This window comes from Dermacentor silvarum, chromosome 1, assembly GCF_013339745.2.
Source record: "Dermacentor silvarum isolate Dsil-2018 chromosome 1, BIME_Dsil_1.4, whole genome shotgun sequence".
NCBI lineage: Eukaryota > Metazoa > Arthropoda > Arachnida > Ixodida > Ixodidae > Dermacentor > Dermacentor silvarum.
In genome coordinates this window covers 392,836,354-392,958,249 of record NC_051154.1, presented here as the reverse complement: position 1 = coordinate 392,958,249, position 121,896 = coordinate 392,836,354, and the positions used below count along the sequence as shown (strand labels likewise).

The 121,896-nt window shown below is 46.1% G+C and overlaps 1 protein-coding gene and 2 long non-coding RNA genes across 4 annotated transcripts; 2 read left to right on the top strand and 1 right to left on the bottom strand.

The window, feature by feature from the left end:
- Nucleotides 1–6,603: 6,603 nt before the first annotated feature.
- On the bottom strand, nucleotides 6,604–37,429 carry LOC125942493 (uncharacterized). 2 transcript variants are annotated; one of them, XR_007465150.1, is made up of 6 exons: nucleotides 37,031–37,429; nucleotides 36,002–36,095; nucleotides 30,021–30,269; nucleotides 16,284–16,477; nucleotides 13,886–13,927; nucleotides 6,604–6,788 (listed from the first exon to the last, which is right to left on the bottom strand). It is a non-coding gene; the product is annotated as an uncharacterized LOC125942493 (long non-coding RNA). The 2 variants fall into 2 exon arrangements; XR_007465151.1 differs by lacking the exon at nucleotides 13,886–13,927.
- LOC125942497 (uncharacterized) lies at nucleotides 6,784–7,591 on the top strand. The gene is made up of 2 exons (XR_007465156.1): nucleotides 6,784–7,083; nucleotides 7,215–7,591. It is a non-coding gene; the product is annotated as an uncharacterized LOC125942497 (long non-coding RNA).
- Nucleotides 37,430–41,281: 3,852 nt separating the features above from the next.
- On the top strand, nucleotides 41,282–84,711 carry LOC119446428 (uncharacterized). Its single transcript, XM_049663369.1, has 7 exons — nucleotides 41,282–41,718; nucleotides 59,930–60,048; nucleotides 62,984–63,093; nucleotides 71,803–71,943; nucleotides 78,114–78,181; nucleotides 83,380–84,367; nucleotides 84,697–84,711. Exons 1-7 carry the CDS (start codon nucleotides 41,366–41,368, stop codon nucleotides 84,709–84,711), a joined length of 1,794 nt encoding a protein of 597 aa, XP_049519326.1. The 5' UTR covers nucleotides 41,282–41,365.
- Nucleotides 84,712–121,896: the final 37,185 nt, after the last annotated feature.

The following is a 121,896-nucleotide window of genomic DNA, read 5'->3' as shown; positions in this document are numbered from 1 at the left end:
ACGTAGTCCCATTGTAGCATTGGCCTGTGCTTTTTATTTTTAATAGGTGGTGGCTAGCTGATTCCGTCTGTTTATGTATTTAGCATTTGTGTGCATCTTACTGCGAGTGTTTGTATTATGTTCTGATTGTTATACTTGCAGTGATGCAAGCACCTTTCTTTTTAATATATTGCCCCACAGTCATTTATTCAACTTTGTGTTGAGATATGCAAAATGTGGCCACCCAGTAATGGCCAAGACAGCCAGCAGGATTGACAAAAAATACTACGCAGATCCAATGCACTTGCTTGAATCGACATGAGGCAAAGCTTTCACGTAACGGTCAGTTCAACTCCAGAAAAATAACTGCAGTGTGTACAGTTGTGCTTATTTCATCCGATGCAACACATACTCATATGCAATGTTTGCTTATTCACCGCACAGGTCACATAATTTAATGTACACATAGCTCGGTGAACTCACTCAAACGTCGGCTCACTAAGACTTCAAACTAACCATGAGTCTGAGTTCGTGTGAGCCTGGCTGAGTAGAATTTTGGTGAATACGAGTAGGAGCAAGCTCGGTTGAGTAAACTTTTAGTGAATATTGTCACGTGGTACTCAGGGCAAGCGGGCAAGCTCATCTGAGTATAATTTTGGTGAATATCAGTCAAAGCAAGCACGGCTAAGTAGATTTTTGTGAATGTGACTCAGTGCAAGCTCGCCTGAGTAGAATTTTGATGAATTTGAGTCAGAGCAAGCTCGCCTGAGTAGAACTTTGATGAATATAAGTCAGAGCAAGCTCATCTGAGTATAATTTTGGTGAATTTGAGTCAGAGCAAGCTCGGCCAAGTAGATTTTTGGTGAATATGACTCAGTGCAAGATCGCCTGAGTAGAATTTTGATGAATATAAGTCAGGGCAAGCTCAGTCGAGTATAATTTTGGTAGATCAGTCACAGCAAGCTGGGCCAAGTAGATTTTTGGTGAATATGACTCAGTGCAAGCTCGCCTGAGTAGAATTTTGATGAATATAAGTCAGGGCAAGCTCAGTCGAGTATAATTTTGGTGAATATCAGTCAGCAAGCTGGGCTAAGTAGATTTTTGATGAATATGACTCGGTGCAAGCTTGCCTGAGTAGAACCTTTGTGAATATTAGTCAGATCAAGCTCGGGCGAGTATAATTTTGGTGAATATGAGTCAGAGCAAGCTCGGATAAGTAGAATTTTGGTGAATATGACTCTGAGCAAGCTCGGCTGAGTAATGATGAAATATGGCTATACGGGTTTACGCAGTAATACATGTAATTGCAGACTCATTAGCAATATTGCCTCCACCTTGATGGGCAAGACCTATGCCTCGTGATGAGTCTGCACGCTTTATGAGCTGTGGACATGCAAGAACCACCCACACTTGAAAAGATCCTATCATTCACAGGAAGGAATGCCACCGGCTGACTTCCCTGCACAATTTTAATCTGGGGCGCTATAACGTAAAATGATTCCAAACTCCTGACGTCAAATTTACGTAACCACCGATGCAAGCATCGGGCGGTGACCCACAGGGTTGTCTGAACAACCCAATCAAACACTCTCCTCGTTTATAACGAGGTCATCTTTGTTCAGTTTCAAAACCAATAACATTGTCTACACTCAGTGGTTTTTCTTATCTAATTGGCTGACAAGAGGCGAGGAGCACGCGTAGTGCAGGGGGTTTCGATGGGGCCGAGCCAGCACAGTGAAAATAGATAACCACATGAAGAGGGTGCTGCCGGCTTCTCCGATTGGTCTGCTTCGCCTTACTTAGCTTGCGGTCTCTGGTTGAAAATCGCGGCGGCGTGCAACGGAAGGATAAGAATGCCGCTAAAACGGATCCTCAGCAAGGAAGAGTTGGCATAGCGATGTCATATGCATGCCGAAAGGGCTCGATAACGTTTTACTGCCACGCAAAAAGGTATATCATGTGCAAATAAATACATTCTCACCGGCAGGTGCGAGTAGCGAGGGCGTGAGCGATCGGCGGGCAGCCATCTTCTATTCCTTTCGGATCGGGGCAGTCTGTGGCTATTCAGAAAAAAATCAGTTTTGTTCAGCATATTAATGCATTTTTTTCGCGTACACGTCACTTTGACGTGGTTAGTTTTCGCGGTTTTGTGAGGTCGCGTGACAGACAGGCGAAGTGGGCGTAGCCAGAAAACATTAGCAGAGCAAACATTAGCATTTTACCAATAGCAGAGGGCTAGTGGTGAAAAGGCGTCGAATCAGGAATGATTATTTTTCTTTTTTGCAGTTTCATCATGCATAATACGTGTGTACACGTTACATCAGATGGGGAGCTATCGTGGTTTTTGTGACGTAGCGTGCCAGACAGGCGAAGTTGGGAGTGGCCCCAAAACGTTTTTACCAATCGTGGAGGCTGATTGCAGAAACTGGAATCAAAACAGTTTGGAATCATTTTACGTTACAGCACCCTAGCTTTTGTTTAATGGGTTATCTACTGCTTATAAAAACAAGGTGTTTGCCTGCTTTTCGCATTATTGGATGTGTTTGACAGGAAGTAGAGACATAGAGCAAGGCAAGGATGAAAAGGCAAGGAAGAAAAGACAAGGATGTTTATGGCGAAGTAGTTTCTTTAAATACTGCGATATGTTACAACCAGCATAAACAAAAGTAATTCGATGCACTGAAGTAAGCGAAATATGCAATTACCTCTTAATGTGAGGGTTAATACAGATGCAGTAAGGATACAAAGTCTGCAACACATTGAAGGCTTATTGGTTTTTGTGCAGGAGAAAAATGATGCATCAGAAAAATGAAAAAAACAACTGTTTAAATATTGCGTCAAAAACAAATTGACAATACTATTTATTCCCCGTCAAAGCCTCAAATATGCTATTGTAGAACACTCATTACGATATATAGTTTGCACGTTCGCTTCGCGGGCTTGATAAGCAGTCGCGTCTCGCAGCATAACCGAACCTTTAAATGAGATAATTCATTGGGGAAAATGCGCATGAAAGCCCAAACCAACCGACTGCAAATAAATGGTCGCGCGTATAGCGTGGCCTATTTACCATAGCATTTGTCCGTAGTTGCATAATTTTTAAATTGTTCCGTCCATAAAAGCATACCGCGCAACAACTGTGGCGTTATCGTATATCGTGAGTAGTTTCTACAACCAGAAAATTGGGACGACATCCGAAGGCCTTGCCTTCCCGTGAGGGGCACCTCGTAGTATTTCTGTTATTCACACGCAGCGCGTGTGAATAACAGAAAATCATGCAAAAGTACATACTATCAGCACCCGACGCGAACCTACAAAAAACGTCGCGTGATTAGCAACGTAGCGTGTCAACAAACGCATAGAAATCAGAGAACCGAATCTGACCTACGAGTTTTTATTGCACTGTTCGCGTGTCGGTGCTGATGTACGTACCGATTGCGCAATCCAAAGCTTCATTCAATTAGTTGCACTGTTCGAGGCTTGTTGAGCCAACCTTTATAGACAAAAAAGTATCTATAAAAGTGGCATTGAGCGACCACCGCCATTCTATAAAACAGACCGCGAGATAGCTCTTGGCATAATTTTGACGGAAAATCGCAGCGATCGCTGCGACCAATCAGTTGGTGGCAGCCGAAAATAGCAGAATCGACCCTGCGACTGCGATTTTCTTCGCATGCGACGGAAATAGCACTAGCGGTGCAATGAAAATCGCGCCATGTGAAACGGCCTTTAAACAGCTCCGCTGTTAATACGCTAGAATGATGAGCAGCAACGCAGCCAGCTGTGGAAGAAAACGGCGACGACGAACCCGAGGGGCGCAAATGAGCCAGCTGCGGAAGAAGACGACGACGCTCGTGCCAATGCTGATGATGATAGTTTTCTGTACACAGGCGATTTCGCCCAGCCATATAAAGCTTTGTTTAAAAAATGTCCAACTCAAGACACCAGATAGAACTCGCTCAACTGTCAAAACTGATCAATAAGGAATATTCAAAATTATAACATGGGAAAGATCGAGGAAGCAGTAAAATATGGATGCAGCATGAAATCAGAAGAAAACTTGGCATAGGACAAGGCAAGGTGTATGCACTGAAAGATAAGCGGGGTAATATCATCAGCAATTTCGATGACATAGTAAAAGCAGCAAAATAATTCTATACCGACCTTTACAGTACCCAGAGTTGCCACGCTACCATCATTCGAAGTAGTGATAAACAGGATACACAGGCTCCTTCTATAAGTCGCGATGAAGTTAGAAGGGCTTTGCAAGACTTGACCCGAGGAAAAGCGGCAGGAGAAGACGGAATAACAGTCGATTTATTCAAAGGTGGAGGAGACACCGTGGTTGAATAGCTTGCGGCCCTTAATACGCATGCCTCCCGACTTCAAGTGTACCAGAGAACTGGAAAAATGCCAACATTACACTAATCCATAAGAAGGGAGACATTAAATAAATATAGACTCATTAGCTTGCTTTCAGTATTTTATAAAATACTCACCCAGATCATTTCCAATAAAATCAGGGAAACACTTGACATCAGTCAACCAAGTGAGCAGGCTGGTTTGAGGAAGGGATATTCTACGATGGATCAATATCCATGTCATCAATCAGGTAATTATAAATCTGCGGAGTACAAGGAACCTATATAGAATCTCTATATGGCTTTCATAGATTATGAAAAGGCATTTGATTCAGTAGAGATACCAGCAGCCATAGAGGCATTGTGTAATCAAGGAATACAGGAGGCATACGTGAATATCTTGGCGAATATCTACAAAGATTCCGCAGCTACGTTGGTTCTCCACAAGCAGAAAGTTACCTATCGAGAAAGGGTCAGGCAAGGAGACACAATCTCTCCAATGCTATTCACTGCATGCTTAGAAGAAGTATTCAAGCTCTTAGACTGGGGAGGCCTAGGAGTGAGAATCAAGCCAATATATCAGCAACCTTTGGTTTGCAGATGACATTGTCCTATTCAGCAACAATGGAGACGAATTACAACAAATTGAGGACCTTAATCGAGAAAGTGTAATAATTGGGTTGAAGATGAATATGCAGAAGACAAATATAATGTTAAACAGCCTGGCAAGGGAGCAAGAATTCAGGATTGCCAGTCAGCCTCTCGAGTCTGTAAAGCACTATGTTTATCTAGGTTAATTACTCACAGGGGACCCTGATCATAAGAAGGAAATTTACAGAATAGAATCAGGTTGGAGTGCATACGGCAGGCATTGACAAATCCTGACTGTCGTTCAAAAGAAAAGTGTACAATAATTGCATTCTACCAGTGCTAATATATGAGGCAGAAACTTAGAGGTTAACAAAGAAGCTCGAGAGCAAGTTAAGGACCGCACAAAGAGCAATGGAACGAAAAATGTTAGGCCAAACGTTAAGAGACGGGAAAAGACCAGTGTGGATCAGAGAGCAAACTGGGATAACCGATATTCTAATGGACATTAGGAGAAAAAAAAGGGGGCTAGGCAGGCCATGGTAGATAACGGATGGACTATTAGAGCTACAGAATGGGTGCCAAGAGAAGGGAAGCGCAGTCGAGGATGACGGAAAACTAGGTGGGGTGATGAAGTTAGGAAATTTGCAGGTAGAAATTGGAATCAGCCAGCACAAGACAGGGGTAACTAGAGGACGCAGGGAGAGGCCTTCGTCCTGCAGTGGACATAATAATAGGCTGATGATGATGACTATTTCAGTTTAACTATGAACTCTACTGACTAGTGACAAAAAGACAGCCAACTATCATGGCAAATGATCAGTTTTAAAATCAAGATCAAAAATTTTCCTTAGGAAAACGGCATGCACAGCCCCTCAACATCAGAGCCTGGTTGCGAACAAGCTCTCTACACTGTAAAAAACACACCTCTGGTTTATGGCAAAATCTGCAGGTAAATTGTGACCGAACACTTTTTCGTAACTAAAGAACGGTCATTTCCGTACAGACAGCCATACAATAGAGACCGTAATACAAAATACGAGAGCTTTCGTATTTATAAGAGAGAAGACTCTGTATGCCGAATCTGTACTACCTATATGATGTGACCGTGAAAATACGCGTGTATTCCGTATTCATAAAACGGAAAGCTCTGTATGCTGAATCTTATGGTTCAACCGTTAAAATACAGGTGCTTCACATGTTTAGAAATCGGAAGACTGTATGCTGAATCTGTACTATACGGTTCATCCGTTAAAATACAGGTGCTTCCTGTGAACAGAAAACGGCAGAAGCTGTATGCTGAATCTGTACGGTCCAACCGTTAAAGTACAGGTGTTTCCCATATTACATTTTACAGAACATTCATTGTTTGAAGAATGTACTATCGGGGTCAGAAAGTGCCTATAACATGCAAGCGTCAACCAAATTTTATCGCTGCTCAGCCACACTAACATCTGCGTTTGGAAAGTTTTTCCTGTGGTCTTGAACGCAAATGATAGCGTGGCTGAACCCAGCTGATGGCGCAGCGATGCAATTTGGTCGACGTTTGTGTGTCCTGGGCCCTTTTGTCTCTAATAGTACATATCCTTTAAAGCAAATGTCGCGAAGGCAGCTAGAAGCAGCAGGTTGCTATTGATAAAATTGTCTGGCCAACACAGAGACATAGCTAAAAAGGTAAAACACTGCTCACTTTGTGATATGAATGAATTGCCTTTAATATACACAAATTGGTGCAAAAATTCAGTTGTCCAGTTCTTTAGAACAAACAAACCACTTTACTTTGTTCAACCACTCGTCTTGCACTCTTTCTTGGTGAAAGTTGTTCTTGATCCCACATGCCTTGCAAGGATAAACTTGATGCTGTTAGGAGAAACAAATAGCATTCATAAATTTCCATCCTAAGAAAGTGACAAAAAAGGATAATCACAGAGCACAACAAAGCGGCAATTTATGTGTTAGAAAAACAAACATGAATCAGCATTGTTGGAAAAATGTTGCTGTAGCCGACATTGCGACAATAGTACTTGTAATCAGTGTAGCAACTGTTTTCCTTGGCAGCATATTTTGTGTATGCAGCGCTTCCTCACCCCTACCCTCATTGGAGGAGATACTGGTGCATGTAGCAGGTCAAGAGAAGCCGAAGTGTTAAAATTAAGTTGGGAAGGCAGTGTTTAGTCGTGATTGCGATGGAGGGCAGCATTTTTTGTGTATGCAGAGCTTCCTCACCCCTACCCTCATTGGGGGAGATGCTGGTGCACGTAGTAGGTCAAAAGAAGCCGAATAAAGTTGGGGAAGGCACTGTTTAGCAGTGATTACGATGGAGCAGGTAGGGGCACTGCTGTCAGTTCTTAAAAGGAGTAGGGGTTACCAGAACAGAAAAGGATCTACACTTGTAAGCAAGCATTCAATCCAGTAGACCTAGTCTACCCAGAAATCAAAATGGGAATTAAAATAAACTGCTTGGACATTTGGAAAACAAGCAATGAAGAATTAAGAAAAACAAACTTTGTATTAAGATGTGTTTCGTTAAGATCAGTGGAAATTGAAAATGAAAGCAAATTATGAATACACATTTTTCAAAATACGAAGAAAAAAAAGATGTTGGCCAAATAAAATAAATAAGGAGATCAAAATTAAACTGGGTATGACCATAAAATAACAAAGAACAGGCGGTGAAAAAAATGGGGCAGTACGATAACCAGGCGCAATACTCACAACTGAGCTAGTTGGAAAATAAACATCTCATGCATTTTTAGGGCTTTAAAGAAATGGGAAAAAATAAGAGAAGAGGAAATATGCAAGTACAGGTAGAACACTGGTTTTCGACTGGTTGTAGTACATGTAAAGGTGCAGCTATGTATATACATTCACTGTTCATGCGCCAACAGACGGCAGAACATGAATTGTAGTGCATGCTTGAAGACACTTATCAAAGATGCACGGTAGACAGGTTCTGATGCACATAATCGTGTTCTTTTATTGATGGAGCAATAGAAAGTGTATTGACACATTTATTGTCTTCCTTTTTGAATACAAAAAAAACTTCAAGAAAAAAATGGCACTTTTAATCTTTTTACCTGCCTAGAACACGTGTGCTTAACTATTGGTGTGCAGTGGCATCGTTTAGAAAGGTTCACTATGTGACCGGATCCCGCTAGTGCCTGGACTTGCACACGGTGCTTTCTCAATCTGTCGTTAATGCAACAACTGAATCAGGCCAATGTAGCATTTGCCACATGACAGAGGGATGTAGTAAAAGATCCCAGCACTATACGCAACGAAAGGGGTAGCGTGCTTCTTCGTGCATGCTTGACCTTTGTGCCCCCGGTCATTCACTGCTTGGGACATGCGATCCAGATTTTCTGGTGCTGAAAACACAGACACCACACTTGGTTGCTGCGCTTTCCAAGCCGTGCGACAGGTGGCGCACATAAGGCACAACAACCGGTCTTTTATCTGGCCGAGTCCGGATGCCTTTAGCTTTCAATCCTCTGCACTTGACCTTTTTGTGGAGGCCTTCTAGCAGAGAAACAATCATCTGTTGGGGGAAACCTGCCCTGCTAAGACGTTGCTCTTGCTCTTACCAGCTCATTGCCACCGGTCTTTGCACAACTTATTCAGAGCTGAGCACAAGCAGTAGGCAGCTATGCCACACTTAACCACCTTTGAGTGAGCCAAACTGTAAATTAGGATTCACTTTTTTTATCTTGGTTGATACTTCCGGCAAACATGTTCTCCGAGGAAAAGAGGTCAAGGAACTGCAAGCAATCATCGACAGGCATCTCATGAGTAAAACTGAGACCTAGTGCAGATCGCTCAAGTACCTCAAGAACACTGTTGTAAATTGTCTGAATGTCCTTAGGAGCACCTGATATAAAAACCATGTAGTCGTCGACATCTAAAAATTTGCACCACTTCTGATTGATCCCACACAGGGCTCAAGGATACTGTCTAGATAAACCAGTGGAGTTCATAAACGCTTGGGGTCAGATTCTTCGATAAAAGTTCTCATAGCTGAGTAAATCAGGTTTTGGAACAGAATAAAGTCAGTCAACGAGATCAATTGAAAAGGCAGATACGCTTTGTGTGGAAGACCCTTTCTTAGTACAAAACGCCAATTATGTCATTAATTTATTTGCGAGCAATGACATTAGAGCGCCGCTATCCGGCTGGCAATGAGCTTGCAAGAGCAAGCCCAATGTCTTAGCAGGGCGGGTTTCCCCCCCAGATCATCACCTCCGTGCTAGAAGGCCCCCTCAAAGAAGTCAAGTGCAGAGGACCAAAAGCGAACGGCCACCTGGACTCGGCCAGATAAATGACCGGTTGTTGTGCCTTATATCCACCACCTGTCAAACCACTTGAAAAGCAGGGGCACCAAATGTGGTGTCCCTGTGCTGTTTTCAGCGCTGGAAAAGCTGGTTCGCATATGCCAAGCCGTAAACAACCGAGGGCACAAAGGTCCAGCATGCACGAAGCACGTTACCACTTTCGTGGTGTGTAGTGCTGGGCTCGTTTACTACATCCGTATGTCATGTGGAAAATGCTAGATTGGCGAGAGTGATCATTGCGTAAACGACAGATTGACAAAGCACCGTGTACACTAGGGGGGTCCGGTCACTTAGTGGATTATTATAAGCAATGCAACTGCACAGCAATATTTAACAGCAGACATGTTCTCAGCAGGTACAAGGACAAAAAGTTCCGTCTGATTCTTGGAAGCTTTTTTGTTTTAAAAAAGAAAACGATAGATGTGTCCACACAGCTGCTATTGCTGTCAATGAAAGAACGTGATTACGTGCATCTGAGCCTGTCTTCCATGTATCTTTGATAAGTGGCTTCAAGCATGTGCTACAATTCATGTTTCGCCGTATGTTGGTGCATGATCAGTGAATGTATATACATACCCGCATTTTTTTCATGTACAACAATCAGTTGAAGACCAGCTTCAACCTGTCCTTGCATGAAATGCATGAAGCCAGGTGCAAGATTGCGAAAAGTTGAGCACTGTTTATATTTGTGCATTGTTGACAAATTCAAGTTTCTGTCTTCCTGTTGAACCTCTGTCTTACTTCAAGAAAATGGCTCATTTTTCAAAGAAGTCTAAGTGCAGATGCTATTCAAAGCTTCAGTTTTATTTTAATACAGGAAAATGATTCCGACAGTTCTACTGGGTGAGTATTCATTCTGCAGTATCATCTACAGGTGTAAGCTTAATAAATGGACCTTAGTTCCTGGCAAACCAATAGGTGTTTTTTTTTCAACACAGTAGTCTTCACATTATATAGGTTGGCACGAGACATACCAAACTACATTATAGTTGTTTCAACAATCAAAAGTGAAGTTTGGGAGCAATGACTGAAAGAAACAAACAGCATTCTGCAATACTTCTACAAGTTATCGAAAAAGCTGCTTGAATTAAGGTACTGCCCCCCACTTACACACAATAGAACACCACATTGAAGCTCATGGTGTCAATCATGCTATTTAACACTAGGCATCAAGTGAGGAGAATAAGGTGATAACAGGGCTCGATTCTTTTTGTTAGAAAATCAAATGTGTATTGCATTAATGTTGCATTTCAACTCCAAAAGGAGTAGCTTGTGAGATGGTGACCGAAACAAAGGAAAACTCACAACATTCTGTGCAGCAGAACGTTGCCGACAAGGTGTCATGCACACAAATACTCTTTCATGTAAAATGACATCCTGCAGTCAAACTTTGTGCAGACATGCCAACATTAGAATTAAAAAAACAGCATAGTGCAAGGCAGGAAGTGTTGAATTCGTTCAAAAATACTAAAAACCATTTGATTATTCAATATCACTCCCATCACATCACTTTATTTTCCTTAAAAACCCCTATTGGGGTGTTACATAACGGGTGGGGTTTACAAGATGCAGGCGTTTACAGGAGTCGAAAATCTCGATGGACAGGTCATGGCAGTGATATGGTGGGGAAGGCCATTCCAGTCGGTTGCTGTTCGTGAGAAAAATGAGTTCACGAAGGTGGTAGTACGGGTTCGTGGACGCAAAACTTGCAGAGGGTGACCGATGCGATGGGATCTGCGTGGTGGGGGTGCGCAGATGTATGGTTCTTGTCTTAGGGGCGAATAAAACAACTTGTGATACAAAACAAGACTGGCAATGCGACGGCGAGGAGAAAGATTACACAAACCTGATTGCGATTTGAGAGATGATATGCTAACGTCGTATGAGTATGATGAGTGAATAAATCTGGTAGCCCGGATTTGTACCGCTTTGATGGCATTTGTTAAATATGCTTGATGAAGGTTCCAGATGGCCGATGCGTATTCCAGTTCAGTTCTGATGAGGGAGATGTATGCTTGTAGTTTGACGTGTTGCGGGGCTTACCGCAGGTGACGCTTTAAGTAACCTAGTGTTTTATTAGCAGATGATAAATTAGTCACGTGCAGACGCCAAGATAAATCATCACAAATGGTGATACCTAAGTATTTGTAAGACTGGGGAGTTAGAAATGGTATATTCGAAAACAAAAGGGTTGCGACGGTGGTGAAAAGACATGTGCTTACAGTTGTTAGGGTTGAGTGTCATCATCCACTGCGAACACCAGTTTAGCCCGTGGTTTAGGTTTGCCTGAAGGGATTCTTGGTCAGTAGGGCTAGTTACTGAATGATAAATACAGTAGAGCCTCGTTTATACGTTTTCAAAAAATACGTGAAAAATAAACGTACGATCCGGGAAAACGTGCGATCCGATCGAGTAAAACATGAAGCTAACAAGCCCATATTGAGGTGTAAGGGCAGAAAACATTTATTTCTTGCAAAACATAGTTATAGTCGAATCTCGTTAATTCGAACTGACGCTGTGGTCCCGTCAAAGTTATGTCTATTCTAATGGGCGAGAATGCTCGGTAATTCGAACGCGAAAGCATTTGCGACGGTTATTTCAAACATAACTGTGCACCGACAATGCTCTCAGCAGCACGCCAAATCACGTGGCGGTGCCTCCGACTGGCAATGCTCCTACACCGCCATAAAGCAAAAGCTTAGGAGACCCCTCAAACGCTGCGTGGAGAAATAAACAAGAAAAAAATACCGCGGCGAAAATTTCCTCGTTCAAATGGTAAGGTCACCGTTTCAGCATGGCTCCGGAACACGCGTGTACCTGCCGAGGTCTCAGCCAATGCTGCGGCTGCGGCGCAGAGGGACACAACGCAGAGGCCCAGTCCGGCCAACGAAACTGCCCACACCGGCCAACGCTCGCTTCAACAGCAGAAAACGAAACTTCGGGGAGCGGGCTAAGCTGGTGCAGGGCCGGCAGGTGCGGCGGCCGGCGGGCGCGTACTGAGGCAGTCGAAGATGAGGGAGCTACGAGGGAGTTGAGAAGGAGGGCAAAGAGAGCTACCGAAGTGACGGGGTTGCCGAAGCCAAATGCGCTTCCCTGCCGCCCTCCTCCCTCATCTTCAACAGTCACCGCGTGCGCGCGTTGCCGTGCCGGCGCGGCCCGCTCCCTGAAGTTTTGTTCACAGCCATTATTGGGATGTGTGAGAGAGAGAGATTGTGGTTGTGAAGAGGAAGAGGCGCTATCGGGATGCGAGCATTGGCCGGCGTGGTCAGTTTCGAGGCCCTCACTTTCTATGTGCTTGCGCGCCGCGATTTTTCACGACTTGCACCGTTTGTACGTAGCGCTATGGTGAACAAATACGTCAAACATAAGTCCTCCTTTTAATTCGAACAAATTTTCGGGCACCTTCGAGTTCGAATCATCGCGATTCAACTGTATTTTCTGCTAGTGCGTCACACCCTTGGACAGGAACAACTTTTGCACACATTGCAGACCCTTATCAGCATTTCGTTGTCTTTCGTGTGAAAGAAGCTTTGTAAGGCTTCCAGACCAACAAGGGCTCCGGCGAAGGTAGCCGGTGGGTGCAAGCCTTCGTTCTCGCCGCTGTCATCAGGCTTGCCAACACCACCGCTACGTCTGCCAACACCACCGCTACGATCTCGGCGAGTCATAGCGCCGCGCATGTGCGGTGTCCGCCTGTTTTCGCCGCTTAGTAGTTCGCGTTGAAGCGAGGGACGAGGTAGCGCAAAGGTCAATTCGCTCGCCGCTGCTGCCGCACTTCATCACTTCGGCGAACGAGCAATGCAGAGAAGTCACGGAGGGGGGGATTGAGCACTGCAGAGAAGCCACACGGCCACTGTCTGCCGCTTAGCGCTTCACAAGCACATGAGAGTAGTCTTTTTGCACACCTGAATGATAATTTTTCGCTGCAGAACGTATCATACGACCGCAGTTTGCCGCAATGCTGAACGTTGCTGCCGAATAATCGTATTTTCCTGGAGTGTATTAACCGAAACATATTAACACATTCCTCTATGGGGTTATGTTTATTTTTCGCGATTGTGAACGTAGGAGCCGGGAAATCCTATTAAGCGGGAACGTATCGGCAAGGTTCTACTGTAATGCAATCATCAGCAAACAAGCGGATATGACAAGATACGCGCTGGGGTAAGTTGTTAATATAAATGAGGAATAACAAGGGACCGAGGACAGAACCCTGCGGGACGCCGGAGGTGACTGGGAGCGGGTTTGAGGGTTGGTTATTAATGAAGACAGACTGAGAGCGATGCCTGAGGAATTCATTAACTCATTCGATGATGTTTGGATGTAGGTTCAACTGGCAAAGTTTAAGAAGCAAGCGTTGGTGAGGTACTTTATCGAACGCCTTAGCGAAGTCTAGGAAGATGGCGTCAGTTTGTAGATTAATATTAAGGTTGGCGTGAATGTCATGAAGAAAAATGGCTAGTTGAGTCTTGCATGAAAGACCCTTATGAAAACCATGCTGTGACTGATGGAAGAAATTATTGGAATCTAAGAATTGCATGATTTAAGAGTAAATGACATGTTCCATAATTTTGCAGGGTATACTTGTTAATGAAATGGGCCGATAATTAAGAGATGAAACAGTATTACCTATTTTGTGCACGGGAAGGACCTTCCCCACTTTCCAGTCATCTGGAATGGATTTTTCAGAGTGATTGTGAAAACAATAAACAGAAAATACTGGAACAAGTTAGGTTAGCATTTTTCAAAATTTTTGAATTAATGTCATCTATGCCAGCGGCAGATGAATTTTTTATTTTATCTATTATGCGCGAAATTCCATTACTGCTGAACGTGATGGCTTGCATGGTTGTAGTAATAATGTTGTAGTATAATTTAATTGTAGTAATAATGTAAAACATGGTGCTTCAGATTCATTTGTAAAAACAGATGAAAATGCCGTGTTAAAGGTGTCTGCACAGTTGGTATCAATCATGATTTCACCAGCATCGTTGGTGAGGGTGACAGCGTGCGCTTCCTTCGGGTTTATCACCTCCCAGAATTTCTTAGGGTTATCGACTATAATTTTTTGTAGCTCTACTTCGTAAAATTAGCGCTTAGCACTTCCAATCGCGGCCAAGTATGTGTGCTCAGATTTATAATACTTTTCCCACACGTGCGGGTTTGCATGGCGCTTAGCTGTACGAAATGCGCGTTTCTTGTTTTCAAAGCTTTTTAGTGTCTTTGTGAACCAGGGTTTCTGATTACTCTTTTGAAAACTGCATGATGCGATGTACTTATTCGTTAGTTTGATAATTTTATGTTTGATAAGGGTCCTGCGCTCATTTACACTTCTGGAAAGATAGGTTGTTTCAAGGACTAACAGAAAGTTTGTTCAGAGTTGATTGCTTCGTAGTTGCCCTTATCATAGAGCCTAATAGATTTCTGGGAAGTTTGTTTTAATTCAGCTGAGAAGTTAAAATTGGCATGAATTACTTTATGGTCGCTGATTTCTTGGAGGCATGTAATGAAATTAACGCTGTCTAGATGAGTAGTCAGTATGAGGTCCAAAGAGTTAGTTGCTTCCTCTGCGATGCGTGTCGGTTCGGATACAACTTGGGTCAAGTTAAAATTAAGGCAAACGTCAATGAAGTCATTCGGCTCTTCTTGACTATGGGCTGAGGTTGATTACTCCCGTCGATATTGGGGTAATTGAAATCCCCAAATAATAGGATGTGTGCTTTAGGGTGCTTTGAAACTAGTTCATTTAGAGCACTGTGAAGCTTGCGGGGAAAGTCTGGACTTTTCTGAGGCGGCCTATAACACACACCAATTAATAGCGTCAGTGGTGAAGCGCGGCACATAACACACAATATTTCTTAGTCTCACATGATATTATAGGCAGAACAAGGCAATTGTTCGCTGACTGCAATTAGAAGTCCTCCCCTGCGAGAATCTTAGCAATCGGCATGAAAAAGATGAAAATTAGGCAGGTCAAACAGAATTTCTGAGTCAGTGATATTATTGTTCAACCACGTTTTGGTTAATATAAGTAGATTGCTGCCTGACGAAGTTACAAGGTTTGATATGATATCGCGTTTTGGCGGGAAGCTGTGAATGTTAGTAAAGATTACTGATAGCGAAACGTTGGCACGAGGAGTAGGCGGGGGATAGCGCGATGAACGGCAAGGATGAGTTGATTTTTAAGATATTTCTTTTACACATTCTGCAATTTCATCAAAGACGTAACGTTTTGGGCCAATATGCAAAGTTTTAAATCTCATGAAAAAGGCACAGACTTCGCCCTCGCAAACACGAGAAGATGTTTCCGGCAGTTTTGAACACGGCGCGAAACGTCTTCACCTACGCTGAGTCGGTACCTTTGAATTTTGCACCTTTAGAAAGAATTGATTCTTTAGTTTTAAGGAATGTAAACTTAACGATAATCGGGCATTTCCTGTCCTTAGAGTGTCGTCCGAGGCGATGGGCGCATTCAATGTCGTCAGGGCTTAACTGGGTGTCTAGGTGGTCAGAGCAGTGGCAAATGATTGTCTTCTGTTTGCGAATACGTTTCAGTGGGGTTAGTATCGGGTAAACCATAGAAAAGTAGGTTGTTTCGCCGGGAGCGATTTTCCGCGTCATCTAGACGCACCTCTAGCACACTAACTAAACGAGTCGTTGCAGCTGAAGAGGTTTGAATCGTCTCTAGGTCACTGCGGAGTGTAGACAGACTTTTGCAGTGAGTTCCTAAGGCGCTGAGATGCGTAGTCAGACTCGTCATTTTCTGGTCCATTGAGAGCAGTTGACCCTTAGGCTTTGCACTTCATTTACCAATTCAGTCTGGCCAGCAGACATCCTTTTTAGTTCGCCAAGGATTAAGTCTAGCTTGTCGGGGCCAGGGTTGCTCTCAATGTCACCACACATCCGTAATAGGGACCGAACAACATGAAAGCACTCGATACAGGTAGCAAGGCAATACTGGGGGCTCGGAAGCTGTACCAAAAAGTAGTTGCTGTTTTTTTGTAAATAGAGTCAAATGGTTACCAACCTGCATGGTGAAGACGAGTGGATTAGACAACTGTGATGTGGCACAGACACCGAGCCCACAGGGTTCGGCGGATGGTCCCTGTTCATTTATAGTTGACACGTTGAGTGTGGTCGCTGACGATGGCGCCTTCCAGTCTGCGCTGAGGGTCAAGTTGTATTGAGTCGGCAGAGTGGAAAAGGAGACGGTGGTGGTTGCTGCACAGAATGTCCCTCCGTCAGCCGTGCAAGGGAACACGCTCTATCACGGTCGCGCGCAAAAGACGTCAGGGAGCATGACGCAGATAATCAAGGGCGAGAACACCTGCATGGCGAAGACGAGTTGATTAGACAACTGTGATGTGGCACAGCCACCGAGCTCACCAATATTTACTGTTCATTACTGATTCTCTAACTTTGTTCTCTATGGGTGCTGTAAACAGGCACCATGCATTTACAGTCATTGCAACAATGACCTGTGCCACAGACAAGGAGAAATGCTCATGAAGTTTATGCAGGAGTGTACCCCACATTGACACACCGTTTCATATAGCAATCTGGTGGAGGATGCATACTCCAGAATAGAAGAAACTAGTGTACCCTAACGATTGCTGTTGCCGACGCCTATGCACTAGTAGGTAAATAAAATATGGCAGCTGCAATTAGATTTCCACAAGCTGTAGTTATTCCAAGCTGTCGCCAGTGTACTGGTACACAGCTGTAATACATTAAGAGCAAGTTAAAACTCTCAATGTACTTATCTCGTACAATGGAAGTGGAGTGCGATATCCTGCATATAAGCTGAATCAATGGATAAAATGCGAAATAAATGCAACATACCGTATTTATTCGAATCTAGGCCGATAGTTTTTTTCAAATATTCACATACGAAACTCTAGGGTCGGCTTAGATTCGAGGATTTTAAAAAACGCGCCAGTTTTTAACTGAAACTGATAAATATGGTGCATAGTTAGCGCCATCTAGAAAAGTCAGTATCGCAGCCGCTACTAGCCGCGCCAGTAGCCAGCTGAAGTACACGAGCGACGTCGCCATTTTGACCTGCGTCGTATCGGTATGGTGCAGCATCGGCGCGCGGTGTGGCGTTATCGTAATGACACCAAATGGGCGATGCCACTATAGTGCCGCTTTCTAAACGAATAATGTATTTACTCGAATCTAACGCGCACTTTCAACACGACCCTAAAGCTGCGTCGGCATTTCAGAATGGCCGCCTCGCACGCGCGTCGAGCCTAGCTATCGTAGCATGCGGAAGCTTCCTCCGTGTGCTGCAGTACACGTGCTTAGGCAATAGTCTACCCTCTGTCTTCACGTTCTCAGCGTCTGCTCTATCTATCAGCATGAAGTACCGAGTTCATCATGATGCCGCATTTAAAAGGATAGTGATCATCTGTGCGGAGACGGACGGAAATCGGGCCGCATCACGGGCGTTCGGAGAATCCGAAACTTGCGAGCGGGACTGGCGCAAACAGAAGGAGAGGATTTTCGCCAGCGAAGCAATGCGGAACGGCTTCAGTGGACCGAAGCAGGACGTAATCTGCGACGATCCACTACGGCGATACGATCGCCTTGGCCCTATCTTGAATGCAATCTGCGACGGGTAAAGTCCGCCGCGCGCCGTGTTTTCGCCGCGTCGAAGCGAGACGCATGCTAGCACGAAGGTGCGCTCCGTCTCCAGCGTTCTGACAGTTCGTTTACGCGGTCAACGAGCGAGATGTGTTCATGTTTGCTTGTGCGCGCGTGACACCGTGCTTGTTAATAGCGGTCTACTGATTTGCTATCGCATTCGATGCATCGCTTTTCAAGCGAAACTGCGAGTTTTTTTATTCATCGCAACTTCAGTGCATCGGGAGGAAATCTATTTTTCCAAATGACAGAAAGTTGTATTTCTGTTTGAAAGCATGAGGTGCGCGGTACTGTAAAGGACTTCTTTTCCCTCACAGAAAACGGGTGCGCGTTACAATCGAGGTGAGCGTGAGAATCGAGTAAATACGGTAGTTGTGCTAGCCGTAGAGGCATCGTCAAACGTTCAAGCCGGGCGGAACTTCGGCATCGGTCTGTCGTTGGAGGGGGCCACGGGAGATGGTTTTTGCGTGCGCCGCAACGTGCGCTCCTTCCAAAAATGCAGCATCTCTAATGCGCTGGATGGTACTGAATATAGCGCGCTGTTTGAAGATGTCAGCAGTAAGGAAGATAGCGACGAGGCTAGCAGCGATGGTGACATAGAATGAGCTCGGCATGTTCAAATTTAATAAATGCTGTTTTATTTTGCGAATGATGTCCTCGCTTTTTCGTTCGGCCTACATTCGAGGTAAGTTTTTTTTTTTCGGACTTCGAACTTTTGGGGGGTCGGCTTAGAATCGGAGTCGGCCTAGATTCGAGTAAATACGGTACGTAATTCATATTGCGACTCCTTTGGAGGTATATAGTTGTCTGAATTATAAGGGATCCCAGATTAACATGAGAAGGCAGATTTAATTCAGAATTGTGGCAATTTGTGCTTGCTGGTTGTACATTGGAAACGTATTGGACTGCAAGAGCAACACGGACACAATAGAATGCATGGGACAACAGACGAGTGCAAACTACCCACAAAGGTTTATTGACCACCACACGTGTTTATGCTGCATTCATCACCGTTGCACACATGCACAATACCTTCTAAGAAAGGAGAGCTCTTTATCTGACAAGTGAACAGAAGGTGTGCTGATATAAGCTGTACCTAATAAAGATATCTTTTCAGCCTCTATTATCTCATGGGTTAATCTACGATCACTTCTGCTTACAACAGTACACAGACCAAAAAGAGGCCTTCATGGACAGAAGCTGCAGTGCATTGCTAACCATCACATGCCGTCTTCTTTACATTGAGCACATGTTCATTCAACCTATCGTTCAAACATCTCCCTGTTTGTCCTATGTATAGGTTTCCAAATTACAGTGGAATACTGTAAACTACATTAGTAGAACAACTAACCAATAGAACTTTGTGCTGCTTCTTACTACCTCGATGATCATGAACGTTCCTCTCATTCCAGAGTTTTATGAGCTTATGTGGGGCTGAAAGCATAACATTCACCTTTGAGCGGCCTGCAATCTTTGATATTATGGCCCGTTTGTTCTCAACAATTTGGATGAAGTCTTAGACGCTAACTGTGGCAAACAACTTTGTGCCTTTTATATTCACATTAAGGACTTCTTTTATTCTCTACTTCATGATGAACTGCTGGGACGAGTGCATAGATTGCAATGGATGTACAGGGTTTCAGAATCGCTCTGGTATTTCGGTTAGTGATTTTCTGGAACTTTGACCTTCTAAGGTCAACATTCAGTGGAAAGGGAAGCCATACCTTCAGAAAAAGGACATATGTATTTGATAATGCATAGGACCAATTCTGAGTGATTTGTTTTAGTCCAGATTAGACATGCTACTGATGTCTTGTGTTTAGTGGCACAAGGGGCTCCAGGTATGGCCCAAGAGCGCCATGCTAGTGTTAGTGAACTTGTAGTGAAGTGATGAAATCTGACAAGGGCATGAGATGTGGCTGTAAAGGGGCCTAAAAATAGTCGCTGTAAAGTGCGTAAAATCTACATGTAATAAGATTGTGGCAATGACTAATGAGGTGTACTATGACCATGAAGAATGCATTGCAAAAGAATGATACTATGTACAAAATATTACAAATGCAAGAATTGACCAGAAGCAAAGTGCCTAAACAGAGCCCTTGAAACACCAGGGCCTGGAGGCATGTGCTATAAAAAAGTATCACAGCGGCATCTTCTGGAGAGAGGATGCACTACGAGATTATTGGGCTAGTAACCTGCAAGACCACATAGTTCAAGAAGCCTAGGACATCTTTGATGTTAAAAAGCGGCTCTTCACCAAGAAACATAGCAGGATGGAGAGGGACACAATAGCGGTATGCTAGGGGAAAATGTTTCTTTCCCTCCCTTTTGGCTTCCCGACACTCCAGGACGGTCAGCCTCTCACCACATCTACCACAGGTTGGAGGTTCATTACAATTCAACAAAAAATTGTGAGTACCATATGTGTGTCCTATTCTGAGACGATAGAATAGGACATCAGTTCGTCATGTTTTCATTACGGGGGGCCAGAAGCCTAACAGTGCTTCAATCAAGTGAAGCTTATTATTTGTTTCAGCGTCCCACAAGCATTGCCAGAGGCTTCGCAGTTTCGTTCGCAAAAATGACTTGACATCTGTGGCAGGAACTGCAGCTGTAGGATTAATAGTGTGCGATGTAGCTGATGTGGCATTTGGTCTGCTAACACATTACCCTCGATGCATCTGTGATCAGGAACCCAGCATATTGTCACATGTCTACGAGATGAATAAATATTGCACAAGTATGAGTAAAGTTCAATTAAAACAGGATTTTTGTGTTTTCTTAAACACATTAGTGCCTTTATGACACTTAGGAATCCGTGAATATTATTGCCTTCTGTTTTAATTTCTTAATGTCTTTAACAGCAGACAGTACTGCATAGGCTTCTGCAGTAAAGATACTTGTATGAGGGTTCAAAACGTCTGATTAAGAGAAAGAGGGACCAACTGCCGCATAGGATACGCCAGCATGTGACTGACGCATTGGTGTGGAATTCAGAGCAAGAGTATTTCGATTGGAGTTCATGGAAATGCATTGCGATTTCGAGTTCAGGAGCGTGACTTGTGACCTCTTTAAAGGATACATCACATTCTATTACTTGCCACTCCCAGGGCGGTAACAGCTTACCTGGAGGCATTAGACGATTTGTTCGAGAAGTGGGACATCCATTTCTTTATTAAGTTCTCTCACACACAGTGAGAAAGGCCACCTCACAGAGGGTCGATTATGAAAAAGTGTAGTACACGTCAAATCGTAAACGGTTGTAGAACATGGATGTTCATGATTAGAGTGAACTTTGAGGAAATATGTAAAGCTGATGTATGATCTCTGCAGATGGAGTGACCATTCATTCAATTCTACGTATAAGCTTTCAATAGGGCTTGTTCTGAACGCGCCGGTAGCCAGGCGGATACCTAGAGGTGAACGGGATCTAGCATCTTTAGCGCGCTTGGGGCAGCAGAGTGATATACTACAGCACCATAATCCAGTCGCGATCGAATGAGGCTCTTGTAAAGATTTATTAAACATTTTCTGTCGCTGCCCCAAGTTGTGTGAGATAGGATCATGATTAGGTTCACTGTTTTTAAGCATTTTGCTTTGAGATATTTTATGTGGGGAATGCAAGCTAGCTTAGAGTCAAGTATGATGCCTAAAAACTTGTGTTCTTTGTTCACAGGTATTTGCTGTCCATACAGTTCTACACAGGGATCTGGAATCGGGCCTCTCTTTTTAGTGAAAAGAACACAACTTTTGTGGGGGTTAACTATAAACTTGTTTTTGTCTGCGCACTTGGATACCTTGTTCAAACCCTGCTGTAACCTCGCACATGCGAGGTTACAGGGCTAGAAGCCTATTTGTCGTCCACGTAGACAGAATAAAAAATAGCCAGTGGTAATGAGGCACGTTCACCTTAACGATAGAGTGTGCAGCTGAGCACGCCTCCCTGGGCTACACCAGTTTCCTGCATAAATTGACGTGAGAATACATTGCCGACTTTGATGCAGAAGGTACGATTCAACAAATAGCTTTCTATTAGGTTTAGCATATTGCCATGGATGCCCATTTGTGACAAGTCTCTCAAGATTCCGTAACACCACGCTGTGTCGTACGCCTTTTCCGTATTGAGGAATATCGATAAGAAAAACAGCTTATGTACAAATGCATCCCGGATATTTCCTTCAATGCGCACAAGATGATCAGTTGTGGATCGCCCTTCTCTAAAGCTACACTGATAAGGATCAAGCATTTTGTTCAGTTCGAGGAAATGTATGAGTCGTCGATTAACCATTTTTTCAAATAGCTTACACAGGCAATTTGTGAGAGCTATGGGACAGTAACTTGCTGCCCTGAGGAAGGATCTTTACTCTGCTTCAATACAGGGACCACAATCGCTTCTTTCCATATGGATGAAAGATATCCGGCAGCCCAAATAGTGTTGAGAAGTTCGAGTAGTGTCAGTAGTGTATCAGTATGTACGTTCTTAATCATGTCATACATGACTCTGTCAGGTCCCGGTGCAGAGCTTTTACATGTGATCAAGGCAGCTCTCAACTCGGCAATACTGAAAGGACGGTTATACGGTTCGTTCTGTCGGCATTTGCATACGAATGGCTTACAATCTTCTATCTGTTTGTATTTAACAAAGGATTTTGAATAATAGATTGAGCTTGACACATGCTCAAAGTGCTCCCCAAGACAGTCTGCCTGGTCCTACATGGTATTCCCTTGGCCATTCACCACAGGGAATGGATGGATTTGTTGCCCCTTTAGCTTTCTTAAGCCATTCCACACTTTTGACTCCTGTGTGAATGAATTTATACCCGAGAAACCACTGAGCTTTCTGTCTTTGCTTGACGTCGTGTCCGTCTTTCCTGCGATTTAATGTGTTTAGATTGAATGAGATTTTCTGCATTTGGCGATCTACGCAATATGCCCCATTCCTTATTTTGCTTTTTTCGTGCCTATCTACAGTCTTCGTTCCACCAGGCAACACGTTTTTTAAGTGACCCACCATTCATTTGTGGGATACTTTTCAGCAACATCAATAATAAAAGCGGTAAAATATGCAACAGAAACATCGATACTAAAATTGTTTATAAAATCTCATGGTAAATAAGTTAACTTTTTTAAATGCTCCCAGTCAGCCGATGCTAATTTCCATAAAATATTGAGAGAATTATCATGCTGCGCTATTAAATTTAAAGTTACAGGGAAGTGGTCACTACCAAAAGGATTGTTAATAACATCCCATTCGAGGTCAGGCAGAAGAGAAGCTGATCCAATTGCAAGATCTATCGATGAATACGAATCGTGTTGGGCATTGTAATATGTCGGCTCCTTCTTAAAAAGGCACGCACCAGAGATCAGAAGAAAATTTTCAATGAGTCAACCTCTCGCGTCGCATCACGAGTCTCCCCACGTGTTGTGAGCATTAAAATCACCCACGAGTAGGCAGGGTTCCCGAAGTTGATCTATGAGGTTATAGAAATCTGTTTTTATGAGGTGATAATTTGGGGGTACATATATGCAACAAACAATTACCAACTTATTGAAGAGAACTACCCTAACTGACGCTGCATCAAGGGGTGTTTGTAAGGCTACGTGATGACAAGCTACAGACTTGTCTGCAACGATTGCTACACCGCCGCATTAGGTGTTAGCCACGTCACGGTCTTTTCGGAAGATGGCGTACTGACGAAGAAAGTTTGTGTGTTTCAGATGTGTCTCTTGAACACACAGCAACTTTGGATTATGTTCATGTAGGAGTTCTTTAACATCGCCAAGATTGTGGAGAATACCCCTGACATTACTATATAGTATTTGTGTATCCATAGTGAAAGTGTTTTGTGCTGTGTGTTGAAGAAGGAAAATATATATTAGCCCACAAGGCCCTTTCCGGGCCCCGTGATGTGGGGTTTGTCTTTTTTTTGTGTGCTCCTGAGAGCTGCGCCGATCCTTCGGTGTCTGAGACGCTGGTGGACTTTGTTATGTACCCATCACCTCCGCCGATATACTGGATGTCCGCTCACGGCGTAGGCTCGCGGGTGTTTCGGGCTTCTCTGCCAACACACTAGGTGTGACTCGGATGGCCGCCGAAGTGTACGACGCTGCCCCCCTCCGCGTCACATCAAAGTAGGATGGTTTCGATGAATTGTGAGTAATGCAAAAATGTCTGCATGCTTCTTGGAAAGAGACGTTCGACTTGATCTTGAATTCGATTACTTCCTTTTCTTTTTTCCATGATGGACACGATCGTGAATAAGCCGGGTGGTCTCCATCACAGTTAACACAATGGGTAGCAGAAGTGCAGATGTCAGAGGTGTGGTCGTTTGAGGCCCATTTTGCACAGGTAGACTGCCCTCGGCAGCTTTGAGACTGTCATGAGTAAGAGGCCGGAGGCGAAATAAAAGAAGACAAGGACGATGTGATCGAAGCGTTCCGAACGGTGCGAGGCGCGTGATCCGAGCTGTCATCGGGGGAGAAGCAAGGCTGAGCGAGCATTATCGACGTGGCTCCGGGCCAGGAAGGTCGCATCGCCAGCTCTGCTCTGGCGACGGGAGACTTGGGGGTCTGGCCGAGTCCGTGACGTTGGCCGTCCATGGTGTGGCCATCGACCTCGGCAAGTTCGAGTGAGGCTCCTGGACTGGCTGCAGCCTCTCACGGCAGGATCGGGCACCCCAGAGAGGACCCCTCTTCCACGGCAGACCGGCACGTTCGATGATCCCCGGAACGCCACGTCGGCACTGGAGAAGAGAGATAGACGGAAGCAACGGGCGAGGACGTCGCTAGGCCTAACCCGTCACCTCTCCCGGCCACGTCAGCAACAGCGACCGGGTCAAACAGGCTCCGAAGATGAGCGGGTGAACAGACCGACTTCTATGCAACAACGTTTATGCAAAGATCGGCGAAACGGCCACATGGAAAAGTATTCTACGAGATTCCGGCCCGAAAGATACGAGCAACCACAGCGACGAACTGAGTGAGAGATCCATGCTTGTATGGAGATATCAGAAGGCTAGAGTTGCCAGACTTTTGTAGAGAAAGCGCTCAGATCTAACGGAGGCAGAACTTAGAGCACATTTATTAGTTCATTAGGCTGTATTTTTGTTAGCGTTTATTCATTGTCTTTTAGTTCAGTGTGTATTTGAGTTTTTGGTTTGAGGTTTTTGGTTAGAGTGTGATTAAATATCTGCTTGCTGTGTTGCTATGCGTCTTCCCTCTCCATCTCTCATAACACCCGCACGCCCCCGAGATCAGTGACAACAAAACACATCACAATTGGCGAGCTTGCCAGGATCCGTCCCGGATTCTATTCAGCCCAGTCACTGATACTCGGGGAGTTGCAGAGATGGATTGGGAGGCGATATCGGCTGCTATTTGCAAGCAGAAGCTCAGCAAGGAGCAGGGCCTCAAACTAATTGAGCAGGAAAGGAAACGCGTAGAGGCCGCTCGATCATCAGAACTTGCTGCAGTTAAGAGAGCCTACGAAGAGAGGAAACAGTTCCTAGAGAAAGAGACCACGATGCTGCAAGAGCTCAGGAATCAAAAAGAAAAGCGAGTGAGGCCGAGTTAAAGATAGAGAGTAGGCCCACTAGTGTAGTAGAGCAGCCTGAAAGCGCAGGGACGTTAGAAGACACAGGTATAGTAGATAGCGCCCGTGACGGCGTTGAGGAGGAGCTCACCACGGAGCCATTGAGGAAGAGTGAACAGGATAAGAGGGTAGCTGACCTACAGACCGAGGTTTGGGTAAACAAGGAGCAGGGCGTAGTAGAGGAAAAAGTAGATTCACCTCGGAATGACAGTGAGGTGATAATCGAAAACGATTTCAGGGATCGACAGGCATCAGAAATGAGGAGCCAGTCAAACTCCGAAAGAAATGAGAGGGAGGATAGATGCGCTAGTCGCCTAAAATGTGCAAAGCGTGAAGGTAGAAAGAAAACTCCCAGTAGAGGGAAAAGAAAACAGCGTATTAAAACGCAGATGCATGAGAAGAGGCGGTCGTCAAGGAAAAAGATGAAGCTAAAGATAAGGCAGAGAGCTTCCAAGCTGCACGAGAAATGTGCTAGAGGAGGAAAGAGAAGGAAGCAGGCTGGACGTAGAGAAGCGTGGGAGCTTCGTAAAAGGAGGAAAAAATAGTGTAGGTACAACTGGTAGGATACAAATGAATACGATTTAGGAACGACCTCGATCAGTGGTTAGTTTTCACAAATGTATATTTTGGAACAAGTTTATTCATGTGGAGGGTTTAGGGACAATGAACATTATGAACTATTGAATGCAGTGTAATTGTGCAGTGAAAGGTGAAATGTGCGCGTAAATGTTGACGTGACAAGTGAGCCATGAGCACAAGTGAAGTGCGCAAGTCTCAGAAGAAGAGTCCAGTAGGAAAATTAAGGACAAGAGAAAGCAGTTTTTTGGAAAAAAACTCTTGAAGAGGGGGCCATTGTCATGAGTAAGAGGCCGGAGGCGAAATAAAAGAAGACAAGGACGATGTGATCTAAGCGTTCCGAACGGCGCGAGCGAGCGAGGCGCGTGATCCGAGTTGTCATCGGGGGAGAAGCAAGGCTGAGCGAGTATTATCGACGTGGCTCCGGGCCAGGAAGGTCGCATCGCCAGCTCTGCTCTGGCGACGGGAGACTTGGGGGTCTGGCCGAGTCCGTGACATTGGCCGTCCATGGTGTGGCCGTCGACCTCGGCAAGTTCGAGTGAGGCTCCTGGACTGGCTGCAGCCTCTCACGGCAGGACCGGGCACCCCAGAGAGGACCCCTCTTCCACGGCAGACCGGCACGTTCGATGATTCCCGGAACGCCACGTCGGCACCGGAGAAGAGAAATAGACGGAAGCAACGGGCGAGGACGTCGCTAGGCCTAACCCGTCACCTCTCCCGGCCACGTCAGCAACAGCGACCGGGTCAAACAGGCTCCGAAGATGAGCGGGTGAACGGACCGACTTCTATGCAACAACGTTTATGCAAAGATCGGCGAAACGGCCACATGGAAAAGGATTCTACGAGATTCCGGCCGGAAAGATACGAGCAACCACAGCGACGAACTGAGTGAGAGATCCATGTTTGTATGGAGATATCAGAAGGCTAGAGTTGCCAGACTTTCGTAGAGAAAGCACTCAGATCTAACGGAGGCGGAACTTAGAGCACATTTATTAGTTCATTAGGCTGTATTTTTGTTAGCGTTTATTTATTCATTGTCTTTTAGTTCAGTGTGTATTTGAGTTTTTGGTTTGAGGTTTTTGGTTAGAGTGTGATTAAATATCTGCTTGCTGTGTTGCTATGCGTCTTCCCTCTCCATCTCTCATAACACCCGCACGCCCCCGAGATCAGTGACAACAAAACACATCACAGAGACCCATGCCCAAACCACTGACACTTGAAGCATCGGTGTGGATTTGGGATGTACGGTCGTACACGAATTTTACAGTATCCAGTTTCGATGTATTCAGGCAGGTTGCTGGTTCCAAAGTTGATAATCAAGTGCTTAGTTGGGATTTTCTTGTCGTCACGTCTTAGTTTAATCCATTGTACATTTACAACATTTTCATCTTTCCACCCCTCGAGCAGTTTCAGCGAGTTCAAGCAGGTCGATTTCCGAAACGACACCACATACAGTATTCATGGACCTATGTGGACTCACAGAAATGGGAATGTCCCCGAATGCAGCAAAGTTTGTCAATTTGGATTGTTACAGCTTGTCACGCACCTCCAGCAGGAGGTCCCCGCTTGCCATCTTTGTTACTTTATAGCCAAGGCCTATGGTGTTTGTCAAAGCATTTTGATACAATGAAGGGGGATATCGTTCGGACAGTCTTTGTTCCGTGCTCACTATGTATAACGTGATACCTGGGAAATGTTTCTTTCTGTTGTAAAAAGAACTTGAAAGTTTCATCGGTGCGCCCCCTCTTAAGGGAGCGATCAGGGAGTGCAGGAAAATTGCTAGCCATATTGATGCCACAGTATTCGGCAGGCATAAGTAGAGGACAGGAAAAAGAGAAAGCGAGAGGAAAAGACGAAGATCGAAGAGAAGGACAGGAAAAGGCAACTACTGATTTCCCCCGGGTGGGTCAGTCCGGGGGTGCCGTCTACATGAAGCAGAGGCCAAAGAGGTGTGTTGCCTCTGCCGAGGAGCCATGAAGGTCCAAGCACCCAGCTTCGGCTCAACCCCCAGGATCCCCTTTTCACCGGACATGGCTAAGCCACGCACGGTTAAACGTGGGAGAGTCCAACTCTCGTGTGCTCGGGTCCGTAGTGTCGCCACACACCAAGCGCCTGCTGACGCAGATGCCCCTGCCGCCAGATTAGACAGAGCAGTGCTCGACTGTTTGGATGGAAAGTGTGGCAAAAGTCTTTTGTTACATTGATGACTACATCATTTTCCTTGAGAAGAGTATGGATGATTTGCAGGAAAAATGCTTTTGTTCTTGAGACGTTTAAAGACTGTTTTAAGTCCCTTGAATTGACGTATGAAATGCCCAGTAACAATACTCTAAAGTTTCTTGACACTAAGATTATTTTTAGATCGGACAAAATCTGTTGGTGCTATGAACCGCGAAGTAATAAGCCATTTTTCCGTATGCCTCGGCACCTTCTAAACTGGTCAAAAGGGGAATCATCAATATATGTTTTCTGAATGCAGTTAAAAAATTGTGTTTTCACATCAGATGCAATCAGGTCTTCCCAACCAGTCTGAGCAATTGTTACAAGCTGGATACCTGTTGCATGTGCAGTGTTCTGTTGCAGAATCTTTGCTCCGATTGTGCATGGAGACTAACCGGTCACAGGTTACGTCTCCCAACACACGTCATAAAGAGGCTGTCATTCCATATATACTTAAGCTGTCCCATAATATCAGATTGCAGGCCGCTCGAAAGTGAATGTTGTGTTTTCGGCCCCACATAAGCTCATAAAACTGCAGTCAGAGGAACGTTCGTGATCAGCGAGGTTGCAAGAAGCAGCACAAACATCTATTGGTTCGTTGTACTACTAATGTTGTTTACAGTATTCCACTGTCATGCCGAAAGCAATCAGGGCAAACAGGGAGATGTTTGAATGATAGGCTGAATGAACTCTTTATGGTCTGTGTACTGTTGTCAGCAGAAGGGATCATATACTCACCTGCGAGATAATAGAAGCTGAAAAGATATCTTTATTAGGTTCAGCCTGTATCAGCACACCTTCTATACACTTGTCAGATAAAGAGCTGCCCTTTCTTAGAAGGTATTGTGTGCATGTGCAACGGTGATGAATGCAGTATAAACACGTGGTGGTCAATAAACCTTTGTTGGTAGTTTGCACTCGTCTGTTGTCCCATGTGTTCTTTTGTGTCCATGTTGCGCTAGGGCTGCAAAACATTTCCGAGATTTCATTCCACTCCAAGAATGGCATCATCCCAAAAATTCTTGCAATTGGTGCTATATTTTTATTTATTGAGTTGGCATGTGTATGCATCGTCAGCAATATCATTTGACATGCTTTAGATTGACTGCTTCCCCAATTTAGGCAAATTCATGTTCGCACACCTTGCAGATGATACCATGAACTTGCTCAGCCATTCGCAAGATCCAAGGCTCTTGAACGCATATCTAAGAAAGCCTGGGCTGCATGCCATGCTCTGATCTCATCAGGAAGTTTACGGAAATCACCTACAAGGTTTCTTGTGATAAATGTAAATTTGCTTGAACAGGAGAAACATGGAAGTAAACAGTTGGATTACGCAGCATGAAAATGATGTCAGCAAGAAGCAGGCATCAAGAAGCACTGTCGCTCGACACGCATGGACCATCAAACACAATAATTAATGGGATGATTTAATATTCTGGCATTGGAATGAAATTTCTATTCTAATCTATATTTAAACTCACCAGAAATGTTCATAATCATTATCCTAATTCTGCCAAATCATACCGACTGATATTCAATGAGCCTTCATACGCAGTTTTTTTTACAGCCAATTCTTTGTAGGAAAGAGGTGACTATGAAGACCATACCATCTACTTAGTTCCCTTCTTTTTGTAAAAGATAACAGGAAAATTTTACACTCAAAGTGCATTGAGATTAAGCAAGTTTTATGCTTGAAATTGTTCATTCCCTTTCCCTTCTTTAACCCACCTGGTTAGCAGAGTAGGTAGACAAACTGCAGGAGAAAGGTGGTGGCACCGAGTTAGATTTCTGCTCCAGAGAACCTTTTCACGGTCCCTGTAGGAAATGCTTGTGGCATGGGGTGACTCCAGCTGTGATGACAACCCAGCTGGTTAAGGCTGGCCTATCTTTGCCGGAACAGGAATGAACATCCGCAGCCTCTGGTCTCGGCTTCTTTCTTGAGGGCCATGGCCATGTTTAGGAAATCGTCTCCACAGGCTGCATAAAAAAGGATCGTTTTCTTAGCTATGTCTCCTTCCTAAAAGAACCCATTTAGATTGTATTCGTAGCTTTGTGACACTTTCCAGGCAATGCCAATTTTACTTTACTGCACAACACCATACTCATGACTGAGCTGTGGCCGTTCTATTTCAGCTTGCAACAAATGACAGGGCTTTATATAGAAGTGCAACCAATACAGTGAAAAATTTGTCGTAACTTTGTATCTGGCACTATTCAAATGAGCCACTGCTCTGCCCAGCTCAGTAAACTTATTTCCAGTTATTTTACATGTGCGGATTGCTGTGAGCTTCTCTGGAAAAAAAGAAGCAAAAACGTTCTTGCTTCTGTTTATTCTTTGAATTCTTGCATCAGGGTTGGATATCAGGAACCCATTTACACCACAGGCAGAGCACCATATGTTTCAAAACATTATAGATTGAAGTACAATATTGCAATTTTCATAATCGTGTCATGCTAGTGTTATTGGTGGCTATGGTTTCAAGTAATTTTTTTTCAGTAAGGTGCAAGCAGTTTTCATATTAACCCTTTCAGCCCTGGCATCGTCAAATGACGACATGACTTAGAATCGGAATTTTTAGCATGAAAAAAGAACCGAAACTGCTTCTATTTATTCCGCATCGTACTATTGAAAGTGCTAGTGCCACTTCCATGGTTAGTCACCTGACTCTACGGCGCCGTGTCGAAAGAGGAAGAAGAAATGACAACAATCAACTTGGCAGACGCGCCGTCAGGTACGTGCACTTTTTTTCTTTTATAATTGAATAACCCCTGCGTAGTTTATGTTGCAGTTTTTTTTATAGTGTCTAAACAGATTGCAGAGAACGCATGTACTTGAATAAGCGTCATTGCATGCTGATATTACTTGTAAGATGTTTTTTCCGTGTGCGGTTTTGACGACAGTAGGGCTTTGTGGTTGTATATGGCATGCCGTCGGCTTGTCATTGCGTCCGATTTCATTGGGTGTTTTTTTTTCTTTTTTTTTTCAGGCATGCCTGTACTGTTGTAAGAGGGACATGAGGACGATGACGTAGCCGGTATCATGGTCGTGTCGAGGACATTGTGCGCGTACTCGCCCGAAAGAGACCCCTGGAGAGAGCCGGAGGGCGGGGACGGTGCGGTAGCGCATCGGGTGGTCGACGAGACGGTATCGGGGCAAGTCGAGGGTGGAAGGCTTGTCTGATGGCGGCTGACGGGCACAGGACGAGATGCGGGCAGCGCTGGCGGTGGGAACGCAGGCAGCGATTCACGCACCGTGCGGTCAGCCACTGGAAGAGGGTAGTACGACGGCTGTATGAGCCGTGCCGTCGTTCCTACTCGGAAGGGCGAAGGCGGCGAGCCCAGCGGTGGCTGCGACGACCAGCGTGGCAAGCTTCTGGAACGAAACTGCGCGTGCCGAGCTTGCACCTCGAGCACGTGCTGCGCTTCCTTATTTTTCACTTCTTTGACAGCCGGCGCCAAGGCACCGGCTGAGAGCGCCGACCAAAACACCCAGCGTTGCGGCGTCGGTGGGCGCTACACCATGTATACCGACAGATTCATTCTATTCCCGCCGAACTTGCGTTCTAGGCATCTGGAAGAATGCACAGATGCAATTTTCCGTGAACTTGATAATGGAAACTTGTCTGATGTGGAGGGAGAAATCGACGGATCTTCATACAGCGGTGATGAGCTTCATACAGCGGTGATGAGCTTCAGCAGCCTCAGCCAGATATTTCACGTTATCAATGCCTCAGTTGTGAACGCATGGCTGGAAGATAGAAGTGATGCAGCTGCACGAGGACTGATGCCTGGTAAGCAACTGGACTTACTGGACTTCACCCTCCATATTACTGAACACTTGCACGACCCAACAGCCGGCTAAAGGTGCAAAAGCGAGGAAGGCCGTCACTCTCCCCTCTGGTGACTTCGAAAAAAGCAAGATATGCTGAAAATAGGCCTGTACAAGACGTCAGGTTTAATCAAGTGGGACACTGGCCTCTTCGTACCGACAGCAGGAAACAGCGTTGTAAGCTTGAGGGATGCACAGGACAAACCCGTATCATGTGCGAAAAATGTAACGTGCACCTGTGTCTTGCCAAGTCTCGAAACTGCTTCAGAGGCTTCCACATGAACAATTAGTGAAGTTTGTGTTTGCAATGATTGTGTTTTCCGCCTCTGAATAAATGAGCTTTTCACTGCGTTTCGCAACCACTGAGCCCTGATGTGCGGTTCTGACGACATGACTGTAAATCGGCAAATAATAACACAAATGACTTATTCTTTGCTCAGGCATGTTTCTAGAGTCCTTGTGGTGTAAAATATGCAAAGCAAAAAAATATATGCAAGAAATAGAAAATCCAGGGCTGAAAGGGCTAAATTATGTTGCCACAGGGGTGTGCAATTCAGAAGAAAATCAAGAAAAAAGGTCAAGTTGCGTTCACTATTCAGATGCTTCGGTTAGGTTAGGACAGGTTACATACAACACATATAACATGTTTGCATGCATACAACAATGCAAACTTCAAAATATCAACTGAACAAGAAAACCAGCTTTTGAAAGTGCAGCAAAAAAAGCCACAAGCTTATGTGGAGTACACCCTTGCTAAGCACTCCAAGTAAAGAATGTTTTTACCATATTGCTTGAACACTATATGAACCTAACAATCAACACCTTTGAGCAGAATCTCAACACCACTGAACAAATTACGCTTTGAAGATTCCCAATCTGAAATTCTCAACAAATTGTTCTGGTGTTTAATGTGTTGAGCTCATTCTGTATTTTCAAATGCCTACTCTCAGCAAGCAAGCTCGCTTCTACAATTTCTCTCAAGGCAACATCCAATTCCTCAAGATAGGCTTCACTTGCAGATAAAGTGAATATGTTGGTCATTTGCTCATTTGCAGGCTGAGCTCCTAGCTTGCCTCGTATAAATCTACAATGCCACAGTATTTGCTACGCCCCAGCACCAGCAGCGTTACAATGCAATGTGGTCAGAGCCCATGCCCTTTGCTTTTATGCATCGGAAACAGTTACCACGTGTTCAACTGGCTTCGAGAAAGGGGACGCAAAATACGGTGTGCACCACTGATCTTTGCTATGTTTTGCTGGATGCCGCTTCTCCGCTTGCCAAGCCAGGCAGGCGCAGGTGAAGGCAGTGGAAATGTGGTGTCATGCAACAGCTAATCCCTGAAGCAGGATGTATGCTGCACTTAATAGTGTATGCGGTCACATAAGATTGCTGTTTTTTTCTTCGAGGTTTTTTTTTTGCATTTCAGGAGATGTTGTCTCTACATGTCTGGTAAGAGCTCTTACGATAATCTGTACCCATATGCGATTCACCAGTGCATTCACCAGCAGTGCGATTCATCAGTACTTATGTTAGCAATGCTGTCGGCACTGTGATGGAAAATTCTGGACATCTCAAAACACTTCTTTGGCCTGCTTTGGCAGTGTATGACACAACAGGCAGGTATATTAGGGGAAGAAATGCCGCCCTCCCATGCAGGTGTAGTGCCACTGCAAAGTCATAAAGAGCCAACTTCCGGGACCAGGTTGGCTTCAGTCGAGGGCACTCAATGCTCTATCCAGCCCCCTATAGTAGAGATCAGTGGTGTGTACCCTTTTATACTGGTTTTGCTTTCTAGTCAGAACACTGGCAACAGCTCCCACCTTGCTTTCCTCTCCTTGCTCTCTCTTGCTTTTCTTAACCTATGACATGCAAACAGAAAGTCACATCACTGCGCTGTTTCTATAGCTTTAGTTTTCCAAGCGAACTGCCTACATTCTAACAAATTGGTTAAAAATATAGTTGGCACATTTCTACTACCTTCACAAGATGGGCTAACTGGCTGCTAGAAATGTGAAACATGTTACCAGCCCTCCAACAGGATGTAAGAACAGAAGCATACACTGGAAAGCTAACTTGCAATTGAAATTGACTTGGCGCAGGGCTACAGCAGGCAAGTACGGTTAGTGTATGCTCTAGCCTTCTGTCAAGCAAAAGTTAAGTCTTTATGGTGCATTTATACTTATTCTGAGCGATCAAACTGCACAATCAGTGTTCCAAGTTTACACATTGTTGGCTTCTCATTGCCCATGTGATTCGTTTTCTCCGTACACATACAGTAATCATTCTGTATTAAGTAAAATGATTTAGAAAAAGAAATGCCGGGATAATCTTACACAACTGCCAAGAGCAGAAACAATGGCCTATAGCACATAGCTCAAGCTATGTAAATATTCAGTTTCCTCACAGCTTACGTGTTCAGCAAGTACTAAAGAGGTTTGCTGTGCACCTCTACATGACCAATGGAATCTATCTACTTGAGACTGTACTCTGAGGCTGCTTGGTAGTGTTTGGCAGTTCAAGTTTGGTTATCTGCTATACCGAATTGTCTAGGTACTTGTGCCTTTGTGATAAAATGGAATTTGGAGGACTGGTCATCTATACCATCTTTGCACATAAATGATGCAACCACACTTACAACACGAGGAAGGGGGAGGGGGACTATGGGACTCTTGGAGAAAGAACAAAAACATATATTTCAATTGTAATGTGATGTGATGCAATAACAAAACAGAAAACAATGCATGGAAGTGGATAGCACTTCAATGCCACCAAGGTAATTGGAAACAGAAGTGCCCGCAACACAATCGAACAAGACAAAGCTGTTTGCTCATGTGTGTTCGAACACAGTCCACATGCAGTAGCGATCACAGTATTGTTGCCCAGTGGTTTGGCTTGCCAGTTTAAAGAGCCAGAAAATATAAAGAAAAGAATCTGCATTATAGTCTTCTCGTGAAAAAGAATATGACATGACGTGCATTCCAAGGCCAGAAATTTTCTAAAAAAATAACTTGCGTTATATTAGTGCACATCAGTAAGCTGCATGGCATGTTTCACAATATATTTTCCATGATGCCACAGTGTCCAGGGCTTTATAGACAAAGTGAAGTAAGTACATTCAGCAAAAATATAACCACACTATGATGACATGCAAAATTGTTATCTCTAATACTGTAAAAGGTGTAGTTAATTTTACAACAAATGTTGACAGTCTTCAATCTGAGCCTTGTAAATTTTTGCATGCAGGCGCACCACTTGGTTAAGCAATCGCAATGTAAGATCTATGTATACAAGCATTACCTACGCATTTGTGCCAATACGCCCAAAAGAAATCAATTTTCCCAAGTATGCCTTATAGGAGACTGGAACTAAAGCATAAGTTTATAGACACCTAAACAGGAACACCTCATTTTTACATTTAAAATTCACATTACGTAGATCTCTGTTGATGCCAGCCTCCTACAATGCTGAACCTTGCTTTATGCTTTACAGAGAAATTATAGCGGTAGCACCTAACTCGAAAGTTATTCAGGGCTGGGGGGTTGCAGAACACACCTGCAAATGCGCCATTTCATGTGTAAGAGCTTGGTTGATTATCTTGCATAACCTACCAAGAGCAAATTAAACTTATTTTTCCCCATTTAGTATTTTATATTGCTAGACCACAATTGAATGACACCAATATAGTAACTCAAAGAACCTAATTTGACTTATATGTTAACACCTTTGCATACTGCCATAGCTGCACTCTGTCAGACATGTTGTAATATTTAGGAGGTGCCTGGCCACCAGCACTCCAATATCGCAAACAGTACTCACCTACACAGCTAAGCAGATGTCATGATCCAGCTAGTAAAAAGCTAAGAGAAAAAATGCACTCACTTTGAGGGCAACAACACTGCAACAACTTGAGAGACATGGGCACTTGGCAGGCAGCAGACCTCTTCTCAGCTTCAGCAGGGCAACAGCAACTAGCCTTTCAGTGAAAGAAAATGATGAATTAGTAATGTTATGTAACCTTAGTCCTGCTAAGTCTCAATGCAGTCATCTGGTTTTCATGCACATCTACCCGCCCCTTAAGCAATTTAACTCAAGTATTTATAAAATACAGTCTATGACGATTGCATTCGCTTCATTTGTATGTCCCTTTTTTTCTTTTTTTTCTTTAGCAACTGATACAACAATTACGGCTAGCTTACTGACACGAACGCCTTGACTGCGCAGGCATCATACGAAGCAAAACGTATTGCTGCACTGCAATCAGATGCACCAAAGAAAGACACAGGAGAGCTAGCAATATTTTTTTGTAACTGCATTAAAAACACACATGCAAGCAGAAAAGTAACCATCACATGTAGTGAACCACTACTATTAGTTCGAACGTTTAGATCGGATATAGGGGACGTATTCTGAAACGTTCCACTTCGGCGATATTTCGCTTTACGCCTTCAGGCGCGCGCTGATTGGCTGTTTTAGCAAAATTGGATGAGCTGATTGGCTGGTTACGCCCGACTTCATTCAATTTTGCTCAACCAGCCAATCAGCGCGCATCTGAAGGCGAAAAGCGAAATATCGCCGAAGTGGAACGTTTCAGAATACGTCCACAGCATGCTCTTATGAGCGCAACTGAATGCACCTTTATTCTACGTTTTTAACGCAGGTGAGCAAGAGGTTATAATCGTCACACGGAAAATTTCGATCGCAATAGAGCCGACCGCGCTACCATAGAGATTCATCTCAATCGATATGTGATACTTATTCCCATTTACGAGCCCTTTACGTTTTTGCCCTAAGAAGCCGTTTACTTGGCCTTTTTGAAACAATATTTCTGATCGCGACGCCGGCTTACTACACATCATTTCAACACCTACGCTACGCAAAGCAAACAAAAACAAATTACAACGGGCTTACCTCGTGAGCAAGTTACGAGCGCGCGTAGACTGTTGAACATCCGTTGAAGGCAGGCTATCGCGTATCCAAGAAGCACATACGTGCACCTAAGACAGGACAACTTCTCCGACGCCGTTGCGTGCAGTTTTGTAGACCAAGTGAAACACATTCAGCGCAAATATCCCCGCGCTATGACGGCACATTACGAGAACACAAGCGCACATCACACAGCGACAAATTCGGAACTTTGCCAATGCGAGCATGCCGAGAGTCAAGCAGTGTAGCGTAACCAACCATCGCTTCTGTTCTTCGCTCCAGATGCGTCAATCTCTGTTCCGTGGGGCCTTGCTTCACTCTTGAGTACAAATCAAGACATATTTACGGTAAACTAACAATCTGTACAACATGAAACGATAAAAGCCGGCCAGCCGGCTGGCGACACATTCGCAGCTTCGTCAACCACTTGTTATCAAGATAGGAAGCGTAGAGAGCTCCCTACGGAAGCGCAGCGCACGGTGCCACCTGGTGCCGCGCTCTGTCAGCACGGAGAACTTATCGGAATCGGTTTCGTTTTCCAATTTATCCGTTTAACAGTAAAATTATTGCTCGACAAATAATTTAACTGTGAGAGAGGATAACGCTTTCTCTCCGACAAGATAGTAGATTTTGTGCAAAGAGATAGAGAAAGCAAGGAGATGAAAGGCAGGCAGGTCAACGAGACGAGCGTCCGGTTTCCTACTGGGGATGGCAAATCCCAGTGTTGCAATGCAGTGTACCCCAATGCGTCTAATATAGTGCTAATTTGGGCTGGTTGGTGCATATAACGAACGGGTAAATAATGAGTTGTGCCATAGCTTTTTCCCAATGTTATAATAAAGCTAATGGAACAAATGGTGTTGCATGTTGGGTCAAAAAGAAATATAGGGTGAATCGCTACGCCAACACGGCACTAGGCGTTTTCTTCTTCTTCAATTTAGTACTCACAGTACTACATTTCTCATCTTCGGTCACCATCGCGTAGTCGGCACACGGTGCATATTTGTGCATGTTCGCGAACTTTATTCTGCCGTACAAGAACATGCGTGCTCGCCGGTCTTGTTTCAAGGTGAAGCATGCCTAATGCTTGCGACTACATCTTACCGTAAATAATTGACACACATGAACAGTACAGATTATGCGTTATCGTGGTGTGTCAATGAACGGACAGTTATTGAGAGATTTTGAACTTATTTGGGTGGTTGAAATCGTATGCAACTTCTGTACAGTTCAGTAAAGCCATTTTACTCTTGGGTTGTTTCTGACATTCAAAAATGTAATCTGGCCCTAGTAGTTGGAGCTATAGGCCGCCAATTCTCTTCGAGACAATTTGTTGCTAAATGTAAACGCAAGTATGGTCATTATACCTCTCGCTGCGCTTCGGTACTGATGTGCATGCACCTGCACCTGAGCTGCGCAAGTTCGCTTACATGGGCACATATGCGCACCGCTCTTTGTTGACTTAAACATATATGTTGTATTATACATTGGAAAGCGCTGACACCAAATAATGTGAAAACATTGCAAGTGCAAGCATATTTTTGAGCATATAATCATCGTCACAAGGCCCGTGTGCGCGGCCAACTGCGACCGGAATAGAGCGTGCGAAAACATATATTTAAATATACGATCATTATTGCAACTTTTGGCAGAACGCCAAATACTGGAGGTTTCTTCATAATGAGTACAGTTTGCATGTTCAATAAAATATTGTTAGATAAAATGCTGTGAGTACAAGCGCACATTCAGACAGCGTGCAAAGCTTTCCTCACTAAAAAATACGAAATTCTGTCTGTTTCGTGCAGAACGGTGCAGCCACTGCATTATTACGGGTGAAACGTACGTAAAACTTGAAACAGGGAGCATTTCCGTATTTTAACGAATGTTATTGCCGTATTTTTTTGAAAACGACTTATTTTCCACACTTTTAAGTGCCATTCCTCCGTATAATGACGGAAATTTTTTACAGTGCAGGAAAAAAATTGCCTGCTGTACGACTGTCTTTCCAAAAGCCCTAAATAAATGGCGGCCAAAAAAAAAAAGACCGGTAGATAGAGAAAAAAGGAAAGAAGCTGCTGAGGGACTTGTCGCCGTATATAGACACATCTAAAAGGGCCCGTCGCAAGGAAAATATCACGTGTGTGAAGCGTAAAAGATAAAATTGCTGGATAGCTAGACTGCCAAAAACACAAAATGACAGACCACAAGGAAAATTCACGCAATGTCATGCAAGCCTCTGCTGCGAAACAAAAAAGAATTAAGCTTGCATTAACAATTATTTTCTGCATTGCTTCGAAAACTATTGTCACACATTTCATAATTGGTGATACTTTGTTTAGCAGACTGAAAGCAGTTACTGGACTAAACAGTCGGTCGCAGCAAAATATTTGGTTGGTTTCGGATATTCGAAAATACCGAATAGTTCCTTTTCGAATACGAATTGAACATTACACCCTGACTAATCCTATTCGTATTCGAAACTTCGATTATTCCCCGACCCCTAAATTTAAACGCAATCGATAACGTTTACGTCATTTTACTTCACATAAACTTTGCACAAACACAGTAAACAGGACTAGCTGACGTGCTCTACGCGTCTTTTATCTAAAGCCCGCCCGCCACCCACCATAGTTTATCTTTAATAGGAATGGCTTTTTTCAAAAATTCCTTCCGTCATCTTGGCTCGTTTCCTTGTAAAGGCATCTGCGGCAACACCGAACACTCGCCCTGTGCACGCCGGAGAAAATGTCGCTGTTGTGCGTACGAAAACCTTGCTCAGAAGATTGTGGGTAGCTAAATGCTGCAATGCTCGGGTGTATACCGCTTAGTCGTCTGTGAGTCGCTATCGGCTGCAGGCGATCTTCTTGCATGAACGTCCGAAGTGGCCATCGCTAGCGAGCTATGGCAGCGCCGGTTCAATTTGTCGGTAAACATGTGGTAAAGCGTTACGGTGAACAAATACCGAGCGCCCGGGTCTGCCTGTCTGACTATGCGCATTCACGAGGCTGATATTGGGGCATGACTGTGCATCCTGCTGCGGTTCCCGCCAAATTCAAGTGCTTAAGGCTGTTTTGTCTGTTATAGTGGGATACAACTTAAAAAAAGAAAAACAGCAGTTGGCAACAATGGCACACGGACCACGCGGGGTTGTGTTACTCCGCCAGCTAATCACAGAAGCAAACAAAATGGTCGTCATGCGACCTTTTCTAAACGGCGTCGTACTTGATACGACTGTACTTGTCGTACTTGTACGTTCCACTATAATAGACGAGGGGAAACGTATAAAATTATGCGCTCATAATTTTATTTTTGTCGTTACCACCTTAATTAGGTAACAGGGAAAGTTTGAAGTACGGGCTATTTGCAGCCTCGCGGAGGAACAGTGGCTGGCGATTATGAGGGCGTGGGCGGGGCTTCACTGCCGACTTAAGTTGTATCCGACTATAGAGCTTGGCTCGTTAGTAAAGTAACGGATTGCACGTAATTTGTCTGAAAAGTAAGTGAATTTAAATTAGCGTGGCTAGTAAAAAACTACCAACAACGTAATTGACTTGAAATAACATGTAATTCTCGTGACTAAAAAGTCTGCAGTCAATATTAAAGTTTCGGCAGCACAGTGGATATAGCTCGTAAACTATATATCCTAATCAGGTTACCCAAGAAATGCAATGTTATAAGAAGCTTCGGTTAACTTTCTTACGTAAGTCAGTTCAGTTTTCCTTGCAGTGATTAGTCTTTTCAGTGACTTGCTTGGCAACTAACCATACATGCGACCCGACGTTTTCGACGTTTTATTCATACATTCGATACCGAACTTGTCTTGCCGCTACCACACGCAATGCGCCAGAAACTCGAGACTTATTGCAACACGCTTTGAGCATTCGCATAGCGGCGCCTTTCTGCCACCTCTACCATTGGTTAGATGACCAGGCTGAGAAGCAGATGAAATACGTCAAAGAATCCCATCGTGATTGTAAAGTGGTCCTGTATGCCATCATCGGCGAAATCCCTTGATCACGGCGCGCTTTGAACCTTGCGCATCAGCCCGCAACAATATTTGTGCGACAGTGAAAGCATGCGCGCACGCTATAATTTAGTACATGCGCATGTTCGTTTTTAAAAATAATTTTCTGAAGCTTACTTGCTGGTGCAAAGGTAATCCTATAGAGGGCGGACAATGTTTTGACGGACCGTTTTCAACTTGTCACAAGTGCTGCGTCCACCGCGCAAGATTGACCGTGCCTTGGTTTGGCAGGGCGCAGGTAACGCCGCGTTTGACTCTGGCTCCTACCAACCCGGCGCTCGTCAACAGAAGTCACCATGTCCGCGACCGGTGATAGCAGCTCGAGCAGCGGAACCTCCAGAGAGCGCGCGGTGGCGCAGGGCAATGCACAACCGCAGCCTCGCCGTATGACGCGGGACGATGACAGTCGCAGCAGCACTCCGGCCGCATCCGACACGGAGGCCCCAAGCAGTGACCGGCAATACCAAGACGTCACCAAAGGCGATGACGACGAGCAGCCGATCTGCGACAGCAAGCCAGTGTCAGGCGTGGTGGTGAAGTCTGCCACGACGAGCCTTTGCTGCGGCTACGACCCCACCTTGGGCGTCTTGGAGACACAGACAGCAGAAAGGGATGACGAGCCGGACATAACCGTGACCACTTCGGGCAGGTGAGGAGTGGCTGCGCGCCAGGTTCGCCGTGCTCGTAGCACAATACATTTTGCGCGGGTTTGCAGCCCTTCAGCTATACTCGATTCCATACATGGCAGTCAACGCTGTGGAAGCTAGAGAGACTGCTTGCAGTTGCTTCGTTCGCACTTGGATACAGTTCGATGTCTTTTGACCACAATTTCGCGCAAGTGTTTTTTTTTTTTATAGGCTCAGTATTGAATGAACCAAGTTTTATTCCTTAGAAACAAACACACCGTGGTATAAGGCTGCTAATTCTTTGTTTTAGATCATTTTTATTTTTGTTGTTCTTTTCGGTTTTTTTTTTTTATTTTTTATTTGCAACCCACCGCGAGGAGCCTCACGTGCATGATCGCGCGAGCGAACGCTGTTGGCGCGCAGCGAAGCATAGACGGAATGCGCGGAGCGACAAATTTTCTTGACCGAACTTCTTGCGTAGCTTCCAAACCGTTGACTGCTATGAATGGAACGCAGTATAGTATCTCTTCAAAGTCAGTGCGCGATATCAAAATATGTTTTCACATTGATGGCGTGTTCGTGAGAGTGGAAACCCTGAAGAGAAATGAATACCAAAGCATGCCAATTTAAGTGCTTACGCGGATGCAGCGTCTACCGTGCTCTGAAACACGTTACGCCTATCGTCGACGACGAAGCATCTTTGTCGCGTGGAGTGAACGGCGCGAGCGGACTGCAGCAGCCGAGGGGTCCAGTGGCGTTAACGCGGCAGTAAACGCGATGGGAGTTTGCTTTTTCCCCTAATTGGCCCGCAGTTAGCGTAACCGAGAGATAGTTAATCCCACGAAGTGCCCAAAACACCTGGTTATGCCTCTTATCTGATTGAACTCGGACGACCCGCGTACAGGCTCCCGTACTTGGGGCATCAGGCGAGCGCGCAGCTTCGCTCTGCGCAGCGCCAGTGCAGACAGCGCGGCTGCACATGGAAGCAAGTTTGGGCAGGTGCAGTGGCTCTTAGAGGCTTGGTTTGTGTCATTTGCTAGAGCGTTCGGGCATGGTCAATTCGCGTCGTCGCGAAGGCGAGGTGCAAATCTGTTTCCAAACCCATGATCAGCGGCATGAATCGTGGTGGTGCCATTGAAGCGCGACCACATCTCGCGGGGCAAAACACTAGTTGATGCATCCAATACGTCACTAATGAACGCATTTGAAAAAGTACAGACAATGTCATTAGAATAGGAAAATATTAAGTCACAGGCTGCTTGCTTCCATCCACGAATAATTATGGTTACGAAACTGTGCAGGCTTTCTGCAGTTTGATCGTGGAGACGCGTGCTTATATATGGAGGAAGGAAAACGATAGGAGGGAGCATAACGCAACGCGACTGAAGCCGAGTGTGGTTGCGCAACTCGTGGTGTAAACGTCAGAGCAGGGAAAGATACGTCAGAGCATGGAAAGATACGTCAGCGTGCGGTAGGTTTTATAGTACTCGCAATTTTTTTCGATACCCATTCAATACCATTTGAAACTCTTCAAATAAACAAAAATAAAACATCGAAAAAGATATTTTTCCTTCCTCCATGTGAGCAGCTGCCGCCCAAGCGCGCGCGCACCCGAATAACAACTACCAGTAACAAAATGTCTCGGTAAATCTCCATTCTCCGTGATCTCGATGCAAGAGGTCACGTGTTGGGCTACCACTGCTGACTACACGGAGCGATCGCTTGCCAAGGCTGCCTGCCTGACGTAATGCTCCCTCCTATATTTTTCCTTCCTCCATGCTGAGATATGCCGAGATTGTGTTACATGATTTAGCACTGTAATATCGTCAAAACTCTTTTGCGTAGCCATAAAAAGCAATGCCATTATATACAGTGTTCACCTTAAAATATTTCATGAGTACCTTTATTTTTTAACTGCCTTTTCACTAAATGTTTGAGCTATGTCTTCAGAACCAGAGAAAATTTACAGGCGGCACACATGCTGTGTTAGTGAAGATAAAGCGTGCGTTTTGTCAATTGTTTCATTGTATAGTTGAGTTTATATTAAATCCGAAATGACAGATGTGTGTTGGTGTTAAGGACACATGCATGTGGTTCTTATAGTTCGAAATCTCGGTGAACCGATTGCTTTGAATACATGCAACACTCTCAGGGCTCACCGGTGTAATTTTGCCGCTATAGAATGAGGGTTATAAATACAGATGGGTGTATTCGTGTTAGGTTGTGGCGCGGCATTGTGGCGAATATTCTCACTTACGCTCAATTTGTGGTGTTTCTGTGTGCTCTTTGTACGCGATATAATGTGAGCTGGCACAGTAGACGACTTGGCGCAGGAAGCCTCCAACGGCAAACGTTTTTTTTTTTTTTTTTTCACCGAGAAGTTGACCCCGCGAAATGTAGATGGCATTGCCGTGCCTCCACATTGGTGTAAAGAAAGCAGGGAAGAGATTGATACGACCGGATTCGTTGCAAGCATAAGTAGCGGTGCTGTGTAGATGGAGAAGTTTTAAGGAACAGAAAAAGATAAAGGAGAGGTTTATACAAATGCTAGAATTAAAAGAACGTATAGCATACCTGCTTAACTCAAGCAGGCTAGGTGTCCATTTATCACCTTCCCGTTTCAAAGTGGATGCCAATAAATCCGCATCAAGCCGCCATTGCAGCATGTATGAAATTCTATGGGACCTTCGCTACCATGCGTACCTACCATACCATACCTTGGTTCGGGCGCGTTCTGGGGAAGGGAATTTCACTACCAACATCATACGGTCGCGTCTGCCATGGATTTCCCACCCTTCGTCAAACGAGCTGCATCGACACCAGGTAACTGCCGACCTTTGGCGAAGGATCACATAGTCTTCCGTAACTGCCGCAGATAACAATACGAGGCACACACAGGTACACGCAGCACGCAAACTCCAAAGCGTAGATCTGGTCGCGATCGCTTGAGAAAAGCATTGTGCTGAAAGATCGACGATGTTGCCAGTGTAAGCGAATACCCCGAACGAGAGAGTGCACGAGAAGGCCAGAGAGCAAGCGAGCGAGAGAGCCAATGAAGGTTTTTCTTGTCGAGTCGGACCACCAGCCAACAACCACGAAAAATGGCCGAAAAAGCCAAGGAATGATCAGCAGCAGCGCATTTTTTAAGTGCACTGGTGGACGAACGCCTCTGCCAGCGTTCTCTAATTACCGAGGTGTTGCGCTAGTTGATTACAAGTTGTGCCTGCAAGTTTCCAATAGCTTCGTCCCCCACCAATTTTTTTTTTTGCTGTCCTCGACGGCACTTCCCTTTCCTTGGCACCCATGGCATACCTCTACTGGACCACTGGTTATTTCTCCCACGCATTATATGGCCTGTGTAAAGTCCGAGGACCTCGTTTTCCGGTAGACCGCTTCAAGTACGGTGAAGGACAATACGCCAGAAGAGCCGAGAGCAGCGCCGTCTTACGCTGCCGTTTTTTTTCAACAAGACGACGAATAACCCCGTCCCACGCGCGCCTCGATCGCCGCACTTCTTTTTCTTTTAATTTTGCGCGAGCTATTTCTTTGCTATTATCAACAGCCTGCTCAGGTCCACTTTTAGAGTGCAACTCTTGGCGGTCATTTCTGCGGCAAGCGTCGGAGTGCTCGGCGTAACCGAGCGAACGAGCACAGCGAAGGATGAAAGCGAACGCGAAGCGCAGTGGGAGATGAAAGACGGCGATAGCGAAGAGAGCGCGATGAAGAAAGCGGATGAGGAAGGAGCATGCGGAATAATGAGGCGGAGGAGGAGGGTATAGACGAAAGAGAGAGAGAATAAATTTATTGAAAAGGATGGCTGAACGGCCTAAGCAGGGGTAAGGGTCAATGGCGGGGTTCACAAGGAAAAAAAAACACACTACACATTCATAACCTGCCGGTCAAGCCGGCCTCGCGCACAAACTCCCATAAGGAGTTGATAGTTCGTCGGCCATCGGCCTCAGGGGGTGGCGTGGTCCATGCCTCGAGTGAGGCATGGACCACGCCACCTTGTGTTTGTCTCTTACGGCCGCGAGACCGGGACAGTCCCACAATAGATGCCTGATTGTCGGTCGAGCACCCATGTCACACGTACTGCACGTCACTGGTGTTGACATCGCGTTCACCTCCGTCTCTTCCTGCTCCTCATTGTCCAAACGTTGCCTCTGAGGGCCTCGCGTCTTCCTTGAAGCCGCGTACGCGCGCCACTTAGCCAGGACGTCTTCGGTGAGTGCTGCGCCCGTCCTGGCCTTATGCACCAGGACTTGCGCGCCCCGAGGAAGCCCCTTGGGCAAAGGGTGGGCATTGTGCGGTACCTTCGCCTTCAGCTCCCGTTTGGCTTGTACTTTAAGTCGCTCGCGATCGTCCTCTGGATCCAGACGCACAGGAATGAGGGGGACTGGGCCCAGGGGAGATGAGCGGGAAAATAACAGCTCGCTCGCTGCACGGTGGGCCGCACCGTTGCCGATGCTGCCCGAGTGCCCCGGGACCCAGTGCACTCGCACACCCATGCCGTAATCCCGATGAAGGGATGCGCATGCGACCTTAATATCATGCGCCCACGTGCCTACTCTGGCCGTCACCGTGAGCGCCTTTAGGGCATCTAAAGAGTCGGTTAATATCGTGAACTCTTTGCCCCTGCGGTCTTCCGTAATATTTCCCGCCTTTTCCTTCAGCTTCTCCATGGCAAATAGGATGACCTGCAGTTCAAGTGCCTTAATGGTTGGTTCTTGCTGGTGTTGGCGAATCCGGACGTCTTGCTGCTCACCACTATCGACTGCCAGCGCCGCTTTGGATGTAGTAGGATCCCAGGCCGCATCTGTGAAAATGGCATATTCTTTCAAGTCAGCCCGTTCTGCAAGTTGGGATCGATAGACGCCGTGGTAGTCTTTCGTCTGCCGGCGTGTGACAGGCTTCGTGACTCGAACCTGCACGTCATCCCAAGGAGCAACAGCCGGAAAAACGATCGCCTGAAGGCGCTGCTGCGCCTCCTGACATATGACAGCGTCTTCAATGTGGAAATTACAAGCAGCCCGGTCGCTCCGCGGTGCAGTCTCCGCTTTGTTTACATTGTTTCGCCCGCTCTTTCCCTCGGTGCTCGTGCTCACGGCGCTCCGGTTTCGACGGCGGCAGATCGCCTGCTTGCTGAACAGCGATGCATGACTGCAGTGCGATTTCAAGACGGTTGCCGACGCCAACAGTTTTTTTCGTGGCGGCAACCTCAAGAAAGGGGAGCGTCTGCTTCCACACGTGTGTGGTGTTGAAAAATTGTGGGCGGTGATGTGACAGTGAAAGCCAAGTGCGTGTCGGAGGAGTCCAACAAGATTGTATACGACATCGAGTTAGAGCTACACACCCGAGTTCAGTCATTTAGTCACATTTATTTCTCTATGGTGCAGTCACAAAGCGGTCATGCATGCTTGCAGAGATGAGCAGAGACGATGACGATTGCGGTTGGTTTCGTTGGTCGCTGGGCGCGCACACACGGCTGCTCTCAATTTGGTTCCCAGGGAGTGGCATCAGCACTGTCGGAACAGAAAGAACACATGCATTAGGCACCAATAAGCCAATAAAATTAATTAACGATGTAAGTACTACATATGTGCATAATGCCTTATATCATGCTGTATAAATATTTAATGTAATCATGCCTTATTCAATGCTAGAGTCATGGCAACTCATTGCATTATTGAGCAAGGTATCTTTTCACTGGTCATGAGAAATCACTCGTACAAACTGCTCCGCGAAATGAACCCAGGTCACGGTAACCAGTGATTACCTTGGGACCAGCAGCATGAGCGCAAGAATTAGCGATACATGCCTCACCAAAGCAAATCTAGTTTCTCGTCGGGCGAATACCCCGCCGCAGCAAAAGTAAGCTCACACCAGTGGCGTAGCCAGAAATTTTGTTCGGGGGGGGGGGGGGGGGGGGCTCAGGTTGCAGCGCGGCCTCCTCCTTATAGAATTTGTCGAGGGATCAAATGCATGAATAATAACTGCATTGCCAATTCCATTGTATATTAGATGCTGCAAACGAATTATTGAACGCTATACACTGTCAATTAAAATATGTATGTTGTCATAAAAGAATAAATTCGCATGCCCCCCAAAATTGTGGCAGAAATAACTGATATCAAATCTACCGCGTTTTTTTTGTTTTTGTTTAATTAGTAAGGAAAGAAAACATCACATGAACTTTAGAACTATTGACCCTTTTCGCGGAGCAGTTTGTTTTAGAGAAACGAGATGGTGCTCACGGCGGCGCGCCATACCTCTCCTCAGCGACCGCGCACGAATACGAAACCATTACCGCTTCTACCTTGCTTCTGTGAGATCAGCTGTCGGAAATCCAACTGAGTTTTCGCTAACACACTGTGCTCCAATCATGCGCTAGATTGAATAATGTGGATTGAAGACGTGTGCAGTAGTTGGCTGCAAAAATAGTGACTGGCATGTTAAGGAATAGAATGAATCTGTGTGGCGAAGTTCACGGACCGCTGCTGCAACTGTCCGAACGTGTTACCGGCACTTCATGATGTACGGCTTTCCTCGAGGGTACAGAAATTTGCTCATCCGCCAGCCTTGTATCGCTAACCTTCAAAGAAAGGGCTTCATCCCCAGAAAGTCGGCAAGAAGGAGTACCAGTCATTAAACAATGACAAAGGGAGTAGCGCCGCTTCCTGTCATAGTAAGTTTCGCGCACGTTATCTATACACATCTGTCCAAATGGCAGGAAAACTTACGCCCACTTATCACCGACGTATCAAGAATAAGTGAATGGACTCACACTTGAATATATGCGCACTGTATACACACAATAAATGACGGACTGCACCTATGGCGCACCAATGGTCGAAGCTGAATGTTTCGTGATGGTCCACAAGAGTAAGCAAGTTACTAGCTGTAATATATATTTGCTACAAGGTATTACAATGTACAAAACAGCTACGTTTCAAGCCTTGTGCGCAGCAATAGCAAATCTATCGGATTCGCAACTGAGCACACCCGCGAGTGATTAGGCAGAAAATAATCAGATAGTGGCCGCACCGAGGAACTTCACTGAGTCAGAAACTGACAAGCCACTGCCTCAAAATATTTGCCGAATAAAGAACAAAGAGCAAAACACACTAATCCTGACTGAATTCATAATCGGACAGCTTGGAATACATATTTAGCCCCGCTTTTAGAACAAGCACCATATACGCTGCTTATGCCATTTTAACATAGCTTAATCAGCTCCCAAAGCGCTTTTGCATGTTCTCTGAAGCTGTGATCAAAGCTTCGTGTCGTCCATCTAGTCACCGTCTATGATATCTCCGAAAACAGAGGTTTTCTAAGCCGCGCCGGCGTCATACACTTCCATTGTAAACAAGGAGACAACGGAGGCAGTTGAGGCAAGCAATGGACGCGTCACCACGTGATCAAATATGGCAGCGCCGACGGGATTGCCGCGAAAAGGGTCCATATTGACCCTTTTCGCGGCAAACCAGCAAAGCAGTGCATGCAGCTTATATGAAAAACGCAAAAGCCATGCAATGAATAAATTGAGGACAAATATTTTGATGAATCTTTGTCATTCAATAACCTTGTTTGCATTTATCTACATATGCAACGGCCAGGAAGAAACCTCAATGACGCTATCCCTCGTTGCAATCGATTGCGCAGAAGCAGCTGTAGTCGTGTATTGTAATTACACCGAGATAATTCTCGCAGCAGTGAGTACAAATAAAAAGTGGGAGAGTTCTGCAAAATATATATTAGAAATTGCGAAGATAGAATGGGATATACAAATGCGAAGATACAACTCGCTAAAGGGCAAAAAAAAAGAGTCGCTGGAAACAAAGTTCACTGCTTTTATACACAAAACCTCGCAATAAGATATTTAAAAATACGTATGAGGCTCCAATAAATCTACGTATTTAAGCAAAGGTCAGTGTATATAATGCGTCAAATAAGACAAATAAACATGTTGCTCAGTCACAGATAGTAAAATTTGCACACAGAAAGACAGATGATCTAGGCAGGAACATAACTATGATCGCAGAAATCGTGATATGTACTTGGGCCATGCAGCGGTCGCGACATCGCCATGTGGGTAGAATAATAGAGGAATAATGCATAAATCAGTACGAAAATTTGTAATTTAACTGCCTGCACAACGCCAACAATTATTCTGCACCCAAAAATTAAAGGAGGGTGTTCCTTCGTTTCAAAAAAGAAATAAAAGCAGGTATGGTATGGTATGATAAACTTTATTCAGGTCCTGAAGATCAACCCTTAGGATGACGCAGGCGGCTCCCACGTCGGGACAGTAAGGTTTAACCTTACCGCCGTGTCGTGGGCCTTCTGGACGGCCTGTACTTGATCTAAAAGCACTCCACTGTGAAGCACTCGCCGCCACCAGTCTCTTTCCTTGTCGCAGTCTGTGAAAGCCACAGGACACTGCCAAAGCATATGATCCAGAGTAATGATGCCATTACACTTCTCGCAATTGATTGGTACCTCTCTTTCTGGATATAGCTTGTTAATAAAGTTTGGACTAGGGTAAGTTCTTGTCTGTAACAACCTCAGAGTCACCGCTTGAGCTCTATTGAGCTTAGCATGTGGCACTGGGAATTCCCTTCTGTTCATGTAATAATGCTTCGTGACTTCATTATATGTAAGTAATCGGTCCCTGTTCTCCTCCAGCATATTATTGGGGTCCTGGTCGCGTAGTGCACGGATAGTAAGTCCTCGTGCAGCTGCGTTAGCCACCTCGTTCAAATTCCTCCGAGATGGATCGACAGACCCCATGTGTGCAGGAAACCAGCGGATTTCGATCCCTTGGCTGTCCATCTCACCGATCAGCTGGGCAGCCCTTTTGGTTACAAAGCCTTTGGTAAAATGTCTAATAGCCATCTTAGAGTCACTGTAAATTCGCGTCCACTTATTATTCCTTAAAGCCAACGCTATCGCTACTTGTTCTGCCACTGTCGCTTCTTTAGTCATGATTGTAATAGCATCCCGAGTGAGTCCATCTGCATCTACTACTACTGCCGTAAAGGCTTTCTTTCCTCTGACCCATGCAGCATCTACAAAAGCCGCATGTTCTCTGTCCTGTTCTATCTCCTGCAGGAGAGCTTTGGCCCTTGCCTTTCTTCTTTCCAGGTTGTGCACCGGGTGCATATTTCTGGGAAAAGGAGTCGTCTTGATGATCTCTCTTATGCTATATTTTAGTTCTACTGTGTCTTCCGAATTTTCTGATTCGCTTGGGTACCACCTTAGCTCTTCGAGTATTGCTCTACCAGACCTTGTTTCGGAAAGCCTCTCTCTGTGGGCAACTTGCTGAGCTTCAATTATTTCGGCTATTGTGTTGTGGAGCCCTAGTTTCATTAATTTATCATCCGGTGTGCTAACCGGCAATCCTACTGTTGTTTTGACAAGCCTTTTAATTAATCTGTTCAACTTCTTTAGTTCTGTCTGTGTCCATCTAAGCATCCCTGCTACATATGAGAAGTGACACAAGGCGAAAGCATGGACCAGCCTCATGGCGCTCTCCTCTCCCAAACCTCTGTGTCTGTTAGTGATTCTCCTTAGCAGTCTTATTACCTCCTCAGTCTTGCTTGTGATGTTTTGTATTGTTTTTCCGTTTGCCCCGTTTGCCTCCAGGAATAACCCTAAGACTCTAATGGATTCGACTTGCTTAATAGTTTTGCCTGCCTTCGTGGTTAGTACTAACCTGGGTTCTTCCTCTGGAACATATCCCCTCGGTTTTCTACCCCTTTTCCTGTTACTGAGTACTAGGAGTTCAGACTTCTCAGCAGAGCATTTCAGTCCCATGTCTTCTAAAATGGACTCTACCTCATAAATGCTCTCCTGAAGTCTGCTTTCCGCCTGTCCTATACTTCCTTCAGCGTTCCATATTGTCACATCGTCTGCATAAATGGTAAAGTTAATGCCCTCTATCCCTTTCAATCCCTTTGCCACTTTTGACATCGCCAGGTTGAAAAGCATAGGTGACAAGACCGACCCTTGTGGCGTACCTCTGTCACCGAGATCTATCTTCTTTGATTTAATGTCCCCGAATCTAAGGTGTGCTGAACGATGGCCAAGAAAGGATTTAACCACTTCATATAGTTTTCTGCCTAATCCCAGTTCAGAAATGACCTCAAGTATTGCTCTATGCTCAATTTTGTCAAAAGCTTTTTCGACATCCAACCCCAAGAGAGCTCTAGTGTGCTTTGGACTGGCTAAAAGCAATTTATGTTTGACTAACAACATGGCATCTTGTGTGGACAAGCCTGGTCTGAAACCAATCAGATTATACGGTAGGATGTCATTGTCCTCCACATATTTCGTTAACCTGTTCAATATGACATGCTCCATTGTCTTTCCTAGACATGAAGTTAACGAAATTGGCCTGAGGTTATCCAAGTTGAGTTGTTTGCCCGGCTTTGGTATTAAAATAGTACAGGCCGTCCTCCATTCTTCTGGATAGACCCCATTCTTCCATAATTCATTAATGTATGTGGTCAGATATTTTATGGAGTCGTCGTCCAAATTCTTTAGCAATCTGTTAGAGATGCCATCCGGGCCCGATGCTGACCTACTATTTAAATCATACAATGCCGTGCGTACCTCACTTTCGTTGAATTCCTGATCCATAAAGTTGCATTCTGCCCCTAAGTAATCGGGGTAACTTACTTCCTGATCCGCTGTCCTGAGAGGCAAGTATTTAGCTGCCAATCGCTGCATTATGCTCTCTGTGCTTGCAGTCTGACTTTCCTGGTGTACCAGCTTCGCCACTGCCGTACGTCTATTCGATTTAGTGCCTTTTTCATTGAGCAGATGCCTGAGCAGATTCCAATTTCCTCCACGTTTTATCCTTCCATCTATAGAGTTACACACCTCATTCCACTGCTGTTTCTGCAAATATCGGGCGTGCTCCTCGATATCCCTATTGAGCTGAGCAATTCGCTTCCTAAGTCTTCTGTTCAAGCGGTGTGATTTCCATCTTTGTAAAATCGATTGCTTAGCTTCGATCAAATGCGCCAATCTACTGTCCATTTGTGTGACCTCTTCCTCAGTTTGTATAGCCTTAGTTGCTGCATTCAAGTCCTCCCTAAGCTGAGCTACCCACACTGGTGGTGTGATTTGCCCCATTCCTTCTTTTTCCGCTCTGTCCTTCCTGATTTTTCTAAATTGATCCCAGTCTATGTAAGTGAAATGCTTTACCTCCACCCCCATCGTTTCCACCATTATGTGTAGTATGTAATGGTCGCTCCCCAGATCCGTCCCAGAGTTGATCCAGTATGCCCTGGGTAAGTTAGAAGTGAAGGTTAAGTCCGGGGTAGTGTCCCTACACGTGGAAGTGCCACACCTAGTAGGAAAAGCTGGGTCTGTGATAAGAGAGAGGCCTAAATCCGTGGCAAGATGCCAGATTCCTTCCCCTTTCTTTGTACTCCAGTGGTAACCCCAAGATTGGTGTGGGGCGTTGAAGTCCCCGCCTATTATGAGGGGCGCATTTTTGGCTACCCCCATGGCCTTATTAAATATTGCTTTGAAGCTCTGTCGCATCTCTCTGGGACTGCTATATATGTTGAGGCAGAACAAGCTTTGCGCTTTACCTTTGTGCCTTTTTAGGACCATTTCTATAAATATATATTCAATTTTGTTCGCCCCTAATTTTAAATCATGCTCGATGTAAGGAATTTTCTTGTCAATTAGGGTGGCGATTCCCCTGCCCGGGTCTTTGCCTTTGCAGATTGAGTTAAAGCCAGACAGCCCGATCTCCTCCGCTAGAGTTTCCTGCAGCATTATTAATTTTGGCCTATTTTCAACTGTTTTGATTATCTGTGCTAATGACGCTCTTTTTTGGTAAAATCCTCTGCAATTCCACTGCCACACACTAAGTCTCTTTCTGCTATCCATTATTATTGCCGTTACCCCCCGACTTGCTACCCCCTGTCACTGTTCTCTTGACTGTGCTACCCACCGCTCCTGGAAGTGTTCTAACGCTTTCTGCTTCCGAGGGCATATATTCCTCATCATCTCCTTGGGCCTCTAATTTTTTCAGCCGTTTCTCGGCTGTTAACTTCCACTTCCATATTTTGTCCACCTTAAGGTTAACGCTGTCTACCGTGTCCTTTAGGTCCTTAATTGCATTCTTAATCTCCTCCAGAACCGAGCACATCGATTCCACCTCTGGGACTACAGCTCTCTTTTTTGGCGCCGGTGTGCCTTCTTCCTCCTGCCTGTTACTTCTACTCACCGGCTTAGCTACTGCCACATTACCGCTTTCTGCCCTTAACCCTTTGTTCATTTCCTGAATCTGCTTCTTAAGTTCTTCATTCGCTTTCTTTAGAGATATAACCTCTCTGATGAGCTGTTCTACTCTGGTATCATTGCTTTGTATCTGCGAGGCAATTGCCACATTACCTGTGGCTTTCACAGTACCTTTGACTTTATCTGCCCAGGTAGCTCCTGGCTCCTTTTTCTTGTTGATCTTCAGCTCCTGCTCCTCGAAGCGCACCTGCGCCTCCCGAGACCTCGAACGGTTTCTTCCCCTTGATGTTGAACGCTGCCTTGATCTTGAACTACTTCTTGAGCGTGAGCGCTGTCTTGATCTTGAACCATTCCTTGAGCGTGAGCGCCTCCCAGCGCCCGGAGGGGTCTCCTTTGTCGGTTGAGCCGATTCCATCTCGGTGTCCTCTTTCAAGCGTTCTCTTCTCCTTACTCTCACTACATACGGTATTTGATACCGCTGCTTGCAATCTTTGTCACCTGTGGGGTGATCTTCACCGCAGAACTTGCATTTGGGAGAGCATGTATGATCCTCCCCTGGGTCTTGCACACCGCATCCCCTGCACTGCACTACATCAGGTGTGGGACAAACGTCTGATCTGTGTCCAATTCTTCCACATGCGTAACATACGTCAAATTGTTTCCTGTACAGAAAGCACCTCACTAGGGTTGACCCATATTTGATGAAATTGGGCACCTTCAATCCGTCGAAGAGCACAATAACCGAGCCCGTAGCTTTGATGCGCTGTGCTGCCAACGCCGTTGGGTTGTATTCATGCACGATCTTTTTCGTGATAACACTCTGACTGTCGTTGAGGTTCACTCTTCTAATAACCCCCTTGCACGTAGAGTGGGGGGCCGTTTCATAAGCGCTGACTTCATATTCCGCCTTCATGAGAGTAATAGACTTGAGTCGCACATACCTTTCGGCATGATCGAAGTCCGGTGTACTAACCACCACGATGTTCTGTGTGAAGTTGGGGCAGACGATGTCTCCCTTCGCTTGGTCTTCAGTAAGTCCGGCCGCCTCGACGATCGCTTCTCCAATAGCTGTAGTGCTAACCTTGTTCAGGTTGAGGCCTCCCCGAGGCCTAACGATAATTTTCCTGTGCTCCTCTGGCAGTTGCGGCATCCTTGACGCCTTCACAATCCGGCGCTTAAGCTTGTCGGCCCCATCGGCACCTTTGCTGGCGATCTCCTTTCCTTGCAACTCTTGGGTCAAATGGGCGGTTCCACCAGCTCCCCAGGTCTTTCCCGCAGATCGCGATCTTCGGTTGGTGACCACCTGCCAACCCATTCCTTCCTCGCCGTCTTCCGTCTCCGAGGAGACGTCGTCGTCCATACGTGTATCAGCCATGCCGACTTGGCGGGCTCGCTAGGCCTACGTGGCGTTAGGCCTAGCGGAGCTCCCACGTTCGATGCACACAAGCAGGCGATAAAAGTCCGAAAAAAGCTGGCCCACCTTGTCCAAAGGTATCCACCGATTCGCGTTAACTTCACGAATCCAATGATGTGCTTGAAACCGTGGTCCTGCCAAAATTGCCTGCAGAATCATTCAAAAACGAGACGGAGCCGATGCGGGGCACATCCGCTCTCGTCTTCTTCTTCCTCGAGCCTCCAATAAAAGCAGGTAGCTGAAAATGAAAGAAAAGGACAAACGAAGGCCACAGATGATGCGGTAAGTTTGAACTACCCAATATCCAAGTGTGTTTTTGGCGAACGCCGCGTGGGCCGGGCTTTCAATGAGCAAGGTCGGTCAAAATTGGTTATTGGTATTCTGATAATTTTTGTATTCGCGTGATAATTGTGATCAAGATGCTAACTGCTAGAATAAACTGCGAAAATTTCTGCGGTTTTAAAAGCTAATGAACGGTCATACTTTTTCATATTTAAGAACTTATGAACCTGAAGGAACAGTGCTTTTTACTTGCATTGATTTTTGCTGCTTCGCTATCTAAAGGACAAACTTCTCTCGGCGGGAAAGTTGAGCGAAGTGTTCAATGACTTCGGACACGTTGATGCCGACGTCTCTGTGGGTGTATAGAAGCGCCAGCCTAACCATGCGTTCCACAGACATTGTAGAGCGCAAGTAGTTTTTTTAGTAAACTCTTGCTAAAAGATATTCTCTCTGCGCTGGCAGTGGTCACTGGAAGGGTGACTAGAAGCTGCAGCAGTATTTACACATTTACATAGAACCTGCGATCGCAATGAGAGATGGGCATCTATTCCGGTGCTAAAACCTAAAACACTCCCTTGATGTCGTTGGCATACTTATTTAGGTACCTTGCAGAAACAGTAGGCTGTTCGATTCCAGCGATGTCCGTCGTTTCGTCAGGAAGTATGGAGAAGCAGCCTGCTTTTGAATCTAGGCTTTCTTTGATAATGTCACCACAAATTTCTATAATTTGGTTTTGTGCGTCTGGGCTTAAATACGATGCATTACTGGAGCAACTTTCCAAATGGTTCTTCAGATATGTATCTCCAAAATCAGCTCGCATGCGAAGAAGCACTCTGAAAATGCCTGTATTTTCAGCAGGGGCATTGCTTAAATCCATAGGGCCCCTGTCCCTGTGGCCACGAAGAGCCAGACCTTGTCGCCCGCAAAAAAAAAAAAAAAAAACCTCAATAATAAGCCGTTTACTTTCTTCTGTTTTCTCATATTTTACTTTGCCTGCCCTGGTCCAGCTGATCAATCACATTGGACACGCTTCCTGAAAATGTTTGGAGAAAAGTATCAGCTGCTAGCTGACAGTCCCGGTGATATTTAGTATTTCGTGTGTGTGGAAGATTGCAAGCGCGTGCTCCCATTTCTGGAACGGCTAGGACGGGAGGGCTCCAGTGCGCGCATGTTGGCCCAAGTTTATAAGAACATTAACTCCATAAACTTCTAGAATTGAAAATATTTTAAAGCATGCCTTTGGAAATGTCAGCGCACCTTTCGCGTCAAAAGTTTGAGAACTTTATACCCATAAAGTTTCGTAATTGAAATTCATGCGCTCCGTATATTCCTCGGCCGCTGCGAGATGCCGCAACGCGCTCGCTCGCTATCGAAAAGCCGCTAAAAGTCTGTGCTCGGATGTGGCTCCTTGCGTTACGCGACTCCAGGTGCAAGGGCGTTGTCACAAAATCCAGCCCGAGTTCGCAATGTTCGTGCCGAAATGTCTGTTCGAGCGTGAAAAAGACATTCTAGACAAAATCCAGAATGATTGCCGGCGTCGGTGGTAGTTTTGGTCGGCGGTGCATGCCAACACGAAAAAATTTCGGGGGGGGGGGGGGGGGGATGGGCTGAAGCCCCATCAGCCCCCCCCCCCCCCCCCCCTGGCTACGCGCCTGGCTCACACCGATGGCCGGCTACTACACGAAACGAAGATTCTTAGCGGGAAGAGTGAAGCAGGAAGAATGTGCAAGGTGGCAATTACTTTAAAACATGCTTGGATATTGTGAACCCACAAAGCATGGCCAAGCAACAAACATAACGCGAGCGTCTCGGGCAGCTGCTTTGCGATCTGCCGCTTACCGACGCATGCGATGACCGCAGCTTGCATTAAATACGGATTGCCACCACACAAAAGACAAGTAACGTGCGGCGCTGTTTGTTGCCTGTACAACTAGGAATTTAGGTTGCAGCGTTTGGAAAAAGGATATAATTATCTGGAGCCAGTCTTTGCCGATCGCGAGTGAACGAACAGTACAATCAATTAAATTCGCAGGTTTTACGTGCCAAAAGCACAATATCATTATGAGGCACGTTGTAATGGAGGGTCTCATGAATAAATTTGACCACCGGGGGTTCTTTAACGTGCACAAAAATCAAAGTACATGGCAAGAACTGTATTCTTGCATTTCGCCCCCATCAAAATGCGGCCGCCGTGGCCGGGAATCGTGCTCGCGTCGTCGAGCTTAGCAGCGCTACACGTATGCATTTACCGCTAAGCTAACACGGCGGATGTCACTGTACGATTCAACTACGCGACACGTCTAAACAAACGGCCATGCACTAAATACAGACACATTACTATTGCGTTTTTATTGAGCGGCCGTGATATTGCACGCGAATGCGAAAGTACGTGACTTGCTTGGCTCGGCGCACTGCAGTTATCCACGCTTGTCGTCTGTCCTCCTCGTACCACCTCTCCGGAAATCTGTAGAACTTCACGGGCGGCTTTCGACTTTTCGAGGCTCTTGTGGCAATCAACAACCACGGCCGCTGGATAAAAGAAAGGTGCGGCCTGCCGCGTCGGGCGCGCTGCTATGGGAGCGAACGTGACGACCGTAGTTGCATTGTCGGCCACTTGGCTGGGCCGAACGGCGCTAGTTGACGGGGTTGGAACGCGTCAGCTTGCACGCGCGACGGCGTTCCAAGCGCGTTCCTGACGCATTTGCTACGCTGATGCCAGACAACAGCCCCCGGCGTGTGGCGCCGCGGCGGATCACACCGTTTTCGATGCACGCGGCAGGCCGCACTTTTTTTTTTTTATCCAGCGGCCGTGCAACAACACAGCAGTATTGCGTGCCACCTTTCCTGGTTGATGAGGTCGCGCTCGCCGTCACGAAAACAACGCACGCGGTCGCTCGCGCCGTAGAGAACACGGGCGCGCGCTGGCCCGGCGGCGACCTTCGACACTTCCATCCTTCCGCCAGGGAAGTGGGCGGCGCTGGTGCCGCGCGGGCAAAGTTATGGTTGTGTGAGAAGAGCGTGGTGCCGCGCAAGACGGGCTCTGCGACAATGATGGCTACGAGATGGCGCCAGAGTAGCGCGCGTCGTCTGTTCACCGATGACGCCAACGACACCATATATGGAAACAAAGCGCTGCATGAGCGGAGGTATGTCTGCGGCCGCTGCAGTGAATCGCACCCACGCGTCACCCACATGCTGCCTATCGCGATGTCCCGTTTAGCGACGCAGTCGCACCACACTTCGCTCCATTTGCAACGTGCCGCACGAGACAGCTTGTCCGCGCCAACCAGTAGATCGCGAAATGAAAACACGTATAGAGCTGCACTCAAATTTCCCATTAGGGAGTATTGTAATCGTCTGCAAAATTTTTTTTCCTCACATCAACTAGAATATCGGTTACCCCCGCATGCCAGCATCACCCACTCCACTCTCTACCAGCCTCTTAACGTTACGCCTAACGTTTTTGTTCCATCACTCGTTGCGCGGTTCTTATCAAACTTACTTGTTAAACCCCAAGTTTCTACCCCATATGTTAGTACAGGTGGAATGTAATGATACCCATTTTTACCTAATGACTGGCGGTGAACCTCCCATATGTGGTAGACGTGGCGAGAGGCTGCCCATACATCTTGTCAAGCCGCAGTTGGGGAAAGCGCAAGCTAGGCAAAAAAAAAAAAAAAAAACTTTCCGCAACTTACCAACAGCGTGCCAACAATGTTTCTTCGTGTCGAACCATTTTTGAAACCAAAGCTGTTCTAAATTTCTTAAGTGAAGTTGTGTTACATGTAATTAGCCAAAAGGGTATCGCAGCACACCCTGTCACCAGAGGCTGCTGCTATAATAGTAGCGTTTTATAGGGCACTTGCCTCCACTCCCTTGCGTTTAAAGCACCTTTGATAAGTAGTCGCGCTACTGACATCGATCCTTTTCAGTATATGATCCGTTCAAATCATACCTTTTGTGTCCATAGCCCACCTCACCAGTCATTATGAATATTTTAATACGCGCATATTTTACGCGCTTACAGCGGCTGTTATTAGGCATCTATACAGCCACGCCACATCTATACATCGGCCCCTTGTCATTGTCCACATAATCTATTACGTAATACCATCTGTTTATGCTCTTTGGCCATCATTGGCCCTTTGCGCAATAAAACTCCATATAATCTCCTCTTTCAAAGCAGCATCTTTTATAGAAATCCCTTTGGCCGTGAAAGCTCTGATCTACTTTGCCACCTATGCCTGCACTACAGTTGCTTCTCGGCGTTCTCACAGGTTCCCTTGCCTGCACATCACTTTGAGCGGACTGAAAGACACCACGTACTACGTGGCCATTGACTTCGTGGAAGTGAAAGACCATGGCAAAGACATATTCTATCCTATCGAGTACTCGGGTAAGCATCTTATAAATAGCAAAACACGCGTCCCTAGCCTTGCTGCGGTAAAACGGCCAGCGGCACTGCTTTTACGCTGAAGCTTTGCCCTGTGCGGGCGATACATGTCTCATTTTAGGTTAGTATTACATTCGCGAAGTCGACATTGTCGTCGCCCGTGCGTCATACATACATACATACATACATACATACATACATACATACATACATACATACATACATACATACATACATACATACATACATACATACATACATACATACATACATACATACATACATACATACATACATACATACATACATACATACATACATATTTTATTCCAAGTAAAATACAAAGTAGTATTCGTGCCCGCGGAAGCGTAATCGCTTGTGGGCACGAATACGCTACTCGTATCACTATACACTAGAATACTCTACTCGAACCACTCGTAGCACTTCGGTCGTCCCCACTTGTATAAATGTTGCCCGAGCGCTGTATGGACGACAGCTCTGCAACCAATGCCTGTTGTGACAGCTGTGGTGCTGCAGAAACGGATGATCATATTTTTTATTAATTTGTATGCGGTTTTAATACGTACTGCGGACCGCAATGTGGTCCAAGCACGAGAAGCACGCATAACAAGTACGCGTGCCGGCTTACGTGTTATCCAAATAAGTACAAAATACTGGCACGTTGCAGTGACGGCGGAGAACACGGTAGCAAAACTGTGAATCACGAAACGAACTATTTATTGGGGGAACCTGTGCCCCCGCAAGCGCCACTGAAAGCGCCACGGTAGCGGCGAGCGCACTCGGCGATCGTGGAAGTCTGATCAGCGTCGATACATCTAAGCCCAAATTTTGAGCAGCCTTACATCAATCACCATATCGTTTTCACGCTTTTCAAGCCTACTTCCCGCGTATACCCTTTAAAGCCCATTGCGCGGCTCAACAATGTTATCACCGCATTTGGTAAACCAGCAAAGTAGATACGCTTTGTGTAGGTCATTGTAGTTCCTTATAGCTGTAAAGCCGTAAAATCCAGAATGCACCGCATAACAATGAGACAGTTCTTTGTGAGGACATGATTTCCGTAAAACAGGCGGATGCGTCAGATGGCGGGTCGAACAAGAACCAACAGATAAATCGGTTTTGATTGCCTTGCGGCCTATGTGGCATGATGTTAGCATTAATGAAACTATCAATGAAAGCTAGCGAAAACCTTGTCTGATTAACGAACTATTCGTGAAGTCGTTCTACAAGTAAGTTTCAACGCTTATCGGCGTAAACAACAGAACGGCAACCACCCTGCTGCGATCGTCTCGTGAACTACTCATTGCTACTAAGCCACAGCCGAGACAAAATAGTTTAAATGTTGCAATGAGGGCATATTTGTGAAACGAACGTTTGTAAATACAAAACTGCTCTCCAAGGCTTATTATTGTGGGTTAAAACACGGGTGCTCTGGTCGTCCCACCGGCAGCAGATACACCGGCCATGGGAGTTACATCATTTCAACGCGTCTCACAGAATCGTTTAGAACGTAGAAAACGTTACGTTATGCCACTTAAACCATGACTACCCGAAAATAACTGGTAGCAACTGCAGAACACAGCCAGCTTGTGCCTGCCTACACAGCACGAAGCATTCGCCCAGGCGGGCGTGGCGGTGAAGTCTGCTGGCTCATATAGATGCCACCGCTGCTCACGCAGTATGGCGGCGCGATGGCTAAAATTATCTATATACTCATTAGAATCACCAAACTTTGTTATTTTATATTCTTCAGTTTCAATGTAACGTATTGAGCTTCAGGTTACATGTAAGAGTCGACTTTTTTAACGGCCTTTTTAATTACGATAGCAATTACATGGACACTCTATGCGCATTTCTGCCGTCGGCGTCGCCGTGAGGTTCCGTATAAAGTTCAACAGCGATAAATAAAACACACCGCACGGTGCACACCACGCACCGTGCGCTGTGTGCACGAGTGAAGGCGTACGAGGGTAAGCCGTGAAATCTCGGCTCAATGTAGCGCTCGCAAGGGAAGAAGGCAGGCAGGAAGCGCGCGGTCTTTCGCGCGCGAGGCACGAGGAAGAGGCAATGGAGAGGGAGGGAGGGGGTGCATTCCGTTCCGTCGGCTGCTGCTCACAGCATGGCCGTGCAGGCGCCGTATCTTGAAAGGGATCTGCGATGTGAGCGAAGTGCGCGCCCGCGCGGGCCTCATCTTCAAAGCGATCTGCGATGGGGACAAAGTGAATGTGCCGAGTGCCGGTAGCTTCGTATGTGCTGTGCTTTCGACGTTTAGTTCGCGTTAAAGCGAGGCGAAAGACAGCACGAAGGTCAATTTGCCCGCTGCTGGTGGCGCGCTTTCTCACTCCGGCGTTTTCACGGCGAGTTTCCGCGGTCATGGAGCGAGATGTGTTCATGTTTACCAGTGCGCGCGTGACACCATGCTTGTCTATTTAGTTAGTAAGCGAATGTTTACAACCATATATGGCCATTAAACTATACTATCGCAATCAATGCTTCGCCTTTCGGGCGAAACTGCCGCTTTTTTTTTCTTCCACTCTCTTTATCTCTCGGCAGAATTATCTACGTTATAATTATCTAAAAAATATGAAACACCATCCCATTTCGCTGCGAGTTTGAGAACGGACATCTTTAGTGTTGAAATTTCGAGCCCAGGCTTCAAATTTCTCTGCTGAAATAAGTTTCTCAGAGTGATCAGTCTAATTCCTAATTTCGTTGATAATTGAATGTGTAATTATTGCTCGCTTTCCTAAGTTTACTGGCGCTAATAGTTGGTTGCACAAAAAAGCCCCTTCTTTCTATACTGTCCGAGTCGTCCCTGAAAGACGCAGTCAAGCAAGTCACAGGAAGAGTTGATACAGCGTCACTCGTTTACTTATATTCAATAGCTGTCTAAGCTAACACTCGCTGTCTCTTGCAGATCCGTACTACATTCCACGTCAGAACCACCTTCAAGGACAGCAGTGGATGAGTAAGCCGAGGTACTACAACCTGTCGGCTATCATCAACGGTTGGCTCGAGAAATACAGTGTAAGCACACGGCTGTAACCTTGCTCACGAAGCTAACGCGGGGAATCCACGAAGTATAGTAGCTATCTTCAAAATAAGGCAGTGCCGAAGATAAACATTACACATTCCAGGTCCTTATACGGTGGTTTGCTGCCAATTATGATGTCGTAGCTGGCGTCATCTGCTGCGGCGGCCGTATTTCTATCGAAAAGAGTGCAAAGATTTCATTTCACTTAAGGGGGGACACTAAATGAGTTCATACTGATAAAGCATCAGTCCTTCTGATAAGGTCACCAGCCCCGGTACGGCAATATGACATCCCTGATTTCAAAATATACTTTCGCATTTCGCTCATTGTACTTCCGTAAGTTATTGAAACTGTATAAATGCAGTGTCTGGCTGTTTTATAAAATGTAGTCCATCCTAATTAAAAAAAAAAAAAAAAACGTTCGCTCGTCTTAGCGGACGCCAGTCGTCAAAATACGTACGTAACTGCGAGCTCGTGTGGGAACTTCGAGGTGGCGTCGCAACCCACCTCTCGCGTCTTTTCTTGGTTACGAAGCCTCTTTTCAGAGTAAATGTCACCCTTTTTTTATATTGTAGAAGGTAATTTAACGTAGCTTAAGGTTTTTTTCACTCTTTAGTGGCGCTTAAAGACCCAATTCGACGTGTTTCAAAACAGACAATATATTATTGTGCTCTTGAAGCACTATAATCTTCAAAGCGAAGCAACTAAATGAGGATATAGAAATTGAGTCTAGGCTGATAAAGTATCCTTTCAAAACTAAATACTCGTTAGGCAGTGATTATAACTAGATAAGTACAAGTCTTTGCCTCGCTTATAATACAATGCAGTTTATGTTCACCAATAACACAAACAACTATGTCTGAGCGGGCGCCCTCACAATCCACAACGGTAAGGCGGGTTGCTGCGGGAACATAATTGCGGTGTTGGCAACCGCCTTTCCCTTTTGTTCTTTTGCTGGCCTCACAAGCCTCTTTTGACGGTAAGAGGGGCTTTTTTATTGTAGCTCAAATAACTTGTTTTGTTTCTTTTGCACAAAAATGCACAGTCTTGGTACGCGTGCGAGGGAGATTTATTACATGAAAACGCTGAGTTCTTCCTGAACTACTGTGTTCTTGCCTGCTCCTCGACTTTGGGATCTGTAAACACTCGCTACACTCTCGTATGAGGTTTGCTTTCTCGCAAGAAAGCCACAGTGGTATTCATGGTCTGACAAACTATTGTAAACGCATTTACGGGACGCGTTCGTACGCTTGTCTCACTCTCTCTATTCAACCAACATTGTGCGTGTACGGATCGCCTACTAGGCCGTTTTCTTTCAGAGCGTAACCATTGCACGCATTGACATTATCTCGTTGCGATAACTTTTTTATTTTTTTGTAAGCTTTACACGGGAGGTCACGTCTGTGTTGGCTCAACCTTGAAGCATAAAAAAAATCAAGCCATTCAACTCTGTGAAGGTGGATGGCCAGCGAAGCTGTTTAGCACACGACACAGACATGACACAGAATTTTGAACAAAGGTGCGAACACATTTTTGTCTTGATCGTAGGTCGTTACTTGTATTGATTGGTGGACAATTGGTGTTTATGACCCGTCGGCGCCGATTGCCCTCTCGCATCTCTTCTCGCCGTCGCTCTTCATAGGAGCGTTTCTCCTCGGGAGTCCGGACTATATATACGCCGCCTCCCCATTACGATGACAGAAGAGAAGTGAAATTCAAAATGGAGAACGGCAACTTGTCTCTCTGGTTTGTCTATATACCACCACCACGGGAGAGCGGGAGGAAAGGAAAGTACATACGCAAGCGCTTGGAACGCCGACAAAGAGAGGCCGGTGCGAACCTAGAGTTCGTATACCAGCTCTAGAGGAAAATCTGGATGGAAAAAATGGGAACCGCAAAGGCGCCGCCATGTTGCTACCACTGATTTTAGTAGCACTAAAAATATTCAAAATGTAATGCAAAAGCAAGCACTTACACGTAGCACGTAGGCACGGACAACGTTTGAAGTTCATACCTTATATGTTTTAGAAAGATCGGATGGCTGCTTAGAAAATTCTGATGTGAAATTTACGGTGTCTAAAAGGCTGCATTTGAAGGCGCCTTAACTAGATTGCGCTGCCATACTGACGGAGGCTCGGGATGGCGTTAATTGCGCGCTTCGTCTGAATCGCATCTCGTCGTCCGCGCCTGCATCGGGTATGACAGTGCCCTTGCAGTTCCCGATTTCAATACACGGGTGCCATGGGGAGCTTTTCCTCTATATTAACTCTATGGGTGCGAACGTAGACGTCGCCGACGCGGGTCGCACAGCAGCAAATCTTTAAGAAACCTTTATTATTTACCTGGGACTCTACTGATCTTGAAAATGGTGCCTATTGATAACTAATCTACTGAAAATGCATATCCGAGAGACGCCGACGAGGCAGCTGTGGGAAAAGACGACGACGAACGCGCGAGCAGTGGCACGAGCGCGTTCGCGCGGGACCTGAGCTATTGCTTACGCACACGAAAAATACATGGAATCATAGCCCTAAACAGCTTCGCTGTAAAAACACGTGTACGAATGCGAACAAGGGGCAGCACTGCTTGTGGCTATCGCGGTTGTACCAACTAGGCAGAGGCAATGGCATTAAAGAGACTCTAGAGTGATAAATTATTTAGGTTTTATTGGCACATTAGGCTTCTGTGATAATATAAAAGCCGTGCTTGGTAAGCTAGAAATGACGCAAGCAACGAAAGCCAGTGGCGACGCTGCCTTTTAACTCCCGAAACAGTACGCCGTGACGTCATTAATTCTGACAGCGTCTCTCGAGCATATAGTTAATTTGTTATCGCACTGTATTCTTAAAGAGGGAAAGACTGAATAAGACAAGTTTTATGACCATTTAGTGAGCCACGACGACCCAAATACAACAATGTACCTTAAAAGCAGTGTATCACGCTTGCAACCAGTGCGGAAGTTTCAGCTCGAAAATTTAAAGATGACGGAGAATTTGACCTTCATTTTCATATCTACTAGTAAAGCTATTATATGAAAATAGTTATTCGGAAGAACATTTCAGCCTGAGCTGATTAGGCGTTTATCTTTAGTGCTCGTTTAAACGCGAAAGGCAGCACAATTTTGCACCACTTTTAAAGTCTAGTTTAGGATAGTGTAGATATGAAGCAGGCCTCCGTGCCAAGCTTTACGTTTGAAATACGAGTAGTAGTTCACGAGAAGCTCAGGAAATAAGCTGATTTTGATACTGAAGTAAATTGAATTTATGCAGAAACCATCGACGATGATTGTCAATGTAAGCCAATAGCCCGAACACGCGATCTAGCGTGTTCGGGTCGCGATCACGTCGCGATCAGTTAGGCGGGCAAAACATAGGCCTGCACCGCGTCGACATCTTGACATTCAAATGTCGCGTTGTGTCTGCACCTCTGAACTCAAGCTGCACAATTCCTGAACGTCTCGTGTCCCGTCATGAACTAGTTCACGATGGTCCAGGTGATCCAACCGACCTAGTACCTCCCCCCCCCCCCCCCCACTCCCCCCCCCCCCCCGCGCTCGTCCCCACAACTGGTTTGCCCGAGCTCACGCACCCTTTCATTCGGTGCGATTCCTCGCCTTCCCTCGTCCCAAGCCCGACCATCGACCATCCGCCACTGACCAACCACGAGAACGGCCGAAAGATCCAAACAAAGCAATTGCCCTTTTACTAGAACACGCCGCAATTGTCGCTCGCCGAAAGTGACGCATAAACTTGAACGGTGGCTTCTTGGCACGACCTCCAAAATTAGGCGGCGCCTGCGGGTGAGCGTGCTGCGCTGAAAAACCATGGAGACGATGTTGTGCCGGGGCTTATGTCATAGCGGCTAAACATCAGAGGCGCGCATCGTGTGCTTACGTACTGCAATTAGCAGCCCTGCGGATTTGCCAAGGTTTATTTAGCGCTACATGCTGCTCATTTAAAACCAATTTGACCAAAGTTAAATTTCATTGCAGTTGACCTTGAGGCGTGACCGAATAAAAAATATATAAAAGCGAGCGTTATTGCACTGCACACCATCAGAATGTCGCGCGGCTGGGAATCGATCCCACGACATTGTGCACTTAGCACAGGACACCAGCAACACGGTTACCGCGGTAGGCGGCCCTCAATAAGTGATTATCACCCGCTGACAGAAAGTGAGAAACCTTATCTTCTGCGGCACTGTCCACGCAAAATCAAACCTTACTTCTGAAAGAACAGAGTGCATTCTCAAACGGGCCGATGTTGAATACTTGCGATATTTTTATGCAGAGATTGTGAATGATTATGGTGTTTTTTGACGAAAAAGATGTTTTTAGAGCAATCTTGTGCATGAAATAAGGCACAATGTTATTTACAGGTGTTCACAGAATTGTTTCTACCAGGAGCACAGCAAAAGGGGTCCTGAACCATTTTTTAGCGAAGTGGAGAAAGGCATTTGAAGTGAAAATGCGCTGTTTCACGTTCACCAGAAGTGCATTTATTGGCAATCAAACACAGCCAAAACTGCGCTCCCCTTCACCCTTCCATGCCTTGCACTGCGAAGGCTACGGCGGAGTGGGGCGTGGCAACAACGCTCCGCCTTCGAAATGTCACCGTGTCGCGCAGTTCAAATTTAATTTTGGATGTTAACGAAGCCGCCACGACTTCCGATTTTGGTGCCTACGACACGCTAAACGTAAGCCAAACGCGGTTGCCCTCAGCGAGCCGAAGCGCGCTTAGCCAGTGGACTCGTGGCGGCACCCAGCTGCGGCCTCGGTGTAGCCAACCGCAGCGACCAATCGCAGCCGCATATGGCAATGCGCTTTATTACGAATTATAGCGCACAGAAAAGAATGAGGATCATGGCTTCTGTTGAAAAGAGAGCGTGAGATAGAAAGGTCACTTCGTGCTCTGCTTTCGAGCTCTACGCACCGCATACGACAAAAATCACCAGCCACTCCCCTGTCGAGAAAATGGGGGTCGATGCTTGTCGTGTCTGTATCTGACTACTAAGTGGTTCATTTGGGAAAGGAAAGGTTGGCGCTATCTTCTGCAGCCCTTGAGGGAGCACGGCTCAGCGCCGTGGTGAGTTTATCTCTTTCTCTCTCTCTGTGTGTATCTATATTTCGTTCTCCCTCTCTCTCTCTCTCTATCTCTTTGTCTTTCTTTGTATCTCTCTTTATCTTTCTTCCTTTCTCTCTCTCTTTCTCTGACTTTCGTGGTAATTTTCTTTCTCGTTCTCTCTTTATTTTTTTTGTTTCTCTCTGTCTTTCTCTCTGTCTTTTTTGTCCCTGGTATGTGCCATTGAGCTCGGACCCTTTCTGCACTATCGCCAGGATCGGCCCATTTTTATAGTGACACCACCACCATCACCACCGCCGATACTTGTGAGCCTATGATCCTATAAAGCTTCGCTTAAAAAAACTTGGCTGAGATGTTCACAGCAGCATATGTTATCCGCGGACTATGTTATTTCACCAAGCTCGAGGGGTGGTTCAGGGCCCATTTAAACTCTATGTATCCATCGTCCCAGGCATGCCAAAAACAGTAGGGCCTAGGCTATGACCGGAGATACAGGTCTTTAGGTCTGTACCACTCCACTCCAACCTACAACTTATTCGTATACATGGGAAACAGAGCTGCTGATTTGGCAACCGCTGCAGCAATCTCAGGCCATGTAATGCGTAGGATGGATAACCGGTGAACCACTAGAGTTACAGTATGGTTACCACGAGAAGGGAAGCGCAGTCGAGGATGGCAGAAAACTAGGCGGGGTAATGAAGTTAGGAAATTTGCAGGCGGAAGCTGGAATCAGCTAACGCAAGACAGGGGTAATTGGAGGTCGCAGGGAGAGAGAGGCCTTCGTCCTACAGTGGACATAAAAATAGGCTGATGATGATGATGAAGCGATCTCAAAATTTTCGCTTTCAAATTTACAAATTTGAGAATGTTGAAATATGTTTGTGTTACTCAAATTTCTTAACAATGTACGCAAGCGGGAAAAAAAAGCATCAGGCTTTCACTGTATCTACGCATTACAAGCAGGTATCAGAATTCTGTAAACTATGTCTAGGAAATGGGCAAATTTGATGTAGCTATGATCAACTGCTCCGAATCCTACAGCCTCCCGCATTTTAAGTGCGGAGCCCTTTAGGAGCCCGGGATGTCGTCCCTCGTCGGTGGGTGTCACGCGCAACACTAGGTCTACGTAAAACCTAAAATTCCGATAAAATTCCCCTAGAAATGAATAAAATTAAACCAAATAAGTATAAAATAATATAAAATAAGGAAAACATTTTGAACTAATGCATTCATTAACTGAAATTAATGAAAAGAGAGGGCACCACAGCCTCACAAGTGGAAATATTCCGCTAGGGCGCTCTGAAAGAGCCGTTCCCGTGCTCCGGGACGCTCTCTCCACCATGGACGCCGAGCAGCAAGCACGCTTGGAGCGACAGCGGGCGCTCGCCCGTGAAAGACACCGCCGACGCAGCGCTGATCAAGCGGTGCGCGCCCGAGAAGCTGAAGTTGCTCGCCAGCGCAGGCAAGCTAATCCCAATATCGTGAAAAAAATAGCTAAACACAAGATAAACACGGGATATAACAAGACAAACACACGGAAAACACAAGGAAAACATCAGCGAATTACTGCTCCGCACTACCCCAGCTTTCACGTTGAGTGGAACTGCATTACCGCCGAGTTTACCATTTTTTAACTATATCACGCGTCACATTAGCGCCTTTAAGCGGCGATAATCAGCCAGACCAGCAGAAGTACTCTCAAGTGTACTAATCATTCTCCTTTGCAAGAGTCATCTAATGCGATGCTCCCTTCAGGAGGGTGTTCTCGCGCGATATAGCTAAAAAATGCGGGAGGCTGTACATATTCGCGAATATTTCATTTGCCGAACTTCAGTAAACGATTTACCCGTTTCAGAGAAAAACTGCAGGCTCATATCTTCGCGAAATGTAGTTTTTATTTGCGATATGTTTTTGGTGCTTGCATTATTTGTTACAGCAAAGGTAGCAAATTTACTCGGGTGTTGTAATCCTTGACCACCTAAATAAAATGCATGCTCCGGTCACTATGTAACTTTATTTAAAAAAAAACATGCACTTCATTGCGACAAATTCAGCGGCTGCCCCAAATAAGTGCAATTCGTCTATTCACTTGTACTTCAATATAGAAGCCGCAGTTGGCGTCCTTCCTTTGAAGTACAAGCACCGCAAGTACTTTCGCATCCATCTATTACACAGCGTCGCCATATGTTGCACTGTGGATAAATGAGGCTATGAGTGCGGTAAGTTGCCAAGGTTTCCCACGTTCAAATCTTCAAGAGGGGTGGACAAAGGAAAGACCGCAAGATGAATGTCGCTGGGTGAACTGAAAAGGGGGATAACGTTAAGGAGGGGTTGGAGGTTTAAGCCAGTTAGAGGGTTAAGCAACGCCGGCACATGAGCGAATACTTTCTTTGCTCTGAATTTGAGGCAGCGTCACTTGCTGTCGGTTACAATGAACTGTGATAATTCCTCGTCGCAAAAAATGCATTGGCGTTTTGTATTTAAGGTATAGGGGAGAAATAGAAAACCACGCGCATACCGCACCGCCTCTTCGATGCCTGACTGTTCTGGCCAGTAATACATATTTACATGAGTGTATACAAACAGGCTTCATCTCCGAGCTCCTCCTCGATTATGATGACGATGTTTGTTGGCATCACTTTTGAAACGGGGCGGTGACAAACAGCCACCTAGCCTACTTGAGCCAATCAATTTTTGCGTTTATCACAGTCTAGCATTTCTCTACAGCTATCGAAACCCACAACCTTCTTTCGACTAAAGAATGCATTGATCTTCAATAACCGTAGCCTCTGAAATCGAGTGGTGTGCGCCACTCGATCTTGGATATCTGTGTGATTTCTACGATAAAAAGTTGCCTTCACTGAAGACCTTCACCCTAGCGCATTCGAGTAGACGGTGAGAGCTCCTGTTTATAAAATTTTGGCTAAGGAATCGCCGACCGGAGGCACTGAAACGCAGTGACCATCCGCTGCCAGCCGCTTCCTCATAAAGATCTTGGATTTAAGGACTAATGGGAGGGTAATCATTGGAGCAATGAACATAAGTGAGATGCGTTCGGAAGATTTGAGGCTCATAAGGAAACAAGAGAGCGACATAGAAGAAATATTGGCAGCACCAGAGAGGTGTAACCCTGCGCTTATTATAACCAGCAATAGGTGAAGATAGAAATGGATGTTTAATGACATCAGAGTTGCATATGAACCGAAATAGTATGAAGTGCAGTGTGGAATCACATACCACCGCCCTGTTTCAAATAATAATCATGAGGGAAAAGTGATTGAGTGTCAAATGGAGAAACGTTCACGAACATTGAGGTTTGAGACGTCAACATTAAACCCAAAGCCTGGTGCCACATCTTCTAACGACCCATTTCATTTTCCGTTATCTTAGCTCTTCATTGGTTAAGACTCTGCCGTTGTCGCTGGGAACGTCCACTCGTAGCGATGCGTAGGAACTGAAAATCTAGTGAAGCATTACAAAATAGGGGTGGCGGTGTGTAAATGGGTCATCCTAACTTGACAAGGAACTCTGGTGCGCTCACAAACCCGTCCCTGAGCGTGTGTGTGCAATGTTTAGTGGTACCTTCTCCGCCCCCCCCCCCCCCCCCCTTATCTCCGGCAGTGTGTGCTGAAGGAATCCGGTGAGTACGTGCCGACTGTGCGTCTGCTGGAGTACCCGCAACAGTTGTCGGAATTGTGCACGGAGGTCATCCGGATCGAACTGCCAGCATCCACTTTCATCATTTCTTCAGAGGTGATCCAAGTGAGTTGAACACTACCACCTGCTCACCTTATCTTGCCCCTGAAATGCCTATAATTCCGGTTTGTAGACGCCCAGTCGTTATGGAGTGCGCAGTACTGCTAACAGTTGACAACAAAGCACTGATTGGACGCAATATATTGTTACTATTATTAGAATGTTAAAAGAGCACCGTTTTTGTTACACCGCATACCGAAGCTCTAGATAATGAGTGCATTTCGAAAAACTTCTAATTACTATTTTAGCATATTGATATCTTCAACGGTGCATTTCCGCCCTATTTTGTTACCAAGTGGAATAAAATTGCCTGTGCAGGCTAGATGCTAGTGTTATATATAAACACAAATTTTTTGTTTGTTTTTGTCCTGTACTCAGTTTTCTCATTGTTTTCTGTTTTATAATACGTGTGTGATCTATATGCTTCAAGCAAAAGCCCTCTGTATGCACATATGGGGTTCGAGCTACCTTGGACTAAGTTTAAAAAAAGGAAGCGTAGCCTTAAATTCGAATGAAGCCAAGTGTATGCTGTTGGCAGCAACATGCAAATACGTCCCGTATTTGTGTGTTGATGCTATTAATTAATAGTAATTTGCTAACAGCATGGACAATTGTGTTTAAGGCGTGCATGTCAACAGTGTCATAGAACATCTTCGAAAACATCAATACCATTCATTTCCGGTGCTCAAGCTCTTCCGTGGTTCTTTTCTTCCACTTCAAAAGGAAACCTACAAAATTAAGAAGAGAGACTCTTTCGTGCGAAAGATGAAGCCTTGATAGTACAGGTGGTGACTATCAACTATTTCGAATACAATTCGACTACGAATAGCAAAAATTGAATATCGAATACCCAGACGCATATTATGTTCAGCAGGAATATTACACCTGTACCGACTAGTGCGAAACGGACAGCTACCCATCAGGAACAAGGAATCAGTTTCAAACACAATATCACTGTCATTAAAAAAAAGCTGAACCAATAACCTCTCAGAGTCTTAGATGCCGGGCTGAAAATAAGCTTTCCGTGAAATGGGTGCTACATAACTAGCTTTCTAATAACACTATATAAATGCTTACCAAAAAAAAAAAAAGATCCGAACTTCGGAAAAACAAAAGTTGCTGAAGACATTGTGTACCACACACACGTGTGGAAGGGCTTGTTGCAAGGAAAATATCACTGGTTGTTGCACAAAAGATAAAACTGTCACATGAATAGATTGCCGAAAACATTAAATGGCACTACCAAAAAATCGGAGGTTATCATGTTGGCTTATTGTGCTGATAAACCAAATAAAACCTTGCATTTCCCATTTTGTGTCTGCATTGCTTTCAAAAGTCTTGTCATTGTTTCACTTCTGATAATTTGCGATACTTTGTTTAGCGAAAGAGTACAGTAATGAGATTTTACGTCCGATGTTGAGAAATATTTAGCTAGCTTCGATTATTCGAAAATGGCGAAGTTTTTTTCACATACGAATTTGAATAGTTAGTGAGTAATATTCCGTTCCTATTCGAAACTTAGAATATTTGCCCAAACCTAGTTGATAGCTACATGAAATTACTGGATAACTACACGAAAATCTAGTGGAGCACACCAAGTAACTTTCATAGATTTGTCAGCCAAATAAATTGCAGTAGAAATTCGCATGTGAATTAAATAATCACCATATTTCACGCGCGCATGGGCACATTTGAACAGATCCCTCGATGACCACTAACACTCGTTGTCACAACACTTGTGTGCTGAAGAGCGCCGGTAGCGGTTAGCGAACGCTTCGTGCAGTCTCTCACTTCAACGCGTCTCGAGACCTTCAGACTACGTGAACTCCAACACTAGGTGCGCGGAACGACATTGTACATGAAGCCACCAGCTGGGACTCGGGTTAGCGTTTAGGCCGGTGATCCTTCAGGCATAGGGATGAGTACGTCCGGGAGTAGCAGCGAGAGAAAAAGGGTTTATTCTACATATTTACCGTGGCTCCATATATGGAAGCCCACTCCAACACGTGAGGACACACCTCTGCACCAAATGTGTCCGCTTATGAAGCAGTCGTCTTCCCTAGGAGACCAGACTAGGGAATCTGATCACTGTCTCGGCCAGTCATAATCGTCGGCCGTTCGCAATATCCCGCCCATGACGTCGCATCGTTCCGCCCGCCGGCCTCCGCCTCCAATGTCGCGCGCTCACCGCCGTATACGAGGCAAGCACGTGGCAATCTGTGAAACCAAAGTCGTCGCCGTTCCCACGGTAGCAATTCCACGAAGATGACCCCTCGCATCAATCAGTGGCATCTAAAATCTCCGTGTCGGTCAGCTTGTCATGGCCGGTGTCGGGCACTGTCGCCGTCTGGACGGCGCTGATGAAAGGGGCTGCCTCGGGCAAACACCCAAAGAATGTGCGTTGCTGTCTTGAGACGTAACACCAGCCATGTCAGCCTTTGCACCTGTCGCACATTATCTCAAGGACATGGCGCAGCTGCATATGCGCTCAGCGGCGATGACAGCCATGCGCAACTCGCTGCGGTAGCCGTGTGGCTACCAAGCTCGAGGTCGCGGGTTCAATACCGGCCGCAGCATTTCGACGAAATATGAAAACGCTCGTGCTCCAAGCATTGGTGCACGTAAATAATCCGGAGTCTCCGAGTACGGTGTGCCTCGTAATCAGATCGTGTTTCGAGCTCACAAAATCCCAGGATATACTTCATTTTATATTTAAGACATGCTTGGACACGGCTGGGCTATAGGAGGATGCGAACGCCCCACTCCTCTCTCACTAACGCGCGCTTGATCAAGGTCACGTTGCCACGCGCTCGCCCTCGGTTTCTCGCGCTTGATCACGCGATCTCCAACATAGGGCGCGCGGGGCGTGCATCAAGCCACCATCTTTCTCAGCTCACCTCGCACGTTTCTTCTCACACCCACAGCGCGATAGTATCTTATCGCACTTGGACTTGATGTGGAGTATCACGACGACGGCAAATATTTGCTTCGAGTGTGCGTATATTTGTTATCGCAATAATTTAGGAGCGTGCGTTGTCTTCTCTAGCTTCACCTTGGCGGCTCATGGCACGGCTGAGCGCATGCGCGGCACGCGCGGCCCCATCTTGCAGACAATGTGCGGTGGGTGGGTGCAAACGTTGAGCGAGCCGAGACACCTGGTGCCTTCATCCTGCGATGGCTGCTGTCGGAGGGCGTGGGCCGTATTCTGAAACGTTCCACTTCAGCGACATTTCTTTTTCGCTTTCAGGCGAGCGATTATTAGCAAAATTGGATGAGCTGATTGGATGGTTGAGCCCGACGTCCTTCAATTTTGCTCAACCAGCCAATCAGCGCGCGCCTGAAAGCGAAAAAAGAAATTTCGCCGAAGTGGAACGTTTCAGAACACGACCCCATGTCATCTCAGGTTTCGGAGACGGGTGGAAGCGAGAGGCTGCGCGAAATGTTCTGACCGCTGCCGGGCGCTCTTCTTACGCCAGCGCTGTGGCAGCCAGTGCTCGCGGTCGTAGAGTTTACTGTGTGCACGTGGCACCGTGCTTGTTAATTTAACTAATTAGGGAAGGTTTACTGCAATTTATACGGCCGTTAAACTACGTAACTTACTTCGTGTAGTTGTCTAATACTTTGCTATCGCTGTGAATGCTTCGCCTTACGGGCTAAACTTCGACGTTCGTTCTCATGCCCCATTTGGTAGGATTAGATTCGCAACCAGTGTTTGGCCGTGAGTCTCATCATTCCGTGCAAACATTGCAAGTGGACAGCAATCGCCGAAGATGCAGCAAAATACTGGAGCCCGCCGTAAACTTGCGAGCCGCGCAGCAGTCCTTGCACGGTTGGCACCCTCCTTAGAGACGCACCTAGAAGACATTTACAAGTTTAGTTTTGGTACTTATCTTTTTTGACAGTGCTCGTCCATAGGCACCTTGCGCTGAAGCATGCCTCAGTTGACAACCGCGTCAGAACACACGCTTGGCTGGGCGCGATGCACGATGACACACTATACCGTTGCGTATCACAACGCAGGAGTGTCCGAGGTGTGAAAATGTCAAAGTATGCATTCTCCACAAGTCTCGGCATGCTTTCCATCGGAATTAGAATCGCGAACATCGCCAAAGTGACATTCGGCAAGGCACGGTACATGACACAGACGAAGGATGAAACGTGGGTCCTTTTAGCTTTTAATGCCTCCTCATTTTTTCGGCCTCCCCAACGGCAGGTGTCGGTGACGCTGGGGTGATAAATGAGGTCATCGTAGCACCCTCTTGTAAGCTACAGGTCCCTATAGCCTCTGCTTTGTAGAGCGATAGCTTTCGTCGGTTTTTTCTCCTTTCTCCGCGGCTTGTATGTTTCTGGCCGTTCATGACAGGCGAATGAACTTAGGCCTGGCTGCTCTCTTCCCGAACTGGCAACTGGGGTAGTTGAGTATGTGCCCAAATACGTAACTTGCTACTAGCTGCACTCTGACCTAGTAGGCGACTTGGGTGACCGCGTATGTGCCACTGGGTACCAGCTCGGACAGACAAGTTCGGCCACTCTTAAGTGACAGTGGTATGTGACCATTCTTGGTCAGTCCCCCAGGATGGACGTGCCAAGGTGACGCAAGGTGTATGTAGCCCTTCATATATTAAATCGATGGCGCCCTATCCGCAACACACTACAAATCGAGCGTGGCCGCTTGATTGATAGCCATTGCAACGAAGTTGGACCCAGGATATGTTTCAGGCGAAGTTTCAACTTGGGTGTTGGGATTAAAACAAGATAAAATACTATCATGGTATCATTTCCCATCGTGGTTGGCAGTGCGATTGCCACTTGGTGTATCTGCTGTGGTGCCCACTCACGGATGGCATGGGAATGTGCACCAGGTCACCCACAAAGCTATCGCTGACATTGGCGATCTTCGATGGTTTCTGCCGCCAATTTAATGGGATTAGCACTCTTAGGTACACTTCTTGCACATTCCGCGGGCTATCTATGTCTCTAACCGTTTTCCCTCCAACCTGGCTCACTCCATGGTCTAACGGGTAGCACATCCGTGCTGAGGGAACAGGGTTCAGAACCAACCGTCGAAGCAGCTTTGATCACCGGGTATATGTGACTCTGGGTATGTGCGCTTTTCAATGAACCTCTTTGCCGCACACTTGGATGACTGGCTATTTTGCCGCTCTTCAATTACAAAAAGATCATTTAAACCATGGAGGAAGGAAACCCCAGGAGAGGCCCTGGACAGCACGAACGTATTGGAGAAGGTGTGGGGGAAGTCACGTGCTGTTTTCCGCAAAGGGTCACTGGGACGGGTGCACCAAATGTCAACGTTGTTATGGCAACCGCGCTCCTGAAGCATTCGCTGCTGCTCTCGGTCTCTGAAAAGTGAGATAAGATTTTTCCGCCGGTGTATTACCCGCAGCACCTTTTGTTCGCGAGAAAAGCTGACTTTGGAGTGTTGTGTGTAAGCTTGAAAGTTGGGTTTTGGGTCTGTAAGTGTGACTCAACCAGCAACAGATACACTCAAGCAATCACGGCGCGGGTCTTCGTCGTCTTCTTCAACGTGCCACGAAAAAACACAAGAGCGTGTCTGCTTCACTAAAACTGCTACAGAAGTTTCGAAGGATTTTTGACGCGCGTCGGCAGCACACACTTCCGGCGGCTCGTAACGATGCAAGTTCAAAGTTCGCGCCCATCTGCTCCGGCGAGATGCAGAACCCCTGATTGGAGGCGCAAAGAGAGGTGGCACACCAACATGGCTGCACTTCCGGCTTCAAAAAAGTGACGTCAGGGCCTCTCCTGTTTTGTTTCCTTCCTCCATGCTTTAAACTTTCTCTAGTGCTGGACCAAATGTATTTAGACAACCGTGTCTGGATTTATGCTCACACACGCGCCATGCGCGGAATTAGAGGCGGCGGCGTTAAATAGCGCTGCGTATCTAGCGGGATACGCAAGGGAGGAGCCCGGTCGTAATCACCTTATGCGTTCCGGCGTTGGCAATACGGTATGCCGCTACATTGCTTCAATGCTAATTGCATTCACCGAGACATCGGTTCAGCAAGAATGTTTTTTAAGCTGCTTATGCGGGTGCTGCGTTCGAAATAAAATTTCGTTTTTCTCAATTTCACGGTGACCACTGGTCTTTTCTTCACTTAGTCTTCAATCGCCACCTTTTCTCTCCTGCCGGTTTTCAGGAGTCAAAAAATGGATCCCCACATCCGAACTGCAGAATTCTGCTCAAGCTGAAATCGGACATTACCACGTGAGTTCAAATCATTCATTTTATTTCCGCGCAGAAACTAAGTTTGGAGTAAGTTAGCAGTGAAACCGCTTTGACCTGAAGCCAAATGCATGCTGTACACATGCGATATTAGCCTAGCCTCGATGTTACCACGTTAGTGATGAAACTGTTTTGACCTGAAACCCGCCGCGGTTGCTCAGTCGGCTAAGGCGTTGCGCTGCTGAGCACGAGATCGCGGGACCGAATCCCGGCCGCGGCGGCTGCATTTCGATGGAGGCGAAATGCAAAAACGCCCGTGTGCTTGCGTTGTAGTGCACGTTAAGGAACCACAGGTGGTCAAAATTAATCCGGAGTCCTCCACTACGGTGTGCCTCATAATCAGAACTGGTTTTGGCACGTAAAACTTAGAAAGAAGAAGCTTTGACCTGAAGCCAAATACATTCTGTACACTTATGATAATAGCCTAGCCTCGTTGTTACCAATGGATTCTTGGTTCATGTCAGTGCAATACAGGGTGTTTTCTTTAGCTGCACCAAATTTTTAAAATAAGAAAAATGTAAATCTTGGTCACGTTATGTTTACCATTCGAGTGTACGGATTGGCGGCCTCTAGATACAGAGAAATTTCCGCACTTACGTGCGTAATTAGCGAAGTTACGCTGATTAACTTTCTAATTATTTAACTTTCTAATTAACTTTCCACTTTCAAAGCTCTTTACCATGAACACTTCCCTATGAAAAAAATGACACGGCCATCCAAAGCACGAAAACCTTGGCTAACACCTGAGCTTCTTCGTATGGTTAAATACAAACATGCCCTGTATGCTCGATTTGTGAAATCTAGAGATCCAGCCCTGCTCAAGGATTCCAATAAATATAGAAATAGTCTCACCAATCAGCTTAGGGTTGCCAAGGATGCTTATTTCGTGGGAATTTTTAGTGACCCGGCCAATCAAAAAAGTGATGTAATCTGGCGCAAATTGAATGCTTTGTTAAAGCCTAATTCAATTTCAGCTATTCCAGATGTTTTGTTTCATAATGGGCAGAAACTTTGTTTTTTTCCAAGGCATTTGACCTAATTGATCATACCATCCTTCTTCGCAAATGAGAACTATGGTGTGCGTGGAACAGCGCATGCGCTTCCAGAGTCCTATCTTTCAAATAGGACACAATTTGTGGATACAAACAATGAAACATCTGCAAGGAAGCCGGTAGTTGTTGGTGTGCCACAGGGAAGTATTTTAGAGCCACTCTTATTTTTGATTTACATAAATAACATTGTACACTGCACAGACAACGCAACATTCGTTTCGTATGCTGATGACACGACACTTTTTATTACAGGGAATTTGGAAACAGAGAAGCGATGGCTAACAGAACGCTATCTGACTTAGCTGCCTGGGCCTCAGTGAATTCTTTAAAAATAAATCCTTCAAAAACACAAGTTATTTTGTACACGCCTAAAGGAAAAACGCTGACAAAGAAGCTGAATTTATTTCTGGGCTCTCATCAGGTAGAAATGGTTGATTCGGTTAAAACCCTTGGAGTACATTTCTCAAAGCACCTTACATGGAATATACATGTTGAAAACCTCCATTCAAAGATGTCATCTGCCATTGGTGTGCTTGCACGTACCCGATGTATTCTTCCTACAAAAGTGAATATTATGATCTACAATGTATTAGTGTCCTCTCTGTTGCAGTAATGCAGCATAGTGTGGTGTACTACAGGTGTAACAAATTTGCGCAAGCTGTATTTGCTGCAGAAAAGAGCCATATTGCTGCTGCGCATTATGCTTCTTCTACAAAACTTCTTTATTCAAAGTTCGAAATTCTTCCAGTGTTCTGTTTATATAATTATACGCTGATGTTGTGTTATAAAGCTTTTGTTAAGTATGGTACCGATACCATAATTAATCTTGTTAAGTTAAAAGTAAACACAAGTGTTCGTCTAACCAGGCACAAAGAAATGTGCACTGTACCCACCCCTAGAACTACTTATGGTGAACAATCCTTCTCCTACAAGCTACCTTCCCTGTTAAACTTATTAAACCATGAAGATTTTGATCCTTCGTGTAATCAAAATTGTCTCATTAAACACTTCACCCAGTTTATTTGTTCGCAGGAATAGCACATCCTTTTGAATTTTTGTCCCTGTTCTTGTCGATCATTGCTTTTTATGTTCATGCCATTTCAAGTCTATGAAAATGAGCTCTATTGTTTCGCGCGTTGTTACAAATTTTGTGTTACGCGATGTTATGTAATACTCGTCGATTTATGTGAACTCTTCGTGCATGACTGACCGTCATCCTGCTGTTTTGCCAACTGTAACGGGGTCGGGACCTCGTCAAGCTGTTCAAGCTTTTAGTCCCGTACTCCTCCTATCCAAAGGAAATAAAAGTTGATTGATTGATTGATTGAATGAATTATCAACAATAGGTGGCTACAGCAAATGAGTACTTTGGGCCTCGTCCTCGACACTACCTAGCCCAACGATCAAATTTTGAATAGCGGAGTTTGTGTGGGAGCTACGCGACCAATTAGTTCCCCTTGGCAGCCTCCTTGAAACCGAAACTGGCCGCAAAAAGAGCGTCTGTGTCGTCGATGTCGCCGCCCCCCAGCCTTTCGTCACGTCTTCGAGGTAAGCGCCGGTCCGGTCCGCGAGCAGCTTGCGTTATCTCCTTGCTATCTGCGGCGTTCGCAGTCAACGCTACAGACTGATATGACGCTGTGCCTGTAGTATCTGAAAGTCCGAGGAGCGGGGTGGGCGCTACAGCGCAACGTGGCGCCGGACGGAATGACGAATTTGGCGGCTGGCCGGCATTGAAGCGTTAGGCCAACGCCGCAGACAGCAAGGAGATAACGCAAACTGCTCGTTGGGCCGGACCGGCGGTGACGTCGGAGACGTGACGAAAGGCAGGGGGGCGGCGACATCGACGACATTAAAGCCCCTCTATATAGACGACACAGACGCTCTTTTTGCGACCAGTTTCAGTTTCAAGCAGCCTGTCAAGGGGAACTAATTGTTCGCGTAGCTCTCACATGAACTCCGCTATCCAAAATTTGACCGTTGGGCTAGGTAGTGTCGAGGACGGGCCCCAAAGTACTCATTTGCTGTAGCCGCCTATTGTTGATAATTAGAAAGTTAATCAGCGTAACTTCGCTAATTACGCACGTAAGTGCGGAAATTGCTCTGTATCTAGAGGCCGCCAATCCTTACAATCGAATGGTAAACATAACGTGACCAAGATTTACATTTTTTAATTAAAAAAATTTGGTGAAGCTAAAAAAAAACACCCTGTATAAGCGGTACACAAAATGAAGACTCAGGCGCCACAGCGCTGACTGCAAGTGAAATTTACTTATCAAAATACGACATAAAGCCGGTACCATAAAAAAGACTGCACTATTAATGAGCATGCGGGGCACTCAGTCTTTAAGGTACTGCATTTTTTACTTTGTTACGCGAACGGAAGCAGGGCCAATGAATGCAGTTATCACTTTGTTTTTCTCATGTCGAATGTACCGAAGATCACTTCGATTCGTTCTGGTTTAAGCAGGCGTAGGACACGTGTGTTATCAAAGACGGGCTACGCGGACATCTGTGGCTGTAATCTGGAATATGCCCTGGCCCTGCTGTGGCCTCTACATGCACGTGGTGTGGTCTCTCAGTCCACCATTGGGGCACCTTCCGGTAGACCAATATAGCAACTGCCATACGAGGGTGGCATACCTTATACACCACTTCAGTTTTACACGCAACAAAGGGCGTAGTGCTTCTTTTTTTTACACGAAGCCTTTCTTTTCGCGCCATTGATGACCGGGCGCGTGCGCGCCGCCTTTTGTGGAGCTGTGAACATAGCCGGGACGCCGCGTTTTGCACGCAAGGCACCACGACCACCACCGGTCGTACTGCAGGGCAGTGCTGGTTAGGAAACCTGCATATGCACTCTCTTAGGTGCACGTATGAAGGCTGCCTAGTTCTTCTGGCTCCTTCGCGACTTAATTCATGATTTCATCTTTTTCACGATGCTTTTAACAACTTATGCTTTTCTAAGGTGCTCAACTTGGCCTTTCACTATTGGACACCTGCTGCTCGCGCCATTTAGGAACCGCACGCAAGCAGGTTATTGCAATAACTCTCTTCACGGTTTTGGAGCTGACAGAATCATACAAGAATATTCCTGTCTTATCCGATGCTTGTGCAGCGAACACGTGGCTTTCATTAAAACAACAGTTACCGGAAGTCTAAAAACTCCAGGCAGTACCTGCACCAACCGCAGAAGATTCAAATACTTCTAAAACCGCATTTGCAGCACGGCTGTACTCTACAGTGACATTCATATAAAATCTTACGTGATACTCTTTCACGTATCGCAAAATCTTAGCCACATTTACCGCGACAATATTCGCTTTTATGCGGTTGTCACATCAGGCTAAGGATATGTCTGATAAGAGAGGTGCTATACATATATGACCCGAATGCATACCGTGGTGTCTGCGTCATCAGTTAGTGTACCGTTTATATTGGGCTGGTAACATGAATCGAGAATCTAGCAACCAACCAGCCTGTCTTTTACAGCATTAGTTACCAAATGGTATTTGTGAAAAGGGACACTAACCTGCGTGAAGGCATTTTACTTTCACCAACGACAAAACACGCCCCTTAGGAAACGTTCAAAATGACTAGGTGACGTATCATCCTAGGATGTAGCTTGTAAATAGCCACCTCGCACGCGTTATACCTGTGCATTTAAGCAACTTCAAGTGGTCTTTCACGGCACACATACATGAATAAGTCGCCAATTTACCCACACGCATGTCCGTACACGTAGATTTGTGCACTTAACTATATCATTTAAACACTCAGCTAATGAGGTTTCTGGATCGCCGCACAAACACGCGCGCGCACGTACGTGTGGGCAAAAAAGCATTGCCGCTGTCATTTCATTGGACATCAGGAAGCTAAAGGACTTCATTAATGCATATTATTCCGAAGCTCCTTAAAACACTGACAGTTTATGTGCGTCTGTGAAGCCAAATCAGGATCTTTAACTTTGGACTTGTTTCATTTGTAGAATCAATGAGGTTACGAGAGCTCAACATATTCGCTATTAATTATTCCGGTTACTTTTTCGAGGCTAACCTCACCGCAATACAAGCTCTTTAAATTCCCTTTAGGCGATGCAATAAGTGCCGCTCGGAATTCTTGCACCACCAGAGAACGGGAGGCCTCGCGCAACGAGCCTACGTTCCGTAGTCCTGAGCCATCTACGACGCTGTCTGACAGCGAGCGTCTGGCCACTAGCATGGTGGACATGGCAATCCGGTCGCCTCCATCGGCAGAACTTTCTGACAGCCGGCGCCTGGCCACTGGCGTGGCCAACATGCCAAGCCGGTCGCCTTCACCAGCAACGCTGCCTGGCAGCCAGCACATGGCCACTGGCGTGGCCAACATGCCAAGCCAGTCGCCTTCACCAGCAACGTTGCCTGGCAGCCAGCACATGGCCACTGGTGTGGCCAACATGCCAAGTCAGTCGCCTTCACCAGCAACGCTGCCTGGCAGCCAGCACATGGCCACTGGCGTGGCCAACATGCCAAGTCAGTCGCCTTCACCAGCAACGCTGCCTGGCAGCCAGCACATGGCCACTGGCGTGGCCAACATGCCAAGCCAGTCGCCTTCACCAGCAACGTTGCCTGGCAGCCAGCACATGGCCACTGGTGTGGCCAACATGCCAAGTCAGTCGCCTTCACCAGCAACGCTGCCTGGCAGCCAGCACATGGCCACTGGTGTGGCCAACATGTCAAGCCAGTCGCCTTCACCAGCAACGCTGCCTGGCAGCCAGCACATGGCCACTGGTGTGGCCAACATGCCAAGCCAGTCGCCTTCACCAGCAACGCTGCCTGGCAGCCAGCTCATGGCCACTGGTGTGGCCAACATGCCAAGCCAGTCGCCTTCACCAGCAACGCTGCCTGGCAGCCAGCACGTGGCCACTGGTGTGGCCAACATGCCAAGCCAGTCGCCTTCACCAGCAACGCTGCCTGGCAGCCAGCACATGGCCACTAGCATGTCAAAAATGGCAAGCCGACCACCTCCGCCGGCAACGCGGTCTGACAGGCCGCACATGCCCACTGACGTGGCGAAGATGGCAAACCGGTCGCCTCCTACGGCAACGCTGTCTCACAGTCAGCGCCTGCCCACTAGCAGGGTGAGCATGGCTCCCACTGGCAACAGAAAGCCATTGCATGACGCATCGCAGATGACCAGAGCCCAGATACCACCAGTGCGTACGTTTAACTGCCTTAGCTATAATATCCAGTATATCATAAGGGCCCTGCAATACATTTTTATCAAAACTGGAACCACAGTGGACTGAGTACGATGCACCTAAGTGAATATATTCTCGCACATATAATTTTTCGAAAGTGACCAACCCATCACGGAGATATAGAGAGCGCAATGTTTAACTTTCCCCATCCCTCCCTAAACACTACATAGAACACCACATGGAGTTCTATGCATGCCTTTTGTTTCTAGGTTTTCTTCGTTTGATGAGACATTTATGCCCGTATTAGGGCACTTACTGCACCCTTATCACCGCTTTGTTGTGTTAATATAGGGGCGCGTATTGCTCATTGATGTACGAACTCCAAAAGCTGCTGTTTTTATCGTCGCGCTTTCTGTTGTCATCTGCAGGCATTTCCGCAGATCCTTGTCCGGGTTCGGGTGCCCCAAGTGGCTCCCGCGCCGAGGCTGCCCTACATGAGCGCCTGGCAACCGTGGCTGCCACCTCCACGTGCCTATCGGCTCGCATACATGCCAACCTACCCCCCACCAGAGCTATGCCGCATCTGCCAGCAAGTCTGGACAATGGGCTGCCCAATATGTCCTACGTGCCAAGTGCTTCAGCGATACCAATAGGTGTGCAACAACAAAATTTATTTACCGCAGCAGTTCGCTGCGAGCTGCAGGTTCGATCCGCGCATGTTGCATTATTTATTAGACGTTTGCTGATACTATTCTTGATAGAGGCAGTTCGGAACAAATATTCGTTCTGAGATAGTCTGTGGTCCTCTGGGGACCTTGCCTATCGTATCAGTACACACAGCTTAATTTGCAAACCGTTTCTCGAGTTCGTGCAAACGTGCCTACTCAAGCAGGTATGCAATTGTTGAAAACCTTACTATACGCGCTTATCCTCGTGACGGAGTTATGAGAGTAACGATCCGTAATGGGCAAGCGTAACATGTAGATGTTTTGTTCCATTGGCCTACTAATTTTATGTTCAGATGCGTAAAATTCGTGCTTTCAGATTTAGCGTGGTATGTGCACCTGTGATAAGGAAATTTATTTCAACCTAATCCTCGATTATTAAGCCCGATCTCTGTCCTGAAACCGTTGCTATTAGTAGCCACTAACGATTACGTTCTCGCACACTGGCGCTCGGGTCGGGTAGTCGGTTTAACGAAGATGTTCGTACGGAAGGTAAACACCGGGGCGAGTTCGGAACCAAATGTAAGCAGCTCTAAAATGCACGAAGGCGACATCACGAGAACGCAGGACAAGTGCTTCTTATCCAATGAAAGTTTGTTCAGGAAACCGTGCGCATCTGTGTAAGAAATGTAGCCAACCTTGGAACCGAGAAATAACGCTGTGACGTCATGCCAACGTGAGGCTTATAGCGCGTGAAAGAGACAAGGACGAAGGAAGAGGTGACACACACAGGCGCTATCGCTATGCCAACGAAAGCTTGCAAGTCGTCGACGAAAGCTATTTCTCCTGACAGCTTGAACGAAGCCTGGCAGAAGAGCGTTGTGCCCATGTTTTGCAATGTGAAATGTCTTACCAGTTTCATGTGGCGGTGCTGATCGCGATATGTCGCAGTTGCCGACATACTGCAAAAAGACGGCACGTAAACGCTGGCAATGATAACTCAAGTAAGAATCCAAGATGCCAGGTGAGGTACAATTTTTAAAGAATTAGCGTTATCATAACCAAATGCACGGTCCCGTCCACCTGATGGATCCTCTGCCACATATTAGTGTTTACCAAATATACACATTGCCTGAACCAGTCGGTGCGCCTATATTCACATGTTTCTATTACATTATAGCAGCTATTGCTCCTATAACCATAAGTCCGGTTTCTATGTCCCTAGCGAGGAGTATTTAATGAGCGAGCTCGCCAAGCTGCACCTCATTCTTTGCTGAATTTACCGCCGCACCTTTCAATACATACGCAGAAAAATTACAGGGCACAGTGAAGTTTGGATGTGCCAGGGCAAACTGACGGCCGTAGTAAAACGCCATTGCGGCCCGTCGTTCTGACATGCGCTTACTGTCGGGCAAGCTTCGCTCTTCACCGTTGCAGTGGCGTCGATCTATCCGATGGACCGTGGCACATTGGTTGGTTCTTCGTTTGAATGATTGCTTTACTGATTGTTTTACTGATTAATTAGGAGTATTACGAATTGAGTGACTGATTCACTGATTGCTTCACTGGTGTATTGAGTGATAGAGCAACCACCCGAGTTCAGTCAGCGGACCAGAACGATTTTTTCTCCACCTACTTAGACCCCCCCCCCCCCCCTAGAAACGCGTATGGGTTTCCATTGTAGATTCCTGCTAATTTTAGATGCGTGACAAGATTACCTTTCAATTTTGACTACGGGACCACTACTGATTCACTGGCTGATTGATTGGATTTAGGAGAAAGCTTTAGGTCGGTAGCTCCTATCAAATACTACATGAGAACGAAGAAATAAGTTTCCTCGATAACCACTTCACCTATTTCGGATTGGCTTGTTGCATTTCATAGAAAAAGTTAAGTTCTAGTGACTGAAGATCAATTTTTTTTATTTAGGCCGACAGATCTTTAGAAAAATTTCAGTAGGGCTTTGGCAAATGTGAACAATGTAAAGTTTTCGCGTAAGGTGTAAATTCATATATCGATTTGTCCGCTTAAGATACTCTAACAGATAGTTTACAGAAATGTGATACCTACTTTTGATGCAGAGTTGCAAATTCGTAAACTTTTGAAAAGTTTCGTGAAATTACCTGGCTCTTTAGTCGGAATTCAGCTTCTACAATCACTAGTTTAATTTTCTCTCAAACGCAACAATTTCTTTTTCACTTCGATTCAGCGGCTTTCAGATAAAAGTATTTTGCGTTTTGCAAGATTAGGCTGACCAGAAAACTGAGGCGTATGTATATATTAAAGCAACTTTAAATTGAATTGAATACGTGGTCTCGGAGTTGGCAGGGAGCTTAAATCTTCCTCTTAAGAGGAAACTTTAGCTCTGGGGCTGTTATCTAAATAAATGGTGAAGGAGAAATCGTTTTTCTCGGCAACCACTGCCCCAAATTTGATGAGGTTGTTGCATTTAAAAGAAAAAGATAAGATCTAGTGACTGCTGGTAGCGAGTTTTTGATTTATGCCGTCAATGTTTTATTAAAAGTTATTAAAAATCGCAAATCCTCAAAAAACCAAACTATCATGTTTAAAACTCTGTGACTCAACAATGTTAAGCGATATCAAAGTTTTGTAAATTGCACCTAACAGTGCATCTAAATCGGACAAAATTGATATATTACGCATAGCTCTATATAAACAAGTGCAAGACGTGAGTAGAGCTTTTACAAAATCCCTGTAAACAATGTAACAAATTCGCGTAAGATATAAAGTGACATGAAATCTGTCCCCTTTGGATGTTCCAATGGATGTAGCTTACAGAACTGCGATATCTGTACTTGGTGCAGAGCTATGAATTTGTAAACTTTGTGCTTTTTTTTTCAAACTTTCCAAATTTTGAAAGTTCCTTTTAAATATTCGGGCCCTAAATCGAAATTCCGCTTCCAACAGTCACTAGAATTAGACTTTCTTTCTCAAATGCAACACGTTTCATTGAAATCGGTCTAGGGGTTCTCAGAAAAGCGTTTCTGCTATTTACATGTATTTGAATAGGCGGCATCAGAGTTGGGCCCGAGCTAAAGCTTCCTCTTAACGTCTCAGTGCAACGCACTGACTATTAGAGACACTGCGATGGAGTGGTCCGGATTAACTTGGGCCAACTGAGGTTAATTAGCGAGCAACGAATGTTCGGTGTCCTGCACCATTCGCTGCGCGGCAGCCGCGACCGGGAATTGAAGCCGCGACCACGTGCTCGGCAAAATTTATTTTCAGTCTCGAGGTGAACTGGATAATTATTCTGGCGTGGTTATTTTAGTGAGCATGTGTATCACGAACATACATTTAAGGCGAGATGTATTGTAGAAAAAAAAACGTTTTTTTAGGTATTAAAATACATAGTATTTTTTTTCTCAGGAACTTGCTCTTATGTGGCTTCACTACATTCCAAGTATGGTGCAAGGATTCATGCTTCCCGTCTTTGGGCTGAGTCAGTATGTTGCGATTACTAGAGCAGGATATACTGCATCTCTTTCTTGCGCAAGCTGTGGAAACTTCTGTAGCCTTTGTCATGAAATATTATTTTCCTTTCTTTGCTGAACGAGAATTAGGCAGCCGTAGTAATCAGTCATCAAAAACATTTACGTGATTGCATTTTTCACCCTTTCGATATTTGTTTTTCACGCACATGAGATATTGCACAAACATCACATGCTCCACAAGGAAAGATGCAAATGTTTCAAAACAAACTTCTCCCCAACCTGCTAGCGTTGACCTTGTCTTTACAATGAATTACATAACTGATAAATGATATAACACAAATAATACACAGTAAAAACAAGTTGAAAATAGCCTTGGCATACTTATTACAGTAAGGCGAGCGCGAGACGAGAAGACCAGTGCGTTTTTTAGACTTAGGAGACAAATATTGCAAAAGTGGTGTTAGTCAAAATTCAGAAGTAGAAACGTCCAGAGTGCTGAAGTAATTTATCAAACTACTTAGAGTAATTTGCTGAATCATTTCGCCAATCGGTGTTTATCACACACGTGTTTATCTCTGCCGTCGCTAATACACTTCACTCCCTTAAAACCGACCTCTCCAACGTTCTGCCTCAAAACATTTTTTTCCCTTTGAAGCCGCCTGTACAGGAGTGCGCGTTCATTAAAGGCAAATTTAAAAGCAGAAACGTGTGTGCAGAGAATGGAAAACAGACTTAATGCAACATGAATGAAAGAGCGCTAGTGAATATTCCGAACACAAGCACCGATCTTGATGCTGATCTTGTTAGAACCCGAGACTGCGTAAAGTGTGCATCGAAAAGCAATGGGTACCTCTCTAAGGGCGGGTGTGTCCGCGGACGGATCGTGTGAGTCCAACGGCTCGCACACGACACTTTTGGTACCTTCGAAGCATCACTACAACATATTTCAACTTTCATCCCACTCGAAACTTTTTTTCAAGCTTCACGCGCATGCGTGTGAGCAAGCATAATGTTTCACCCAAACATTTAGAATCACTACTACAACAAAAGTCCGCTTTCGAGCTTGTTTATTTTTACCATTATTACTCCTGTTCAATTGTCCTTGTGTAGAGGCATAAGATTCACGCGGATGGGCTGACCATAATTTTATCCGCAGCTCATTCCGAATGGCCGCCGGAGCTGCCAGCTGAGCGGTACGAGCAGGCGGCCTCCAGAAGAAGCTCAGCGCTGACGCCAGATCCGGTCCTCGCATTTCCACCCTGCGGCGTCGACGTCGCCTTACCTGTTTTTGCAGCGTCATGCCAGCACCTGTCGCTCTCATTCTCTCTGGCTACAGTGCACGCATGCCATAGACACGTGAAGTGTTCGCTGACATCACCATCCACTTTTTTTAACCTAGTCACTAGAGCAACTTGCATACGCTTACGTTTTTATTTGATCTAAACTTGTGGCCGCACAAAGTCTGTGCAGAAGGAAGGGATATCAAGCACCGCTTTTCATACAGTCGCTTGACATCACATAGTCAGACTTCATACTTCATGGCCACCAGAAACTTGCATACGCTTGCGTTTTTATTTGATCTTAACTTGTGGCCGCACAAAGTCTGTGCAGAAGGAACGGATACCAAGCACCAGAAGTGTGCCGTTTTTCATATAGTCGCTTTACATCACATAGTCAAAGACTTCATACTTCATGGCCACCAGAAACTTGCATACACTTGCGTTTTTATTTGATCTTAACTTGTGGCCGCACAAAGTCTGTGCAGAAGGAAGGGACATCAAGCACCGCTTTTCATACAGTCGCTTGACATCACATAGTCAGACTTCATACTTCATGGCCACCAGAAACTTGCATACGCTTGCGTTTTTATTTGATCTTAACTTGTGGCCGCACAAAGTCTGTGCAGAAGGAAGGGACATCAAGCACCGCTTTTCATACAGTCGCTTGACATCACATAGTCAGACTTCATACTTCATGGCCACCAGAAACTTGCATACGCTTGCGTTTTTATTTGATCTTAACTTGTGGCCGCACAAAGTCTGTGCAGAAGGAACGGATACCAAGCACCAGAAGTGTGCCGTTTTTCATATAGTCGCTTTACATCACATAGTCAAAGACTTCATACTTCATGGCCACCAGAAACTTGCATACACTTGCGTTTTTATTTGATCTTAACTTGTGGCCGCAAAAAGTCTGTGCAGAAGGAAGGCATATCAAGCAACATAAGTGTGCCGCAGTTCATATAGTCGCTTTACATCACATAGTCAAAGACTTCATACTTCATGGCCACCAGAAACTTGCATACACTTGCGTTTTTATTTGATCTTAACTTGTGGCCGCACAAAGTCTGTGCAGAAGGAAGGCATATCAAGCAACATAAGTGTGCCGCTGTTCATATAGTCGCTTTACATCACATAGTTAAAGACTTCATACTTCATGGCCACCAGAAACTTGCATACGCTTGCGTTTTTATTCGATCTTAACTTGTGGCCGCACAAAGTCTGTGCAGAAGGAACGGATACCAAGCACCAGAAGTGTGCCGTTTTTCATATAGTCGCTTTACATCACATAGCCAAAGACTTCATACTTCATGGCCACCAGAAACTGGTTTTCGACAAAAGCAGTTCTTACCTTGACGCCACTGATGAAAGTGGTTACGTGTGCAATGTCGAGCATACACAACCTGTTTTATCGTGCGCAGTGGCACCTACACCAGCAAATAAAGTACACAATGCTCGTTTTACGCGCCTGTCTCCGAGTGTTCAATTTTGTCAATTTGAACAACAGGCTGCCGTGGCCCACGTTCATAAGCTGTCCTACGTTAGAAGATGCCCTCACAAGTTCACAGCGCCCATCCTTCGCTCTTCGGGAATGTTTCAACTGCTGGCTCAGCTAGGAGGAACCTCGCAGGTGTAAATGTTCCTAACAGGATAACAACCGTCACAGCTGTCGTTTAGGGGGTGAAATCAGTTGTTGAGAAGTGAACAAAAGAACATGTCACGGCGGTGGCACAGCAAATTGCAGGATCGCAGAATAATCAGGTGGTACGTTATAGACGGACGAGACCGACCACTAGAGAAGCAACAAGTATTGGCGAACGTTTATCATAACAGCCACCAGCAAAGCAGTCGTGTTGAATGCGTTGCCAAGTGCCCTGTAGGGCACTTGGCAGCTACAGGTTAGTCACATCTTGCTCAAGCACCTAAAAAGCTTAACTATGATGACCCATTTGCCATAAAAAAATTCAGGTGTGGTGGCCGATTTCCTGAGTACCGAAAGTGGGTTTAGCTATGCTTTTAGCATTGATGTTGAGCACTTACGTTACTCTGTTCCTCACAATGAACTTCTTCCCCGCGTCAGAGATTGTATTGAGCATAATGAAAGCACTGGTTTCATGAATTCTTGTGGTTTATCGATTGACAATTTTTGACGCTGCTTGAATTCTACCTAAGTAGCACATTTGTATCTTTTAACGACGTGCTATATGTGCAGCGCGAGGGTACTTGCATTGGGTCGTGTGTAGCTCCTGTTCTATGTAACATATTTCTAGCCCGTTGAGTGTTTGTGACGATGTGAATCACTTATCTGTTTTCATGAGAGCATGGAAAATGCTTAAGGTTTACGCATGAGCTTCCGCTTGACAATCAGTTGCAGTTTTAAAAATTAACCTGCCACTAAACACTACTCATACGTGCTGGAGGTACAGCCCCCACGCCAGTACGGCCCTTCTGCCTTATGATTCCGCGCACTCAAAAACAGTGAAAAGAGCTATCGCGACACTGTGTCTAAGGTCTGCTTTAAAGAAATTTTGCAAGCGACAGTTTTCAGCTACAGATTTTGAGGTTGGTTGCAGCCGGGTTTCCTTCGGTGGTAATAACCCGTGTGGCTGAATCTTTGCTTCAGAAAGAGAAAGGCTGCAGCAGACAGCCTGAGGTCATGTAGAAGAAGAGACCACTGGTTTTGCCCTACATACACAAAATCGCCCACAATTTGAAAAAAAGTTGCTAACAGGCATGACTTTCCGGTGGTTTTCTCGGCCCCTAACAAGTTGTCTAAGCTTTGCGCTCACATTTCTTCCCAAAAGGCTAAGCCTTCGTGCGGAGAGAAGCACGTCAGTAAGCCGGTACTGCGTTGCATGGTGGGCGTCGTATACGAAATTCTGTTGAGCTGTGGCAAGTCGTATATAGGCTAAACAGGCCACTGTGTGAATGACCGTCTAAGGGAGCATGCTTTATCAAATAAAAATGGTGTGGTTTAACACCTGCCGTCCCATTGTGCCTCGCATGACTGTGCTGCACGGTTTGATGACACGTGCGTGATAGGAAAAATCAGAGAAGTGCTCGAGGCGTGTCACATAAGGAAGAAGGGTGATGGTTGTATCAGTGTGCCTTCTGTTTCCCTCTACAAAAGTGAATATTCGTCTTTAGATAGCGCAGTAAGGTAGCTTGTAACACATGCTGCGCCATGTCTTTGTGCGCATATTTTTGGAAATAGCTTTATTTTAGTAATATGCAAGACATAAAACTAGTTGACAGTTTGACGCCCTATCCTGTCTGCTTCTTCGTTTTTTCTTCTTTTTTCCTTGAGCCAGAATTCATTCGGTTAGCTTAGCTGATTTCGTTGTCAGGTCGCATACCCAGACGAAAAAAGAAGTAAATGGGTGATTTAAGTTCTGTAGTGTCCTTTAATTAATTGGTACATGAATTTAAGTCGCGCAGAATGATGTTGCTCAGTTACTGCCGCCAGGCCAGCGTTGATTAGTGTGTTACTGGTGTACGTCGGTAATTATATATGTATCGAGCAGCACTCTTTTGAACCCTATCTACTTTGTTTATGTTAGTCTTAGTGAATGGGTCCCAATTGACAGCCGCATAATCTGAGGTAGGCAATCCAATATATTTACAAGCAAGGAGGCGGGCAGATGGAGTAGACAACCGCAACACCCGTGATAAGAAAAACAATTAGCCAAAAGCGTTGCACGTTATGAAATCAATATGTTTACCTGCTAAGATTGTTTGTGACCCAGAGCCCTAGATATTTATATTCTGTTACATCTGCAAGTGTCACACCATTAGTACTGTAACCTAACGGTAAGCTATTCTTTTTGTGAGTGATCCTCATTAATAGCTTTTTCAAAGTTAAAGGATATTTGCCATAATTGAAACAATGCTGCTTATTGCAACGCGCTCTTAATAGTAGTTGATCTGAGACACTTTTTACTTCTGTATAAATGATACAATCATAAGCGTAAAGTCTAATTTTCACCGGAATGTAAGAGACATTATCATTAATATATAATAAAAACAACAGAGGCCCACGAACACAGCCCTGAGGGACGTTAGAGTGAACTGCAAGCTTGTCAGAACAATGATTGTTAAAAAGAATGAATTGTTCTGTGTTTAAAAGATAGGCTGAAATCCACTTTACTGATTGTTTGGTATGAAGTACTGTGTCCAATTTATAAATAAATTTTTCGTGAGTGAACCTGTCAAACGGTTTCAACAAATCCATAAATACCGCGTTAATCTGTGTTCCATTGTTATGAAGCGGCAAAATCATGTATAGTTTCTACTAGCTGTGTACAAGTTGAGTAATCCCTCCTGAAACCATTTTGACATTAAATAAAAGAATTCTTAGCTTCGATGAAGTTTGATATGTGAATATGAATTACGTGTTCAAATAGTTTACAAGCAGTCCAAGTTATTGAAATTGGGTGGTAGGTCTTGATCAATCGCTTGTCTTCACTTTTGTGAAGCGGTTTCACTCTGGAAGTCCCCCAGTCTATCAGAATTTGACCTTCACATAAGCACCTTGTAAATAAAACAAACAAATATTTAGATGTCCATTGTGCATATCTTTTCAAAGAGGCATTAAATATGTTGTCTGGTCCAGGTGATTTCTTTACATTGAGGTTAAGCAGCATACCTAAACTACCATGCTTACTAATCGCAAGATCCTTCAAAGGCGGGAGTGAGGCTTCAAATTTTGGAAAGATATCACTGCCGTTAGTAACTACGCACTTAAAATGTTCATTGAAGACATTAGATACTGCTTGTGCATCACTGACCAGAACACCTTTGATTTCAAACTGACCATGGGTGTTTCAGGTTGGGCAAACCAAATGCCAGAATTTCTCGGGAGACTGATATAAAGCCAGGCAAAGGTTGTTCAAAATAACGCTGTTTGTCAATGAACGTTTCCTTTTTCAGCTGAGAACTAAATTTAGTGATGTTTTGTTCTGATTTCAGAGCAAGATTATTTGCTTTTCTTTCCTGTTTCATGTGCCTCAGTTTTATTTTAGCTGCAGTGTCACCCGAGAAATTCGTGGGTTTTTTTGTTTTCTTTTTAACGATAACCGGCACCTGACATTCAATACATTCGTGTGCCATGGCCTTATATGGGTACCAAAGTTCTTGAACACTGGCAGTGTTATTGCAAAATGTATAAAAAAAACTTCAAGAAAAAACATCTATAATGAAGGCATCGTCAGCACGGGAGACGTTTCTAAAATGCATTTGAGAGCAATTTTTATCCACAGTCAGGCCGAACACTGTCAGGAAAACGGCCTGGGGATCGGCGATACCAGGTATCAGTACACAAATTTTTTCGTGCTGACATGCATCGCCGACCGAAACAACCGCTGGCGCCGGGAATCATTCTGGATTTTTTATACAATCTCTTTTTCAGGCTCGAAAAGACATTTTTGCGCGAACATTGTGAACTCGGGCTGGATTTCGTGGAAACGCCCGTGCACCAGGAGTCACAGCACGCAAGGAGTCCCATCCAAGCACAAAGGTTCAAGGGCTTTTCTATAGTGAACGGGTTCTCGCGGCATCTCGCAGCGGCGGCGGAATCTACGGAGCGCATGGATTTCAATTTCGAATATTTATATGTATTGACCCTTTTCGCGGCGATCCCGTGAGCACTGCCATGTTTGATAACGTGGTGACGCGTCTATTGCTTGCCTCAACTGCCTCCGTTGCATCCCTGTTTACAATAGAGGTGCATGACGCCGGTGCGGCTCAGGAAACCTATTTCGGGACATATCGTAGACGCTGATTGGGCGGACGACACGAAGCGTTGACCAGTTTCAGAGAACGTACAAAAGCGCTTTCAGAGCTCATTAAGCTTTGTCCTAAACGCCGCGAGCCGCGCATATGGTGCTTGTTCTAAAAGGGAGGCTAAAAATGTATTCCAAGCTATCCAACCATTCCGCTTATGAATGGAATAAGAATCTGTGTGTATTGCTCCTCGTTCTTTATTTGGCAAGTACTTTGAAGTAGCGGGATGTCACGTTTATGATTCAATTACGTTAATCGGTGCGGTCACTCACTGATTATTTTCTGCCTAATCACTCACGGGTGTGCTCAGTTGCAATATATTTGTTTTTGCTGCACACAAGGTTTGAAACGTAGCGGTTATGTAACTTGTATTAGCTTGTCGCAAAGATGTACTATCGCTAGTAACTTGCTTATTTCTGTGGACCATCACGAAACGTTCAGCTTCGACCATCCGTGTGTAGTGGCTGTCACCCATGCTTTGGCGCACTGATTCAAGTGTGCGCCCATTTACTTATTCTTAATAATTTGGCGATAGAGTTGGAGTAAGTTTGTGTGTGAGTTGGGGTAGATCCGTTAAGATAACGTCCACGCAACTTGCTATGACAGGAAGCGGCGCTACTTTATTTGTCATTGCTTAACAAGAGGTACTCCCTCTTGCCAACGTTCCGGGGTTGAAGTCGTTTCTTTGGAGGTCAGCAATCAAACGCTGGCGGATAAGTGAACTTTTTTTATCTACAAGGAAGGTCATGCATCGCAAACGACCGGTAACACAGGCTGTCCGTATGTAGCAACCGTCCGCGACACTAGTTGCACAGATTCATTCTATTCCTTAATATGCCAGTCACTATTTTTTGCAGCCAACTGTACTGCACATGTCTTCAATCCACCGCTCCACATTTTGCAGCACCAATCGGGTACAGTGCGTGAGCGAAAATCCAGTTGCATTTCCGACAGATGATCGCACAGAAACCGGGCAGAAGAAGTAATGGTTTTGCATTCGCGCGCTTCCGCTGAGGCAACGTGCGGCGCGCCGCCGAAAGCGACATCTCGTTTCTGGAGAGCAAACTGCTCCGCGAAAAGGGTCAACAAAATTCAGATAAACTTTTTGACGCGAAAGGTGCACTGACATTTCCAAAGGCGTGCTTCAGATATTCAATTCTGGAACTTTATGGGTTTAATGGTATTATAAACTTGGGCCAACATGCGCACACTGGAGCCATTGTGCCCAAGCCGTTCCAGAAATGGAAGCATGCGCTCGCAATCTTCCACACACACGAAAATACTAAATATCACCATGACTGTCAGCTGGCAGCTGATAATTTTCTCAAAACGTCTTCAGGTAGCGCGCCCAATGTGATCGATCAGCTGGACCAGGGCAGGCAAATTAAATAAGAGAAAACTGAAGAAAGTTAACGGCCTATTATTGAGACAGTTCTTTTTTGCGGGCGACAAGGTATGTGGCTATAGAGACAGCGGTTCTATGGATTTAAGCAAAGCCCCCGCCGAAAATACTGGTATTTTCGGAGCACTTCTTCGCATGTGAGCTGAGCTCCAATGGGGTCTTTAAGGTAATAAAGTGAAGTGAAATGAATTGAATCTCTGTTCCTTCACGTCCATAAGCTCGTAATTATGAAAACGTTTGACTTTTCATTAGGTTTTAAAACCGCAGAAGTTTTCGCCTTTTATTGTAACAGTTAACATCATGATAAAAATTATCATGCGAATACAAAAATTACCAGGACATTAATAACTAATTTTGACCAACCTTGCTCATATAAGCCCGGCCCATGCATGCGGCGTTTCCGAACAAGCACACTCGGATATTGGGTAGTCAACTTGCCGCATCATCTGTGGCTTTCGTTTGTCCTTTTCTTTCCTTTTTATCGACCTTATTTGACTTCTTTTTAAAACGAAGCAATACCCTTCGTTAATTTTGGGCGCAGAATAATTGTTGCCGCTGTGCAGGCAGTTAAAATACACATTTTCGTACTGATTTCCGCATCTTCCTCTATTATTCTACCCGTATGGTGCTGTCGCGACCGCAGCATGGCCAAAGTACACATCATGATTTCTGCGTTCATAGTGTTGTTCTTCCTGGATGCTCTGTCTTTATATGCCTGAAGGGATTGAATCCCGTCCGCGGCGGCCGCATTTTGATGGAGGCGAAATGCAAAAACGCCCGTGTGCTTGCGTTGTAGTGCCCGTTAAACAACCCCAGGTGGTCAAAATTAATCCGAAGCCCTGCGCTATGGCGTGCCTAGCACTTAAACCCAAGAGAGCAGAAGATGTTTGTTTGACGCATTATTACAGTGGCGTTTGCTTAAATACGTAGATTTATTGAGACTTATTCATATACTTAAATATGTTATTGCGAGATTTTGTGTATACAAGCAGTGAACTTTGTTTCCAGCGACACTTTTTTGCCCTTTATTAAGTTGTATCTTCGCATTTATATATTCTATTTTATCTTCGCATTTCTAATGTATATTTTGCAGAACTCCTGCTTTTTATACGTACTCACTGGTGCGACTATAATTTCGGTGCAATTACTCACAATACACGACCGGTAACAGCTGTTCCCGCGCAATCCTTTGCAACGAAGGACAGCGTCATTCAGGTTTTTCCCTGGCCGTTGCATATATACAAAAATGTAAACAAGGTTCTTGAATGACAAAGATTCAACAAACTATTTGTTCTCAACTTGTTTATTTCATGGTCTTTACGTTTTTCATATCAGCTGCATGCAATGCTTTGCTGGTTTCGAACTGATATAGTTCGAAAGTTCACGTGATATTTGCTTTACTTAATAAATAGGCAAAAAACGCGGAAGCATTGATATCAGTTATTTCTGCCACAGTTTTTGGGAGATACGAATATATTCTTTTATGAAAAAAATACATATTTTACTTGTCAGTGCGTAGCGTTCAATACTTCGTTTGCAGCATCTAATATACAATGGCATTGGAAATGCAGTTATTATGCATGTATTTCATCCCTCGACAAATTCAATGAGGAGGCCACGCTGTAACGGGAGACCCCCCCCCCCCTCCCACCCGAACAATATTTCGGGCTACGCCCCTGATCCCAGCCGCACATTATACTGTCAACGAACAATTTATTGTGTACCAGTCAGTGGCGTAGCCAGAAGGGGGGGGGGGGTTGGGGGGGGATCAACCCCCCCCTGAATTTTTTTTCCGCAACCCCCCCCCCCCCCCCCGTACTTACCCACCCTTTGTTTTCGTCGCTTCGCGCTGACATAATTCATGAAACCGGTGCTACTACCACTATTTAATTCCTGGGCGCTTCCGTTTGGGTTGGTAATTTACAGCGAATCATGTCTGCATATGGCAAAAACTGTCACGCTGTTTGTCAAGGCTTTCACACTCCGTGAAGTTTTGGGCGAGAATGTGGCGGCCGCATTCTGAAGCAACAAATGCGCATAAAATGAAGCAACAAATGCGGCAGCCGCATTTTAGATGATGGCGAAAACGCTCGACGCCCGTTTACTTAGATTTAGGTTCCACGTTAAAGACCCCAGGTGGTCGAAATCTCCGGTATACATTTCCGCCGCTTCCCTTCAGGGCCGCGCTCGCGCAGGATTTTAGGCTACGTTCACACTTGGTCTCGAAGCTGTAGGAATGGGCAAAATCTTGCAAAAATCTGCCCGCCTAGGCGGCAAAACAGGCAGAAAAATAGGCTGCGAGCCAAATCGGTCTCGGGCCGATTTGTTCGCCATGGCGAAGCGGAAACGCGGCGGAAAGTCGTTCTACTTCACTGGAAGCTACACTAGCATGTAAACAACCAGTCGTAAAATGGCACCGGGCACCAAAACCATGGCACCAAAAGTGTAGGCTGAAATGCTGATCGACGCGATCAAGAACCAGCCCTTGCTCTACGACAAGAGTGGCACTAAAACGTACTGTCAGCAATGCTCGCGATAGTATTCAACGTCGCGCGACCGGAGGTGCGGCAACGAAGCCTTGGCGTGACGCAACTTCTCGCGCTTTTGCAAAGCCAGGCGAACCCACCACCGCCGTTTCCGAGGTGTCCGCGTCTTCCGTTTATTTATTGTCCATTTCTAGAAAACAAGTAGGTAGAAGTATAATAGCCATTCCTGCTTCCACTTCCATGGCAGACAATAGTTACGCAGATTCCTCGTTGGCGCTCCATAATTCTCCTCGCACGTGTACGGTATGTTGCAGAAGTCGCGGGGTGCTTTTCTCGTCGCGACGATAGATTGGGAGCGTAGGTCTCACGTAGGACGCGCAGGCTTTGGCGAGCCCCAACACAAGGGCCAGCCCGCGTTTTAGCTGTGGTGTTCCCGTTGCCCCTGGAGGCGCCGACAATACGAAATGATGAAATGTTATTACAACTTGTAAATAGAAGCTATTAAAGAAATATTATCACGCCTAGGCACCAACCTGTGACTCAGCGCTACCGCGCCCGTGTGCGGAGAATTACGGAACGCCAACGAGGAATTTACCGAAGGTCGCAGATGACACGCGAAGTTGCGTAAAATGATCACTTTTGATGACGGTACGCGGGTCAAAGAATGAACATACCGCTCGAAATAATGCGATAATGAGCGCCACCACGCCGACAAACGTACGCAGACAAGATGGATCTGGACGAAAACGGCAGCGGCGGCCGCGGCGGTAGCAAAACAAATGTGAACTTGGACAGGCGCGGAAAAAATTTTCCGGCCGCTTCGGCCTTTCTGCCCGCTTTGGCCTTTCCGCCCGCTTGCCGCTTTCCAAGTGTGAACGTAGAAACCAGCAATTACGGAAGGCTGGTAGTCGCTGTTTTGTTGTGGATTCCCAAACCAGCAATGTACACACGAAGGGGTTGATGACAGCAGTGAAATTCCACCGACTCGCAATAGAATGCACGAAACAGACAGCCGACAATCATGAATTACTGCTGTGCGCAGTACAGCGTATATATATATATATATATATATATATATATATATATATATATATATATATAAGTAAACTCTTGTTGCAGGCGCCGACAGTTCTCGTCGGAGTTCACGCGTCCTGAGAAATTGATTATGTGCACTATGCACTGAACAATACCGGAGTTCATTCCTGCATCACTAGTACGCCAATCAGTCGAGATTCTGTGAGGTACAAGGCCGCTTCCTGTTTGCACCGGCGTAAGTGAAGCAGAAATGAGTTGCACGCACTACTTAAAATGCGTACACATGCCATATCTATGCTGTGCGGTGAAATATTCTGTACAATTCTGAATCTGTTGACGTAAAGGCAAATGACGGCTGCACGCTCGCACACAGCGGAAGACACAGCGGCCCATGCACTTGCCGCAGGAAATGCAACCCTCTCGTATGAGGGAGTAGGGCGACGAAAGCTTCGAATAAAAAAACGCCTTACGCGTTTTTGCGCGTATTTAAGTTTTCTAGCGCAAAGACGCAGCGAACAAGCTATTGCTATGGGAGTAGGTATAGCCTGGTCACACGTGAATTTTCACGCGCATAGCCGTCCTTGACTTGTGAAACGCACTTCGTCCCGACGAGGACGACGCCATCTACGCTTAACGGAAATTAACAATAATGATGTCTTCTCCGATCGCACGGGTCGTCTCAATGATGCGTTTTCGAAGACTGGTCCATTCAGTGGTGCGATGAGAGACCGTTGCTCCAAACGCCCACCGTACCTGTCGTACTTACTGTATTTACTGAGCTTACTTTACTTTTTACTTAATTTCTGCACAAGCACACGCACACGCGAGGGGGGGGGGGGGGGGGTCCCATGTCTTTGATATACATGTATAGAGTCTGCTTGCACTACCGCTATTTATTATCGATCACGTGACCTAGAGGAAAGCAGAAGCGTGCCCTTCCCCCCCCCCCCCCCCCCCCGAAAAAAATTTCTGGCTACGTCCCTGGTACCAGTTTCACCTTGGCTCCATTAGCTTTTTCTTGCGCGGCACTCTTCCACAGGTGTTTCGTATTTCTCGCGTTCTGGAGGAAACGTCTTCAGAGATCGATATTTCGGAACATTTTATCTTGTGGGCTGATTTCAATGCTGACGCCTTTTCTCGGTAGTCTCAAAATTTTAGTATCACAGGACGTTTCTTATCTTTAAATTTGCGACCAATTCTATGACAGCTATCAACGTCAAAGACAGTTAATCCTAATTTGTCTTGAAAGACCTCAGTTATTACCTTACTTCAAGTTCAGCTGCTGTCTCTTCGTCATCCCCCGCTAGCCCATATATAACTAAATTATTTCTGAGACTCCTATTTTCTAAGTCATCGACTTTAGAAATGAGTGCAGATAACTGTTTATCAACCTTCACAACAGTGTCCTCCATTGTTTTCACACGGCTGTTCAATGCGTTCAAACCAGCCAGCTGTTTTTGAAAACCTTCTATGCGTCTGGTCACGGCTGAAATGTTCTTCTTAATATCGTTTTGAGAACTCCGCAAAGCTTCCACAAATGTGGTCAGCTTCGGAAACCATTTCCTTTTCTGTAGGGCCCGGATTCGCGTCTATGTCGCCACACATCAGCAAGTCCCTTGGCCTAGAAATGACATAGCTGAAAACATTTTTGAAACATAGTAGGCAGGGCAGAAGCACTAAGAAGCGATTATCGCTTCCATAGCATTTAGTAGGTAAGTACTGACTAACCTGCAGCACGAAACAGAAGGGATTCCTTCACATGATGCAGCTGAGGCTGCTGCCATGCCCACTGGAGAAGCGCGGTGTGGTCTGGCCTTTATAGCGGGGAAGCGGGTCGTGTGGTGCGACGTAAGCGCAGTTCACAAGACACCGTGATGATAGTTCGCGGCGACGAATCTTCCACGAGGCAAGTGTCACCGGCACTGGACATCGGACACGCCCCCAGGATTTCATTATTGCGTGGATCAGCGGGGAAGCACTCAAAAAATTTAAGCACTTACTGTCATGTTATTTCAACTCTTAATCCACCATGTTGTGACTGTGCTTTATTTATTTATTTATTTATTTATTTATTTATTTATTTATTTATTTATTTATTTATTTATTTATTTATTTATTTATTTATTTATTAAATACCTCAAAGGCCACGGTGTGGAGTATAACATGAGGGATGGGTGATCACTTCAGTGAAATGTGGACTCAATGGCAGCCTTGAAATGATGTGGGTTGGAGTGGTGCACGGTGTCGGCGGAAAGGTCATTCCAGTCTCGGGCAGTCTTCAGAAAGAAAGAATGCAGGTGTGCAGTAGTCCGGGCAGGCGGAGGGTACACACATTTTTCGTGACGTAATCGGCAAGATTGACGGTGCGCTGGAATGATGGCTGAAGTACTAGGAGCAGAATGATGAAATTTGTGATGAAGACACAGTCTAAGAACATGACGCCTTATATCTAGATTGGAAATTCCTGCTTTTGATTTTAGCTGAGAGACACTAGTGTGGTACGAATATTCAGAATAAATAAAAGGAGCTGCACGATTTTGAACTGCTTCTAGAGTGTTATAAGGAAGGTTTGGTGTGGGTCCCAAACAGAGCATGCGTATTCTAGCTTAGGTCTGACAAAAGTTAGATAAATTAGTATTTTTATGGATGGGGGTACGAAGCGCAAGTTGCGGCGGAAGTAACCAAGCGTGCGATTGGCATCGTTAGTGATGTTAGTAATATGAGAGGACCAAGAAAGGTTATTTGAAAGTGAAAGGCCGAGGTACATGTATGACTCCACAGATGATATTTCCGAGTTTCAGAGAATGTACTTCGGAGTATGGGGAAGCTTCCGTGGATGAAAAGGTACTAGTAAAGTCTTTGTAGTGTTCAGTGACATTAGCCACATGTTGCACCAAGATCATCTTGCAATGCGCGGTTGTCGGTACCAGTGAGGATTGAGCGATAAATGATACAATCGTCAGCAAAAAGGCCAATGTTAGAAGAAAGATTTGCCGGTAAATCATTACTATTGTAGCGAAGAAGACTGGCGCCCTGTGTGACTGGCGCGCCCTGTGGACGCACTATCATCATCGGCCCGCCGACCAAGACGGGCTCGCGCTCTCGGTGTCCGACGCTCAACTGAGACGGTCGCGTTTCTGAGTCGTCAATAAACCCCATTACATATTTGGTGGAGCTGTGCTGGGTTCTACTTCCTCAACCCTGGAACTACGCAATCGGACGCTGCCGGCCATCATGCCTGACGACGCCAGCCAAACAACACCTCCGGCACCGCCAACATTGATTTGTCCTGGCCCCGTGCGTCAACGCGATCCTCCCACCTTCAGCGGCTCCGACGAATACGACGTCGAAGATTGGCTCTCGATCTACGAGCGGGTGAGTGCCCCCAATAAATGGGACGATGCTACGAAGCTCAGCTACGCCAATTCTATGTTACGGGTGTCGCTAGCGTGTGGTACCACAACCACGAATCCGACCTTCGCATCTGGTCCGATTTCAAGGCGCGCATTACGCAAGTGTTTGGTCGCCCTGCGGTGCGGAAGCTCCGTGCCGAAGAGCGCTTGCGCAGCCGTTCCCAGCAACGCGGTGAGAACTTCACCAAGTACATAGAAGATGTTGTAGACCTTTGTAAGCGCGTCGATCCATCGATGACTGAGTCTGACAAGATCCGTCACGTGATGAAGGGAATCGAAGACGACGCATTCCAAATGCTCCTCTTGAAAAGCCCGCGGACCGTGGTCGAGGTCGCTGAACTTTGTCAGAGTTACGACGAACTCAGGCGGCAACGTCTGCTCACTCGACGTTCTTCTGTTCCCGATGCTTCCGTTGCAAGTTTAGCCGCTGTCACTAACAACGACTATCTGCTCGGCGAAATCAAGGAATTTATACGCTCCGAAGTCGCCCGCCAGCTATCCCTACTCACCGCTGTCCCCGGACCTACGCCGTCCTTGGCTCCTCCGTTGCGTCAAATGCTCCAAGAACAAGTGTCCGAAGCCATACAGTCTCCTCGTGCAGCGCCACCATTGTCTGTACCTCTCAGCTACGCCGAGGTTGCAGCACGGCCACCCCCATCGACTTTTTCAGCGCCACCGTTTGCTGCACCGCCACGTCCAATCCCTCCAGTGTACACCACCAGATCACCAGCTAGCACGGGACCCTGGCGTACACCCGACAATCGCCCAGTGTGCTTCTTCTGTGGTATCCCTGGTCACGTGGCACGGCTCTGTCGCCGTCGCTTATGGCTTCAAGGTCGTGACCAACCTGTCTCCTCCTACGTTTCGCCAGCTTCGTCCTTCTCGCCACCAAATGATTCGCACTTGCCGTCCACGCGCAACGTCATTCCTTCTGCCCGTGATCGTCGCTCGCCATCCCCTCGTCGCCGCTCACTTTCCCCCATGCGGCGGCGTCCGGCCCCATCGGAGCCGGAAAACTAGCTACCGCAGTTCAAGAGGCACCCACGCACCCACGCACCACTGCGCCAAAGGCCTTATCGTGTATCACCCGCGGAGCGCCATGTTATTGAAAACCAAGTAAGCGAAATGCTTGAGCGTGGAGTGGTTCAACCTTCTAATAGTCCCTGGGCGTCGCCTGTAGTCCTGGTTAAGAAAAAAGATGGCTCAATTCGATTTTGCGTTGACTACCGCCGTCTTAATAAGATAACTCGCAAAGACGTCTACCCTTTACCGCGCATCGACGATGCTCTGGATTGTTTGCAAGGCGCGGAGTATTTTTCTTCGCTCGATTTACGCTCAGGCTATTGGAAAGTGCCTATGGATCCTGCCGATCGCCCGAAGACAGCCTTCGTGACCCCAGATGGCCTATATGAATTTAACGTTATGCCGTTTGGGCTTTGCAATGCCCCTGCTACATTCGAACGAATGATGGACAATCTGCTTCGTGGGCTCAAATGGAAGACATGCCTATGTTACCTTGATGATGTCGTCGTCTTTTCTCCAGATTTTCCCACACATCTGTACCGTCTCGAACAAGTCCTGCAGTGCATCACCGAGGCAGGCCTCCAACTCAACTTGAAGAAATGTCGCTTTGGAGCCAAGCAGCTTGCTATACTCGGACACGTCGTATCGAAAGATGGCATACTCCCTGATCCTTCGAAACTTCACGCCGTCGCCGAGTTCCCGAAACCCACGTCTCTGAACGAACTTCGGAGCTTTATCGGGCTCTGCTCCTACTTTCGTCGTTTTATCCGGAATTTCGCTTCCATCATTGCTCCGTTGACTCAGCTGCTTCGCGGCGACACACGACTTTCTACTTGGACCACAGCTTGCGACGATGCGTTTGAAACCATGCGGCGTTTCCTCACTTCGCCTCCCGTACTGCGCCATTTCGACCCCACGGCCCCCACGGAAGTCCACACCGACGCCAGTGGCGTAGGACTTGGTGCCGTGCTTGCACAGCGAAAAAGTGGGCATGATCAATACGTAGCAGCCTACGCCAGCCGAACACTAACGAAAGCGGAATCTAACTACTCCGTCACCGAAAAGGAGTGCCTGGCTATCATCTGGGCCCTTGGAAAATTCCGACCCTACCTGTACGGCCGCCCCTTCGACGCCGTTACAGATCACCATGCTCTATGTTGGTTATCGACTTTAAAAGATCCGTCTGGCCGCCTTGCGCGCTGGGCTCTACGGTTACAAGACTTCGACATACGCGTCATTTACCGGTCTGGCCGTAAACACACCGACGCGGATGCCCTCTCTCGGTCGCCTAAACCAAGTGACATGACTTGCATTACAGCCATCGAATCGGCGTTTTCGTCGCCTGTGCCCGTCAACATGGCTGTGGAGCAACGTAAAGATCCCTGGATTGCGGCACTTATGGATTGCATTTCTGACACTTCAACAACACGCCCTTCACGTGCTATCCGCCGCCACGCTTCTCATTTCGAGTTGCGGGATGGTGTTCTCTATCGTCGAAATTACGCTTCCGACGGTCGCAAATGGTTGATCGTCGTACCCCGCCATCTGCGCACAGATGTATGCTCCGCCCTCCATTCAGACCCGCAATGCGCCCATGCCGGCCTCTTCAAGACTTACGCCAGACTTCGCTCCCGCTTTTATTGGCGTGGCATGTATAATTTTGTGCGACAGTACATTCGCTCGTGCACAGCGTGCCAACGACGCAAGCTTCCTGCTCCTCGTCCTTTTGGTCCTTTACAGCCCATTCCTTGTCCGTCCCGACCATTTGACCGCGTCGGCATCGATCTCTACGGCCCTCTTCCCTGCACATCAGCTGGTAATCGCTGGATTATTGTCGCTGTCGACCACCTCACCCGCTATGCAGAAACTGCGGCACTGCAAACAGCGACAGCCAGTGACATTGCGTCCTTCCTACTGCATCACTTCATACTGCGTCATGGGGCACCGCGGGAACTTCTTAGTGACAGAGGGCGTGCGTTTCTTTCCGAAGTTCTTAACGCCCTTCTGACCGCGTGCCATACCGTCCATCGCACCAGTACAGCTTATCATCCGCAAACGAACGGCATAACAGAACGGTTTAATCTTACTTTGGGCGACATGCTATCCATGTACATGGCATCGGATCATACCAACTGGGACCTCGTTTTGCCATATGTTACGTACGCCTATAATACCGCTTCACAGGCCACAACGGGATTTTCGCCATTCTTTCTCGTATATGGCCGTGAACCTACATGTACGCTCGACACCATTCTCCCCTACTGGCCTGACCCATCAGAGGGCACGCCTCTGTCTGAAGCCTCCAAGTATGCCGAGGAATGCCGTCAGCTGGCCCGTTCGTTCACGGCGGAAGACCAGAGTCTCCAAAAATTCCGTCGCGATGATGACCGACCTCCCTGCACCTACCAGCCGGACTCACTAGTCTGGCTGTGGATACCTTCAAGCACCCCTGGTCTATGCTCTAAACTCCTCGCTCAATACCACGGTCCCTACCGCGTCGTTGAACAGACGACGCCGGTCAACTACGTCGTCGAGCCGCTAACGCCATCTACTGACTTGAGGCGTGGTGGACGCGAGACAGTCCACGTCCAGAGACTTAAACCCTATTACGACCCCCTTGTCCTCTCCTCTCCTTGAGTCGCCAGGATGGCTCCTTCTTCTGCAGGGGGCAGTTGTAGCGAAGAAGACTGGCGCCCTGTGTGACTGGCGCGCCCTGTGGACGCACTATCATCATCGGCCCGCCGACGAAGACGGGCTCGCGCTCTCGGTGTCCGACGCTCAACTGAGACGGTCGCGTTTCTGAGTCGTCAATAAACCCCATTACACTATATACAAGGAAGAGTAGGGACCCGAGAACTGTGCCTTGGGGCACTCCAGAGAAAACAGGGCTTTTAGAGGAGGAGTGGTTGTTAGCATACACAAACTGTTGTCTGTTAGTCAAGAAATTTCGTATCCAGTCCAAAAGAAGAGGATTAAAGTGCAAGCGACAAAGTTTTAGGAGATGCCGTTGATGCGGAACGTTGTCAAACGCTTTTTCGAAATCTTAAAAGAGGGCATCAACTGGGATGTTTGGTAAAGGTTAGAGCTTATGTCATTTATAAAGAGCGCTAATTGGCTATCACAAGATAAACCTTTACGGAAGCCATGCTGGTTAGGGTGGATAAAATTAATATACGTTAGGAATGTAGCAATGTGGGAATAGTGTACATGTTCCATTAATTTCGAACAGACGCTGGTTAGAGAAATTGGGCGGTAACTACTACATGATGATGAAGGACCTTCCTTTGTGACTGGTATAACCTTACCCACTTTCCAGTCGTCCGGCACCACTCCTGATGATAAAGATTGCTTTAAAATATGACATAAGATCTCGCTTGTAACATATTTAGTATTTTTAAGACTTTGGAATTAATACCATCCATGCCAGGAATTAATACCATCCATGCCTCTAGAATCTGTAAAGGAATATGTTTATCTAGGTCAATTACTCACAGGGGACCCTGATCATGAGAAAGAAATTTACAGAAGAATAAAATTAGGTTGGAGTGCATACGGCAGGCATTGCCAAATCCTGACTGGGAGCTTACCGCTGTCGTTGAAAAGAAAAGTGTACAATCATTGCATTCTACCGGTGCTAACATACGGGGCAGAAACTTGGAGGTTAACAAAGAAGCTCGAGAACAAGTTAAGGACCGCACAAAGAGCAATGGAACGAAAAATCTTAGGAGTAACGTTAAGAGACAGGAAGAGAGCGGTGTGGATCAGAGAACAAACGGGGGTAGACGATATTCTAGTTGACATTAAGCGGAAGAAATGGAGCTGGGCAGGCCATGTAATGCGTAGGATGGATAACCGGTGGACCATTAGGGTTACAGAATGGATACCAAGAGAAGGGAAGCGCAGTCGAGGACGGCAGAAAGTCAGGTGGGATGATGAGGTTAGGAAATTCGCAGGCGCAGGTTGGAATACGCTAGCGCAAGACAGGGGTAATTGGAGATCGCAGGGAGAGGCCTTCGTCCTGCAGTGGACATAAATATAGGCTGATGATGATGATGATGATGATGATGCCAGGTGAAGATGACAGCTTCAAGGAATCAATACATTTCTTGATTCCAGTAAAACTGAAGGTGATTGCGGGCATGGTATGGTAACTGAAAAGTGGGCATTTAGGAAGTTCACCTTTGGGTTCATTCGTAAACATGGATAAGAATGCATGATTAAGCACTTCGGCGATTTCGTGATCAGGAATAGGCTTATTTTTCTCGTCACACAGTGCAAGCTGTTGCAAACGCTTTGGATTTATAATATTCCAGAATTAATTAGAGTTATTGCGCAGAATGTTTGGTAGGGTAGTCGAAAAAACGGAGCATTTTACTTGACTATCAAAGGGGTGTAGTATTTCTGCCATTTATTTATTTACGAGTATGTTCACGATTTGTACTCTTACCTTTGTGCTGTCATGAATTTTCGATTCATTTTCACATCAATCGTTCACGATCCATTATAATTGGCAACAATACTCTAGTAACACAATGTGTAGCTTTCTTTTTGTAAATTTGAGTTCTCGCTTATTCGCTCACAGATTTCCAACATGTATACCAAGTTTTGATGTTATTATTTCTCTCTGTTTGTATAATTGTGACTATAGTGTTTCCGGTTGTCTTAGCCCCCCCCCCCCCCCTGTAATCACCGTAACGGCTCTTTAAGGGGTAATAAAAAAATGACGGTGACTGGATATAATGTAATACAAATCTAATGTTTCTCGCCGCTATCAGTGCAACCAGTACACACTTACATCAAGGTTTGACTTTATCAATGACCACTTCCAGTTGCGTACTTACAAAACAGAGTGCAATGAGTGACTGTCTCTGCGAGCACCTAAACAAAACTTGGAAGAAAGTGGGGACGGGGAGTAACACTAAATTACAGTGAGTTGACACTGCACTGCCGAACTCGCAGCTGTGTCTTTCTTTTCCCTAGAATCATATGGCCATATTCGTCTAGTCAATTCAGAGCGGTATGGTTGTGCCCAAAGGGCTATAAAATACAGCATTCTAAGCCTTACCCGAAGCTTGATTGGGTGATCATGAAGCACAATTATCTGTTTTATAGTGTTAAATTCCCGCAATGCAGCTTTAAAGTTGTTTGGAACGACTGCGACAGCATTGTCATAATGCACTGAACCAACCAGTTGCACTGGAACAACCAGTTGCACTGAGACAACCAGAATGCACTGAAACAACCAGCCTACAGAAAACCGCTCATCACCGTCACTGCAGGCCTTACTCACTTAGTCACCGTTATGAAGATTACACCCCCCATTGTTGACTTTCACAGTCTACGTTGTTGTAGAAAGATCACTGTGCCGCCTGCGAATAGGAGTTTCTTTTACAAACTTCTATTCATTTCTGGATGGCGGACAGTACCAACTGCAGCACAGGTGGTATTGAGGAAACCACCAGACATCACTTATGTGACTGCCCCAGATACGAAGATGAGAGGATTACCCTTTGGACAGCTTTGGGGCACTTAGACGATAGGCCTTTTACGGAGGAGATATTGGGCCCATGGCCTCGTGCCTCTGCAATGTGCAGGGCTACAAAGGCGCTGCTGCGTCTTTTGAGGTGCACTGGCCTGTGTGACCGCCTGTGACGAAACTCAGCGATGCACGCTTGACTGTGTAAATGTGCAGGGTATGAACTTCTCTCTTTCTTCTCCCATTTCAATCCATTTTCCCCTTCCCCAGTGCAGGGTAGCCTACCAGGCTCAGCCTGGTTAACCTCCCTGCCTTTCCCTTATGACTTTTCTCTCTCTCTCCTCTTTGGTTTGCAATGCTTTCGATTTCACAATATGTACATCGTGTCATGATGCATCTATTTGATCATTGCAAATAATGTCCCTTCCCTTGCTGCACATTTTGCACATTTTCTTAATCTGTTATTATGGCGTGTTTCTCTTTCCTGCATTATAACTTGCTGCGCAAAAAATGAGCATTCAGCTGCAAGTCAGGGCTTTTGCTGCATATTTCTTCTCACAAATACCGCCTTTTGCACTGTTCTTTTAAATACCATATCCCCTCACTGAATAGTTAGACTTCAAGCCACCCCCCACCACGCGATATGGTCATGCCCTTTTGTTTCCAGCTTTCTTACAGCAAATAAAGCTAGTGGTATTTGACATAATGCTGCACCTACTATGTCCAGTAACTTCTCTAATTTCTCACGTAAAGATGGTGAAACGAATGCTCAAGCCCATATTTAATGATTTTAGCAAGGTGCCCTTCTCCTTTCAATCTCAATCTACTTCTAACTGTGTATGGCCTGGTGTACCACTGTAAGGGTTGTTCGACCATGAGGAAGGATTGAAAATGTGGTTGCCTGCACTAATAAAGAAGAAATTAAATCTTTATTTCACATCATTACAGTAATACAAGAAAGGTGATGGCTCTGCCAATCAAAATCATTTTCTTTTTTTTCTCAGCCAGAAAAATCTGCCAGCAATGTACACAGTTTTGTTGGGTCAGTTGAAGTTAATGTGCAAGAAATTCTCTTCTCTCCATTGTTCTCTCGTACAGAAACGATACCTCCGCCTTCAGAAAATATTGCATATTCTTGTACAAGAAAGTAAACGCATCGTGTTTACCTGCATGTATTAACTTTTATTGTCAAATATATACATATACAGCGTGGTGGCGTGGAGCAGAGGTAGAACACCCGTCTTCTATTCTGAAGGTCGTAAGTTCGAATCCTCCTCCAGTCCACTACATTTTCAGGCATGGAGTGCCATCTAACGCCGGCAAAAAAAAGATATAGACGAGAGCTATTGGGACTATACTAGTCCAGGTGCAACCAAATTAGGAAGGCCCACTAAGCTTCAACAAAGTCAATCCCTCACCACAACAGGAATTGGCCTCCCTGGTGCAGTATTCGACCACTAACTCCCTCGTGACTCCTACAATTAACCCATGGCCCTCAGTCCCAAGTAGCTGCGGAGCACCTGACCAAGGCGGCGGTCAGACCTGCGACGCGGCAGAGGGTGTTAAGAATCTCTGGTCTGGACAGGCCGCCACTGCAAATTGAACCTGGGAACCTTCAACACGCCCACCCTCTCGAGTGAGGCTAGCTTAGCAGGGCTATTTGAGGAATTATCAGGCATTGCCTGGAATATTATAGGCATTAGAGAGGTTAGAATAACTGGTGCGGCTTATATAGTGCTGACCAACGGCCACGTCCTCTGCTACAGAGGTCTTCCACATAAGAGAGAATTCGGGGTATGATTTATAGTCCACAAGGACATAGCGGGCAACATTGAATTCTACAGCATTAACGAGAGGGTAGCAGTCGTCTTACTAATAGACTATTCAGCTAATACAGCTGAGTAGGTAAATTCCGCTGAACAGCACAATTTACCAAATGATTGGTTAATGGCGCGAGTCATACCAGTTCATAAAACTGGGGCCAAACAGAGTTCAAAATTAGAGACTCATTTTAATTACATGTACTTGCTGTAAGATGTTCGAGGATACCTTATCGAGAAGCTTGTTTAACTATATCGAAAACTCGAACATATTTATTTCTAACCAGCATGGATTTAGAAGCCGATTGTCCACTATCAGTCTTCATTCAAGTCCCGATGGTGAAGAAATATAACAGTTCTATGAAGATGTTCAATTAGCAATGAAAAAATGCAAACTCAGTATACTGCAGTCATGGGTGATTTCAATGCAAGGAGGAGGAGGAAAAAGAAGAAAGGAAAGGCAGGGAGGTTAACCAGACACACGTCTGGTTTGCTACCCTACACGGGAAAAGGGGTTTAAAGGGACGAAAAGAAAGGAGAGAGAGAGGGAAGAAAGTACTCGCAGTATGAACACGTGCGGTTGTCCAACACTTCACAATCGGTAACTGAGGCCAGTCGGCTTCATGAACTGTAACAATGCCCGCATCGCTTTGTAAGCCTGCGACGCGTGGGGCCACGGTCCAAGAATCTTTGTCTCTGAAAAAGGTCTCCTGTCTAATCGATTTAACACACTACGGAGAATGTCGCGTTCGGTCTCATAAAGATGACAAAAACACAACACGTGTTCCACCGTCTCCTCACAGCTGCACGAGTCACAGATTGGTGTGTCGGACATGCCCAGAAGGAATGAGTACGCTTTCGTAAAAGCCACCCCTAACCAGAGGCGGCAAAGTAAAGTTGCATCACGGCGGGGGAAGTTCGATGGAATTTGTAGCCTAAGTGTAGGATCCAGACGGTGGAGATGACAGTTCGTAAAAATCGGGCTGCTCCATGAAGTTTCTGTCTCGGTTTCAGCGAGTAAACGAAGACCCCTTGCAGCATCTTTCCTTGATAAGGGTATAGGAACAGTCGGGGTTTCCTTGTGGGCTGACCGGGTGGCATCATCAGCAAGGTCATTACCGACGATACCACAGTGCCCCGGCAGCCATTGAAAGATGATGTCATGTCCGTTCATGAGGGCTTGATGGAGAACCTCTCTGGTCTCAAACACAAGTTGTTCATCTGTCTTGCGTCGTAATGCTGACTGCAGGCTCTGAAGGGCTGCCTTGGAGTCACAAAAACTGACCCACTTTCGAGGTGGTGTTTCTACGATGTAATTAACAGCCGCACGTAGGGCGGCAAGTTCTGTTGCCGTAGAGGTCGTTATGTGGGACACATTGAACTTCCTTGTGACTTGTAAGGCCGGGATGATAAAAGCGCCTGTGGAGATGGTGGCTGAGACATCCATCGGTGTAAACCTGCGTTCTTAGTTCATATGCATCGCTCAGCAATGACAATGTCAACTGTCGTAGAGCTACCTTTGAATGACGGAGCTTCTTCGTAATTCCCGGAATCGTGAGGTGTACTTGTGGCTGTCGTAGACACCACGGGGGTGACAGTGGTCTTGCTGCTGGTGTAAAGCCCGATGGAAGGCTGCCTCGATCTGTCGCGACAAGTTTCGAAAACGTGGCCTAAGGTCTCTGTGCTGGCAAAGTAGCAATGCGATGACTGGGTACGCGACACAGGTGTCGAATTTGTGCTCTGAGGTTGTCAACCATGATGTATGTTGGAATCAAGTGGTCTCTAGCAATCACGATTGTTGCATGAGCCGAGGCGCACCGTGGAAGTCCAAGACATGTCCGCAGAGCCTGGCCTTGCAAACTTTGGAGGGTACGAATATTTGTTTTGCATGTCTTCGCCAAAAACAGGCAAGCTGTATCGTAAAAAGCCCAGAAACAGTGTTCTGTACAGCTGCCTTATGAACCGCGCCGACGTTGCCCAAGATTTTCCACACAGGAACTTCATTATATGTATAATTGAAATTAGTCTCCGCTTCAGGTAGATGCAGGGGGGGCTCCATGAAAGGTTCCGGTCAATAATCACACCTGAGAAGCGGTGAGACGTCTGGTATGTAATAGCCTGGCCATTGAGAGAAACAGGGTACGGTGTCATGGGTTTGCGCGTAAACGCAATGAGCGCACATTTTTCGATGGACTTGTTTTCTGAGATACGAACAAGTTAGGGTGACTGCCCGCTGAATTCTTGCGCGCGCTTGTAGACGAGTCACCGCAGAAGGCCAAAGACAAATATAGTCGGCGTAGATTGACAGGTGTATTGTCTTGGGTAATAGTTCAGCAAGGCCAATAATAGCTAGGTTAAAGAGAATAGGGCTCAATACCCCACTCTGTGGGACGCCGCCGTAGGTATAATGGTTGGCAGAGGGGCCATTTTCGGTCTGCACAAAGAAGGACCTTCTAGTCAAATAGTCTCTGATCCATTGAAACATACGGCCACCAATTCCAACAGCCTCCAATGAGTCAAGGATCGATTCATGTGTGACTTTATCATATGCCCCTTTCACATCAAGAAAGAGCGCCACTGATATGCGCTTGAGGCATTTTTGTTGCTGTATGTACGTTGTCAGGTCGATAACATTGTCTATTGAAGACCTGCCTCACCGAAAGCCTGTCATTGAGTCAGGGTATATATTGTGGCGTTCAAGGTACCATTCTAGGCGCGTAAGGATAATCTTTTTCATTACTTTTCCTATGCAACTTGCCAGGGCAATAGGGAGATATGAAGTCAGGTCTAAAGGTGACTTTCCTGGTTTTAGTAGCGGTACAAGCTGACTTATTTTCCATTGCTGAGGATCAATTCCGTCATGCCATGAGCGGTTGTAGGAATTCAACAGCTCTTGCCTGGCCTCTCGTCCAAGATGGGCAAGAGCTGCATAGGTGATGCCATCCGGCCCTGGTGAAGATGAACGACGAGAAGTAGCCAAAGATGCGTGAAGTTCTTCCATAGTAAATAGAAGTTCCATTTCTGGGACGGGAGACACAGGGACAACACTGACATCTGCGGCGTTGGGAGTAACACACACGCCAGCGATCCGCGCACAAAAATCATTTGCCATCTCAAGTTGGGTCTGGCAGTGATGTAGGGCTAAGGCCATGAAAGGATGTCGCTATTGTGGAGACGAACGGAGGCCACGAACTGTTTTTCAGATGTATGAAAGTGGGTTACGAGGGTCCTATGATTCACAAAAGGACTTCCAACGTTGTTCGTGCAATTTGTCCAAACGGCGCTGGATTTTATTCTGTGTTCTTCGTGCCATTCTCAGGTCACAAACTGCCTTCGTGCGCCTGTACCTCCTTTCAGCTCGTTGTCAAAGTGCCGTTAGCCTCTCCAGTTCAACGTAAATTGGGAACGGTTCGCTGTCAACGTTAGGAGGCATGAAGCTTCTCTCATTGCCTCTGCGATGGTATCCTCCAGGCTATGACCAAGGTCTTCTCTGCCTGCATTTTCCATATGTAGCTTAAATTTAGCCCAATCGATACGTTGTACTGAATGCGGCGAGGAGGAATTGTTTAGCCCCCTGATCTTCAAATAAGTTTAAACTTCAAACTTCCACGCGTTTCTATGTCTGGAAACCATTTTACTTGCGAGCTGAAGCATCGTGCACGATACCGAAGTCAAATCCAGGCAACTGCTGTACTTCAGGCCTCGCAGGTATGTAGGACTTCCATCATTCATCACACAAAGGTCGTGATCATTGGCCAATGACACCAAATTTCTGCCTCTGGAATTGATTGCCGAGCTACCCCAGAGTAAGTGATGTGCGTTGAAATTGCCCGTTATAATCCAAGGAGCACTGGTATGTAACAATATGTCTCGCAGTCTATCGCTTCCAATCGTCTTGACGGCGATAAGTAGACACCAGTGAGTGTGAATGACACGTGTTTCTTTCTTACACGTAGGCATACATACTGATTGCCATCATGTGGTTGTACTGCATGGTGGGCATACGTAAAATCCGTGCGGATGTAAACGACAATTTTGCTGCGCTCCTCACACGTCGACGATAAAAATGGTTCGTACCCTGACAGTTTGACGGGAGTAAGTAGTTTGGGTTCCCAAATAACGATTATGGGAATCCAATTTCTGAAAATATATTGAGGGAAGGATGAGATGCGGGACCTCAAGCCATTGGCGTTCCACTGTAAAATTGAAGCTTTGCTGACCTCAGTGCGAAATGACAGTATTGGACGAGCCATGGTGTCTACTCAAGGCTTGCAAGTACTGGATTTGGAGCATCCAGTACCTGTAGTGCACTCTGAGCTGATGGCGTTTTTAGCTTGCCTAGGAGCACGCGAATGGCGTTCATCATTGATCAAAGCATCGCGATCACTTGTTTGTCCTCCTCAGGCAGTTTATCGGCGGGAGGTTCAGCATTCGTGGTTGCCGATGTGCGCTGTGAATTTGCGGGTGGCTGTGGTGTTGGCAACCTAGGCCAAGCTGCATCAGCCGCAGTCTCACTTTTTCGAGCATTCTGGTTCCTATCAGCCGTGACCGGTCTGGGCGGCAAGGGAGGTGGAGCGGGTGGATATGCGACAGACGCGGTAGAGGCGCTGACTTTCTTTAACGAACGTTGGCGACGATACCGCCGCTTTCTGATGGTTTTGGCAGCCTCTCGGTGAGATGAATGGTCTCTCGCCATTTGTTTTAATACAGCGAGCTCGCTTTTCATGTTTGGGCAATCCTTTGACGATGCTTCATGGGGCCCATGACAATTCGAGCATTTAAGAACAGTGGCCCTGCAATCATCCACGGAGTGCGTTTCAGCGCAGCGAGAACACACTGCTGCATTCTCGCATACGCTTCTCATGTGACCCAGCTTCATGCATTTGAGGCATTCTAGTGGCTTCGGTACGAAAGGTCGCACAGGATGTCGAAAGTGGCCCACCTTTACATATGAAGGTAGAGAGTCTCCCTTGAACACTATCTTCAAACAGCGTTAGTTGCCCAGGCGGGTAACACTCCCGATGACATCAGCTTCACTGGCTGGTTTCACAAGAACTTCCAAGTCGGAGCTGGGAATCATGGCATCTACATCGTAGATGACACCGGTGACGACGTCAGAGCCCAGCGGGATGTGGGAACGGACATTCATTCCATCCAGGTTAGTGACGTTGCGCAGGGTATTCAGTGCGGCTGCATGCGTAACATCGATCGTCAGGACGTTCTTGCGTGTGTTTACTCTGATGTCGACAATTTCATTCGGCACCAGTGCCTCTAGCAGCACCGAAACGGTTTGCCTGTTGAGGCGTTTCATGTTCTCGTTGGGTACAGCAGGAACGAAGAGGATGGTGTCGGTCGCAGGCCTCTTAAAAAGTTAATTAAATTAAAATATGGGGGTATTACGTGCCAAAACCACGATCTGATTATGAGGCACGCCGTAGTGGGGGACTCCGGAAATTTTGACCACCTGGGGTTCTTTAACGTGCACCTAACGTGCACCGGGTGTTTTCGCATTTCGCCCCCATTGAAATGCTCTGTTGTGGTCTTTCGTTCAATGTGCTCGAGGACGAAGAGGTCGTGGCGTTGAGTTTCTTCGCCTTACGGCTCAAAACAAGTTCGAAGTCGTCGTCGGAGGCCTCCTCGCTGCTCAGTGAGTAGATACAGGTGTCCTCGCTGTCAGAGTCGTTGTGAGGGCCAGTCCGCTTTCTTGACGCGGCCACCGCTGACGTCGCCGACTATGGCAAACGGCCGGGTTGGTCCGCGTCCATCGACCACGGACAATGAATCAACTTCTCAGAGGTACACGTATAATTCCACAAAAATGGAGAGATACTCAAACGTTCTGCCAAGCAGACTTTTCGTCGTCGTCTTCCCTTATTTCAATGCAAAAGTGGAGAAAGAGCAGGTTGGTAAGCAAGCAATTGGCGACTACGGCATTGATTCTAGGAACACTAGAGGAGAGATGTTGGTGGAATTTGCGGAAAGGAGTAGGCTCCGAATAATGAATACCTTCTTCAGGAAGCACGGCAACAGGAAGTGGACATGGAAAAGCCCTAATGGAGAAACAAGGAATGAAATAGATTTCATACTCTCTGCCGATCCCAGCGTAGTGCAGTATGTAGAAGTAATAGGTAGGGTAAAGTGCAGTGACCATAGGTTAGTGAGCTCTAGGTCTAAAATTTCTCTCCATTTGAAGAGGGAAAAAATAAAATTAGTCAAGACGAAACAGGCTAACCTAGACGCAGTAAGGGTAAAAGCAGACCAATTCAGGCTGGTGCTCGCAAACAAATATGCAGCTTTAGAACAGGAAGATCAAGACAACATAGAGGTAATGAATGAAGCCATAACTACGCTAATCTCAGAAGCAGCAATGGAAGTGAGAGGTAAGGCACCAAGGCAACCAGTAGGTAAGCTCTCCCAAGTAAGAAAGGACCTAATAGAGAAACGACAAAACATCAAAATGTCAAATTCAAGAGATCAGATCAAATTCCCTGAACTGTCGAAACTGATCAAAAAGAAGAAAGTAAGGGATATTTGCAAATATAACGTTGAAAAGACTAAAGAAGCAGTGAGAAGAAAACTTGTCACAGGAGAAGGCAAGATGTATGCACTGAAAGATAAGGAGGGTAATTCCGATGACATAGTAAAAGCAGCGGAAGAATTCTATACTGACCTGTACAGTGCCCAGAGTAGCCATGCTACTTTCATTCGAAGTAATGATGAACGGGATACAGAGGCTCCTTCTATAACTAGCGATGAAGTTAGAAGGTCCTTGCAAAACATGACCAGGAGAAAAGCTGCTGGAGAAGATGGAATAACAGTCGATTTAATCAAAGATGGAGGATATATCATGTGTAATGAAGAAGAGTAACCTGTGCCTCAACAGCATCCCCACCGGCATGAGCTCGTGGTTGCTGTCCTTGGCCGAATGCTTGTGACTGCTGCCTGTTCGCCTGCATCCGTTGCTAATAAACCTCTTAGCAAGTGGTGGAGTCTGCTGGGTTTCGACCACCCTGGAACTTCGGAGTCGCACTCTACCCCCCATCATGCCCGAGGACGCAAGCGGCACTCCTCTAACCCCTCCACCGGCGCCGCCCGGCCACCCTGGTTTGTTCCGGCGCCTTGCGTCTGCGAGATCCCCCTATCTTCTCCGGCACAGATGAAAAAGACGTTGAAGATTGGATCTCATACGAGCGAGTGAGTGCCAATAACCATTGGGACGATGCTACCAAGTTAGAACCGTAGCATTCTATCTCTCGGACGTTGCGAAACTATGGTTTCTCAACCATGAAGGCGACCTCACTACGTGGTTGGTCTTCAAGACCATGTTTACCCAAGTTTACGGTCGGCCAGCAGTACGAAAGCTCCGTGCAGAACACCGTTTGCGCACACGATCCCAGGAGAGCGGAGAGAATTTCACGAGCTACATTGAGGACATTCTTGACCTTTGCAAACGGGTGAACGCGTCGATGTCGGAGGAGGAGAAGATCAAACATATAATGAAGGGTATTGAGGACGACGCATTCCAAATGTTATTATCGAAGAGTCCTCGCACTGTCGTTGAAGTGATCGAATTGTGTCAGAGTTACGACGAGTTGCGCAGGCAACGGCTTCACACCAGACGTCCCCCTGCGCCCGCCGACTCTGTGTCCAGCCCTGGTGTCAGCGACGACCATGCTGTCCTGTTTCTGAAGATTCAGGAATTCGTTCGCGCAGAGGTTGCTCGCCAGCTATCTTTGGTGTCTTGCGTCCCGGAACCACCACCCGCTTTGGCACCTACGATCCGCGACTTCATCCAGGAGCAAGTTTCGCAAGCCATTCCTCCAGCACGTGATCCGACGCCAGTCACTGCACCTCTCGCGTACGCAGAAGCAGTTGCCCGACCTCGCCCACAAACGCTCTCGCCGCCCGCTATGCATCGACCACCGACCTTTTCACCGCATCCTATACCGTTACCAGATCGACAGCATTTTCCGACTTCTCAGCCACGGGTCGGAGCTTTCCCCCAACAATGGCGCACCTTCGATGACCGTCCAATATGTTTTGCTTGTGGTGGTGCTGGTCATGTGGCGCGCCATTGCCGTCGTCGCATGCTTCCTTTCCCGAACATCTGGCGAGCGCCACCGCTCCCCGCTCAATTTTCATCGTCGCCTTCCAGCCTTCCTACCTCTTCATTTTGTCCTGATCGCTCACCCGCGCCTACCCGCCGCTCACCATCTCCACGTCGTCGCTCGCTTTCTCCGATGCGTCGCCGTGCCGGACCCACCGAGCAGGAAAACTGAAGGCCGCAGTTCCCGAGGCACGAACTGCGTCTACGTCGAAATGCTCAAGTCTTCGTCCCTCTCCAGCCAACGTAATTGAAGTGTATGTCGAAGGAGTCGCCGTCCTGGCACTTGTCGATACAGGAGCCGCAGTATCTGTAATTTCCGCCAAACTCTGTCGCATACTAAAAAAAGTTCTGACGCCTTTATCCGACCTCTCCCTTTGAACCGCGACCGCTGAAAACATTACGCCTCTCGCTGCATGTACTGCTCGAGTCTTCATTCAAGGAGTTCTGTATACCGTCGAATTCGTCGTCCTGCCCTCGTGTTCCCATGACATTATATTAGGCTGGGACTTCCCTGCAAATAATAACGCCGTTATTGACTATTGCCACGCCGAAATTGAACTTTCTGCGCTTCACGATTTTGAGACAATCGACGACCACCCTTCTAGTGATAAACTGTTTGTGTCCGAAGACACTGCCGTTCCTCCGTGCTCTTCCCTGCTTGTCCCTGAGTCGTGCGCCGCTATTTCTGAGGGCACTGTTCTCTTTACGCCCTCTAAAGTGTTCCTTCGCCGCAAATTCTCTCCGCTGCCCTTTGCTCTCCTTACTCTTCGCAGTGGCGCCACGAAGATGCTCGTCGACAATCCCACGGCGTGCCCTTTACCTTTATTTCATGGCGAATGCCTAGGCCTTGTTCAGCCGGTCGACACCTTTTGCATCTTTGATGCTCCTGCGGCTTCTACTCCTACAGACCTTAGCGCACTTCCTTGTGACCCTGCGGTTGATCAGTCCCTGCGCGACGCTTTCAACCGCTCCATCGACGATGAAACGTCATCTTCACAAAGAAGCCAGCTGCTCGCTCTGCTTCAGAAGGTCCGCGCCTCTTTTGACAGCCCTGCTTCCGGTTTGGGTCGCACATCAACCGTTTTTCACCAGATAGATACCGGCAGTCATGCACCGCTACGGCAACGCCCTTATCGGGTATCCGCCTCGGAGCGCCGTGTAATTGATGACCAGGTTGATGACATGCTCAAGCGCGGGGTTGTACAGCCTTCGAACAGTCCCTGAGCGTCACCGGTCGTTCTTGTTAAGAAAAAAGATGGCTCTATTCGGTTCTGCGTCGACTACCGACGTCTGAGCAAGATAACGCGCAAGGACGTTTACCCGTTACCGCGCATCGACGACGCCCTCGACTGTTTGCAGGGAGCGGAGTTCTTTTATTCGCTGGATTTACGTTTCGGATACTGGCAAGTCCCTATGGCACCATCTGATCAGCATAAAACAGCATTTCTGACACCTGACGGATTATATGAATTTACCGTGATGCCTTTCGGCCTGTGTAACGCTCCAGCCACTTTTGAGAGGATGAT

Coding starts and splice junctions, on each gene's coding strand:
- LOC119446428 (XM_049663369.1), top strand. CDS start 41,366: ATGTCCGCGACCGGTGATAGCAGCTCGAGCAGCGGAACCTCCAGAGAG. Junction 41,719..59,929: donor ACCGTGACCACTTCGGGCAG/GTGAGGAGTGGC, acceptor GCGTTCTCACAG/GTTCCCTTGCCTGCACATCA. Junction 63,094..71,802: donor GTTGGCTCGAGAAATACAGT/GTAAGCACACGG, acceptor TATCTCCGGCAG/TGTGTGCTGAAGGAATCCGG.